The following is a 144179-nucleotide window of genomic DNA, read 5'->3' on the forward strand; positions in this document are numbered from 1 at the left end:
CATTGTAATAGCTTCTTGTAACCGATAATGACCTGGCCTTAGAGTGACAGTTTTTGCTTACTGAGCAGAAGATCGTGGGTTAGAACCCAAGCTCCTTTACGTTACTGAGTTGATAGGGTCGCGTCATTTGCTTAACAGCCTTTAAAAGATCGCATCACTTCCTAATATGAATTCAGATCTAACTTACCCTTCCCACTAACAAAAATGACCTTCCAGTGACAACCGTGGAGATGCAGAGGTAAACTCGGTCTCTAGTAACAACGGTAGTTGAAATAACATTCCTTTCCCTCCCCGATGACCGTAAGGACGTGGCGGGCGCCGTTATTGACCTAAAAAAAAAAGGATTCTACGGATTTTGTACACTGAGAATGGATTGCTAGTCCCAAGCCCCATTCATATGGTTCTTTGTGCTAATTTCGCTAAATCTGGTCAATCACGGAGTTGCAACTACTGAAATGTATGGTCGTCAATGCTCATGCTCATGCTCTCAAATGATAGTCCAGATAAATTTTGGAAAAAAAAACTAATTGCATAGTGGCTGATTTAGTCAAGGTTCACACATCCATAAAGTTTCATTGAAATCTGAGAGGGTGCCGCAAGCTCCGAATACGATATGGCGCGAAATGCGTCAATGTTACAAACCCTTTAAATTTTTCATGGCGAAATCTGGAATCTTGGAAATTTTGCAAGATCACACTATTATTTTCAGATCACGAAGATTTGTATTAGAAACAAATCTCGAAAAAAGGTCAATACTAAAACTCAAATCATCAGAATCAAGGCAATCTCCTTAGATTCCAATTATTCATATTATTATATTCAAATAATTTTTGAACAAGTCGTGAGAATTGAGGTTTAATTTGATTGAAAAGATGTTTAATTTGGAAATGGCAAAGGCGGGTGATTTTTAAAATGGTTAATTCTTTCTAATTATCTTTTAAAATACCCAGATACATAAGAATGCCTACGCCAAATGAACTGAATATTCATAGAAGAACTTCAAACACTATTTTTTGCTTTAATGCAACGCTCTCGCAATGGATCAATGAAAATGCTGAGGTTTAGGCAGAACTATTATTGGATTTGATATGAATGTCTTACCTGCCATCATTGATCATAGCAACATACGCTAAGATAGATGAAAAGGGGGGAGGGGGGGGGGGGGCGTTCAATACAAAATCCCTAATAGTGAGCCTGTGCAAAAAAAAATCCATACAGACTTCAAAACTTTAAACCATTTGCGCAACATCTAAAACTGCATCAATCTTTACTATTTGGTACACAGGATTATATTTTGAAGTTATGCATCAAACTGGAGGGTGGCCTTAATGATTGCATATTCTTTTTTTATTCTCAAATGTGCCGAGAAAACATTAACATTAAAACGATGAAACGCTCCATAGGTTGATGACAGATAGCCAAGAAGAAGAGGAAGCCAAAACTTCATCTAAAAATTATTTAATCTTAACTAGTCATCAGACAAAATATTTCGCCAGACAGCAAGTCGGTGTAATTACACATGAAGGCAGTCTCTAATCGGAATCACCATCAAAACCGAGCACACAGACAAAAAACTCAAATTTACAAGCTGGTAGGTAGGGTAACGACCCCATAAATCACCCACCTCCATGTTTCGCCCACTTGGTATTCCAAGCAAACTGATGAGTTTTATTTCTGGAATAATGGAATGTAGTTAAATCTATTTTACATTCATGACCCATTCGAACTGGGGATTTTTTTGATGACGGACAGGTTTGGGCCTAAGGTTCTCAAAGTGCTACGAAATTTCACCCACAGGTAGAGGTTATGATCATATCATGCGAACGAAACAAAAATTAAAAAGGTGGTCAATTTTCCGGGAAAACTTTAGTTGAAGTTTTCGGATTTTCCTGTGATGTCTTTGAAAACTACTATTAGTTAACTATTTTTTAAATCCATTAATTATAGTCGTACTTCGTACTTGAAGTTCGTTACCCCTAATAGAGCTAAGTTCATTGCCATAATCATTCAAAACAGAAAAAACGGAAAATTGGAAATATGTCTCAACTAAGAGGGAGGCAAAAATTGTCTGGGGTCATATAAACCGTTAACTACATTTTCAGTACCAATAATTTCCATGCATCTGGAAGACAACGAAAATGATACCTATCCGCAAACCCAGGAAGGACCCAACATTCACCCATATTCTCGTTTTCGTTCGAACCGTATAAGTTTTTTTGTATGGAAAATACGGTTCGAACGAAAACAAGAAGATGGGTGGATTAGCTTCAAGCTACATACCGATCAGCCTCTTTTTAGCGCTTAGCAAATTCTTCGAGAAACTTAGTCTCAATCGTTTGCTCACATTCTCCTACCGGAACAGTTCGGGTTCAGAAAGGGGCACTCTACAAATCATCAGCTAGTACGGGTGATGAATAACATCCGAAGTAACAAGGCTGTATCCAAGTCCACAGCCATGGCATTGTTAGACGTTGAGAAGGCGAACGACAATGTCTGGCACAATGGGCTTGTATACAAGCTTTGTAACTTCAACTTTCCTTTGCATCTTGTTAAAATCACCCATAACTACCTTCAGCAAAGGTCGTTCAGGGTATCGTTGAATGGCTGCCTTTCAAACACATTCTCCATCCTAGCAGGTGTTCCGCAAGGAAGTCTGTTGCACCCTTTGCTTTACAGCATCTACATTTCCGACATACCTCACCTCGGAGACGGTTGCGTGTTCTTCCTGTTCGCAGATGATACCGCAATAGCCGTCAAGGGTAGGATGCCTCGCGAAATAACGAACAAGCTCCAACGATGCCTTGACGCCTTTTCTGATTATGCCACTACGCCCAAACTAAAACCGGCTTCCTCTTGTATTGTAATCATGGATGGCACAAGGGTTGAGTGGTCCGCCGAAGTAACCTATCTCGGGATGTTCTTTGACAAAAAGCTCTTATTCCACTCGCATGTAGAGAAATCCGTAGTCAAGTGTTCTGCCTTGGTTAGGTGTCTGTATCCGCTGATTTGCCGCAGATCCCGCCTCTCAAAGGTGAACACACTGGCTGTCTACAAACAAATCATAGCACCTGCGATCATCTACGCAGCTCCGGTGTGGGAATCATGTGCACAGACTTATAGGTACAAAATTCAGGTCCTTGATCGTCCCTTCGACACAAGAATTTCAGACCTTTGATAAGCAATTTGTATATAGTAGGATAGATGTATATAGCAGTTGTAGGTTAATTGTAGTTGTAAATAGTAGTTATAAGTAGTCTCCTTTTTTTTCCAATTCCGGCAAAATAATATTCATAATTTCATTAAAACAAATAAAATTAATTAATTACATTAAGTACTATTGCTTGCATTTTAACAGCGTGCCCCTCGGTGCAGTAAAATAGTGATAATTTCGCATTATCTTTATAATTTCTTTATAATTTCTGCCATCAAAAATTCAATTTGGCAAGGCAAAATAACCATAATGGCCATTTGTGGTTTCTATCAACATTCATATTACCCAGTTTTATAATGCTATGGCCACTGGAATCGGTAGTTTATACCCTAAAATGCACATTTTAGAAGTTATTATGCTTCCATGAAACAAACTAAATTATTTTTGGACGATTTATGGGGCCGTCACCCTACAGTGTAAACCAGTAAGGACAACACGAACGAGGGTTAGAGCCATAATGTGCGCCAACTATTGTTGCTGCACATGTACAGGATCTCAATGAGATCGCTCTGCTAGTTCTGTAGCGGGCACGGCTCATTCATTTCCACACCATTTAGGATCGTCGGTACATACGGAGTCACAGAGGGTGCGCTCGGCAATCTCTTCGAACAAAAAAAAAAGACTCATACACTCATAGATTGCGGAGGTACACATGACGAGTCGCACGGGCAGGGAGTGCAATGACCTCGTCTCGTTTCACCCAACCCAGTGTCAATGCCTCCTCGATCGTCTACACCGCTCTTTGTGTCCTTCGCGGCCTTCCTTCCTTGCACCAATAATGCTATGCCACGATTCCACATGTTATTTGTTAGCTCTGCACGGCCTACTCCGACTGATGAAAGGACCTCATTTTCATTTTTCATCCCTCCTTTACTGTGATGGCCATCCAGCACTTTCATATCGTTTAAATAGCTCTAAGGGGCGAGAGAGCGCGTGTTTCAGAAAAATGTTCACCCCCTCACATTGCCTGTAGTACTGTGTAGTTCTTTCCATCATCATCGTCATATACAACCGCCGAAGGCGTCACATTTGCCGTTGTTTAGGAGATTTCTGCGCAACTTTACTATTGCGTTATAGTTTGTCAGAACCGTCCGAAGTTTCCAAAGTGGTCGTTCGCTATAGAAAATCTAAATTATATCTTCATACCATTTAGCGCGTAAGCCAAGCCAGTATAGAACTAAAGGCACCGAAAAACCAGCCTAGTCTGTACCTATGCTGTATGTTACGTTACTTTGCGTGATTTGTTGTCATGCTTTACGTGCCTTATCCTTGCGTTTCCTACTGAACCGTGCGTTGGCTGCAACAAACAACAACCCTCGTGATAGACAATGTTGAATGCGAAGAGCGAGCACAGTAAGAGGGTGGCTTTTCAGCCGGACCCGTGGCCCATTGTCGTCGTTATCTCTCTTCTCATGTTGAGCTGTAGCATGTCTTGTATGTATGTATGTACCTATATATTACATATTAGCATATCAAATTCATTTCGGGTTGTTTATGCATGGAAGTCTCATTATATTGGAACGATTTATCGCGAATTTTAATCTGCTTATAGCGGTTCCTCGGTGTTGTATCCTGTGCCATGGCACCGGATGTGTGGGTAGAAATTTAATAAGGATAAAAAACATCAACCTGACGTTCCTTTATCGGTTGGATAGTGAAATATGCAGGCGTTCTGTTTCCATTATATTGAGATCCTATAGTTGAGAACGGAAGTTTTATGTTTTGTGGGAAACTTTCAATATCTTGCCCTCTCATCAGTTTAGAAAATGTTAGATCTTAAAATAAAGCAATCTTAAAAACTTTTGTTTATACAAACACCCATGCCGTAGCAAAAATATTTTTTTATTTTTTCATTAGGGTGACCATTTCCATGTCAAAATGGTCCGAAAAATATTTTTTTAAATTACTTTTTTCAAAAATTTATAACTTTTGATGGGCCGATTTCAAAGAACAACATATCAAATACTTTATAGCTGTGTTAGCTATGCAACAATGGAGATGCATGGTAGTCTATTTGCATAGGAGTATTTGGGGAAAACCCAAAACTTGATAACTTCAAAAAATATAAGTCAAGAACTAAAAAAAAGTAAGAGTCGGTCATTTGTGTGGTCCTGAAAGGACCGATGGGTTGGAAGCTTGGAAGCCAGTTTAGAGCAATGCTGTGGTATTTTTTCCTCGATGTTCTTGGAGATGATAGCGGTGCAGAAATGAAATTTGTATTAGGGAAAACACAACAATCACAGAAACTGAGCATACCGGACGGTACCTTCGTTTAGACTTTTTTATGCAGATTTTAAGCCCCTTTTATTAAGAGAAATCGGTAAGATTTTTTTTTTTGCATAATTTTCTTAATAGGAGGGGCTTAAATTTCGCCGAGGGGCACGCAATAACCTTTAACTCCTACGCAAGCCTTTTTTAAGTACAATAATTACAGTTAACTACATGATTAATTACTTTAATTACGAGCGTCGGAAATGTTTTGATTTAATTACTTTTAAGTACAAATTTCAGTTTTAATTACAAGTCGCATAAATTAAGTACATTAACTCCATTAATGTACAACGAGAAATGTACTTAAATTTCCCCCAGCGTACCGTTAGACCCTTTCGTTATTGGCCCGTGAAACAAAAATTTCACATGCCCTTTTGCTACGTTAAGGATAATGTCAGCTCTGATAAATAATTGTATCGCTACCGTTGTTATGACTTCAGAATAGACCCTATAAACATACATCTCCTGGGACCTACGAGGAAATCTACGTTGGTGATTGGTGCCAATTCACATGCAACGATCGGTTCGTGATTGGAAATGTAGTCGGATTTCAATACTGCCGAGGTGTAGGCAGGGCAATTAACTATATCCTGGATCACGCCCCTGTCACAGCACCGCAGAATGCGACAATGAAAGGAATGTTTGTGTGTGCTGCCTGGTTCAACCTAAGAAAGAACGAATTTAATTTGGTGGATGCGAACGAATACAGAATTACAAAAAATTTGTTAACCTTTGCGTGCCTAACGTCTAAATTTGCATAGATTTCTGAATACATCTGAAAATATTTTGATCAATTCATGGTTCCTGAGTTATATCGGTTCCCGTTGGGGTCACTTTTGGTCGGCATTCGGCTTTATTGTTCTGTAATAAGTATACACACGATGAACATCATGTTTTTTTTCTCTCAAACGATGTAATTGGACCAGTGGCAGCTATTTCGATGGTTCACAATCACATTGGGCATCCCGGAAATGTTCCGGTGCCCCGGGGAAGTGGCCAATTCTCAACAAGAACCAAAACCCATCATTCGACATATCAAACTTCATGATTTTACAAATCTTGGCCAGTAATGGCCTTATTGAAAGTCCATGGTCACACTAGCCCTTCCGGGAATGTTCCGGTGCCCCCGGGGAAGTGGCCAATTCTCAACAAGAACGAAAGCCATCGTGCGACATATCAAACTTCATAATTTTACAAATCTTGGCCAGTAATGGCCTTATTGAAATTCCATGGTCACAATAGCCCTTCCAGGAATGTTCCGGTGCCCCCGGGGAAGTGGCCAATTCTCAACAACAACGAAAGCCATCGTGCGACATATCAAACTTCATGATTTTACAAATCTTGGCCAGTAATGGTCTTATTGAGAGTCCATGGTCACACTAGCCCTCCCAGACATGTTCCGGTGCCCCCGGAGAAGTGGCCAATTCTCATTAAGAACCAAAAACCCATCGTGCGACATATCAAAATTCATGATTTTCCAAACTTTGGCTGGTAATGGCCTTAATGAGACTCGACGGTCACACTAGCCCTCTCGGGCATGTTCCTGTGTCCCCGGACGAACTTTAAACTTCATGATTCTGCACGGCTAATAATGGTCTTAGACAGTCCACAGTCCCATTTAATTGTCCCCCCCCCCCCCCCCGGGTAGATTTCCAACTCCCAATAAGAACCAGAACCCCTCGTGTGACATATCAAACTTCATTATTTTACGTAAATCCGTCGGTAATGACCATATTAAGAGTTCAAATTTGCTATCCCAGACAGCTGAACGGACACTGGAGCTGGTGAATACTTTGGACATTCACACGCTGTGCTATTTCCGGGAAAAAATCGCAGCTGGTATGCAATTGTCTTCCCAGCACGGATAACTTGAGTGTGTCAAGTTGATCGGTAACGATCAATTCGTGTCCTGTGCACATGGGACTCATCGTTTCCTATCGGTTTGGAGTTCTGCCCATAGTATTGTTTAGTTGACCCATGGAAAGATGAACAATGGGGAGGCGAATTTCATAAGTGCTATCGCGTCAATTCTGAATACGGATGTGATCATATGTTGGCGATAATACAAATAAAAGCACACAATTGGTTTGAATCATCTTAGTGTCTGCAACCAAAACCTGATTATATTTTTTTTGTCATGAACTCTGCCTTAAATCTGTTAATTATTATTAGTATAATAATATTAAGTTTGAAAGAAATATTGAAATAATCGAAGAATTCACGCGTAACATCAGAAAATTAATGCAAATGCAAATACATCTTCCATTGAATCTGTTAATTCAGGCATCATCATAATATCATCATGTGTCGAACATTTTTTGATCGGGAGGAAATTGCTCGAGGAATTGCTTGAATTTAAGGAAATGCAAAATTTGAAGACTTGTCGTCACAACTAAGTGATTCCCATTTCATTTGTATGGCAATCACGGCCCTCATTATGAGTATCACTTCCTTTTCACTGTATATTGTCGCTAGAGTTGTAAACCGATATAACCCACTCGTGACAATCGATTTTATTCTAGTTCTGCATTAAAGCGCATTATTTAACGAATATAGTGCACTAGATACGACATTATGTTGAACGTACAAAACGAAAGTGAAATCGATTGTCGCGAGTGGATTATTTCAGTTTCCAACTCTAGCATGGTGCTCCAAGAAATTTAGTATAAGTATTCGCAGAATTGGTCATGTTTGTAGTCTAGTAAAACATTGATATGCGTATTTCAGGGTGTAAGAAGAGTTTTTGAATAAATTAATTCATTCGAGTATGTGTTAAGGGTTTTCTTCAATTTTTTTAAATAGTTCAAGAATAAGGATTTGGGTACGTTTTTAATTATATTTGTGTAGCTTTAATTACATTTATTACAGAAAATTAATTTTTAATTACATTAATTACGTAATCAAATTGAAGTACATGTTTTAATTACAGTAATTACACTGGCACTGCTTTGATTACGCGAAATTAATTTTAATTACATGACATACTTAATTTTCATTTTTAATTACTTAATTACATAGTTAAACACCTTGTACTTTAAATCCAACGCAGTCAAAAAGGCTATTGCGTGCCCCTCGAATTTCGCCTCAAAAGGTACTGTCTGGCATGCTCAGTGATTGGTATCAATATTCGGCGACTGTGGGAATCCACTTTTCCCAGCACGGAAACGCCTCGTTTTCGGATGACAAAATTACGCATTTTCGTGCACAAAACGCACGGAACTGTTCGTTTATTCAATAGATAGTAAAAAAAGCAAAAATTGATTGGAGGAATTTCTTGCTAAAAAGTTTCCAATGGCGAGAAATTCGCGATGAATCAAATAAATTCGAGATTTTTTGCTTTTTCTAGCATCGACGACGAGCAACTGAATCCGATCAGTGGTTGAGGGCAGTCTTGATAGCTAGCGGCTTGCGGGGAGCCTTTCGTTGTGTACTGGAGAATACCACCACTCACCACACGCGGTGATTGAAAGAACACCGTTCGGTGAGACCGGATGGAATTCAATTTTGAAATCTGTGTTAGAGAAAGCGCTTTTTGCAGGCAATCGGTGATAATTTTAATTATCATAGCAGCAGTTGCACATTCGTGCAATTTTCGATAGACATTTTGAAAAGTGATAAGGTCTTAATTTTAACAGATTCGTAGAAAATTTTGCTATCTATTGGCGTATTAAGAATTAAAATCCATCATCTCTGGATCAAAATCAGACCAGTTTCATGCCACGATCGACTTTGATTTTTGAAATTGCACCCCTAGTTTTGCCTTTAAAATCCATGGTATATTAGATTTATACTTATGGGAAATGGCTGCATTCATATTTCGGGTTAATTTTGCTACATAGTCTATTAACAGAATCTATTATTAAGCGTATTAGACGGAAATAACAGCTGAACATGTTTTTTCGCAGAGTTATTAACGAAAGAGAGAGTCGATGAAGAGAATCGATCATTGTAAATTGGTCTATTTGAAAGTTAACGCGAGAAGTGTCCAGTTGGTTGAGTAATGCTGAGCTATTAAGGTGTTTTACACAGATAAAGCTGGCGAGCGGAAGAGGATAATTCACTTTTTCGAATTGTTATCCAAAATTACTTGAGTTTTTTTTACCGTTTGTATTATTTCTGACATAGACTATTTTTTCCAAACACCTTTGTCTAAGACGTCATTTCGATTGGAAGTGACGTTTTCGAGTCATAATTTGTTGAAAAATTTCGAATACGCCCCTATGATGTTTTTCTACGAGATTCAAAATGGTCGGATTTCAGCAAAAATGTTAATGATTGACCATAACAAACAATTCTAGATAGAGCTTGAATTAGGGCGAAACAGCTTTTGTAAACAATGACTTCTATCGTTGATCTCAGAGAACTCAAGGCACGCCCACGCAGACCAACATAACCATCGGATAGTGGAAGTCTTTCCCTACCCGATGAGGATGTTGGTTTGCATGGGCGAGCCTTTAATTTCTAGAAATCATCGATAGAAGTCATTGTTTACAAAAGCTGTTAGGCCCTAATTCCTGCTCTATCTAGAATTATGCAAAGTTTCATGCAAATCGGAGAAGGTCGCATCAGATCGATTCGTCAATTTTACGTCGAACTGTTAGTAGGAAGGGAAAATAAAATCTGGATTAACCATGGTAAGTGATGAGAATGTTTGTTTGCATCGTGAAGGAGCCTAGGATTGAACCCATAATAGTCGAATTACATAATACATATCTATAATCGATACAAAATACTAAGTGGAATTAAATGAAAATTATTAATTTTTGATGATGCACTTATTAGCTCATGCCACTAACGGTAGGGTAACAAAGCTAAGCAGCTATGCATCCTCTGCTATATCAGCTATATTGGGCTGAGCTAGCAGGTATGATAACACCAGAATTAAATTAAAAGAACTGATTTTATTAACCACATGGTACACGTCGTTCAAAGTGACATCCATCCGAATACCTTTGCCGGTAACTGACACCACCTTCCCGCTTCCAGCACCGCTCGACTTAATTAAGTTTCTGTCGGCCAGCCAAATTTCCGGCTGATTCGCTGCGTTAACGTTCTTCAAGATCTCGAGCTCTCTGCAACGTCCAAGTCAGGTGCTTTCTACACTAACCAATGCATATTGTGTGGCAAGCACAATGATACTCTATGCCCAGAGAAGTCAAGAAAATTTTTACCCCGAAAGATTTCCTCCACCGGACCGGAAAACGAACCCGCCGCCTACGACTTGGTAATACCGTGCCTTTACTAACTAGGCCCGTAAGATGTTTTCTTCAACCTTTTATATGAAGTCATTGCCTTTGTCCTCTTGGTTTTAACCCTTATTAACATCTGCTATATGTTCTTTAAATCTAGTTGCTACAGTTCTCCTAGTTTGACGATGATTTAGATTGTAGAATATTTTAAAACCTCGATAAAACTTGCAATGTTACTTGGGATGTACAACTGAGCACAAATGTTGAAGTCCTGTAATCACTACTTCATGAGAAAAGTAAAACATTTCACACTGAAATTGAACCCATCTCGAACAGCGGATTTCTCACGGTTCGTGAACCGCTGGCATAAATCAGAGCAGGTGGCAGTCCTTTTTCGCATGTTTAAACGCATACAATCACACCGAAATACACGCTCGTGCGCGCTCCACTTCAACAACCTCACCGCAGTGAACCTGAACACCACGCGGGTCGAACGGAAAACCCCAGTGTGGGAGGGTGTGGTTCCGGCATCCTGCCGCTGGCTGTCGTTACCGTTTCCCATTCCTTATCCGGCCACGTTTCCACCAAATAATCAAGGATCGTCTCCTCACCCTGTGGTTTCTTTTTTGGCAGAAATGATGCTACTTTACTTACACATACAACTACTCGGCCAGCAGTGGATCAGGCAATGGAGGCGCAGTAGGAAGCGAAATTGCTTCCAAGAACGATTGGACGAACCACCAAAGCAAGCGCGCATGGGGTGGTGATTGGTGGGTGGTTGGTTATAGTGGTGAACAGCATGTACTCCTAGGAATAATTGTCGCCATGGCAACTGCCAAGAGTGGTCTATGCTCCTGTGTGTCTCTCTACAATAGGAATGTATGCAGCAAGAGCGAAGCACTCAAGAAATCGATAAATTTTGCACTAATTTAGCGAAGTAAATTTGCTGCCAGTTGCAACATTTTCGGGATTATATTTTCATTAGAGACTATGTACTGGCAATCAACCGCTTCAATTAAAAGCACCCAAACATAAAGACATAAACCGCATTTGACCACGGACTACAAGGGTTGGCACGCCATCAATAAACAATTGAAAAAGGAAACAGGTCTATAGATCGAACTTGTTACGATAATTATTTATGAGCCATTGGGTTTTCGCTTTCGTTCAATGTCTTGGCCTGACTGGGGAAAATTATGATACTCCCCCGGGGATCTAATGTGATTATTCCTCTGCATAGTGGCTACTCTGCTACCGAATCATACGTGTGGCGTCATCTTTTGGTCGGTTCCGTAAAACGCAGATGTTGCATGTGAATACAATTATCACCCAACTTTTTATCCCACACGGACGTAAAATGTAACTCACAGGCTGAGTCAAGTTTATTCACTCTCTATTTTTTTCCATACAAATTTTACTCACTTTCGTCAAAAGTGGATTTACTCACAGCTGTGAGTAAATGCACTGTTGACGAAAATAAAAAGTGAGTAAACTTGACTCAGCCTTCGAGTTACTTTTTACGTCCGTGCACGTGACAAACGGATGTACGTAATACATGCGTGAGGTGTTTGCTGTGTGTTACACGACATTAAAAAAATCCAATTAGATCGATTTACGCACGTCATACAACATTATATGTGTTGCAAGGTTCTAAAATAGGGTTTCAAAAACACGATCGAAGAAAAATGCAGAACTTTCCGTTTGGAGACTACAATTTCTTTTTCTTTTTAAACCCAACAAAACCTATTGGACTGCATAGTTGAAGATGCTAATTTCAAATAACAGACTGTAGTGGTAATTTTTATACGATAGATGGAGTAGATGAAAGCATAGAGTTGATAGTTCCGTTAGAGTACGGCAGTGTGAAGATTGTATATAGATATTAGAGAAGCGAGCTAGGACAACTTTTAAGGAAGGTACAAATCGGTTTTTTCATCTCTCTTCACCAAACTCCCCCTTTGGAGAGGGATGGTGAGGGGTGTCTCCCCCCCACCACCACCTATTGGACTGGCTGTCTCGTCTTGCTTACTTACCTTACCAATCAGACTAAGGCCTTGTTGTCCTCTGTTGTCCGAAGAAGTCGTCTCCACTCAACTCGATCCATGGCCACACTTCGCCAGCCTCGTAGTCTTCTTGTTCCTGTTGGGTCGCTTTCTAGAACCATTTTCACTGGGTCGTCGTGCGGCATTCTTACGACGTGCCCAGCCCACCGTAGTCGCCCATTTTTTGCAATGTGGACGATGGATGGTTCTCCCAGCAGCTGGTGCAATTCGTGGTTCATTCGCCTCCTCCACGTTCCGTCATTCATCTGCACTCCACCGTAGATGGTACGCAACACCTTCCGTTCGAAAACACCAAGGTCTTGGTCTCGTCTTGCATAAATGTTTATTAAACAAAATTGTTTTGAATTATGTTTTATGTTTTACAATTGTGTATAGAACAATCATACAAGTATAGGATTCACTTGCAGGGTGCTCACTTAATTTAAGAAATTAAATTCCCGGTTTTCCCCGAATTCATAGAATCAGCTGAAAATATAATAAAAATGATATTATTTCAGCAATTTGAAACACCAAAGCAGAGTTTGTTTTAAAGTCAATTGCAATGATTTTTTCGCTCCAAAATTTGCAATTTTCTTAAATGTCTCAGAATTTTTAAATTTATCTAAGTTACATGTACATTACTAGAAATTATTTAAGAAAACAAAGATATCTACGGAATAACATTTGAATTCTCGAACTAAGGCTTTTTTGAAGATTACATAGGAACATTTCCAGTATTTTGGGGCAAACTCAGTATTTTACATTCTTGAACTTTGCGACATCAAATATGGCCTATTTTAAAGATCTCAGATTTAAACAAGAGCCATGGCTCTTGGATTATGACAAAATTTTAGGATTCTGACACTGCTAAGCATTGGCTAGAGGATTAAGATGAGAATGCCAAGTGAGTTGAAGGGAATTGTAGAATTATCAATGGAATTTAGTAATTTCGAAAAGTTTTAAAGAAAATTTTAAAAAGAAATACAAGCGATTTCTAAGGTAGTTCTGAATAGATTATGATGGGTATTAATGAGTAGAATTATAGGGAACTGTATAGCAAATCGGAAGGGAATTCCGAGGAGGATGCAAAGCGAATTAATCGGAAGGCAACTGTTATAAAACCGACCTGCAAAATGGGTGTTAATTCTTTAACACAGCACGACTGTCTCATTGCCGAAAAGCAAGCTTGTTCACATTATAGCCAAGCATTCAGCAGGTTCGGAATTATGACTGTTAATGATGATATGACTGCAATAATAATTCCAAGGGAATCTAATTCTTAATATAGTTAAAAAAAAATCTTTGCAGTATTTTAAGAGAATTCATAAGAAATTTTGAGGAATTTCAAGAGTTTCCGGTAGGGTTTGGCAGGAAATTTTGAGCATATGTCTAAAGTAACTGTGAATAGTATTTCATGAGATTCTGAAGAATATTAAAATAAATTCTAATAAGAGCTTCAAATCCATTTTCGCTTGAAATTCTTCAGGTCAATTGCAGTAGGGGAAACGCTCCTATCGTTGCGGTACGTTAAAAGCGTTAGGTCCTATAGTTGTGTATTGAGTCTCCATGCACAACTATAGGAACCTAACGCTTCTAACGTACCGCAACTATAGGAGCGTTTCCACTACCACACTTTTTATTAAGTATGTTCTTCACAATTGACCAGTATTCCTCAATTGGCCGAATCTCCTTGAGAACCACTGTGTCGGCATTTTCGCGTACCACTGTTTGGTACAATTTGAGTAATGGCAGCTTTCCAAGTCCTGCCAGCCTGGCTGAAAATCTCTTTAAGGTGATTCCCTGTAGCGTCTTTTTTCGTGTTACACTTCGCAATTTCACTTGTAAAAATAATAAGATTTCTGTGAATGCACGTAGCTGAAACTACTACTGGATGTTTGCTGCGGAGAAGCAAGGAATGTATGAAATTTTCAGATGTAACACCTCGTGTCGTAGATGTGTGCTCTTGAAATTGCGAGGTGTGATGGAAAAACGAACTCTACGAGGAAACATCTTAATAAAGACAAACAACCACCAACCAGTCCGGTCAGAATAGGCAATCTACCTCATGCTGCTCCAGAAAAGGCAGTAGGAGTCTCTTCCGTAGGCACTCGTTCTGGTAAATTTGCCGGATCATCGTCACAGAAGTAACGAAAGTTTCGTTTTTCAGCCCACAACTGCAGATTGCTATCCAGACAAGGAAATGTTTGGGGAATTTAGAGATCTGTTTTGATTTTACATTCTTCAGGGGCACACTTCAGGTCAACCGAGATATACAATTCCTGCCCAAGAATTTGATCGTAAACTGCCAGGCAGTACCTTTCGTCGTCCATAACCACGCAATCATATTTTGATAACACATTTTCGTACAGTTTCCTCGAGTGCTTCTTTGCCTCCAAATTCTACTTTGCATTCCGGTCTGGAACAATCTGGGCCTTAAAACTTCTTAATCCAGTCCTCTTCTTCGCTTTTTAGACGTAGGATTACGAAACATTTGTCTTTTTCGCCGCTTCCCTCGATGGCAGCTTTGGGTTCCGCTTGAAAAGACCCACCACTTTCGCATGTGTTTTAGGATCCGCTGGGATTTGCCGATGTGCCACTTCCGGGTTTCTGAACGATGGCCAGACTTTCCCCGAACCGTTTCAGAACGTCACACACCGTGGATTTCGAGAAATTCAAATGTGCAGGATCGAATTGCGACGTGCTTGCTCTGGTGAAGCCATGATGTAAACAAATTAACTAATCCTGACTATAGTCGCTATATTCAGAGTCTGGCGGATAGAATCCCGGGAACCAATTGAGCTGTCAAATAGCGGAACCAATCGATCAAATCACGACCAACAACAGAGAAGAGCACATCAGCTATTGCGAACAAAATTTCGGAAACCATTTTCTCGTGACTAAAGGATCACCTACACAAACACAAACTAACGCCATCTTTAGGTTGTGGAAAATTTCCCCTATCCGAAGATGCTGGTAATTTACCTTCGATTGGCGAGGAAAGAATAATCAACGTTTTGTTTATAAAAGTTGATAATACCTTTTCAATTGTTGGTCTACAATATATTGAAATGGTTCCGCTTTTTGATAGATCGAAATTCAATCCACCATACTATGAATATAGCGACTATAATCCTGACCTACTGTGATTCTATACACTGTTAGCTTGATTCAATGAAATTTTGAGAAAATTTACTCAAAAAATGCCTTAATGGCAGCGTTTTAAACGTGTCCGGATTTTTTCGTGTTCAACCTTTAAAGGAACTCTGAGGTGAATTCCAATGGAATTCAACAAGAAATTTCAGGTAGTTTTGATAAGTATTTAATGAAAATTGTAAGGAGAAGTGAAGGTGAGTTGTAAGGTAGTTCTGAAGAGGCTATTATAGGGATTATGATTAGAATTCCAGGGAACTCTAAACCAAATCAAAAGGAATTTCATTGAGCATTCTAAGGGAATTCGAAGCCTCTTTCGTTCAAAGTGAATTTACCCTATGGAAATTTAATTCTTAAAACAGTTCATGCTAGTTTGCAGGAGTTTCCTGCAAGAATTTTCGAGAATATTAAAAAAAAAACTATGAATAGTGTTCCAAGAGAATCTGAAGAAAATTTCAAGCGAATACTAAAGAGAGTTTCAAAAGAATTCCTAGATTATTTAAAAAATCGTCTTAAGGGTATTTGAGAAGAATTCAGAGGTGAAATCCAAGGAAATTTCAGGAGAATACATTTCATAATTCTAAATACCAAGGGATTTTCGAGGAAAATTCCTTTTCGAATTCTAAAGATAATTGTTTGCAGATATTAATCAAACTCTCGCCAAAATCATTTTTCTGGAAGGAGTTCTGCACAGAATTCCAAGACTGTTCTGGAGAAAATTGCTAGGAGATACCTAGATAGAATCATTGAATTATTAAGGGAAATCCCGAAGGGAGTGACTCTATCTGAGATGCAGGAAAAATTTCTCTTTGCTGAGATTTTGAAGATTTCCTGCAAAAAGATGGAAAGCGATGTGAGTAGGTGGATTAAGATGTAAGAGGTGAAAAAAGATTTTTCGTATTTACATAATTGAAGATGCTAATTTCAAATAACAGATGGTAATTTTTTATACGATAGATGAGGAGATGGAAGTATAGAGTTGATAGTTCCGTTAGACTACGGCATTGTGAAAATTAAATATAGAGAATAGAAACGAAGACAACAAATCAAGAAGACTGGCAACTCTTCCATTTTCTCATACGAACGCTATGAGATAGGCACAATCGCGTCATCTGCCGCTCAAAGGTAAATGCTTCGAACGAATTTGATAGCAAAGATTACATCCTCAGAAGAAGGGTTTGAGTATTTGCTCATTTTTCTAAGCGTTGCTTCCACCTTCACTCAAGCGCAGCTCCATTGTATATGTCGCTTGGTTCCCCAAGGTAGCCATTTGGGGCCTTTAATTTTCATCCTGTTCGTGAACGATCTGTGTAGTCGACTGTGTTCTTCGAAACTTATGTTCGCCGATGACTTAAAGATCTTTCGTACAATTAAGTCAAGACTTGACTGTTGGGCACTCCAGAAGGATATTGATGCCCTTTTGCGCTGGTGTACATTGAACGGTATGCAGGTTAATGTCACAAAATGCTGCGCAATATCTTTTAGTCGTTCACGCGAGCCCTTACGACATGACTATAGGATAGGACTCAGTAGTTTGCTCTTCGTTTCTTCAGTTAAGGATTTGGGTGTTATCATCGACTCTAAAGTCAGATTCAATGAGCACATCTCCATGATAACTGCTAAAGCATTCGCCACATTAGGTTTCTTGAAACGAAACACAATCGCATTCCAGGACATCTACGCGCTGAAATCACTATACTGTGCTCTCGTCCGCAGTCTTCTAGAGTATGCTGTTGTTGTGTGGGCACCCTTTCACGCTATTCAAGCTAACAGAATCGAAGCCATTCAGCGAAACTTCGTAAGATACGCTTTACGTGTTCTGCCCTGGAACGATTCGGTAAATTTGCCGCCTTACGAAGAACGGTGCAGGCTGATTGACCTGGACATGTTGGCAGCAAGGAGGAAACTACTTCAGCGACTCTTCGTGTTTGGATTACTTAACGGTGACGTGGATTGCAACTCTCTTGTGAGCCAAATCTACATCAATGCTCCTCAAAGAGTTCTACGTAGTTACACGCTTCTGTGGCAACCTACCCATCGGACCAACTATGGATTCAACGAACCGTGGACTTTGTGCTGTCGTGTGTTTAATGAAACGTTTGATGTATATGATTTTAACATTAGTAAGTCTACTTACAGACATAGAATTCGACACCTAGCCTAGAAAATATCTGTACAACATGGTGTTGAAGATTTAATTAAATAAATAAAAATAGATTCTGGCAAAGTTGCCAGTCTTTTTGATTTGTTGTCTTCGGTGAAAGCAAGCAAGGACAACTTTTTTTAGGAAGGTACAAATCGGTTTGATCATCTCTCTTTACCAAACTCCCCCGTTGGAGAGGGATGATGAGGGGTTTCCCCGAAACCACTGGCAAAAAGAGATGATCACTGACTCGCTCATGTACCAACGATGTGTTTGAAACAGTTCTATCGATTGTACCGCACTCAAGTTGTTATCTGAAGGAAGGCATCCAGTCGTAGGTTTGGAAGTTGCAGCTATTGTTACCTCTACCACGGTATGTATTTTTCGTATGTTGATTCGCTAACGTGAGATTTTCCGACCATCTAAGATTTAGATTTAGATGTGTCGCACCCCCAAGGAAATCCTTAGAGTAAAAGTAATTCTGAACACTTTTTGGAATGATCCTAAGTCCTAGACGAATTTGCAAAGATATTCAGAGCTGAGTCCCTAAGAAATAATTTAGTAGATTCAAACATTGAAAAATTGTCAAGGTTCGTGATCCAGAATTAACAAAAATTCTTAAAATTCCGAGATTTCGTTTGAGATCCTAATCTTAGAACACTCATTTAGATTACAGAGCTAGAAATTTCAGAAAAGTGTAATAGTTAGGTGTGGGATACATTCCTATTACTGCGATACGTTAGAAGTGTCAGGAGCCTATTGTTATGTATGGAGACCTCCATACACAACAATAGGCTCCTAACGCTTCTAACGTACCGCAATAAAAGAACTGCTGACATATCCCAGACATGGAGAAATTTTCTAAAAATTTGTAACTGAAAGTATCCCAGGATTTCAAATTTTTTAAAATATTAAACAGACCAGACTTTGGAACATTGCTATTTTTTTAGACCTTAGTCTTATTTTTACTATGCTGTACCTACTGAGAAGATGTAAAAAACGTCGGGCTTGAAGAAATTTTCAGATTTTAAGAGAACTATTCAAGATATCGCACTTGAAATGTTTTTAACAGAATTCGATTAATATTGGTACAATACAATATCTTAAGGATCCAATCAAATTCCCGATTACTTCCCAGTTGTTTTCGATTTCCGGTTATTTTCCGCTTCTCATTACTTTCCAAAGTAGTTTCAAACTTTTCAGAAGTGATTCACTGCCATTTTCAGCATCCTAGTTGTCCCATTTGTTAAAACAGCAAGCTGAGAAAAACGCTGTTGCAGATTTGTTTCTACATGGGCTCTTATAGATGGGACAACATAGTTTTGGTATTTCTCGCGACATTTTCTAAACAATGTAGGAAATTTTTCGTGTACATTGTAAAGTGATGGTACTTGACAATCAATTCCGACGTATAATTCATTTTCGCCAAAAATGCTAATGGGATTGGTATGCCGCACAGCGCAGTTCAGTACTTACCGAAGTGAATTCAAACTGTATTATAATAGATCGAATCAGTGCTTTTTGAAGTTATTCCAAACTTTTCTGAAGAGATTCCATACTTTTGATGGGTAGTGTACGTTATTTAGGGTGGTCCAATGGATTTCACAATATATCATAATTCAATACCAGTTGTATACGATTCATGTTTGATTTTCCATTTACAGTACGATACAGAAATGATCATTTTTTGCATTTGAAATAAACGAAATAAAATAAAGAAAGGCAAAACTGAAACTGGTACGTTACCTGATCGGTCTTACTTAGGTCCCAGCATGTTTTCCGGGCGCACCCATTCGTTGAATTGTTGCTCGTTGAGGTAGCCCAACTTGAGGGCAGCCTGCTTGAGCGTGGTTCCCTCCTTGTGAGCCGTTTTGGCAATCTTGGCCGCCTTATCGTAACCAATGTGTGGGTTCAGGGCCGTCACCAACATCAGAGATTCGTTCATGATCTTGTCGATGTTCGCCCGGTTGGCTTCAATGCCGACCACGCAGTTCTTGCTGAAGGTGCGCGTACTATCGGCTGTTGGAAATAGAAAAGTTTACAGAACAAATTGAATGAAAGTAAAAAACTCAACAACTTACCCAACAGTCGGATCGATCTGAGTACATTTGACACCACCAACGGTTTAAAAACGTTCAGCTCAAAGTGTCCGTTGGATCCACCGACGGTGACGGCCACGTTGTTTCCCATAACCTGAGCGCAAACCATCGTCATGGCTTCGCACTGCGTTGGATTGACCTTTCCGGGCATAATTGAGCTACCGGGTTCGTTTTCTGGCAGGCTTAACTCACCCAAACCGCAACGTGGACCCGATCCCAGAAATCGAATATCGTTGGCGATCTTCATACAGCTGACGGCAATCGTGTTCAGACAGCCGGAAACCTCTACCATCGCATCACGAGCGGCCAGCGCTTCGAACTTGTTCGGGGCAGTGACGAATGGCAGTCCGGTCAGTTCGGCAATCTTGGCAGCGCATTTTTCGGCAAAACCAATGCGCGTGTTAAGGCCAGTTCCGACAGCAGTGCCACCGAGAGCCAACATATAGACACGGGGCAGGACAGAATCGATTCGCTGCAGAGCAAATTCCATCTGCTGGACGTATCCACTGAATTCCTGTCCCAGCGTTAGTGGAACGGCGTCCTGAGTGTGAGTACGACCAATCTTAATAATGTCTTTGAATTCATTCGACTTGGCCTTCAAAGCATCGTGCAACGTTTGGATGGCTGGCTTCAGATTTCCGGTAAGCTCACGAGCCACCGAAACGTGAATGGCAGTCGGGAAGGTATCGTTTGAGGATTGCGATTTGTTTACGTGATCGTTCGGATGGACTGGGGTCTTGGAACCGAGAGTTCCACCGAGGAGTTCGATGGCACGGTTACTGATCACTTCGTTGACGTTCATGTTACTCTGGGTGCCGGAACCGGTCTGCCAGATGACCAGGGGAAAGTGATCATCGTACAGCTTGCCCGAGATAACATCGTCGGCGGCCTGGGAGATGGCACTGGCGATCTTCGGGTCCAGACCGTACTCCTGGTTAACGAGGGCGGCCGCCTTTTTCAGAATGCCCATGGCTGTGATGACCGGTTGCTGATTAGAGAGGGTGGGAAATATTTTAGTTGAAATGAGCATGTTCTATCGCTTAGAGATTAGGTACTTACTGGCATTCGCTCGGTGGGTCCACCGATGGGAAAGTTCATCGTGGAACGAACGGTCTGTGCACCATAGTACTTGTCGTTCGGTACCTTCAGCTCGCCGAAGGTGTCCGACTCGGTACGGAAACCAACATCTTTGTTAGCCTGTCAGAGTAATGGAGAAAGCCAGAGGGAAAGACAATTTAGTGAAGCACTGACATGGAAACAAGCGCAACTGGTGGCTGAATGGTGATGCCACCTACACGTCACGTGTTATGCAACGGCAGCAATTCTTGGTTTGGTGTTAATTTCGACATGTTTGAACAATTTAAAAGCCGAGTAAATGCATCTATGCACACAATAATTACCGTATCCATTGGCTAGTATAATAAAGCGATAACGAACGGAATCAACTTTGCTTTGGGAAGAATATGAATAATCAAAGCAACAGACGATGATTAAGTGTAAATCAAGTCTACGGTGGCCTATCAACAAAAACGAAAGCAAAAGAAACGAATAATAAACCGGTTCGTCCGTCGATGATGCAGCGTATTGTGAGTGAACTTCTCGAGGCAACAACAGACAAGCAACTGAAATATTATGTACGGAGGCAACGAGAGAGCAAGACTTGTTGATGTTGTTGGAGATTACCTACTACCGAGTTTGTGCTATACACTGAAGTGTCCATACCGACACGACCGGAAAAAGCTACACAGGGGTACTGTCGATAAACTGCGAAGTGGCTTTACGTCCCCACTGGAACTGTCCGCCGGCTCTCAACTTAGAGTTTTTTGAGCACTTCCACAGTTGTTAATTAAGAGTTTTCTAAGCTTGTAACATTTTTACATTAGTACACATTGCGTGGCAATCTCCATAAGAGACCGTGATGTCGGATTATCGAGTCGTTGGATTAACGAGAGCCGGATTAGCGGGGGGATACTGTAAATCACGCAGCATTGCGCGCACAGCGTTAAAATGGGCAAAGAAGTTACTGCTCTCCGCAATTTGTGGATTGAAATTGATAAGCTAAATTATCTGTGTAGCTTATCAATTTAACGGTATATGAGCAGGACAAATGGAAAAAAAATGTGTAGATTGTAGAAAATATATACTTAGTATCGCATCTCATATTACATAACTTCATAATATTTTGTTACAATAAATAGCACTTCATTTGTTCAAGATTTAGAAAATTTACTTAGGCAGGGATTTGAAAAACCAATTAGCGTCCAGACTATCGTAAAACTTTAAATTTTCTTGCAAGCTTCAAAATCTCTTCTTGAAATTAAGGCAGAGTCCCTGAAATCGATTTTTTTTTTATTCTATACAATCGATGGGAACATATGAAATGCACTCAAACGCAGCATTATCAAACAATGCCTACGATACATAATTCGTCTCTGGTGGTCTCACAATTGGATCTCGAATGATGAACTCAATCGTCGATGTCCTCAGAAGTCAATATAAACAAAAATACGAGAAAATAAGTGGAGGTAAGTTATTGATTTGAGAGATTAGGCTCAGCAATTGCAAAATTTGTTAGCTTTCAAAATCCTGAGAACGATACTAAGACAAATCTCCATGTCCCAAAATACATTTTTTTTCTTTATTTAAGAGATTTTTAGCCCAAGGCTAGTTCATCTCTACCCAGAAAACATGACATTTTTTAAAAGAAATTTGTTTTAATCACGTAACAGAAGAAAACATTTTAGATGCTGGAAATTAGTTTTTTTTTATATATATTGAGAAATTGTGAATTGTGAAAAAATCAAGATTTGGAAAAAAAATCTAAATATTTCTGAAATCGTGGAACATATAACTTTTTGCTAGATTTCAAACTTCGAGAAATTTATGACCTTATTTCTTTCATTTAATTATCGTAAATAATAGTTATTCAATAATAGATGGTTCAGCCATATATTGACCTAAAGAGAACTTAATCGTACTTTGCCGCGAAGCGCAGTGGATTATAAGATGCTCGATGACCCTGGAGGGATCGTTTTTGCTTACTAAGCAAAAAAAATCATGGGTTTAATCCAAAGCTCTCCGTCATGACTCTTAAAATGCATAATCACTAAACAAAATGAATATTTTCTTTCGAGTCGGGTATCGAAACAATATATTTTTTCCTTTGATTTGTTTTTTCCGTCGATCTTGTTTTCCGTGCTGAGCACCAATGCTACCGACGTGCCAGGAAGGCAGCTCCCACACCTGGACCCTACCTATCGACCCATCAACTCATGAACCGGGGACCAACGGCTTTACTTCCCATCCGAAGGAAGGCGTGATCAGAGATGTTATGCCTCAGAACATCCCGGCGGCGCCGACTGGGATTGAACCCAGGCCTGCTGGGGTGAGAGGTAATCACGCTTACCACTACACCACCGGCGCCGTTGAAACAATATATAATTTTGGTTGCATCGCCAACTTGAGGCAAATCCTAACCGAATACCCTACCCGAACCTCCAACTCCGTAAAACATCAACATTTACTTCCCTACCCCTAGTTATGGTAAAGATGGGCGTGGCCCGAGATGGGAAATGACAGGTGGGCAGGAACTCACGGTCTCCCAGTGTTGGTGAGTTTTTTGCCGAAAAGTTCACTATTTCGCCATACAGAAATTCAAAACAAAGAAAATTATCTGCGGATTTGGACAGTTTTTGACCATACGACGCGAAGGTGTATACTGGTCACAAATGCCGTGCCAAACTGATTTCCTACGCAATTAATCAATCTTTGATGTGAATTTCGCTAATAAACACGAGGAGCATTTCTTATAGCAAACTTGCCATAACAAAATGGGCATGGTTCATTTTAGTAAACAAACTAACACTTCTCGATGAACATTTCAAATGGTCCTATCTGCTTTGATCGATTCTCTTCATCGACTTTCTCTTTCGTTAATAACTCAGCTGCAAAACCTTTCCCTGTTGTATTTGACGTTTTGGGCGCTAGATAAGAACCTCCTTTATCAAACTATGTGGTAGAATTAGCGCGAAATCTGTTTGCATAGCAGTGGTTATGAAAAGAGAAAGTCGATGAAGAGAATCGATCAAAGCAGATAGGACCATTTCTTCGGACTGTGTCACCTCTCTTACTCGCCTAGGCCTAGGGCGCAACTATCGGTAATTGAGAGATTCACAGCTGACAAGAGAGTGAGAGCGAGCTTTTGCGCTCTCTTTCTCCATTACTCTCTTCGTCTGCAATCAGATATCCAAGTGCACAGCGAGAAAGGCACCCATACATCACAAATGTTCTTCTAATTTAAACTCACACATTCGAACCGGCCTGCTAGTATGATAACGTCCAAAGCGTATCAGACTGCTGTTTCCGTGTTGCTCCCGTTTGACGCGTGATTGCTGAAAGTTTCAATTACAACTAGTGGTGCAAACGCATGTATCGTGGAAAATTTGTGGTATGTTTCAAGAGGTGATAGAAGGTCTGCTTGGCTTACATCAGGCATTTGACCATTCACAAACTTACCACCCGCCACCCAAAAAAAAGCTCGCTTTTAGGTGCACTATTTAACGAGTTTTGTCATGGTAGTGATATCGACATGCTTAGAAATCAATGCATTAGGGATTAGGCAGACCATCCGAACTGAATTTAATCCTTTTGAAAGCAAACCAAGGTCGAAGATTTAATTGAGTCACACAATAAAATAGTGTATTCATGGTCACTTGTGGTTTGGAGTAAAGAAGTACATCTATAATGTGACCATAACATCTATAATTTACACCTGTGTCGTGCACAGGTTACATGTGGACGCGGCGCGGCTTTTGCTTTCCAAGGAAGAAATTTCCGGGCAATGTTTGAACTAGCTTCTGAAGGAAGATAAAACTTCCAGAGAAAGAATAAACTAGCTCGTCAAGAGGAAGTTTGAAGAAAGTTCTAAGCGAAGTCGGAAAAACTTCCGGGAAACTTCCAAAACAAATATTGAGAGACTTCTGGTGACAATTTAAAGAAGCTTTCGGAACGAAAAAAATCGGATGACACATCCAGAGGAAGCCAGACAAGATTCGGAAATCTGAAACATATTCCAGTAGTAGTAATTTCCAGGGAAAGCCAGAAAAAGCTCAGAAAAACCTTCCAATAGAAGCCGAATACAAAACCTACGGATAATGGCTTATGGAGAAAGTTCCAGAGGAAGACGGACGGAATTTCTGGGAGATATATTTGGTAGAAGTTTAGTTGAATTTCCTGGAGAAAACGGAAGAAACTTCCTAAGGTAGATTGGAAGAAACTTCTGGAGAAAGTCTGAAGTCAGAGCATAATTTGTCCAGAATAGATGAGACACGAACCAATTAATAACTTTTGCTTGCGGGTTCATGACTTAGCTAAATGTTTCCCGCGAACACGGAGCCATATCTGGTCAGTAGTGTGCTTTGGTCAGAAATTTTATTGTTTTTGCTATGGACATTCATGTCGGTTTGTTGATGCTCAGAGGGCTTACGGATAAGTCGAAAGAAACTTAAAGGAAAAGTTGGGGAAATATTTCGGAAGAAACAGATTTCTTGGGGACGCATTCCCTGGTTTCCTTACATGTTCTAATGATCCTGAGTAATCTTCCTGATTTTTATAAATCATTCCTGAAGACCCAACAATGTCCGTGAAGTTTCATGAACATTCTTCAAAATATTCTTGAAATTAATGGAACATCAGTATTGATCTTCTAGATTTTTTTTTTTTAATTTTTAAAAGTTCTCGCAACTTCCCTTAATATGATCTCACATTTTACTAATCTTCATGTTACTTCTCTTACGTTTCCAAAATTTTCGGTGCTTTTCTCAAGTTTTCGGGAATTCCCCGAGTTTCTCAGAACACCTTTAAAATTTCAGCAATTTCCTTCAAATTAATAAATCTGATGGTAAGCGTGATTACCTTTCACCCCAGCAGGCCTGGGTTCAATCCCAGTCGGCACCGCCGTGATGTTCTGAGGTATAACCATTGGCGTAGCTAGACAATTTACCGTGAGGGGGCCTAGATAATTCTGGAGGGGGCCTGGCCGCCCTGGCACTCCCATTAGCTACGCCAATGGGCATAACATCTCTGATCACGCCTTCCTTCGGGAAGTTGGTCCCGTTTTCATGAGTTGATGGGTCGATAGGTAGGGTCCAGGTGTGGGAGATGCCTCCCTGGCGTCGGTAGCTCTGATGTTTTAAGAGCTTCCCTAAGTTCTCTGAATTCCCTCGAAAAAATGGAACAGCCCTGAACAGCATCAAATTTCCCTAAAGTGCTTTGCACTTGTGAAGTTTCCAAAACATTTCTGATGTTTCCTTAGATTCATTTGAGTTCTCTGGACTCCTGAAATTCTCGGGTTCTCGAATTTCAACATAATTCAATGAAACTTTAATTCATCGGAACTTACCCTGAGAGATCTTTAAACTTACCTAAAATTCTGAACTATTCTGAAGATTCAGAACTTCTTAAAAGTTCCTGCAGTTTTCCTGAAGCAAAAATGGAACCACAATAAAACACTTTAAGCAATCTCAAAGTTCCGGGGAAGTTAAAAAAAACTGGCGGAAGAAGATGGAAAAACCCTTTCCGTAGGAATCGGTAAATAACTTACGGGGTAAGATGGAACAAAATTCCAACGGTAGATCGAATAAACTTCTTGTCTAGAACTCGATTAACTACCGTCTCTTTAAATTTTAAATTATTTGTCATTGTAAAAAAAAAATACAACAGTTTAGAAGATAGAAGTATGCTATCCTCGCGGGTCGACGTGTCTATTTTCCCGGTCGCATTTCGCTCGTTACTGTCACTCTGCTTATTTTTAATAGTGGAGCTTGTTGAAATAGTTTTTGCTTAACTGCAGAAGGATATGCAAAAGCTTCTCAAGCAGTGTACCATTGATATGCAAGTAGCTTCGGTAGCCACAACTTGAATGCTTTGTCCGATTGAAAGTTGTTGGGTTTCATGCTTGAATCGAAAGTACCTGATGATGTCCAACTCCGACGACAAACGGTTTCTGGGCAAATGCTTCCTCGCAATACCGGTGATGAGATCCGACTTGAGGTTGGTTTTTGGTGACATGATTTTCTTTTTTGGTTCTGCTTGCTACGGCAATAAAATGGAAACTAATAAATTGTGTGATCCCTCTCCGCTCATATATCCTCCTATTAAATTCTAGAAACTTCGAAACAAATGTTATCAAGTGATTTGAAACAAATTAGGTGATTTGTATTTATCGATTTCAATGATAGTTTGATTTGCTGGTGGACATACTGCAAGTATTGTAATTTTTAACTTTTCTTTCCACAGTAAATCACGAATAACTTTTTAACGGTTAAAAATGAGGTTAAAGTGTCTTGGGCAAAGTTTTTGCTTATAAAATTTCCCATATTTCTGTTGCAATTGATTGATAATAGCGCTATGTTTGATACCCACTTTTGATGATTGAATGCAGTAATGTACAACAAAAAACATCATTTTAGAGAATTTGAAAAATTGTAACTAACAAATTGGACACAGAATATGCCGTAGCATTTTTTTCTCTTATAGTTTTGACCCTTGGGAATCTGTAAAAAATATAAAAGGGTGAGATTTCACTAAAATTTAAAGAACTAAAAATATTTATTGGATAATAGCAATGAAAAATGGACTTTTTTCAAAAATTTCGTCGGGGCGACCTCTAAACAACATTTCCCAGAGTTGCCGCGATACAAAAGTTTGTTTGTAACACCCTTAGCTATCATTTGGAGGGTGACCCCCCAGATTTTCAGACATAGTGCCCTTTTGGGACACCCTAATATACATCGTCGGGAGTGTATATTAATCTTCACGACTATCGACCGTCATTGGAGTAATCCTCAGAACTGGCCAAGTGGCCCCCCAAAGTGCATATCCTTTCAAGAGTGTTTATCACACATGGCTGCAGTAAATTGGATCATTCAGGTGAGATGCTTCCTTTTTGTGTCGACTCAATGAAGAACACAAAATTCCCTGATGGGTCCCTGATTTTCCAGTAATTTTCAATCAAATTCCAGTTGCAGTGTCTACATGGTTTTGTTAACACGATCTCATCAGCTACTACTTTCATCAGATATGTATTACCCAACATACAGTTCTAGCTGCAGACCAACCTATACAGGCACAAATTAGATGCATAATTTTTCGGTTGTATCAGCTAGTCTGCATCCAAAATTGTTACATGGGTAGTGCTTTCTGGACATTTGTTCATGAGATACCACATGAAGAGTGATCCAGTACAATTTCAAATTGAATAAAGCGTTCGATACATTTTATAGAGTGCAATAAAAAGACAGAAATCGCGGTTGTCAAAAACGGAACGGCACCACATTTTTCTAAATTCAAAAATTGTAATTGCGGTAAGCGCCATAATTAATAACGAAGGAAACTGCAACCATCTCGATATCAATCGACAAACAAGTCTTGCTTAATCGCTTAAAATTTTCAACAAGTTTGCTCGATTTATTCCATGATATGAGAAGAGATCCTTGGCATGACGATTTTCTCACCCTTAGAAGCAAAGATGAAAATATGCACCAAAATTCACTATGACTCGCAAACTTTTACCTTGTTGAACTTCGCGAAATATCGTGAACTTTTTCAACCCAGCTTAGATGTTCTTTTCTGACTGTTTCTGAACTCAATACTAGGGGCAAAAATTCACCAGTTCTCCTACATCTTACATATGAAACACTTGTCTTTAATCCCTTGAGCAAAATTTGAGACCCAGCTCCGCGAGAAAATTATTCCGGTTAATACGCTTAACCAAACACTAATTTGCGGCCAGATTCCTATGGTGGGAAATCGTAAAAACAGCGCTTTCACCATTCACCTAGCCATTCACTGAGAAGCTTATTTTTTAAGCTAATCAGATTTACAATGAAGACCTAGAATACTCAATCAATCCAACCTATGCTGTCGAGGCAATGCTTGTCTACGTTTCTTTGAATCATATTTTAATCATAAAAGTGCTACTTCAAGCATCAAAGACAAAAATCCACCCAAGCAAGACCATTATCCTAAATATTAATTTAATTTATTCTCTGAGCTAATCAAGCTGTTTAGAACACAATAAGGAACAGGAACTACAAGTGTTCAGAAAAAAATCATCCTCTTATCTTAACTCTTCACCATTCTTGAATTTACTCAAAAGCGCTCCAATGCGCCCAAAGGATCTAAGTCAGACGCAATTAGGTGTAACATCTACAAGAGACCAAGACATACAAATTTGGAGGTTAAATTTTGCAACAACTAACAATGTTTAGTGTCTACGGAAATGGATTTTTATCAACCCTCAGGATCTCCGTTCAACTCAGGAATGTGAAAAATCATCAAAATACCCTTTTATTTGAGTAATTCTGGCTCAACTTGCAAAACTGTAACATCAAGCATTGAGCAACCACAAATTCACAACTCTATTTAAAATTTGAAATGAACAACCATCTTCAAACTACACCGAGTAATCAAGTTGTTTGAAACTAGCAAAGTTTGTCAAACTTCTGAGATTAAGAAATATTTTCCTGAATTTGAATGAAATTCCCTGATTTTCCAGGTCCAAAAATGAATTCCCTGATTTTTCAGGTAGTCGAAACCCTGCGCTTTTGCTTATTGAGTAGAAGATCGTAAGTTTACAAACAAACTCCTCCAAAACAAAACAATTCAAGCTGAACGTTGCATTAGGTTCTAAGTAACATTGACGGATTCTCTTCTTCGACTTTCTCTTTGTATCCCCATTCCCAGCTATTTTCAGCAAACAGATCGATAAAAAACGCGTTTATCTAACATGTAATATGAAAAACATAACAAGAAACGGTTATCTGCTCAAGTTATTAACGAAAGAGAAAGTCGACGAAGAGAATCGATCCATGTTACTTAGGACAGCTAAAGCGAATCCTGACCCAACTATCCAACTCCGTAGCATCTATGGGGGCGTCGGTGAGTCGCTGGCCTCCCGTTAAGTAGATGTTACATCAACAATATCCTTCCTTTCCCCGCAACGGAGAAGATGGGCGTGGCCGACGATGGTAATTTTCATGCTTTTCCTGTTCTGAACTTTGATTGGAAATCCGTTCACTCCCAAATAGTTTCCTTAAGGAATCAGAAAGTTCAGGCAGTTGCCAGTATACAATCTAAAAATTACTCCGATACAAATGCAACGCAAATAAATTACAACAGTTTATGTGTGTGAAATTTGTTTCGTATTTCTAGGTAGAGCTGGAATTAGGGCATACAGCTTTTGTAAACAATGACTTCTTTCGATGATTTCTAGAAAGTTAAGGCTCGCCAACGCAAATCAACTACACCATCGGGTAGGGGACGACTTCCCCTACCCGACGGTTATGATGGTTTACGTGGGCATGCCTTGAGTTCCTAGAAATCATCTTTAAAAGTCATTGTTTACTAAGGCTGTTACGCTCTAATTCCAGCTCTATCTAGATTTATACTTTATTTCATTTTGGCACGAAATTTGTGCGTAAGTCTAGAGGGAGTTCGGAGGACTAAATGGACTTGTTCTGGGTGATAAGGTTGGTCTGGGGAATTTCAGGAACAAGTCTGAAGGCTTTGAGAATGATGAAGTGCTCTTTGTTTAGGCTGTTTTAGGATTATTTCGGTAGGACATATCTGGGTGTCTTAGGTGAGGGTTCGTATGACTTCAAGTGCGTTTGGACAGAAAGGCTGAATAACTGCTGCAGACATTATTATGTTCGTCCATTACTATTTTACCGGGGAAATGCTCTAATATTAGACTTAAAATATATGCTTGTTTCAGAAGCTTGGAAATTTCTCCAATTTTTTTCAATGAGATTCTGAGATTCAAATATGTCACAGACTCTTGAAGATCTTGTTTCAAAAATTTATTCCTAGATCTCAAATTACTTTCAAGTACAAGACTTCAAACCTTAATCCAATCTTGCACCGTCCAAATTTATTTTGTAGCTTATAACTCTTAAATCCATGACTATGAAGATCATACGAGGAGTCGAATATCACTGAATCAACAGAATTCTGTGACTCTTTGAACTTGGAGCTTACTTCCTTAATGAATCTTATTGGTAATTTGGGTCTCATAGCCATTGGCGTAGATAATTGTTGAGCCCCTCCCCCCCCCCCCCAGATTTTTTCGATGATTATAATACCAACGAGGCACCCAGATTAGCTCATATCTCGTATTAGTATATATAATTTGAAGGTGTACAGCGGACTTCGGTACTTTACGGACTTACTTTGGGTCCTTTAATTTAAAAAAAAACATTTATCTCGATTTTTCAACGAGCTTCAAAAGCTTGAATTAAGAGCGAGGGCTGTGCTCAGATGGTGATTTTCGCCTATAAGTATAATCGAAATTTTGTAAAATATCAAGCACCTGAGCATCAAAATTGATTATGCATTTCTAATGCAGATTACGAATCTGTATATAAACCCCAATGCCCCTAAAGAAACCAACAAGACGTCTTACCCCGATCTTATGGGAGGATGGATATAAACAGAGTGACATAATAAAGCCCAAGCGCGACGCTCACATAACCTAAATACAATGTTTCGCCGACAATGAATTCTATAAATTAATACATTTTAACTTGAACTTCAATAATTTCCATGCATTGAAAATCTTAGTACTAACCAACTTCATTTTCTTCTTCTCTGGAGATCCATTTCGCCGGGTTTCAAGGGCGACATGACTCTTATCAGTATCACACATTTTTGCACAACCTTATTCTACAGGGAAAAGGACACAATAAAAAGCGAAGTAAGGGCTATTGGGCAACTCCCTCAAGCGGTGCAAAGTCGAAACTCATAGTAAAACAATGAAAAAGGCAATTATTGCAAAGTTATAAACAATAGATGTTGGATTATCCAAAGATTCCGCGGGGGTTATGTAATTTTCTTCCGATTCTTTTATCTAAGCTAATGAAAAAAAAACAAAAAGAGGTAGCTTACCTTGGCAGTGGTGGCCAGGGCTCGCGATTCGAGCAGAGTAATCTGCTTCAGTTGCTGCTGTCCGCGCAGCACAACGCGCGATAGTTGGCAAATTCGGCTGGCCATATTTCCGCACAAGATCACAGCTTCACCGGGAATTTTCTTTCAGAATCACACAACAGAACACTTTCACCTGTCCGTCGTCCACTGAAGCAGCAGAGCACACAAGAAAATTTTAATCACACACCGACCAGACCAGCGAACGGGAGGAAAATCACAACACAAACCACCAAAACAAGCGATGACGATGATGGAAATTTGACGTTTCTCGCTGTCAGCTCGCGAGCATCATCGGCATCAAGCGCCGAGTCGAAGGATTGTTTACAGCTGACTGTAACGCAACTAACGCAGCAGCACCACCCACCGAAAACGAGAAATGGAATCAAGGAAAAGTTCAATGAAAAACAGTTTCAATCCCGTTTAATTTGTTTCAATAATTGACGAAATTGTTCAGTAGCTTTGAGACATAAAAAATACTCCACGGAGTTATAAGTAGACTGAACAATTTGAACAGTGAATCCGAGCATGATCACTTTGGTGGATTGTAATTCCGCTGCCTAAATTCAGGGGTAGATTCAACCTTATTGCGAAAGAGGTTAGTAAACAATCCGGTACCATCAAGAGCATGTCGTCGGATTCCAGTGTAACTAAGCGTCCTTCCGAAGACGAAAGCCGCGATGACACGGTGGCGCCAGCAGGTCCGGAAGTGACCAAGATGGACGAAGTGAGTACCGCTCAAAGCCAGGAATCGATGGTAATGATTGGAGAACAACAGCTGGATCAGGATGTGATCGAGGACAACTTGTTGAATGAAGACCCGGTCGATCTTGGTGTGCAGTCCCAATCTCCGGCAATGATGGATGAGGACGTGCTTTTGGAGGAAGAGAAAGAAGATGAATCGATGGCAGTAACCAAGATGGTTGATGAGCAAAGCACCGAAGCAATCGAAGATATGTTTATGGAAAATGTCGAGACTGCTCAAATCGATGATCAATCCGAAACACAATCCGCTGGATACGAGCAGGACTACTTCCAGTCGTTTGCTGCACACGAAGTGGGTCGCTGTTCGTGGGATAAAGCAGCGAAGCAAAACTACGTCCGCGGATGCCTCTGGTCGCCGGACGGTTCCTGCGTACTGACGGCGGTCAACAACGATGGAATGCACGTTTTTGAGCTTCCATCGGACTTGTACGGAGTGCAGGAGGTATCCCCACAGCGACCGGTAAATCTTCTGGATTCTGCAGTGCATGTACGCGAAACAACCCTGGTCTACGACTACAAGTGGTACCCAGGAATGCACAGTTCCATGCCGGAAACGAGCGTTTGGATTGCCTCCAGACAACACGAACCCATCCAGATGTGGGATGCCTACACGGGTAAACTGAGATGCTCCTACAAAGGCTACAATGCGGTGGACGAAGTGGAAGCCGCACTTAGCCTTACATGGTCCCTCGACGGAGGATTCATCTACGGTGGATACAAGAAAAGCATCAAGACGTTCGACGTGAAAGCTCCTGGCAGGGAAATTTCTTCGTTCCCTACAAAGGTGACTGCTTCGTGTATGACGATCTGCTCTCCGCTTCCGAATCTGCTGATATTTGGATCCTGGAGCCGGTCTATTACTGCTTTAGCCACCAACTCGAATCAGACCATTCCAGTGGGGAATAATTCGCTAGATTGCAGCCATAACGCCGGAGTCACTTGGCTGAGATTTATTCCCAGGACCAACCTATTCGCTTCCGGGGGCAGAAAGGACAGCAAGCTGATGCTGTGGGACATTAGGAATCTAGAGAAACCGTACCATGTGCTTGAGCGGACCTGTGATACTAATCAACGAGTTTACTTCGACGCTTCCCCATACGGTGAATGGCTCGGAACAGGAACCACCGACGGTATCGTCCGGGTTTGGAATCTGAGAGATATCGATGCCGTCAGCAAATCGTACCGGAAGTATGACGTAAGTAACTCTCTTCTGATTAACCCATCCATGATGATAAGCACTTGATTATTTCTCGAAAACAGTTCCCTTTGCATCGAGACTGCTGCAACGGAGTTTCGTTCCACCCGTCCAGACCGATTGTGGCCACAACGAGCGGCCAGTTCCATCCTAATGTGAGCGACGATTCGTTCGATGAACAACAACAACAGACAGACAAACCCCAACAAGAAGCGGAAAACTCCCTTACCCTCTGGTGGATCGGCAAGGCCATTTCGGAAGAATGAAACCTGGTTCCCCAGTACTGGAGGACCGGGCAAGACGCATGGGAGTTTTTTCTCTCTTTTTAACTATATGTTTTTGACCACGGTTTTCTTAATGTTTCGCCTTCCTAATAGATTAAAATCATCTCCAGTTAATATTAAGAAGGATTAAATATTTATATTATGTACAAAATAACAATAAAATTAATAAAGAATAGTGATCTTTAATTGTAACAATTTACTGATTTCCATTTTTTTTTTATGTTTTCACCCGAATCGCAATACCCGATCGGGATCAAAAATTGGTTACTTGCAGTTACTGTAGTAAATTGCTTAACTTCGTTCTCCTGTCCTCGGTCTCGCTTTCTATCGCATGCATCTTTTTTTTTTTTTGTTAATTGCATTATTAATATAATTATTATTCTTACTATCGCTTGAGTCGTTCTTATTATGTTATGTAACGAGGATACAGTAACTCTATTTTAATACGAATGTGTATTTTGTGTTTCTCTGGTTGTGTTTTTTTTTGCATTTTGCTTTCCTACCAAGAAAGAGTTCGGAGCCATCATAAGTAGTAAGTTTCACTTGAGAACGAACGAGTCCTACTGAAGTATATACATTTTTGCTGTTCCATTTTATAGTGCTTATATACTGCCATTTCGAATGTGTATGCGTGTGCCTGTGAACGGGAGTTTCTGTGTCTATTATGTGGTTCGTTTTATTTTTTTTTACCATAAACTTTGATATGACTTTGTAGCTTTCTGTTAATATTCTGTTTTACTTCTCACATCTCAATACAATAAGGTCCAACAACAACTGACTAATACCTTGTTTGCGTGTGTGTGCACATATTTCGACGCTGGATTGGTGTGTGTTTGTTCGCACAAGTTGTAGGGATTGTACTGAAAATTGAGAAATAAAATAACAGATAAATTATCATAGGCATTGTTGTTGGATTAAAACCATTCCAAAGAAACATGTTGTTTCTGAAATTCCATTAGATTTTAATGTTCCACCGTAAATCAAGCATCGCATTTCATATAAAGGGGCGGCTGAGAACATCCCATGTCACTAGTGTTGAATTTCAGAATGGGACTGATATGCGATTAGATTGCTTAAGATAATTAATAAATTCAGAATATACTGTGCTACCGAACAAATAACAAGCACGTTTACTGTGTGCATGAATTGGAATCCGAATATACCAAGGTACCACAGGGACAAACTGATTTGATGTTGTTTTCACATAGTTCATCATCAGAGTCCGTAGTTTTATCACATAATATGAAATAGATGTTAATTGATAGCGGAAAAGCGTTGTTATGGCAAAATTGGCGAAAATCCAAATGGGACTGAGATGCGGTGATAAGCAGTGCAGAACTCCTGGTACATTAACAACTGCTCAGGATCTCTCAAAATTGGACTTCACTCTGGTACTCGCCGCTACTCCTACGCTCTAACTCCGGGAGCTAAACTGCCGATCTTCGCATGTCGGTCCCCTAGCCGCTTTTGTCAACACTGAATTTTTCAATGCAAATGGTAGGTAATCACCCATGTTTTCATAATTCTGGATCAACTCAACAACTCCGGAGAACTTTGAGATTTGGACGTAATTGCTTTTGTAAACAAACACGTCTATCGCCGATTAATCGTAAATTGAAACTTATTATTGCGAACAAACCATACTAAATGATAAAGGAATCATTTATCTACCTGTTTGTGCCGTTAATTTTTTAGATTGAGCTTTAATTTGCGAGAAATTGGCGATTGACGTGTTTGTTTACAAAAGCAATTACGCCCTAATCTCAAAGTTCTCCGGAACTATGTTCTGAAAGATTTGCTAAGATAGCCAAATTAGTTGTCCCGTCACATAAGAACCAATGGTACTAATCAAACTTAATGCGATTTTCTCGGCTTGCTGTTTTCGCTATGGGACGGAGGTGCAAAGAGCGGCATTTGCTCATAAAACCATAACTGATATGGACAGTCCTTCTCATAGCGAAAATCAGAGCAAGCCGAGAAAATCGCATTTTAATAGCGAATTCGTTTATCATTCAGTTCCAACCTGGATCGGATATCAAGATTGGATCCGCTTGTTTTCTGACAAACGTCAGTTTGCTCGTTTGATTTTAAAACCTAGCTCAAGTTGAGGTTCACACTGACAAAAAGTTCGGTTTCGCACTGGGTTGGAACTGGTGTTAACCCCGATAATAAACGAATTCGCTATAAGTTTGCTTCGTACCATTGCTTCTTATGTGATGGGACAACCGATTTGACTGTCTTTCCAAACTTTTCAGAACAAAGTTGGTGAGTTCATCCCGTATTATGAAGATATGGGTATTTAGAATTAGTTACCATTTGCATTGAAATACTCAATTTTGACAAAAACGACTATGGGACCGACATCTGACTTATAAAGCTGCTAGTGCAACATGAATTCCGGGAAGTTTCATTAACTCCCAGAATTGAGAGGTAACTGAATGTCTTGCTGTTTGTAATTACCCAGTTTACACAGCACTTCCGTTGAAATTAACAACTTCTGCAACAAACATTCTCCAAGTGGGTCAAACATAATTAAAAATCACTCACCTTTGCACTGACCCCTTTCTTGCACACGGGATCCACTCCCGCAGGAATCACATTCCCGTCGTATCGCGCTGATTACTGATGTGGCTGTTGTTGTTGTTGTTGTTGCGGTCGCATCTTACTCGGAAAGGTTTTGGCCACACTGAGAAAGGGTATTGGTGCGGGAAATTCGGTCACCTTGTGGAAGTAGAACGAGTAGTTGGACTCGAGGTCAATCTCCTTCAGTGGGGGAGGCATCTTCCGTCGCTCCGAGGTCCCAGCTATGGTTTCCTTTCGTAGCAAATTTGAGCTGTGATGACTACTGTTGAGGGTACTGCTGGGGCTGTTGGCGCTGGCGGAGAGCAACTGTTGCTGCTGCTGTAGCTGCTGTTGTTGCTGTAACTGCTGTTGCTGCAGTCGAATGGAAGAAATTCGCTGTGGAGGCTGCGGTGGTGCTTCACCGGTGCTGATACTGCTGCTGGTGCTGGTGTTAAGTTGCTGTTGATTGCGAAAAATTAGCAAAACGTTCGTCATATGCATGGTTTAATTATAGTATCTTATCATGAATGTGTCGAGCAATGATAAGATAGCACAGGGAGAGCTTACTGATTTTAGTGCAATTATATGAACCTACCGGTGGTGGTGGAGCCGGACAAGTCCGATGGGGTGGAAGGGGAGGGGCCGCCGTCGCCTTAATACTGCCACTGCTGAGGGTTTTCGTACTGCCAATGCTAAGCTGGCTGTTCGATACGATGGAATTGGAAGATGTGGTGTTGGTGAGCGTTGCGACATTATTCGCCGAACCGCTGTTGACTAGCTTCGACTTGAGCTCGTCCGCGACGGCACTGGCCACGTTGTTGGCCGAACCGAAGTTCGGTTCCGGCGCCTCTGGTGCCAAACTCATGGGTAAATGCGACAGGTTGGTGTTGGAAACACTGCGAATAGGAGGCGGGGGTGGGGGTTTCATTGCCGGTGGTTTCGGAGGTGGCGCTGCGGGTCGTCCTGAATAAAACCGAGAAATTACGTCCTTTATTATTATAGATTAATAGCAAAATTGAATCTTCCATACCGATAGGATTGTTTTGCCTAGATAACGACTCCGACGATTGAAAGCTCGATGGGGGACCTCGCAACGTTCCGAAATGATTCGCTCCAAAGTTTGGACCACTCGGTGCCACTGGCGGTGACCTGTTCAATCAACCGAAAAACAATCTTAGCATTGATGTCCTTATGTAGCTTCCCTGAACGACATTGACCCAATAGTGCGCACAAACAACCAGCAATCTAATAACCACATACAACAAACCACCAACGAATAGAGTGCACCCAGGGGAAAGGAACCTACCTTGGACTTCTCATACTGTGGTGTCGGGAGACCCGATTGGGACCACCACCGCCGCCGCCATTGTTACTACCGCCGCTCGTGTTGAGCTGCATCCCCGGAGGCTTCGGGGCCAGATTTGGTTTACCATAGTTCGGCACCGGCTTGGGGCTCGGTTGCGTCTGAGGCACTGCTGGCGGTTGCGGACTACCAGAAGAACTGCTATTGCTGCCGCCGCCACCACCAAACAGGGTCGATTTGTTCGGTAGCACGCTGAGGCTTCCGACGGGACTAGTGACTACTGATGAGGTGGGCCCATTCGAGGGTGACGGACTTGGCGTCGAGGGTGCCTGGCTACTTACCCGCGCCCGATGTCAGTACAGTCAAACGGAAGCATTACACATTTCGTGATGATGGTGGGTGGTGATTGATGTATGAACAACCCGAAGAGGAAGTACATAAACAGAGAGAGAAGGGGGGAGAAGAAAATGGGTTTTGTATGATGAGAATTCTAGCTGATATTCAACAGGAAATGGGCGTCTGTGTGTGTGTGTGTAGTAATGAATGATATCGAAAATAGAGGCTAATATGCAACTACGATATTTTCAAAAGAATCACACGGAATATAAACAAATTAATATCTAAAAGACTTAACGAATAACTACTACGCTGAAGGAGAGGAGGTGATTTCAGTCCTGACCCTAGCTGACACAAAAAGAGGACAGGAAACTGCGTAGAACTGCATTCAAGAAACTCTCTAAAAGTGCAGCAAACTTCGAACAAACACTAAACTGTTTACGTAGTTAATGAACAGCCCCTTAGCCAGGCTCAATGCACACGAGAGCAAAGAAAATGAAAGTTCTAATTCAATGCTATGTAATAAGAGAACGCATAGGCGCACAATAGAAATTGTTTATCTTTACTATCTGCAGTACGCTCTCGTTTGCTCCATAGAATTTACCCAACGACCTTAATCAAAGCAATAAAACTCAGCATAGGGAAACTATACGCTTGCACCAGGCAACGGTGCAGCATCCCAAACAGCTCGGCGTGGTAAGTGAACCTCCGCGTGACAGCTTGTTTAAACTCCTTTGCCATTCACGCTGAACATTAGGTGAAGAGCAACTTTCGTAGCAATTCGAGGAAGATACAATTTAATAGACGTGCAGGGGATTTTGAAAAAGTTCTAGGGATATCCTAAAAGTTCAGCAAACTTCTAGGATCATCAGGGATCTTCGATGCAGGTTCTGAACTTTGGAGCAGGTTGTCAGAGATCTTACATAAAAAAATCAATGAACTTCGATTAATATCAGGGAACTTCCTTGATGTTCAGGAATATTCGTAGACATTTTGAGGGTTTTATGGAAAATCGGTCATGTTTGTGGATGCTCAGAGTTCTTCGTAGAGTTAGGAGATCTTGAAAAGAAAAATTTAAACTATGAAGAAGTTCAGGGATCGAATTATAGGATATTCAGGAAATATTCAAATGATCTCCTGATGAAATGATCTAAACGCTCAGGTAGGCCAGGAGGAGGAATTCAGACCGACGATTGGAAAGTTCAGCGCCCACCAGCTGACGAACGGGAACGGCCTACGACTCATCGATTTCGCCACCTCCAAGAACATGGCCATACGTAGCACCTTCTTCCAACACCACCTCCCCTATCGTTACACCTGGAGATCACCACAGCAGACGGAATCACAAATCGACCACGTTCTGATTGATGGACGGCACTTCTCCGACATTATCGACGTCAGGACCTATCGTGGCGCTAACATCGACTCTGACCACTACCTGGTGATGGTCAAACTGCGCCCAAAACTTTCCGTCATCAACAATGTACGGTACCGACGCCCGCCACGGTACAACCTAGAGCGACTGAAGCAACCGGATGTCGCCTTAGCATACGCGCAGAATCTCGAGGCAGCGTTGCCAGAGGAGGGCGAGCTCGATGGACTGCTGGAGTACAGTAAAAGCAGCCATCACCGACGCAGCCGAGAGCACCATCGGGTACGTAGAAAGAAGTCGACGGAATGAATGGTTCGACGAGGAGTGCAGAGCGATTTTGGAGGAGAAGAACGCAGCGCGGGCGGTAATGCTGCAGTATGAAACCCGACAGAACGTGGAACGGTATAAACAGAAGCGGAAACAGCAGACCTGCATCTTTCGGGAGAAAAAACGCCGCCTGGAAGAAGCGGAGTGCGAGGAAATGGAACTGCTGTGCCGTTCCCAAGAAACACGGAAGTTCTACCAGAAGCTCAACGCATCCCGCAACGGCTTCGTGCCGCGAGCCGAAATGTGCAAGGATAAGGACGGGAGCCTCTTGACGGACGGACATGAGGTGATTGAAAGGTGGAAACAGCACTTCGATGCGCACCTGAATGGCGAGGAGAACGTAGGCACGGGAGACCAGCGCAATGGAGGAAACGACTACGTCAGTGCAGCAGAGGACAGAACTGATCCAACTCCCACGCTGAGGGAAGTTAAGGACTCCATTCAGCAGCTCAAAAACAACAAAGCAGCTGGTAAGGATGGTGTCGCAGCCGAACTCATCAAGATGGGCCCAGAAAAGTTGGCCACCTGCCTGCACCGAATGATAGTCAGGATCTGGGAAACAGAACAGCTACCGGAGGAATGGAAGGAGGGGGTTATCTGCCCCATTCACAAGAAAGGCGACCATTTGGAATGTGAGAACTTCAGAGCGATCACCATTTTGAATGCCGCCTACAAAGTGCTATCCCAGATCATCTTCCGTCGTCTATCACCTAAAATGACCGAGTTCGTGGGAAGTTATCAAGCCGGCTTCATTGACGGCCGATCGACAACGGACCAAATCTTCACCGTACGGCAAATCCTCCAGAAATGCCGTGAATACCAGGTCCCAACGCATCATTTGTTCATCGACTTTAAGGCGGCATACGACAGTATCGACCGCACAGAGCTATGGAAAATCATGGATGAGAACGGCTTTCCTGGGAAGCTGATCAGACTGATCAAAGCAACGATGGACGGTGTGCAAAACTGCGTAAGGGTTTCGGGTGAACTATCCAGTTCATTCGAATCTTACCGGGGACTGCGACAAGGTAACGGACTCTCATGCCTACTCTTCAACATTGCTCTAGAAGGTGTAATGCGACGAGCCGGGCTCAACAGCCGGGGTACGATTTTCACGAAATCCGGTCAATTTGTATGCTTTGCGGACGACATGGACATTATCGCAAGAACATTTGGAACGGTGGCAGAACTATACACCCGCCTGAAACACGAAGCAGCAAAGGTCGGACTGGTGGTGAGTGCGTCAAAAACAAAGCACATGCTAGTAGGCGGAACCGAACATGACAGGATTCGTCTAGGAAGTAATGTCACGATAGACGGGGATACTTTCGAGGTAGTGGAGGAATTCGTTTACCTTGGATCCTTAATGACGGCTGACAACAATGTGAGTCGTGAAATACGAAGGCGCATCTTCAGTGGAAGTCGTGCCTACTACGGGCTCCAGAAGAAACTACGGTCAAAAAAGATTCACCCCCGCACCAAATGTACCATGTACAGAACGCTAATAAGACCGGTGGTCCTCTATGGACACGAGACATGGACTATGCTCGAGGAGGACCTGCAAGCACTCGGAGTTTTCGAGCGACGTGTGCTAAGGACGATCTTCGGCGGTGTGCAGGAGAACGGTGAGTGGCGGCGAAGAATGAACCACGAGCTCGCTGCACTCTACGGCGAACCCAGCATCCAGAAGGTGGCCAAAGCCGGAAGGATGCGGTGGGCAGGGCATGTTGCAAGAATGCCGGACAACAACCCTGCAAAGTTGGTGTTCGCTACTGATCCGGTTGGCACAAGAAGGCGTGGAGCGCAGAGAGCACGATGGGCGGACCAGGTAGAGCGTGATCTAGCGAGCATTGGGCATGACCGAGGATGGAGAGCGGCAGCCGCAAACCGAGTATTGTGGCGTACTATTGTTGATTATGTCTTATCTTAAATGTGATGTTGTACAAATAAATGTATGTATGTCAAATGATCTCCGAATAAACGAAGATATAAGTAAAGTCCTCGTGATATTTTTTTTTCAAGACTATAGGTTGATTATACTGTAAATCTCCAACTATTCAAAACTACTAATGACGTCTCTCAGATATTCTCCATGACATGAAGAATTTAAAAGATATTCAGATATCCCTGTACATATTTTTGAAAACATTGTTTGCATTATTCATAATCAACATCAAGAAGGAGCTCAAACTTTGAAGTCACAACCATCATATCTATAGCAAAAATCTTTAAGTATCTGCTTGAAATTAAAAAGCCTTCGGAAAGCTCCTTCGATTTCAACATGTCTTCAACAATCTTCACAAAACATTAAATGTCTTCAAAACGTGAAAAAATATCTTCGAAATTAAGCCATATCTTCAAATCTGGCATCCCTAATTTCTATAGGTACGCAAAATTATGCCGAAAAGCTGTTATCAGTTTTGCGTCACAAAACGAAAAGAGAAATAATCGCTGCTCATTTCAGAATTTCCTAATTGGTGTGAATTCAAATATTGTGATTTGAGTATTCTATGCGTGAACCCGTGAATGCGTGAATGCGTCGCCTTAACCTCAATCTACCTTTTTCAACAATTCTCAAAACGTAAACAAATAAAACAATATAGATATCAATTAATACAAATCAGTGAAACTAGACGACCCTGTGCTTTTTGAAAATAATTAGAATGTAAAAATTATTCTAAATAACGTTTTCAAAGTTGGTTAAAGCGAGATTACGCGACACCACTGGCGTGAACTATGATTCTGCTCTATCGATTGCTTAAAGTAAAACCAAGTTTCATCAACTGAGTGAGAAGTTAATAGCAAAAGAACAGTTTGCATAAAAAAAAATGAGCATGCCAACCCTGGAGTACGGTTAACTGCTTCAAGTGTACCATTTTACCTAATATTAAGCCAAATGACCATTATACCAAACAAATTTTATGCACGTCACACGTTGTTATGTCAATCGTGGGGAACATGTTTTATAGTGCTAGTCTAAGTCTTGTCTAAGTCTTGGGATTTTAGTCTACACCTCAACTTCGGAAGCATTACGAATTAAGGGTATTACATACAGAATCCAAAAATGGCCGACATTATGACTGATATGCCCTATAACTTCGAGATTTCTGAAGCATAAATCTCGAACACTTTTGTGATTTTGCTCCTGAGATTGGAACTCCCTGTTTGCTGCACTGAAAAAAGGAGTCCAAGTTTCCAAGTTTTGAGGGAGCTGATATCCGTGCTCATGAAATTTCGAGGTATTACTGGGATCAATCAGAAATAAGGTTTCCACAGCTATTCACCTTAAGTAGAGATGCCTTACACGTGAGTTGTAGAAGTCTTATGGGACTAAGCCTAGAGGCATTTAAGTTGATTTCAGAGACGATATGATCTAACTCCAAATAGCTTATGAATCGACACCTTTAGTCCTTATGACAATCTTATGAGTTAAGTTTAGATATTTATTGGATCAATTTCAGAGCCCTAGCGCATTTTCAGCAGTTTTATGGATTAATTTCAATGACCTTATGTACTAGCTACGGAGGCCACACACGTACTGTTCAAAGGCCTTACGCGTCTACTCTAGAGACCTTGCCGTCTAAGTCTAGAGATCTTATGGGTCAAATTCTGCTAATGTGCTAATATTACAAGTTATATAAAGAAACTGACGACTTCTGTTAGGAGCAATGGACTCTCAGGTAAATATGTTAAGGATGAAGAAACTCCAAGGGTCCTTACAGCGTCACACACCTTACGAACTAAAACTAGAATTTTTTTATGTCATGATATCTTACGGTTTAACGTAGGTACAATAGCTTATATGATAACCAAGGAGGCCTCTAGAATCGAGCTCGAGTTTAGATAACTAATACGTCAACTCTGGGGAAAGTTCAAAAGCCTTACGTCTAAGCTCTAGAGACACAGAAGATTGAGTATATAAGCCATATTGATCACGCCAGAGGCGTTGTGTAGTAATCAATGAATGATATATAATATGAACAAACTGCAAGTGCCCTTCGGGTTAAGCGATTAGGTCGTATTAATGAACTTAAGGGTAACTTCATTGATTTTATGGATTAACTCTAGATAATCTGCAGAATGTTTTCCGTTCTTCATTATCGATGACCAATAGCTGGTTTGAAGGTCTTACGGACAAAGCTAAAACGCCTAAAGAAAAAGTTATCAAGAGAATTCGAGATGAAGAAACCTGGACAAGGTACGGTGTTTTCTTGGACTAAACATCAACCGGGATAGAGCGGGTGGCGTTATGACAATCGACCAGAACTACTACGCGAAGAAGATTGTACAACGTTTTGATATGGCATATTGTCGGCCTTCTGCTATTCCCATGGACCCTCATCTGAAGCTGCTCAAGTGTGAAGATGCGACACGGTTCACGAAGAAGCCGTACAAGGAGCTGATTGGGTTCTTAATGTATCTAATGATTACATCTAGACCTGATATCTGCGCGGCGGTAAGTTATTTTGCGAGTTTCCAGTGCAGTGCCACTGACGAGCATTGGGCACACCTGATGCGGAGTTTGATGTACCTGCAAGCTACCGTTGACTACAGGTTTGTTTTCCGGCGGTCAATAGAATCGGAAATACTTTCTGTGTATGTGGGCGATCTCGTGGGCAACCAGGAAGCAGACATCGGTGACATTGTCAACAACTGGGGCGGAATTCATGGCTCTTTGTCAAGCTAGCTGCGAGGCGATGTGGGTGGTGAATCTATTGAAGATGCTTAATGTAGCAATTGCCTTACCGGTATATGCGGACAACCAACCGTGTATTGCTATCTGCGAAGAACCAAGGAAGCATATCGACATTCAGTACTTTTTCTTACGAGACCTCATTCAACAAAAGCAGATCAAGCTACAGTACCAACCAACCGAGAATCAATTAGCGGACATAATGACAAAAGGACTTCCGGCCCCTAGATTTGCAAAACTGCGGATAATGCTGGGATTAATCAATTGAGGCGGGATGTTAGAAGTACAATTGATCACTGCAATCTATGAATATACTATAGTATCAAGTCTAGAAAATAAAACTTTCATTCCTTTGTCAACCACCAAATAGTAAAGGTGTATTTAGTTTTCACTCTGTTAAAAGCTCTTGGGAGGAATGGAGCAAAGTAAAATAGCGTCAGGTCCGTTAGAGCGACGACGAAAGAACGAATTTTATTCAAATAGCTCATGGCTAACTAAGACCTATATTATTTCTACACTGCAGCTCTTCACGTTGCTAAATGCACCGCTTCAAAAGCCAGTCAACTTGAGAGACGTTACGGGTCTTTGTAATACACCGGGATGATCCATTATGTACGTCACACGTGGGGGTAGGGGATGACGTTTTGTTTATTTAAAAACGTGTGAAAAGCTAAGCATAAGACGAAGCACCCTCTCAGATTCCAATGAAACTTTGGGGCGTTTAAATACTTCGTCTAGCCATAAGGTGAGAAGGGGCATAGCGAACTTCCTGTGATCGCTATTCCTTATTTGATGATACGTGAGAATTATTACGCATTTCGCACCAAACTAGAGCAAACAAGCGCGTTTTCACAACTGGGGAAATACAGCAAAATTCAACTTTAAATATGACCATCGAACAAAGACACAGCTATTGAAAAAAATAGGCCTGAGCACCACTGCTCTAGAACACAACGAAATTGTTGACAATATATCCATATCTCGAAATTGGAAATACCATTGCACTGCGAGATATAGAACTGAGTAAAAGTTCTATATCACAATATAGAGAATTGACTGTACTACAATAAAGTGCAGAAACCTTCTGGGAAATATAGGGGAAAACTGGAATCAATTTCCATTATTCTTTAAGTAGATCCTTTCTCCAGGTCTTCAACATGTTTGGAATGATTTTCTGAAGGATTTCTTCACCTACATATTTGCCAAATCCCAATGATTTAGTTTTGCCGAATACCTACAACCATTTCTTTCAGCAGGTACCTATAAGAAATTGTTTTTTTTTTCTGTAATTACGTCAAATCTGGTAAAGCTAAATTAACATTGCTTCAATTCAATGCTATGCAACGATTACTTCCGGTGATGGGCGTTCGGGGTTATGATGTTTGGGACAGGTAGTGTTTGGAATGATGTCAAAAAGTCACATAACTGTGATCGCCTCCATTGTACGCATCTCTTCTGTAAAACAACACAACACAATCTAGGGTAGATTGCAAGCTACTTAAAAAAGGACTCCACTTATCACTCCAGATAAATACGATTCTACCTATTCTATCAAATGCCGAGCAAGCTAAAATCACGCAAATTACGTAACACAACACACGGTAGAGCAGGGAAACCCGCCTATTACTAATAGCTGAGATAGTGTAGGGTTATCATGCGTACAAAGAGCGGAAACCGTACCTTTTTTGACTGGAATAGCTCGACTTCCCCAGGGTGTTGCTCGATGAATCATTGGCGTTCTAAAAAAAATCAAATGAAACAGCATTTATCACCGATCTGACATATCAAATAAAGTAAATACACACCTTCAACTGCAGGGGGGGTTGCGGTGGGGGTCCTCGATTCGTCCGCAGATTGCTCTCCGTCACCGGCACCTGGTTGATACTGTTGTTGTTGTTATTGTTTACGATGGCATTGTTGGTACTATTGCTACTGTTCTTTTGCTTCTTGAGCGTCAATTTGGCCGCCAGCTCGCCCTGAAAGTCGATCACAGCACCCCCACCACCCCCTCCTCCTATCCGGTTGTTGCTTTTGATCGTATTCTCCGGTGAGGGAGACTTATTATTAGTTGTTGATTGTGCTGGTATTGTTCCTAGGGTAGAGCAAGAATGAAATGCAGAACGTTCTTATCAGTTTCGATTTGTTTGTTTATAGAAGTTGTAGCAAAACGGTTGGATCATAAGGAACGCACATGTGTTTGCACGAGTGAGCAGCTGGGCAGAGCACGGAAAACCACGAGACGGGATAGATTGCACGCCGTATGAATCATTCACCTTTAAAGGGTGGGCATTTAGTTGTACAGCCAATCACTGTTTTGAGAGACCGGATGATGTCAGTACCATGGCTCCTAGAGTGTCACAGGAGTTTGTAGATTTGTTAGTCGGGAGCGTAAAGTCATAGGAAACGTTCCTGGCAGTTTTATAATAGCAATGGGGCTTAGAGATAAACCAGCAAACGGCTAAAAATCTCTCTAATAAAGTAAAAAAATGCAATGGGGTATAAGTGACAAATTGGAAGGCCACCCTCATCTTGCATATTCAATCAACCAGCAGCCAAGATTTCAGAAACCACGAACTTTTCCGAAGTGCCCGTTTATAGGTCCTTAGGATTCGTATAGGTTTCCAGATCCACACGATCGTTCAGAAGATTAGACCTCAGAGAAAGTCGTGGAAATTCCAGAAAAATTAGGGAACCTCAGAAAAATTCAGAGTACTTAAGAGTTGTTCAGAGAACTTAAACAAAATAAAAGCTTTGAAAACATAAAAGTACACGGTCGTTCAGACCGACTCGAAATTGAGTCGAGTCGACTCAATTTCGGCAAAAGTGAGTTGAATATTCCGAGCTTTTCCAGGAAAAAATTTACGAATATCAAAAAATCGATAGAGGTTTCACACAGTACATTAGTATACTTTCAGACTGAGTAAAAGTTTTATGGATTTTCTTCATATTCGAGAAGTTTTGCCTGGTTTTCCATGGCTTTTAAAAGGAAAATTCAACTCACTTTGGAGTAAATCCACTTTTGCCGAAATTGCGTCGACTCGACTCAATTTCGAGTCGGTCTGAACGACCATGTACTTTTATGTTTTCAAAGCTTTTATTTTTTAAGTTCTCTGAACAACTCTTAAGTGCCCTAAATTTCCTGGAATTTCTACACGACTTTCTATGAGGTCTCCTAATATTTTTAAAGGTTTCGAGAGTAGTATCAAGGTTTCCTAAACTTATTGAAAGATCTCTAAACTTGTTTGAAGAAATCTTAACTACTTTGTGGTTCATTTGATCTTCTCTAAACTTACTCAAAGGGTCACTGAGGCTCCTTTAAACGCCTTCCGGAAATTTCTAAACATCAAGTAAGTCTTTTTGAGATCAAGAACGCGATTATCCATTTCAAAAGGAATCTGACCATCTATGCAAAAGAAGCCCTGCGAGAACTGCATCCCATCCTCCAAGGGCTGCTATTTTTCGCTGACATACGTTTTCGAAACCTTTATTGGAACCAAGATATTCCATTGTTCGTCGTATTCGCGTCAAGAAATTGCAAGTTGCTGGACCTGATACTTGGCTACCTACACTCGAATCCAGCCAGCAACTACAGCCGATTATCTTTTATCACAAGTCGGAGGATCACTACATTTGGACACTTCAAACAGGTTCTACATAGGACTAGTTTATGTTGATCCCCATCAAGCGAACCGTCTTTGATTGAAACTACAATGCAACAATAGCACGGATGCATGGATTCATTTGGACTAACTTGGTGAGATCGTATCTGATTTTATCTATTATGATTCTCTTAAATTTGAAAAATTCTTCCCATCCCATTTTTTGTGTCTTTGAAATCATCTTTGAACGCCAAATGGATTGTCTGCCCATTTTTGAGTATCTGGTGGAACTGTAAATCATATATTTTAAAACATTATATTATATACTGGATTGGGGGGGGTGCAGTCTAAGGGAATCAAAGGATTTGTTGACTGGACGAGTCCCTTGTTACGTGTTAACAACCATCTGGTCGTTTGTCTTCCAAAGGTCTTCAATGAAGCTGATTCACCCTGCTGCAATAAACCATCAAGCAGAACTTTACAACCGGTAAAGTATCTGCAGACATTGGTCATCCTTGCACTGATGGTGGGTTCATTCACATCACATCACATCAAGTAAGTCTTTTTGAGATTTCTTAAGCTACAGTCAGCTCTGCACAACTCGATGTCCACTAATTCGATAATGTGTTATAGAACAATAGTAAAAATGAATTTCATGGCTTCTGTGATGGTGATTTGTTGTGGAATTGTTATTCTATAACTCCATGGTCTCTTCAATATTGAGTTTTAGAGTGTAAACTATATATTTATTATCTCTGTGCTCTCTGAATTTCGTTGAGCATCTTTGAAATCCACTAGGGTAGTGAACCGATACATTTTTCAGTCTGTTATCGTTTATACCTGTTCTTCAGTAAGGGCCTCAGATAGCCTAGTCAGTGAAGGCCCGGTATTACCAAGCCGGAGGCGCGGGTTCAATTCTCATTTTGGTCGAGGAAATCTTTCAGGTTGGATAGTTTCTCAACTTCTCTGGGCATAGAGTATTAGACTGATGCAAAATTTGACTTTTTCGCTCCACGGTGCTTAAATGGTTTCAAATCGGGTCCTGATTAGCCTCCTAAAGTTACAACTCATTTGGTTAGAAACAGACTTCGCACAAGCCATTTGAAGTTTGCATGTAAATTAGTATGGGAAATCTCAACTTTTTGTTCATTGCCTTCTAGTCTTTTTCCATATTGAGCTGCGAAACAGTTCGATAGCCATTCTTATAGAAAATTTTCTCAGTTACAACTTTGCTGAAGATTGTTTCTATGTAAAACGAGACAGGAAAAAGTTATTAATTATTTAAGAGATTGGTAAACTTATGACATGATCAAGCAGCTGCTCTGTAGGCAACACTGTATTTTGCAGTGTGACATAGTAGCCATGATTTTTGTGTCCTATTAAACGCCCCAGAAACACCAATGTTGCCTGCTGAGCAGTTGATTGAGCATTATCATAAGACATCAGCGCATTGAACCATTGATAACTTTCGATCCTTGCATTTAATCAAAAAATGGTCTTCAGAAAAGTTGTAGCTGGGAAAATTTCCTACAAGTACAGTTGAAAGTTTTTGAAGTAGACCGATATGGTGAATTATTAGACAGGCATGAACAAAAATCTTGGTTTAACCATAGTAATTCCCATACAAACTTCAAATGGTTTGTGCCATCTCAGTTTCTCACCAAATGGGTTCTAATTTTGAGAGGTTAGTCAGGATCCTATTTGGAATCGTTTAAGTATTGTGGAGCGAAAATTTCAAATTTTGCATCACTCTAATAGAGTATCATGGTGCTTGCCACACAATATACAATTCTATACATTGGTTGGCATCAAAAGCTCTCAATTAAAAGCTGTGGAAGTGCATCTGGACCACTTAGTTGAGAGCCGGCAAATCGCTTGGAATAGAAGCGTAAATTAGCCTAGAAGAGAATGTTCTTAATCTTTTTAGGCCACCTTAAAGCCGGGTATATTGTTCAAGGAAACGGTCTAAAGTCTCCTGGTCTAGTCAAATTTCTTGACACGAAAAACAACTGTCTCGATCCTTCTGTGTTTGTCTCCTTACGTCACAATATAACTCGCACGAGTTGTCGCATAAAACAATGAATCACCGCCTTGAACTTGCGAGTAGCGCCTGCAACCATATAGCGCCAGTACCACGTAAGACACTCCCACACAATTCACTTCCTTATAAGCAAAGAACGTATCTTCAATAAATAATGACTCACCTCTACTGCCGACCGGTTTCAGCTTCGGCATTGATGAAAGACCACCAAAGATTCCGCCTAACTTTTGACCTCCGTTGCTATCACTTGCACCCGACACCACGGCGGACGCTGGTCCCCTATTATTATTAGTACTATTTCCGACAGCTGCTGATTCTCCTCCGCTGACCTTTCCCTGAATCACGGGGCCACTTTTGTCCACGGTTATCGTTTTCTTCAGTTTGGCACCTTTCTGGATCGACAACAGCAGCGCATTCCGTCCATCGCCCGAGCCTTGTCCGCCACCAAGTTTCATCGCCGGCGGCGGCGGTGGACCCGGTGGCGGGGGTGGCCCCGGCGGCGGTGGCGGTGGAGGCATTTTTCAGGAAGCTGAAATGAACAGAGAAACGACAATTTAATTAGATTCGCATTTTTATCCTACATTTCGAAACTCACTTATCAATCTAACTGAACCCATTATCAATCAACACTCATCGTTATCGTCGCCAATCAGCACACAGACACCGACTTTTAGTCGTCGCTTGATACTTAGGCTGTGAACCATTTGCCGAGTTAAATTTAACTCGTGGTTAAAAGTGACATTTCGAAAGTTATTTCTTATGTTCGAAAATCCCCGTTCTGTCGATCGACCGGTTTTTGAGCCACGGTCGTCAAAATTTAACTTCTTGTCTGTCAGAAGTAACCACGCTTGGATAACAGGGTTAATCGATAACTTTTCATCTGTCAAATTTTAACCAAAAGTTAAAATAATCCACCAAATGGTTCAGAGCCTTAATACTTTGATTCTTATCGTATGAAACGTAGAACTTGGTCTGAGTGATGTGCAAACCCTTTTCATATCACGACCTTCACTGTCATTATCATAACTATCATCGTCATCATTGCCACCGACAGCGGTAGTGTAGCGCATACAGTCAACTCTTCCTTAGTCGATCTCGACCTAACTCGATGAAAATCTAGGCTACTTCGACCACTTTTCTCTCGGTCCCCTTCAACATCGAGCTAGGGAGAGTTGACTGTAGTAAAAGGCATCATCACCTCAAAAAAGCACACAAACCCCCCGGACTCATCGCATGCTTTGTTTTCATTTTCACGCTTGCACTCTGCTCAACGTATATTTATCTGGCCATCTAGATCTACGCTGAGAAGAGACGCGGCACAGCCACAGCGAGAGAGAGCCGTTTTTCACAAAGTAAACATCGCGGTGAGGGTAATCTGATGCACCTTGCGCGCACACTCTCGCTAACGGGGCAGGGCTCATCGTCAGATTCGGAGACTCCTCTGCGCGATTGATGATCTCAGTCAGATCATCAGACACCCATCCCCGTCCGTTACCTAAACTGTTAGTGGACCATACCATACCAACGCGTAGTCGAGCGCCAAACACTCCGTTGGTTGGCCATTTTTGTCGTCAGTAGCATCAGTATAGATGACAAAATGTAGAACCATATTGCACACGTTGATGACGACCATGACGGTCGACGACGGCGGACCCCAGTCTGATCGTGCAGGTTGAGAACCACCCACGCGCGTGATTACTATCATAATCGTTTTCACAGCCCACAGATAGCGTTAAGCAGTTTTGCTTTTTTGACTGTGCAGTCGCTCGATGTGATTCTTTTCGCGCTCATATCTTCTGTGTTGTGGTTGAACTGCCCAAAATAAGCGGCACGAGGTTGGATGGAACCGCAGCTCGCTCCGTTTGTGGGGTGCGAATAATAAAATTTGGTGACTAAATTATATTTGGCTTTACCATCGTACTGAACAATCGGCGCAACGTTGGAATGTGGAAAATGGGAAGCCATTGTTTTGCTATGGCTTTTGAATTATATACAATCGCGTTGTAGATCGTTTTATAACACCTAGGTTGCTTATAAGATGTGATCACTATGACAACAACTTATTTTAACTAACACACTTCCTGTAATGCCTATTTAGAATTTATTAGTTCTGCTATAGAACCCTCCGAACCGTGAATCTTTCGGTATACTTAGGTTTCATAGAGAGTGAGATACTAACATTTATCTATTCTCTAGTGAGTTTTCGTGAGGATGTAAACAATGGCTTCTTTCACAAATTACTCGTAAATCAAAGTCTATACTCGTAAACCACCAATCCTATCGATCTGGAGAACTTTTTGAGACACTAAAATGAGTTTTGAGGAGAATTTTAGGGGGAAAATTTAAGATTTGATGCAATAGCACTGTTATTGTCCGTTAGGACTCCTATTTAGATTGATGAGAGGCCCCATATCTTCCCAGATTGAATGAATGCTTCTTGTGGGAAGAAGAAGTATGAATGATAACTGTATCGACAACGAAAATGTCATGAATTTTCCGTAGTAATGAGGTACTACGCCATGCACTCAACAAAGGGCATGAAAATGATCATTGTGTTGGTCGCGCTGTGATTTTGACCCGAATAAAAAGAATCAACCAATCAGAAGGAAAATATTGAATTAACAGTACAGACAAAATCCACTTTTAAGAAAGCATTGTAATCTTCACCGGTGACACAGAGCAAAATTCGATTTATAGATTCATAAAAATACTCTTCAAAGCAAAACACTGATAACGTAGAGGTATACTGCTGCTTCAGACGACACAAAGCACCAAATACAACAGAGTCTAAAAATCGCTTCCTATAATTGATATGATTTAATTGCAGAAGGCCAAAACTCGGTGCGCAGATCGATTAATCTTTCCCACGGCTTTATCTCCGATAGTATCAAACAAAACTCGCTACATGTGTACCAATGTCACAGCGAACAGGTCCGGCAATGATAATTTGTCGTCTCATTTATTCACTGTGCTTATGTAACGAAGAGTTCGACGTCACAATCGTCGTGTCATAAGAAATAGCTAGAGAATGAAAGAGACGACAAATTGTCACTTCCGGACCTGTTCTCTATGACATTGCATGTGTGCCACCCCGGAGCATACATAAAAGGTATCAATCAGTCATCAATGAGAACATTCCATAAAAAGTTGGCACCGTTTTGACAGTTGAGTGAACGTCGTCGTCGTCGTCGTAGTTTTTTTTGTTGTTGCTGTTTTCTCTGCTATTTGTATACAAACAATAACACAGTGAGTGACAAATCTGTGCCAGAATCTCTTTGTCGATGCTCGCTCAGCTGATGTGATGGGAAAAATGCGGCCTTCCGGAAGCGAGTGATTGAATGAGTGTGGTGGGTAGAGAGAAATAGTTTACCGATTGATTCAATCAATGAAAAAAATAAATAAATAAATCCATAACCTTTGTGATGAGTAGCCCCATCTGTACATGCGTGTGTGTATGCGGCACCGTTTATTTCGGGTTGTTATGTGCATTTAAAAAGCAACCTCAACAAAGACTTGTTATCTCACTTGGGTAAGGTAGATCGCGTATCGGTATTTCTCTCCAGCATAGATTACCATTTCCCGCACGATGGCGTAGTGGGTCATCGGTGGCCAAAATATGGCAGGCTGTCTACTCATTTTGGTAAATAAAATTAGCTGAGTTCTCCAGGTTTTTTTTCCGGAACTTACCAGAAGCTGTTTTAAATGCATTCACGGCCAATGAGAACGACCCAAATTTGAATTTAGTCAACTCATAAATCACATAAAGTGCAGGAACTCAGCGATGAGTAAATTTGCCTCATGTTTTCCCAGGTTGTTCCAGGAAAAAATTCCCGAATTTGAGAAAAGTAAAGATTGGATTCACCCAGTCTATTGGTACTACTCCGAGACTGAATAAAATTTTCGTCAATTTCCTCATTTTCCGGCAGATTTTTTAGGTTTTCCACAGGAAACCATGAGACAAATTTACTCATCGCTGAGTTCCTGCACTTTTGGCGATTATGAGTGAACTAAACTCAAATTTGGGTCGTTCTCATTCGCCGTGTTTAAAAATATGCTCTTTTAGAAAAAAAAGCCACAAACGTTTTTAAGACATGACAATCAGTTTTAAGGTGTAAAATTTTTCAATCAAAACCATTAGTTGAGGTTTATTATTTAATTTTACTATGTAGGGGAAATGGCTCTAATGTTGGCCTATGGATCTAAGATTGGGCCCATCACTAAAAATCTGTTATATACCAATTTTATCTAGATGAACGCGTCATTGGGACGGTACTAAAATGAATATTGTTGGTCGCAATTTAAAATTTAGTCGATTGCTGAATTTATGTATGGGCCCAAATTAGGGACATGTAGGCCGACATTACATCAATTTCCCCTATAAGATCTCAAAGAAATTCAAACTTTAGAATACCAATTATAAGTTCGAGATCTTCATTGTTTTAAGTGTCAGAATTTAAAAAAAAAAAAGTCTCAGACATTTAATTCATTTCATATTTGTAATCTTAAGAACCAGTGGCGTCGCGTAACCTCACTTTTCACCTGTAAACAAACTTTCAAAACTAGATTTAGTGCCATATTCATACTCGAATCGGTTGAAAAAAAAACACCTAATCTTCTAGTTTACTCGATATCTATCCATTGCAAGCAATATTTTGATAATTGTTTTTGTTTTGAGAGTTGGTGCACAGGTAGATTGAGGTAAAGGGGACGCCACTGTTAAAAACATATCGTAGTTCGGCATGTAGAATATTTCTATTAGTTTTGAATCTTGGAAATTTTCCCATGTACTAAATATTGAATGCAAAATAAAACTTCTTAAATCTAGTTAAAAATAAAATAAAACCTCAGAATTTTAATCTATTTTGAAATCCTTTATAAATTCATTTTTGTGTCTTGAAAAATGGTGTATGCTTAAATTATATTGTTACCCTTGAAACTCTACAGGATGTCTGTATTATTCTCTCTTTTTTAACCATCTCAATATATCCTCATAGTTCATCTTAGATCGCTGTCTTATGCTTCGAAGTGTTTGCCCTTGTTACATCACCACCCTATCTCACCAACATTGTCGTCCACCAACATTGTTGTCCACTGTTGAATGTATATCAATCCATCATCTCTCTGGGACACACGACAGATAGGGTTACCAGCATAGAAAGCTTTGTAATTGAATTAAATTGAATTGAATGCAACATAAAATATGCCTCTTGTCTTACCGGATTAAGAACCCTCCCCAAATAAACAACAAGCCTTTTATCGAAGACAACATCTCCAGAAGACTGGCAACTTTGTCTGAATCCGAGCGACAGACGAAGCGCTGTGCTTGCGTGAAGGTGGAAACAACGCATAGAAAAATTAGCAAATCCACCTCGTTCGGAGCATTTACCTTTGAGCAGCAGATGACGCGATTGTGCCTGTCTCATGCCGGCCGTTTGAGAAAATGGAAGAGTTGCCATTCTTCTTGATATGTTGTCTTCGCTTTTATGCAATACTAGCTGAACCACTATATTGTTTTGCTATGGAATGTCTATATATCTAGGTAAGTTAACCTTGATAATTCGCTTTTCCCCTTCTGTTAAACTTGCCTCTGAAATAAGCTTAGCAAAAATAATATTGCAATCTTGAAATTCTCCGCAGAACAATCCACAACATTTGAATTTTTAATGTTTTTTTCCAGGAATTTCCAGAAGGTTCATTACATACATTTTTTTAAATTTACTCAGCTACGGATACTGGAGTTTTTCAACAAGCTCTGGCTCACTAACTCGTATCAAGCCAATGAAACAACCCGTGAAGTTAGCACGTTCCGGCCATTTCCGGCCAATAGCCTTGACATGCTGTATGGCCAAGGTCCGAATGGTCAACAGGAGACTAAATCATTTCCTTGAAACCGAAAACCTGCTAGACTATCGACAGCACGCCTTCCGTCAAGGGTACGGAACGTCAACTTATTTCGCTACATTAGGGGAGATCCTTAAGAGTGCCAACGATAGCGGTCTCCACACCGAGATCGTCTCGCTGGATATTTCGAAGGCCGTCTTAAAGCAGCTTGTCAACTGGGGCCTGACTGGACCCATGGTCCACTTCATCAAAAATTTCTTGACCGATCGTTCATTCAGAGTCGCAGTTGGCAACACGAAATCTCAGCTTTTCAGAGAAGAGACAGGCGTCGCACAAGGTTCAGTTATCGCCGTTACCCTGTTCCTTGTGACCATGAACGGAGTTTTCGGAGGACTGCCGAAAAATGTGTAAAGGGCGAACACGAAATTATTGCGACACATTCAACAGGGCATAACTTTTTTACCATTGGGTAAAAATCAACCAAATTTTGCATACTTTCTCATTGATGTGTATTGTGTACATGCTGTCAAACTCGAAGTCGCGTTTTTCGATTCAACGAAAATGGAGGTGAACCAACGCGAGTTGAGAGAACAAATTCTTTCCAAACACCTGGAATTTCCTGACCTGTCGCACCGGCAGTTGGGAAAAATGTTGAACATTCACCATTCAACCGTCTCCAGAGTGTTGAAGCGGTTCCAGGAGCGGTTGACGTTGGACCACGGCAAAGGAGCTGGAAGAAAACCGAGACCGGAGAACAAAAAGACGGAGGGAAAGGTGAAACGGATGATTGAAGCAAATCCCAACGTCTCAAGCCGTGATTTGGCTAAAAAGATCGGCATGTCGCAGAGCTACGTCCAGAATGCAAAGAAGAGAGCTGGACTACATACATACAAGGTACAGAACTTCCCAAACCGCGATGAGCGGCAAAAATCGACGGCTAAAACTCGGTTTTTTTTTGGTTTGATTCTAAACATTATAAGAAAATTGGCATGACATTTTCGGTGTCGCAATAATTTCGTGTTCGCCCTTTATGCCGACGATGTACTTATCGTAACAACCGGTCCAACAGCAGTACGTAACAGGGTCAAGCTCAGGCAGCAGTCTCCGCTGGAGAAAGCTGGGCCAGCGCGGTAGGCTTCCAACTGTCGGCCACCAAAAGCGTCAGGTGCCACGTGTCAGCGGGCCACCTATCAAAGTGCAAAGCCAGCTTATACCACAGAAGAATACTGTCCGTATTCTGGGGGTACTTATTGACCGGTCCCTCAACTTCGAGCAGTACTTTAAGGCGGTCAAGAACGACTGCCGCAGCAGGATAGATTTGATCCGTACCATCTGCCGCCCCCACCGGTCTAACAATCGCGACACTCGTTTCCGGATTGCAAGTGCCGTCATCGATAGTCGCCTACTGTACGGTCTTGAGATGACGTGCATCGCCACCGACAAGCTCGTGCAGATACTAGCACCAACTTTAAACACCAACGTTCGGATTGTCTCCGGTCTTCTTCCATCAACGCCCGCCGATGCCGCATGCATCAAAGCGGGTATTCTGCCCTTTCGACATCGTATAACCGACGAGGGAAATAGACTCCTCCGCACGGCTGCCAATTCAGATCTCGCCTCAGTGGCCAAGGTTCACTGGTACAGAGATAAAAGTTGGTGCATACCTCGACCAAAAATCGAGAGTCGGATAAAGAGCACGTTCAAGGCTGGAGATAACTCTGCAGCGCTGAGGAAAACAGCACCCGAACTGCTAGGATCGGACTACCCAACCCATGCCCACATATTCACAGACGGATCGCTTTCCCCTAGCCTGGGCCGGAATAGGAGTAGCGGGAATTTCAGCACCTATGAGTAGCAGCCATACTAGTGCTATCCGATTCGTACAGCGTGATAAAAGCCCTTACATCTGAGACCCCAACTCACCCCTGGATACAGGGTATCGTTGAGGCCACACCCCCGAACACGGTGTTCACCTGGATCCCTGGGCACTGCGGTATCCCAGGAAATAGCGAAGCCGACAGCCTAGCAGGGTCTGGACCAGCTGGCCCTCGTTACACCGACATCAAAGGAACGACGAGCAAGTGGACGGATATGCCGAAACTACGGGACCAGAAAGTGGTTTCTCGTCTTAGGAAAGGCCATACAAGGATCTCACATAGTTTTCGTGGGACACAGTTCTACAGAATGTGCGATGTTTGCGGAACCACTGCATCGGTGGAACATATCCTATGCATGTGTCCGCAATACCAACATCTTCGGGAGCAGTACGCACTTCCCAAGAGCAGCAGGGACATCCTGGACGACGAACCTTCCACTTTAGTAACAGTTTTTTATTTCCTCAAGGACGCTGGACTATACAACAACATTTAGATCCCTTTAACTTTTTCTTTTCGGGACATCTCTGCCGGACGGAGTCTTACTCCTCCTACGGTGGAGCTCTGATCTCGTTCAGAACCCTACATAACCTTGGAGTACCAGATTGCATTATTTTCGTTGTCTGTATTGGTAGTCATTTACTGGAATCTTTTTTATTTGTTTCTCTTTGAGTACATGTGAAATGTAAGCCAACTCCGTAACAAAATTTGTTGGCGGAACCCCCCTCTGAGACCCACTTTTTTATAGAGATGAACTAGCCAACGGCTAAAAATCTCTCATATGAAGAGAAAAAATTACTTGGATTCTCCTTAGAACTCTCATGTAATTAACATCAGAAATGCCTTACATTTCTTCTCTGAATGCTCTTGGACCCTGAATTTCTTTTTCTCTGTAGAGTTCCCATGGTATTTCCTCAGAATTCTCAAAACAAAAATCCATCTCAGAAATCGCCTCAAAATTCCTTTCCAACTATCCGCTGAGTTTGGAGACCTTTAGAGTTCACGGAATTTCCTTGGAATTCTCATCAGAGCTCTCTTAAAAACTTATCAAAACTTATTTTAAATACTTATTAGAATTTGGACCAAGAATCCTCATCCAATCGTCATAGAATTCTTCTCAGAACTCTCTTTAAAATGCACCTGGAGCTCGTCTTTCAATTATCTTGGAATTAATCCAAAAATTGGTTTTAACTATATGGTTAAACATGGTTTAATATTTGAGCGGAGGTGAACAAATCGGCCCTCAGAACACCTAAATTTACATGAGACTTTCGTAGTGTGTAATTTGGTATTCTTCTTCAATAAATTTTGGTGTCCCTGGAATTCCTTTGAATTTTTCTTCAAATTTCCTTTGGAATTTTCATTAAAATTTCTAGATAATTCTATAAAAAGCCTTCTGAAAATCAGTATCCTTGAAAAGTTTCCAAGGTTCAGAATTTATTTTAGGAAAAAGGAAGTTTATTTTCCCCGATTTGTTCTCAAAATTCAAGGGTTTTCGCAGTTTTTTTCACGGAATTTAAAATTCCTTGAATTTTTCGGTCACCCTTGCTATAATTGTTTATTTTTAGATAGATATGTATATTCTACTGTAGACCTCCTTAGTGACAAGTACTCAATTTAATTTGATGATATTTTTCACATGGAAAATAGTGACTTTAGTGACTATTTTTAGGAGAATAGTGACTTTTTTATGTAAAAAGTGACTGACTTCAAAATAGTGACCTAGTGACTTGCTACCAGCCCTGAATAGATTCTTGCCGTTTTCAGCAAACTAGTTCAGGAGGACAAATTGAGCTTAACGCCTCGCGTTATATTGAAATCTTCAGAAATTTAAATTTGGTTGTTAAATTCTGAGAAGCATGTCAACTTTTATATCACATTTAAAATAGTTAATGTTTTGTATAACCTCCTAGACCTCAATAACTATTTTGAAATCGTTACGATCAAAAATTCAGAAATTAACCTGATACGGAACTTAATATACATTGCTGTTCTGACAAAGCAATACCGACCGACAGATTGTGACAGAATTTTGTTCCAGATGAAACCACTGTGCGAAACCGTGCATCCGATCTGTTGCAACAAAGAGCGAGTAGAGGAGCTGCAATGCAATGTTTTTTTTTTTTTCTACTTTTCCAGAGCACACACCGCGTAGGCCGTTTGTGGAATTCCTCCAAATTTGGAACTTGGCTTGGTTGGCTCCACTCCGTTCAATGTTACCGCTGGCTGCTGGTTGCTTCCCACTCTCCCCGATCGCTGCTGAGAGCAGCGCGCTGGCTGCTTTGTGTTTGATTTATTTCCTACTTTGGGTTTAAAATTAGAGATTTTCGCTGCTGGAGTCTGCCGACACCAGTTCGCAGAGATCGGGAAATTATGGTGATGGTGACGAATGAAGCGCGATATGAATTTTCGCTTTGCCTTTAGGTATTGAACATTGTTACAAATGACTGTAACATGCCGTGAATCGATCTCATGCCAAGTGGAATGGAAGTGCACTCATGAAATAAATCCATTCGAATTTCGCATGGCTTTCATGAGTTCTCATAATTGGAAATCGCACCACAACATTACGCGAACCTTATGTGTCCAATGAAATTTATGTGATTTAGCACATAGAATTCATGTTAATCATTAATTTTGTTATTGGAAAAATATTATGTGCGTTCCTCATAGAAACTATGTGGAAACTTTTGTCAGTGTGGAAATTTGTTAAGCTCAAATTACAGTCAATTCAGGACTGTCATTTCTTGCAATTTGATATGCCGCGTGAAAGGTTCTGGCTAATGATTGAATTTGGCTATTTGCCTCAAGGACGCAGAAACAGACACGCCTCTAGTACGGTTTTGATCACTTCTCTGGGGACATCCGGAGCCTTTCTGGATGTGTCACAATCACCCTGAGCACTCTATAAAACTGGGTTGATTTGTCTCATGATAGATTTGGATGTGATTTACAGGTGCGTAGCATTTTCCCGAGGACACCAGGAACATGATCGGATGTGGCCGATTGCATCTGGATACTCAATATGACCGTTATCTATGATGTGCGATTCGGCAGGTTCTGCAGAAATGCCGCGAATACAACGTGCCCACACATCATTTTTTCATCGATTTCAAATCCGCATACGACACAATCGATCGAGATCAGCTATGGCAGATTATGCACGGCGACGGATTTCCGGATAAACTGACGCGATTGGTCAAGGCGACGCTGGATCGAGTGATGTGCGTTGTACGAGTATAAGGGGACACTCTCGAGTCCCTTTGAATCTCGAAGGTAAGGTGATGGACTTTCGTGCCTGCTATTTAACACCGCGTGTGATCAGAAGAGCTGGGATAGACACGAGTGTCACGATTTTCAGGAAGTCCATCCAGCTTTTTGGTTTCGCTGATGACATCGACATCATGGCACGGAATTTTGAGATGATGGCGGAAATGTACATCAGACTGAAGGCTGAAGCTACGCGGATTGGACTTGCCATCAACGCATCGAAGACGAACTACATGAGAGGAAGAGGGTCTAGGGAAGACAATGTTAGCCTCCCACCCCGAGTTCAGATTGATATTGATATTGATATTGATATCGAGGTGGTCGACGAGTTCGTGTAGTTGGGCTGGTGACCACCGAAAATGATACCAGCAGAGAAATTCAAAGCCGCATTATGGCAGGGAATCCTGCCTTCTTTAGACTCCGGAGGACGCTCTGGTCGAATATAATTGGCCGCCGAACGATGTTGACTATCTACAAGACGCTTTTTGGACCGGTGGTCCACTACGACCACGAGACCTGGACTATGCTCAGGTGTTGCGTACCATCTACGGTGGAGTGCAGATGGATGACAGAACGTGTAGGAGGCGAATGAACCACGATTTGCACCAGCTGCTGTGAGAACCATCCATCGTCCACATTGCAAAAATTGGGTGACTACGGTGGGTTGGGCACGTCATAAGAATGCTGGATGACGACCAAGTGAAAATGGTTCTCAAAAGCGACCCAACAGCAACAAGAAGAAGATCCGCGCAACGCGCAAGGTGGATCGACTAAGTAGAAGGCGACCTGCGGACCCTTCGCAGACTACGAGGCTGACGAAGTTTGGCCATGGATCCAGTAGAGTGGAGACGACTTCTTCGGACTATCCACATCACGCTTGGTTGGCATCATCCGCCGGATATTTGAGTCCTGCGCTAGTTCTAATTCAAATTTTCACTTTGTATTACGAGAGTTGGTGAGCCGTAATACTAAAGATTATGACCGGACTCGGAAGTAGAATTAATCTAGTGGGTTCTCACTGAGTCAACCACCGTTAATAGTTATACAATCAGGCTAAAACTGATATAATTAAATATATTTGAGCATGCTCATGATTAACCGCCCGTGGTTGTTGTTTCGTTCTTGCAAAGATTAGCTATAATTGCACAATGAACCAATAGATGGTATAAAGCAAGAAAGAGCGAAGGATTAGTAATTTATTTCCACTACCTTATTTGCTTATTCTTGACAGATTACAGTTTCCTTGGTACAAGACTCTGAAGAAGTCTTCATATTATAGACGAAATACGCGTATCTGTCAAGGATAAGCAAATAAGGTATTGAAATTAAATGGAAATTACTAATCCTTCTCTCTTTCTTTACACAGGTATTCCACTAAGACGCCCTCTAATTCAACAGGATTCACAATAGATGGTGTTTGGTGTTTAGAAAAAACATAGAAATGTAAACAGACCTGGGATAGAGCCCTCGATCATCTGCCTAGTAAGCCAAAACTGTTGCCACTAGGCCACTGCCACAACAAACCACTGTGATCGACGTTCGTTCAACATCGGCATAGGTAAAGCCTTTCAAATGAAATGACTATTAACAATTTATGAAATTTGTAAGGGGAAACTTGATAAACGTGATCAAATCAGCCTAAACTTCCAGTGAGTAAACCGCATTTTTTTAAATTTTATTATCTTTTTACGATTTACCCAACTCTCTAAAAAGCTGTTCATAAGCTACGTAAACAGTTTTTGAGAGGTCTTAGATCCCCTCCCCATTTTAGAAATGTGAATGGACCGTAGAAGCTCTGGGATATTTAAACAGTGGTCATTTTTTGTCGAGTTTTGTACTTTGATTCTTCAGTGATCGAAATAACCAGAAGTACATACAAACCAATTGTGTCTAAATGACGATTAACTGAAGCCTTCCGTGTCAAATGAAAATGATTAAATTCAATTCGGCAATGAAAATGATCAACAAACAGAAGTCATCTTACTTAGGTGTTAATCTTTTGAATAGATATAATTAACCATTGCAAGAATAAACAAATTATACCAACAATATAAATCGCGAAGTGAGAAGGATAAAGAGTTAATACATTGCTGAAATTTGATTTATCTCAGAATTATGAAGGAAATTGATTTGTTAGAGGGCAGATGTTAAAAACAAGTTGGGAGTCATGGACACATCCAGCGAACCTTAAAAACTAGAGCAAATTGAGAATTTCCTTCACCAGTAAATCCAGAATCCTCGAAGACGCTAGACGAATTCACATCAAACTCCAAAACAATAATCATTCTAGAGAAAAAAATATGCATGAAACTTCATAGGCCAAATTTAGATCCTCCAGGCTCAATCTCTAGATACTACGCGACTCTGAGACGTGCGAAAAGTTAAAAATTTCATGATGTGCTAAAAGTTTGTTTATCTTTTCTAGGTGCGCGGTGCTGCGTGCAAACACAACTGGCCAATAAAAATATGCATATGTGATAGTCCCGAAAATTTTATTTCCCACCACACACCACAAGAACGAACAATCCCGTAAGCTTTCAGCTTACCAGCCAGCAGAGTTCTCACTGCACCCAGCGACGAGTCAGTTCAGTAGACTAAGATTCCGTAATGCGACTTCGTACGTATAGATAGACGATTACTCACCACCTGGTTTCGTCTTGCGGCCTTCCCTCCTATTGCCACTACTGGCACTTCCACCTCCACCCGCTGCTGCCCCTCCGATAACTCCACAGTTCTCCACTGTTGGCTGCTGGAGCTCCTGTTGTTGCTGCTGATGATGATGCAAAATTTTATCTTCGTTCAACTCCAGCTCCGGGCCCGAAATTGTGACCTTCCTGTAGGGGGGGATTTTTGCGATCCCACCTCAATCGGAAAACTGGGTGACTCAGGCCACCCCAATCTGCTCTCTTATCTAATCTCTAGCCCTGTCAGCACGCACTCGGAACACACGAAGCACTGGAAATGGTCACTTTTTATGCCTCTCCGTTTCCGACCAGGAATTTCACAAATATTATTGGTTTTGATTAATCAAAAACGTATGTGCACACACCACACACACACACACAATTACAAATATACAACACAAATCAGCAGCCCCAAAGAAACTCTTTTTTCCTCCTATTTTTCGCTTCCTTCCTTTCTTCCACACACTCGCGGTGTATTTTTCTTCCTCCTCTGGCAGCCAGCACACACAAAAAAAATGATGTTAAGGCCCTACTGCGCTTTCTAGCACACTTCCAGCGACATGTTCTGCGGCTGGAAGCAACTCTCCGCGACCGATTCCGATCGGAACACCGTGAAAAACACACACCCGACGATTTCCGTCTGTCCGATTTCACCGAAAAACACGGTACACTTTGCACGGAGAAGTGAAAAAACGGGGTTCAAGAAGTTCCACTTCTCTGTTCGCTGCTGGCCGATTCGTGTCGTCGAGTCGACGAATATTTTTTGACGTCTTCACTCACCGAGAGCACCGTTCGATTTGATAGCTGGTGCGATGTTTCGCGTGCTTGTCGTTCCCCGTTCAGGGGTGTATTCATAGCTGCAATGAAATTTAATACACGGTAGCCTCATGGATGGATTTTTCGGAAAAAAAAACTTTTTCACATTTTATTTTATTTATTACATATTCTTTTCTAATAAATATAGAGAATTAAGTATTAAAAATAAATATTGAACACATACAACGCAACAACAACAAAAAATCACTTTTCTTGACTCGTTTTGTAGGCAATCTCCAGTGCCGTCGTTATGACGTTCATATCGTTTTCGATCGTTTTAGCCCAGTTTTCCACATCTCCGATTTCCTGAAATTGATAACATCGGTACTCGTTCAATTGTATGTCCGCATTAAATACTATGTTCCTAAATACCTTCAGTGAACCGTTGAAATTCTCGATCAGCGTCAGCCACTGCTGTGTCTGTTTGGCAAAGTTCGTCGCACCTACATGCAACTGTTTGGCTTCCGCATCCAGTCGTTTTTGGTTCAAATAGGCCTGGGCAACGCTGAAGATAGAATATAAAATCTTTGTAAAATGCAAAAGTCACTATCGTATGAAAATATACACCCTTAGTCGAGGTGTAACCACACATACTATTCAATATGTTTTTATTTGTTTACGTTTTGAGACATGTTAAACTGGTAGAGTGGGGTAGGGCTAAGCCACTCTTTGCTGTCTAATGGAATGTTTACACTTGTGCTGATATACGTACTGGTGAGCCTGTCATTCATAAACCGATAGTTATTAGCCAAATTTCAAAATCATCAAATTAATATTTATTTATTTGTCTGCATAAACAGGCAGAGTATAGCCCCAATGATGATTAAAGTAACCGATATAGGTAGGTCAAAGAATAAAAATTAAGAATAAAATACATAAACAAAACACACGATCATTCACGGTTAACTGTGCCAGAAAATAACGATGAGAAGTATCTTCTATGAGGCAGATGGAATTCGAAGATGCTCGAGACTCGATTGAACCATAGAGGTAACTCTAAGACTAGTAAGTCCCGAAGAAACGTGCTCAACTTTTTGGCTCAGCTAATATCTCAGGTAATATCTTCGGTCCCATGCAAATCTATGCACCCCTCAAAACATAGGAAAATCCACGAACCCCTCATTTTATCTGTCAAACTTTCATAGAGAATCAAAACAAACATAGTTTAGTACTAGAATTTCAACTAGAATGGGGTACGTTAATCGATTTGCTTGGGACCAATAGGCTGGTCAAGTAGTGTGCCAATTTAAAATCGATAGTTTCCACACTCGTTGCAGCCCACCTATTGCACCGTTCATGCTATAGTTTGTGCGTTGATGTAGCAATCTCAGCATCACGTTGTTACGTAGCGCACGGGGTTGGACGTTAATGTTGACTAGTCCCTAGTCCCTCCAAGACAGCTTCCGCAGAGCGAACCGAAGAAAATGGCGTTGAACGGACTCAACTCTCTCAGCACCATTGTTGTAGTTTGAACTCCAGACCACAGAACAGAATATGTCGGAGAAATTCTTTGCTATCCTGAAGATAAAGCCCAATGTCCTAGACGCCTTGTCGACAACGTACGAGATGTGCTGCTTGTACGTAAGTTGAGAATCCAGAATAACACTCAGATCCTTCCCATGGATCACACGTTTGAATGCAGTGCCCTTAAGTTCGTAGTCAAATGTGATTGGTTCTTTCTTCCGAGTAAAAGTGATCACTGAACACTTAGTGGGGTTAACCATCATTCTGATCAAATTACACCAGCTGGCAAGGGCTTCGAACTGACGTTGAAGGAAGTGGCAGTCATCAATCGAGCGGATTCGTACATGCTTTAAGATCATCTGCATACAATAGACGTGTGCCTTCGATGACACAGTTCACGTCACTGAAGTAGAGTAAGAAAATCAAAGGTCCCAGGGGACTTCTTTGCGGTATTCCTAACGTTTCGAACCGGTTGTCACACCATCAGTTGTAGATCAGTGAGATATGAACGAAACAATCGCAATGGGTGCCACTGACCCCAAGTCTATGCAGCTTGGCAATCGGTATGGCTTGGTTTAGCTTATCGAAGGCAGCTGACAAGTCGGTATATATGACGTCTGTTTGATTTCTCTCTGCCATCCTTTCCGTAAGATACGATTTCAAACACAGCAGATTTGTGAAAGTAGAACGACCGGAAGTGAAGCCGTGTTGATCATCTCCATGATACTGCTTACAATAAGAGTGCAGAGGCTCCATGATGACTAACTTGAATAACTTCGAAACTGCACTGAACGGACGTAATTTCACGATGATTGTCCACATCCTGTTTGCTGCCCTTTCGTGGACAGGAAACATATGTGCGAATTTCAAACAAGATGCAAATGAACCACTCGTGCTGGACAATTGGAATAGTTGATGCAACGACATCAGCAAGCTGGTGATATACTTTTTCAGGAATACGGACGGAACGCCATCGGGTCCTGGATCGAAGGACGACTTGAGTTGTGATGCGGCAGTGGAAATCATCTCGACGTTGACATCCATTGCACCCAGTGTTTGTTTGATCGTAGAGTGGAACATTAGTAGCTGCTAGGGTAATCGTCGGTTAATCTTTCATTCGAGAAAACACTGGCGAACTTCTCAGCAAACAAGCAATAGATCTACTGAGGAGTGGAAGCAACTGATCCTTTCAAGACAATTGAAGAAGGTTGGCCAGATTCCTTGCGCTGCTCATTTACGTAGTTCCAGAATGACTTCAGGTGCGACTTGAGTTTCCTCTGAATCTCTCGTTGATATCGCGGATAGCATCGACGGTTAACTCGCTTGAACTCATAATTGAGCCTAAGGTAGTGACGTTTCAGCGAAAGCGTACGATGCTTAGTGAATTTACTTAATACGGCTCTCTTGGTTGACTTCAACCTACGCAGTTCACTCGTCTGCCAGGAAGGATGAGAAAATTTACGGTGAACTCTTTTCGGAACGTGTCTGTCAATGGCATAAGCCAAAACATGTGAAAATGTTTGCGCAGCGGTTTCAACGTTATCAGGATCTAGGATGCTCTCACAATCTATACTAGATAGGCTTTCCGGAAATTGTATGCCACGGTCGTGGAAATGTCGTCATGACATCCCAACAGTGGCAACCAGTGGTGATGATGTACTTGCTTTACTAGTGGTGCCGTGGAGATGAATGAAGCGGTGTTCTGACCGCTCACGAAACAGAGGCCCATCGTTTTGATCACTGTAATGCTATACCAGTTATTGATGTTCAATACATCACTGTGTACACATTAAAGTGATGATCGGTGGTAGAAATGGCTTTCATTAGGGATGCATTACCACGTTTAAAAACTTGTTTTTCACCAAAAGAAGAATCACACTAAACAAACCGACATCACTGACTTGCATCTGTTTTATTTTTATTCAACATAGCTGGTGTGTTGATAGATCGAGGGAAAAGCAAATAGCGAAAAAAAATAACGAGTTTTGAGTCCATTTTTTATATATTAGAATCAGTTTAATACTCTTGGGTCATTCTTGACTTGTCGGGGATGAGATTTGAACTCGTGCCCTCCTTAGTTCATAAGAAACAAGTGCCTCTAAAACACCACAAGTTTGGCGCGCAACTTATTAATAAAAAAAAAACTTGTGATTCGCAATACTCTGGATCACAACACAAAATCCAAACACCATAAATTATCAACTCCTTCAAAAATGTTCGGTAGGCAATATTTGGTAAGAGTACGGTGATTTTGACAACCTTGATCAGTGTAACAGTTGCTGAACATGAGAAAAAAAAATAACACAATTTCCCAAAACGAGCCAGTTTTAATTAATACAATTTAATACGTACCTGGTTCCCAATTTCGATTGTTAGGCACTAAACAAATAAGGTTTCAACTTACCCAACATTTAAATGATCCACCAAGTTCTGCGTTAGCTCGTTCGCAGACAGTATCGCTTCTTTTCTTCTCCGATCTGCAAAATGTAATTTCAATTATTTTCGAAATTTGTGTCTAATCAATCCATCCGGCGCATTGCCTTGCTCTTCCTTCCTGGCCGCTTGTCTGGACTGGTGGTCCTTTATCATTGCAGATAACATATCGACGAGAATTTACGGAAAACACCCGTTTTTCAATTGCAAAAAAATCGATCAGAAAATACGAAGCGAACGTAAACAACAAAATGTTAATGATGGTTGGTTGGACAGATTGTGAGCTACCTGCATCATCATCATCATCGCTCTCAATCAATGAGCTCCGTGAGAGAGAATAAAATTCGTGAGACTGAGCGGTTTGAGCGAGACGAACTGGTGAGACGCGAGATCACCGGACGATGCAACCGAGGGGTGCTCCCATTCCAAAGTGAAGTGATATGCATTTGTTTTAATAAACTTTAATAAAACATCTGTTACATAATTGCTTTTACTGCTCGTTCTTTCTTTGTAACTTTGTATAAATTAATGCTTCTTACATGGTTGGTAGGTTGTTTTCAGTTTCGGGTTCTTGCTTTGCACATCATTTGACATCGTTACTTCCCTATCATTTTTCTTATAAATTAATAAATTTAAACGTTTGTTCTGGGTTTTCTGCTGATTTTGTTCGGTAGATTTTGTCTAATTTTTTTTATTATTTTTGTTTGACGCATGTCACATTTAAATTATTCATTATTTTACACCATCTATCACATAGAAAAAATCAATTCTCGCTTCCGTTTTGTTCTTCCGGCACAAGGACTTACTTCACGTTGGGATACGTCGGTAGGTCCACCACTTCGATTTTATCGTTAACTTTGAATGATGGGAAAAGTCCCACCTGATTGATGCGGACGTTCTTGCCCTTGGAAAAACCGTTCCAGTGGTTTCCGGCCACACCGATGAGGTCACCTTTGCGCATGTGGATTTCGTCGTGATTTTTCGGATTGTGAGGCAGGATCACCTCTCGATTGTGAGCATTTTGGCCGCCATAGTAGTAGATGTCGTCCAACGACTTGAATCGGTTGGACGCGTCCGGGTACAGGGTTTGCATGATTTCGTATGCCACTCGGCACACCTGCGAGCTGAACGTACACACGAGGTAGTCACTCAGCGAGAGCAGATGGATGTCCAGTATGATGCCGTTGAGCGATGAATCGGTGTAGCGGGTGGACACGGCAGCCACCTTGGCCACGTCCGGATCACCGATCACTTCGTAGTGCGGGTACTTGGATCTTGCCTCGTCGATTACCTGAAAGAGTGATAATGGGTTGTAGGTGAGGGATTATTGTACTAACATTCAATTATGGTTATGCTATGGTTATGCCACGGATACACTTGCATGACCTACTATGAGCATGAGCATTATTTGTATAATAATTATGAGCACTATACAACAACTATAATACACAAACCACAGACAAACAGACATAACACTCGCAAGTTGTTCATCGAACAAGCATTAAATTTTAAATGGTCGATTTAAAAGTATCGTAGTTGGTAGTACCGCCACCGGTGGCGCGCATAGTCAATTCCCTTGCGTTTGACGTTTACGCACTACCGCCATCTGTTCAGCGTACTACCCACCACAGTGTACTTAACAGAGCTTAACAGATGGCGGTAATGTTTTAGCAACGATGTTTTGCAGTGAGAAATATTCAATGAGTTATGTATGTTTGTCTGTGCACAAACTATACAAGGGTGACCATGGATGTGCTTATAATTTATTATATAAATAATGCTGATGCTCATGGTTTGTCATCCAAGTGTGTCCGCGGCATTACTTTTTGTTTTAATAACATACAGATTAAATATAATACTCACAGTATACTATTATATTGCTTATCTTCTAACATTGGTCCAAGCTTTGGGAAGCGAGTTGGCTTCGTAAACTTGAGTAGGAATTAAAAAATACTGACCAAACGTTAAAACTTCAAAAGCTTTCTCCTTTATTTTAAGGATAAAAGAACCAGATAGTTGATAAAACAAAACCTCATGTTTCATAATTCGATGTGTTACCTATTATAGGGTAATGGATATAGATAAACATTTCAAAAGGTCCTATCTGCATTTATCGATTCTCTTCATCGATTTTCTCTTTCGTTAATATCCCAGCTGCAAAACCTTTCCCTATAGTATTTGACGTTTTGGACGCTAGATAAGAACCTCCTTTATCAAACTATGTGGTAGAATTAGCGCGAAATCTGTTTGCATAGCAGTGGTTATGAAAAGAGAAAGTCGATGAAGAGAATCGATCAAAGCAGATAGGACCATTTGAAATGTTCATCGAGATTTTGGTCCACCTGGCTATATTTTGCACATTTTATCATATAAAATTAATAAAATTTTAGAATATTGTGAAAGTTACATGACAATTATTACCATACTTAGCGTCTTCCATTTTAATTTTCATTCAAATTCTGCGGTAAAATTTTTCATTTATGGCGGTAAGCTCCAACTCGGATAAACTTTTGATACCGTCTCTGTTTGGATGATCTGCAACATATTTGCTTAAAATCGCGTTGATTAATCCTGATGTCGACATAAAAGCAGCCGGACATTCTTGATCGGGATTTAATCCCAGGATAATACCGGTTGGAGCTTACCACCATTAGCAGAAGTTAATTGAAAAAAATACCCACGCATTTTAACACTCGTGCTGAGGCTGTGTTCCATTTCAGTGCCAACATTTCAAAGGGGCGTAATTGCAATTGAAAACAATGGCTTTAGCCGTTGATTTCTCGCGAATAAAAGCTCGCTCATGAAAAATAATGACACCAACAGGTAGAGGAATGTTTTCTCTATCAGCTAGCATTGTTATTTTGGAGGTTTGAGCTATTAGTTGCGACAAATTGACGGCTTTTAAATGTTGGTACTGATTTGGTGAATTTTCACTTAAATTTGACACTTCGAAAATAAATTAAAAACATCTTAAAGCAATTTTTTCTTTCAAAATATGAGTAAATTTCGTATAGAAAGAAAATGCTCTGAGTCAATTGAATTCAGTCGCTGAGTAATTGAAGTTGGCCGTGTATATATTTTGAACATGCGAATGTGCTTAAAATAGTGATCGGCTAACGAATGATTGATTTGTTCTACCAAGCGACCGTTCACCTGATTCAAATCGAAGGAATCAGCATGCAAAATGAATCATACACACTTCTGCGCTCGGAATTAATCATATTGTCGAGCAATTTTGAGACGACCTTCTTCCAGCCATTTTACGGAAATGAAACAGTAAATTCAAGATTTTTCAAGCATATTACAAAAAAGGCCCTATTTTCTCGAGGTTGCAGAAGAAAAAATATCAAAATATTGTTCCACGTTAAAGTTCGAGTGGTAGGAAACGTCATTTTAAACTGCTCGAATGATATGATCCATTGGACATGGCACGCTCAGCTATCAATTTTCGCTAGGTTCTGCGACTGCAATCAATGAAGCACGTCGGTATGGAAAAGTGCACGATATAATAACCTCACTTTTTCTCGCTAAGAATTTGGTTTGGTTACATTTATTTTGGTAAGCAAACCCCTCCTGTCAAATTCCTATGGAGAAAATTTCATGGTAAAAATATCGTGCACATCCCTTAACTGCCAAACAAAACGAACGAAATGATCAATAGTATGTAAAATTTGAAAAATTTTGAATTTTTTTCCTGGAGAATTATTCAAATTCCTAACGTTCCCAGGAAATAATAAAATCACAGCATTTTCCTGATTTTCATTAGAGGCATTTAAGTGAATGGTATTGAAAATTGCCATAACATCACCGACAAACCGACATGAATGACCATAGCAAAAACTATAAAATTTCTGACCAAAGCACACTACTGACATCTGGCTCCGTGTTCGCGGGAATTATTTAGTTAAGCCATGAACCCGCATGCAAAAGTTATGAATTGGTTCGTGTCTAATCTATTCTGGACAAATTATTTTTATCTAGATCAAAAATCCTATGGTTTTGACAGTTTGGATCAGAATTAAGTGTCATGTCGGTTTGTCGGTGATAACATTACTCCGAATTAATTTCAAAAGTTTGGAAAGTGAATTTTATTATATTAGGGGTGTACCAACCAACCAACGTGTTATGGCAGGGATAAAATCTTCATTGAGATGGACGGAATTTTCAACGCTAATTTTAAAATTGTCGAAAAAGGAACGGAGAGGGGGGCGGTTAGATTTCAAGAGCAAATTTTCATTACCTCGAAAGTAACAAAGGTAAACAAAGTCGAGCTATCAGTGTCAATCGATGCTCCTGCGATACTATCCGAATATAGGATCACATCCCATTTTTAAATTTATTGACCAGTCAAATTGCTTTTTGACGTAATCACCTTTCGATCAAAATATTTACCGATGTTACTTAAGTCACCCAATTTCTATGGAGATTCCGTTTGTCTTAAGTAACAGCGCAGAAAAATCCGTGAAAAGTGTACGTTCGTCGTTTCGCTTTCTCATTATTAAAGTGAATAAATCGAACTGTTTGTTGCTAAGATGATGTCGCTGGTCCTAAAATGATGGATAGGCTGCATGTAAGGAGACGTGATTGATAATTCTCCCGAATATTTTGGTAAATACACTTTGACTTAAGCAACATTCGGGGTCACCAAACGACGTTTAATAACTCGTAACTCAAAAACCAGTATTTTTTAGCATGAAAGCCAGCGATCTGTTTTGTATAATAAAAACCCTGCTTAATATGTTAAACATTGCTATCACTATTAGATTATATGTGTTCAATTGGAAATAGGAATAACTTTTCGGTCAAAACTTTATTTTTCTCGGATCAATGCGAATGTTACTTTCGACATAATGAAAAAATGCTCTTGATTTGTAAAAAATGAGTCCTTACAGAAGCTCAGGGAAGTTACGGGAACATCATTTGTCGTTTGAGAACGTCGTAATATTCGGGGAACTTCATAAGTTCAGGGCCTCATAGCCTAGTCAGTAAAGGCACGGTATTACCAAACGGTCGAGGGAATCTATCGGGTTGGAAATTTTCTCGACTTCCCTGGGCATAGAGTATCATTGTGCTTGCCACACAATATACAAATTCATACATTGATATTGGCATCAAAAGCTCTCAATTAATAACTGTGGAAGTGCATTTATAGAACACTTAGTTGAGAGCACGCAATAAGCTAATATGCGATAAGAAGGTTCGAAGCTCTTCAGCAAACCAACTTCGTAGAAGCTCAGGAAACTTTCTAAAAGTGCAAAGAATTCTGTAGAAGTTCATCGAAATTTGTAGAAGCTTAGTGAACTTTGTACAGTATCTCCCTAGGTATCTCTCCACTAATTCGGCTCTCGTTAATCAAGCGACTCGAAAATCCGACATCACGGTCTTAAACGCTGTCCAGACTGGAGAGTTACTTACCTTACCTTACCAATCAGGCTAAGGCCTTGTTGTCCTCTGCTGTCCGAAGAAGTCGTCTCCACTCTAATCGATCCATGGCCACAGTTCGCCAGCCTCGTAGTCTGCGAAGGGTCCGCAGGTCACCTTCTACTTGGTCGATCCACCTTGCCCGCTGCGCGCCTCTTCTTCTTGTTCCTGTTGGGTCGCTTTCTAGAACCATTTTCACTGGGTCGTCGTGCGGCATTCTTACGACGTGCCCAGCCCACCGTAGTCGCCCAATTTTTGCAATGTGGACGATGCATGGTTCTCCCAGCAGCTGGTGCAATTCGTGGTTCATTCGCCTCCTCCACGTTCCGTCATCCATCTGCACTCCACCGTAGATGGTACGCAACACCTTCCGTTCGAAAACACCAAGGGCGCGTTGGTCCTCCACGAGCATAGTCCAGGTCTCGTGGCCGTAAAGGACCACCGGTCTAATCAGCGTCTTGTAGACAGTCAACTTCGTGCGGCGGCGAATTTTATTCGACCGGAGCGTCCTCCGGAGTCCAAAGTAGGCACGATTCCCTGCCATAATGCGTCTTTGAATTTCTCTGCTGGTATCATTTTCGGCGGTCACCAGTGAGCCCAAATACACGAACTCATCGACCACCTCGATTTCGTCACCGTCAATCTGAACTCGGGGTGGGAGGCTAACATTGTCTTCCCTAGAACCTCTTGCTTTCATATATTTTGTCTTTGATGCGTTGATGGCAAGTCCAATCCGTCTAGCTTCAGCCTTCAGTCTGATGTACGTTTCCGCCATCATCTCAAAGTTCCGTGCCATAATGTCAATGTCATCGGCGAAACCAAGGAGCTGGATGGACTTCCTGAATATCGTGCCACTCGTGTCTATCCCAGCTCTTCTGATCACACCTTCTAACGCGATGTTGAACAGCAGACACGAAAGTCCATCACCCTGCCGTAACCCCCTTCGAGATTCAAAGGGACTCGAGAGTGTCCCCGATACTCGAACAACGCACGTCACTCGATCCATCGTCGCCTTGACCAATCGCGTCAGTTTATCCGGAAATCCGTACTCGTGCATAATCTGCCATAGCTGATCTCGATCGATTGTGTCGTATGCGGATTTGAAATCGATGAACAAATGATGTGTGGGCACGTTGTATTCGCGGCATTTCTGCAGAACCTGCCGAATCGCGAAAATTTGGTCCGTGGTAGCGCGGGCACCCATGAATCCCGCCTGGTATTGCCCCACGAACTCTCTTGCATATGGTGACAGACGGCGGCATAGAATTTGGGAGAGTACCTTGTAGGCGGCGCTCAGCAGTGTGATCGCGCGGTAGTTGCAGCAATCCAACTTGTCGCCCTTTTTGTAGATTGGGCATACGACACCTTCCATCCACTCCTCCGGTAATATCTCCTCCTCCCAAATCTTGGCAATTACCCAGTGCAGCGCTCTAGCCAGTGCTTCACCACCGTATTTCAATAGCTCACTTGGTAGTTGATCTACACCAGTTGCTTTGTTGTTCTTCAGCCGACCGATCTCCTCCTCAACGTCTTGAAGATCAGGGGCCGGTAGCCTGTCGTCTTCTGCGCGTGCTCCAAGGTCTGTTGCCGTGCCACCTTCGTTTTCTGCTGCTTCACCGTTGAGGTGCTCGTCATAGTACTGCTTCCACCTCTCAATCACCTCACACTCGTTCGTGAGAAGGTTACCGTCCAAGTCCTTGCACATATCGGCTTGCGGCACGTAGCCTTTGCGCGAACTATTTAGCTTCTCGTAGAACTTCCGTGTGTCGTTTACGCGGTACAGATTTTCCATCGCCTCGCGATCTCGATCTTCCTGCTGACGCTTCTTCCTTCGGAAAACCGAGTTTTGTCTGTTTCGCGCTTGTCTGTATCGCTCCACATTCAATCTCGTGCGGTGTTGCAGCATTCTCGCCCGTGCTGCATTCTTCTCCTCTACTAACAGTTTGCATTCGCCGTCAAACCAGTCATTTCTTCGGTCCGGGATTGCAGTACCTAGTGCCACTACAGCAGTACTACCTATGGCTGAACGGATGTCCCTCCAGCCATCTTCAAGAGAAGCTGCGCCAAGCTGCTCTTCCGTGGGTAGTGCAACTTCCAGCTGCTGCGCGTAGTCCTGGGCAACTCCGGTGTCCCGTAGTTGCTCAATGTTGGGTCGTGGCGTTCGACTTCGACGTGTGTTATGCACCGTCGAGAGTTTTGAGCGCATGCATACTGCAACTAGGTAGTGGTCCGAATCTATGTTCGCACTGCGGTACGTGCGGACGTTGATAATGTCGGAGAAGAATTTCCCGTCGATTAGAACGTGATCGATTTGGTTTTCTGTGTGTTGGTCAGGTGATCTCCAGGTGGCTTTGTGGATATCCTTGCGGGGGAAAAAGGTACTTCGAACTACCATACCCCGGGAGGCTGCAAAGTTCACGCATCGTTGGCCGTTGTCGTTCGATACGGCATGCAGGCTGTTTGGCCCGATTGCCGGTCTATACATTGCCTCCCGTCCTACCTGAGCGTTCATGTCGCCGATGACGATTTTGACGTCCCGTTGTGAACAGCCGTCGTACACCTGCTCCAGCTGCGCATAGAACGCTTCTTTCTCGTCGTCGGGTCTCCCTTCGTGTGGGCAGTGCACGTTGATGATGCTGTAGTTGAAGAAACGGCCCTTAATCCTCAACTTGCACATCCTCGCGTTGATCGGCTGCCAACCAATCACGCGTTGGCGCATCTTACCCAGCACTACAAAGCCGGTTCCCAGCTCGTTGGTGGTGCCACAGCTCTGGTAGAAAGTAGCCGCTCGATGCCCGCTTTTCCATACCTTTTGTCCCGTCCAGCAAAGTTCCTGCAGTGCTACGACTTCGAAGTTGCGTGGTTGAAGTTCGTCATAGATTAACCTATCGCAACCCGGGAAGCCGAGCGATTTGCAGTTCCATGTTCCGAGTTTCCAATCGTAGTCCTTATTTCGTCGCGTAGGTCTGTGCCGATTGTTCCGATCCGTATTTCTTTCTTCGGTATTTGCAACTTTGTTTTTTTCCAGGGCGGCTTGTTGGGCCTGCCCCAACCCCCTGTCTCGCCGGGGGACCATCGTGCACAGCTCTGTTTAGAGTCCCACGCTGGCACTAGGACGGTGATCAGCCGCTCCTAACATGGAGAACAGACGCCGTTTTGAGCCGCACCTCCATGGTGAGCAGACGCTCAGGTTTGGTGAAGCATTTTCTCTATCACCGTACTATGGTTACCGCGCCAGTATTCGCGTCGCACCTCTTCACTTTGCTATTGCCGGACTGGCAACATTGCCCAGGCTACGCCAACCAGCTGTGTCCATGTTTCAGCTGGTAGTCTTTTGTTATCATATGACTCGAGGAGGCGTGAAGTAGGAACTTGTGAGGACCAGGGCTAGGTATTCCGCTCCTTCCAGGTTGTCAACTCACCATTGTGTAGCCCAAAGACTGGAGAGTTATAACATGTTATAACGGTTGTCAAATAATTGAAACACAGAAATCACCATCAAGATAGCGCTATAACCTGTTATAACTTTGTAGTCTGAACGTACTATTATGAACCTTTTTTGCATTGTTAGGTTGGTAAGATTGATTTGTATGGATTTGGCAGTCGGCTTATCGGATCAACCCCACTAATCCAGCCACAAATTTGTCGGATTAGCGGGGGGATACTTCAGAGCTTTATTGAACATTGAAGACAGTTAGCGAATTTTAGAGAAATTTAGTAAAATTATCTGTAGTTCTGGGATATTTCGTCTAAACGCTGTCCAGACTGGAGAGTTATAATATATTATAAGCCTATCTTGATGACATTTTTCTTGTCGATAATTATTATAACATGTTATAACTCTGAAAATTCAAGAAACTTCGTCAAAATTCTAGGAGTTTCGTAGAATTTCGCACAACTTCCAATAGCTTTAGAGAACTTCGTGTAGAAGTTCAGAGAACTCGTAAAAATCCTTGGAAGTTCAGGAAAACTTCAGGAAACTCCATATACATGTCCATACATTATGGACGTCGCAGTATTTGGTGTGACATGCTCACCTGCAATGGCACAGTACGTTAAAAACGTGAATGCGAGAAGGTTTATCCAGGACTTCCCGCGAGCCGTAGAAGTAATCATCCAGTGCCATTATGTGGACGACTATCTAGATAGCTTCCTAACTGTCCAAGAAGCGAAAAAGGTGGCGTCACAGGTGGAAGCCATCCACAAAAGTGGTGGATTCGAAATTTAAGGATGGGGATCGAACGTTGCAGAAATTCCACTTCACCTTGGAGAACGCAAGGAGAACGTGGTGAAGAATCTAGGGTTGAAGGGCGAAGAAACAGAGCCAGTTCTTGGCATGCGATGGCTTACGGAGAAAGACGAGATGAGAGCGGATATCACTGGGCTGATCGCAAGCGGCGTGGTACCAACCAAACGACAGGTGTTCAGATGCTTGATCCACTTGGTTTGGCAGCACCGTATGTAGTACACGGTAAAATCCTCCTTCAAGACATATGGCGTTCAGGATCAGGTTAGGACGAGCAAATCGATGAATCGTCGTTCGAGCACTGGCAAGACTGGACCGTAATGCTCAAGATTATTGATGAGGTGCGCATCCCACGCAGCTACTTCAGGAATATTTCTGGGGAATGCTTGCATGACATCCAGATCCAAACTTTCGTCGATGCAAGTCCTGCTGCCTACGCGTGCGTTTCATATTTACGCATCGTCAATTCCTATGGGGAAACAGAAGTCGCTTTGGTTGCAGCGAAAACGAAGGTTGCACCTTTAAAGCCAATGACCATACCTAGACTCGAGCTGCAAGCTTGCGTGCAAGGGGCCCGCCTTATGAAATTCGTCGTAGAGGGTCATACAGTCAAGATTTCCAAACGGTTCCTGTGGACTGATTCAACAGTGGCGTTGAGCTGGATCAACGCGGATGCCTGGAAATTTCGCCCGTTCGTTGCACATCGTGTGAGTGAAATCCAAGAATGCACGCAAAAAATCCCGCTGACGAAGCATCGCAATGGGGGGTTGGTCCCTTCTTCAACTCCGATAGCAGTTTAGTGGACCAAATTTCCTTCGTAAGCCCGAGGATGAATGGATCGACTGGGAGATACCGCATCATCTGGGGCAATCAGAGAAAGAGGAGCTTTGATCGTGCTACATGCGAGGTATTCATCCCAGAACTGATCATCGATGTCAGCCGGTTTTCATATTGGAATCGCTCCATGGCGTACGTTCATCGATTCATCGCCAATTCAAAACGGAACGTCAATCGCCAACCTGGTGATATCACACAGAGCGAGCATAAGAAGGCTGAAGGAACATTGATGCGGTTGGTACAGTGGGAGTGTTTCCCGGAAGAGATGACAACGTTAGCAAGGAATCAACATGTAGCTGATACCGAACGTCATGCGCTTGCCAAGACCAGCAAAATCTACCAACTAGCACCGGCCTTGGACGAAGTCGGCGTTCTACGGATGGATGGTAGAATCGGCGCGGCTACGTGCGTTTCAAGGGACCTCAAGTTCCCCATAATATTGCCAAAATCACATCGTCTAACCCACCTGATCATCGATCAACAGCACCGCACTCTGTTGCATGCGAATAATGAGAAAGGTAGCTAGAGAGTGTCAATATTGCAGGATAAAGAGAGCAACCCCTCAAATTCCACAAATGGCAGCCTTACCATCAGCCAGGTTATCTCCGTACATACGCCCTTTCAGTTATGTAGGGCTGGATTATTTTGGACCTCTCCTCGTCAAAATCGGTAGGAGCAATGTTAAACGTTGGGTAGCACTATTCACGTGCTTGACGATTCGTGCTGTCCACGTGGAGGTGGTTTACAGCTTAACCACTGAGGCGTGTATCAGAAGTGTTCGCCGTTTTGTTTGCCGACGTGGTGCACCTCTAGAAATTCATAGCGATAATGCCACCAATTTTCAGGGTACTGAAAGAGTTTTGCGGGAACAAATCAACGCTGGACTGACCAAAACCTTCATGAGTACCACAACTACGTGGCACTTCATCCCTCCTGGTGCTCCGCACATGGGAGGAGCATGGGAGCGGATGGTACGGTCGATCAAAACTGCCATCACTTCAGCGTATAATGATGAACGGGTGGATGACGAATCTCTGCATACGTTGCTGGTAGAAGCGGAAGCATTAGTGAATAGCAGACCCTTAACATACCTACCGCTGGATTCCGAGGAACAAGAAGCCCTTACTCCTTCTGAGTTCTGAGATCTTCTTAGAGCTTCAGATAACTTCGTAAGCATTTTGGCAACTTCATATAGTTTCATAGAACTTAGTGACAAATCAGGACAATTTCGTATAGTTTCAGAGAACTTCGTAAAAATTCTGAAAATATTGCATAGCTTCAGAAAACTTCGTAAAAATCTGAGAACTTCGTATAGCTTCAAAGAACCTAGAAAAAATTGGGTAACATTGTTTAATTTAGGGGGAACTTTTTACAGGTGTGCAGTGAGTAGTATATGCAAAATGAAACGATTTTTTCCATGCTTGGTTCTCTGTAAGCTAAATTAGATTCTGAAAATTTGCAACCAGAAATTCCAGCAGGAACGAAATATCCTCATCCATTCTCACCATACATAAATTTTATCCTCAAATACTTCAGGGATGCTTCCAAAATTTCATTTCAGTTCCATTAGCTTCAGGAAAAGCACAGGAACTTTCAAGAAGTTCTGAAACTTCAGAAAGGTCAGATTTTTGGGTAAGTTTAAATATCTGTAAGGGTATGTTCTGATAAATTGAAGACAGTTTCACTAACTTCTGCAAAAATTCGAAAACCCCAGAGAACTCCAGTGAACTTAAGGAAACATCAGAAATATTTTGGAAACTTCACAAGTCTAAAGAACTTTAGGTAAATTTAATGGTTTTTAGGACAGTTTTATTTGTTTCAGGAGAAATGAAGGAACTTTAGGAAAGCTCAGAGAACATCAAGATAGATCAATTAAATTCAAATGAATTTCAGAAACTTTAAAGGAGTTACGAGATCATCAGGGAATTTCCAAAAACTTCAGGAATGTTCCGAGAGGTTCATGAAAATGTTGGAAACGTAAGGTAAGCTACATGAATATTAGAAATTTGTGAGAACAATTTAAGGAAAGTTCCATGCTTTAAATATTTTAAAAATCGGGAGGATTTTAGAACTTTAATGCAGATGTTCCATTCATTCCAAGAAAATTTGTGAGAGCACTTAAGATGCTTCGTAATCTTCAAGAAAGTTCAGTGACTTTATAAGAAGATTAGATATTTTATGGTAGCTTCATTATAATCAGGGAAGCTCCGAATACTTTGAGGATGATTGGAGAACTTAAAAACAGCACCATTAACTTCAGGAAAATTGCAAGAACTTCTCCTTGAAGTTTCTTTCGACTGGTCCGTAAGCCTTCTGACCTCCGACTTTCTCAAGAAGTTTCTTCCAATCTACCAAGTTATGGAACTTTATGTATTTTGATTTTTTTTTGGAAGTGGACCTTACAAAAACAGTCAAATTTCGCTCGTTGGGCTATGTTTAAGTGGGCTACGTTTTAGTTGGGCTCCCGTTAGTCGGGCTGTAGCCAACCTAAATCGAAGTCAAGCGTCATTTCTGACAGTGCTGATTCATTTTCGAGGGGCCCATGTATGAACAATTTTGATAGTTGCTAAAGGATTGTGATGATAATAAACAATCGGTGTATCCCTCAACCAATTTACAGCTTGACAGCTCACCCCAAGTAACGATAGCCTTTCACTAAGTGGGTTACGGGTCCAATCTTCCAGCGTCTCCAGAAGTTGCTTTCGTCTTCCTCTTTCTCTCTTTCATCACATATCCGGAACTTTTCTGGCTTCCTCTGGATGTATCATCCGATTTAAAAGGTACCACTTTAGTCTGTTATTTGAAATTAGCATCTTCAACTAACTCCATTAAGATTTTGATACATTAAAAAAAATCTCAAACTACACTGGGAATCTAATATTGTTGAAAGATCTTTTATAAATTTTAAGGTAGTAAACATATGGAAATATTCCCTAAATGTTATAGAAATAGACATTTTCCTGGTTTTTTTTTAGATAATCAAAATCCGGTTTTATCTAAGTCCGAGATCCTGAGGTATTTTTTGTACAATTTCCTAGAGGTAGGATTGCACATTTACTTTCTATGCTTGATATCTTTCCGAGTAAAATATCTTGAATATTTGAAATCTTACGTTTAAAGTTCGTTTTCTTAGTAATCTTGAGATCTGTAACTTATTTCATCCACCCTGAAGGAATGTGTCCGATTTTAGCACTACTATTGAAGTGCAGATTATCAATTACCTTGGGATCGTCACTGGCGATAAAAACTCTCCGCTTGTCGATGGCTTCCACCATTTCCACCTGGTCATAATAGTCGTCGACGGCCTGCATATACTCCTCAATTCCATGGAATGCTGCCTCCGTGCCGACCTTATCGGTACGTCTGACGTGAACCCTAAAAACAAGCACATGAAAATATCCCATTAGAAATCTACACCCAATCCGGCCGGAATCCAACGCCATACCCAACGATCGGCTTCTTGAAGCCCAACTTCTCAATCCCGTTCTCCAGCATTTGTCGCGTCTCGCCGGTCGGCTTCAACAGGTACTTCAAAAATTGTCCAATCCACCACACGATAGGATCCCCGTGTAGTTTCATCAATCGTGGTGCCAAATCGGCTGGAATGGCCAGTGGCAAGTACGGCGGTCTCGGATTCAGCGAGTCTATAATTGGCACAGTGAGGACTTGCGTTTCCGGTGTTCCCGGCCAACTGGCATGAGTGGCCCCGTCCGAACTAAGACAGGTATCGGAAATGGGTTGGAATACCTCTTCCCACCCGGCTTTGTGGTAGCGCCATCCTTTCGATTTCAGGATCAGGGTCCGTTCAGTGGCGTACGCCATGATGAAGCAATAGACCACGTGATGCAACTGACACCCATAACCACAGCCTTTGTTGAGTCGACAGATCAGCTTCTTTGCCGAGCTGCAATCTTCGGGGTTCTGCAAATGCGTCAGTCGCTTCTGAACCAGATCACTGAGATCCTTGGATTCTTTGTACCGCCAGAACTCATACCCATCGCTTGCTCGCATCAGGTTGATGTCGTTCAGCAGGGAACGTTTATGCTCCGCCGCTAGGGCAAGAAAGTTCTCGGCAGGTCCGTAGATTTCCGGAGTGTTTCGTCGTGCCGTTTTGGCAAGTTTTGCAGTTTCAGAATGTAGGAAATTCCACAGCTCCTGGGTGTTACTGTACACCCGCCGACGCAGTTGTTCGTACTCCAGCGAGGGAACGCCCTTGAATCGGCCCGCTCCCCCACCTTGGATCTGAAGCTTGTTTCCCAGTTCGTCAATGAACTTTTGCTTTCGATTGTACGATTGATCGCTGAGGTATTCATCTATCAGGCCGCGCAGCTCCTGATCTACCTGTTTGGATTTTTCCAAATATGTCAGGGCTTGGTTTAGTCGCCGGATGGCATCCTCACTTTCACTAGCGCTGCCGGTATTCAGTTTGGAATAGAAAACCAAAACCAGTATCACCCACACCGAGATAAATGCTATCAGGACTCGGACCCAGGTGTTCAGTCCCATCAGTTGCCGTAGAATCATGACTGCGTCTGTTTAGACTTAAAAACTATCACTTAACTCTAATTCTACACAAAACAGATTTTTTTTTTCACAATATCTGATGTTGACACTTCCTTTCCAATTGCTTTCTCTAATCTGTTCGCTGTCGGGCTAGGAACTAGTTTAAATTAATTTTGAATACGGTTTACCATTGTCGCCTATTCTACGGTACGTTCGCTGTGACGTGTTCCTTCTCCCTTCTTCCTATTCCAGCCCTGATTATAGAAACAGGGGTAGATTAGCGTTTGGCTGCAATGTTGCAATACACTAGCTGATAACAATATGGCTAGGTAGAGCAGCTATTGGAGCTGCCTGCTATGGCGAGGGTAAAGTAGGCTTTCCTTCCGTAAAAACAGCTTGCTTGGTTCACTGTACTGAATAACATAATCATCGCAGTGCTCCTCCTCTGGCTCATTCCCACCGACGGTCGCATACAACAAACAGAACAGCGCAGTTGGCCACTGATTCTACAGATTGGCGATTAGTTCCACGGCATCACTATGGAGATGGAGAAAAACAGCCCACACAGCAGCAGGCCGTGAAAGAATCTTTCCAGTTGAGCAAATCGCCAGCGAGTTTGTTCTCACCGAACCACACAGAGTGCTATTGTCATTCAAATGTTGCGAATACTGCCACCTTCAACCAACTCTATAGCTTTGTAGCACTTTTTTCCGCTTATTCTCCATTCAATCAGGGTGACAGCTTCAATGAATGGCCATCGTAATTGCGGTGGTTAGAAAATCACTGGCCCGAACGAGATTACAAGCGATACTGGACTTCACTAAATTGACACACACTCTCTCGAAGTCTTGTATCTCACTCACAGATGCTGAGTTTGTTCATCCGATTGATAATGTTCTTTCGCGTGTTGAAATTTGAATTACGGCAATTTTTTCTCCGGGAATTCCCTCCAGCCACCTTTGTCCGTATGTGAGCTGTGCGCACAACTATATTTATGCTGTACAGAAACGGGACTGACTGACCCCCTGGTGCGGCATACGAGAAACATGAACATAAACATGAAATTATGCTCACCCATCGTCACAAAAGGAGCCAGGCATGCCAGCATTTTTGTGGGTGGCACTCATACACATTCAAATCAGATTGTAAACAACATGATTGAGTGCCACTGGATGTGAGAGCTCAAGCTGTCAAAACCCTTTCACGACCGATTATACTAACTCAGAGAGAGAATCACTTTTACGCAGAAAAAATGAACACGCTATTTAAAATAACCCAAATCAACAATTTGACAAGTAACAAGTTGACAATGGACAAAATCCACATCTATGACACGTATGTCATTCTCATATACATTGTGCGAAGCCGCAAAATCCTGGTTCTCTGGTTCGATTTTACGTCAACATTTGACAGCTGCTGCAAATATTCGCAAGTAAGCTCTGTTCATGCGTGATAAGTTTGTAGGAAAGTTTGTCGCGAGTGGCGGGAAGGATTTTTTAAATCTTTGTTGTGCCATAGGCGCTGTTTACTGTGTTGAACACGAATTATCGTTGCCTAAAAATTAAGTGCATTTTAATTGGATGTGATAGCAGCATTTCTACACAGGTAAAAACTTTTAACGTGAAATGACCATGCGGCACACATGAATGTAGCCTTAAAACGTGTTGTCAACACTAACACCACCAACATCGGTGGCGGCTTCAGTGAGCACTAGTCTTGCCAGGGATGTAACAAAATCGACATGAATCCGACCGACGTTGCTCTTTTGTCAACTTGTCACTTCCAAAATATAGTTTACCAATTTTCGGGAGGTTCAGTTTTGACCGATATTGGTGGGGTGGGAGTTTCGAAATCGCGTGGAGGTCACTCAGTGCTGAGTGAGTTGAGTGTTTTGAGATTTCTCATACAACTGAGTAAAAGTGATTTTCTCTTTGAGTTAGTCTCATCGGCCGTGTACTAGCTCTCCCATCAGGTGAGATTTTTATGAGTGCCTTAAATAATAGGGTTGGATAGAAAAGATGGTTGGATAAATTCAAGAGCTTTTGTACACAAAGATTCAAACGTCAATTTGTCGAACCCATGCAAACTAAAGGCCGGCGCACAATGGATAAGTTTTCAGGTTTTTTGATAGCCATAACATCATCATCATGTAGAGTAAAGTTTCGCCAATATTATAATATAGTTGTATTATAAGTACATTCAGAGTTCTTTCACACGATGGCTGATATCACGTAATGAATAAGTGAAAGTAAAACGCTGTCCAGACTGGAGAGTTATAATATGTTATAACGGTTGTCAAATAATTGCAACACAGAAACCACCATCAAGATAGCGCTATAACATGTTATAATTCTGTAGTCTGAACAAGGCAATAAGGTGAATTAATGGAAGTAAGTGTATTAGTGAAAGTAATACAATAGTAGCAGAATTAAAAAGAAAAACAACGTAATAAGGTATATTAAAAATGCGTTTTTTATGCGCTAATGTTCCCCTTTCCATATATAACCAAACATTAGGGTTTTTCTTGAGAATTTTCAAAGATACCACTTGTTTTTTTTTTTTATCTATTTGCATACAAACGTTTGATTGCTTCGTCGTAATTTAAACTGTTCCTTATAGGAAAAAGTCTCAGTTTTCTAATAGTGTGTTTTTTTTTAATCAGCGGGAGGTAAGCTCATGAAAAAATAGTATTTAAATAAAAATCCAATATGGCGACCAAAATGCTTGAACATGCCAAATGAAAGGCCTAACTATTTTTTTTTTTTTTAACTCTTTATTTGTTCCAAATTCAAAATAAATTACATTTCATTTTTAACCTAGGTGCTCCAGTTACTACAGTAACTTACCAGCCTTAATTGTTATGATATATATCTAAGTGTTTTTACATTGTTCATGTCTTGGCAATTCAGTATTTTAAACAGGTTTTTTAACCTGCATGTCAGTATAACAATTGATATCTTAAAACTAAACACTAAAACTAAATCTTATCTAAGTATAAAGGGAATTAATCGTTGCAATTGAGGATTGCAACGATTTTTGCCTGAAATTATTAATTATTTTGTTGGACATTTGTGCTAAAGTCTCAACATTCGAAATTCTATGTACTTCGGTTGTACTGTACCAGGGAGGCAACTTCAAAATCATTTTCAGAATTTTGTTCTGAATCCTTTGAAGTGCTTTTTTCCTGGTAGTGCAGCAACTAGACCATATTGGCACAGCGTAAAGCATGGCCGGTCTAAAAACTTGTTTAAATATTAGAAGTTTATACGTCAGGCAAAGTTTGGATTTCCTGTTTATAAGAGGATACAAACATTTAATATATTTGTTACATTTGGCTTGAATGCCCTCAATGTGATCTTTAAAAGTTAATTTTTGGTCAAGTATTAATCCAAGATATTTCACTTGGTTTGACCAGGAAATTGGAACTCCGTTCATAGTGACTATGTGACTACTACTAGGTTTCAAAAACGAAGCTCTAGGCTTATGTGGAAATATTATAAGTTGAGTTTTGGAAGCGTTGGGAGAAATCTTCCATTTTTGTAAATAAGAAGAGAAAATATCTAAACTTTTCTGCAGTCTGCTGCAAATAACACGAAGACTTCTTCCTCTAGCGGAAATGCCTGTGTCATCAGCGAACAAAGATTTGTGGCAACCCTGACGCAAATCAGGGAGGTCCGAAGTGAAAATGTTATACAATATAGGCCCAAGAATGCTACCCTGAGGAACTCCTGCCCTAACAGGTAGTCGATTAGATTTGGAATTTTGATAATTTACTTGAAGAGTTCTGTCAGTTAAATAATTTTGAACTAATTTCATAATATAAAGTGGAAAATTAAACTTTTTCAATTTAGCAATCAAACCTTCATGCCAAACACTGTCGAATGCTTTTTCTATGTCTAGAAGAGCAACTCCAGTTGAGTGGCCTTCAGATTTGTTTGAACGAATTAAATTGTTAACTCTTAAGAGTTGATGAGTAGTTGAATGCCCATGGCGAAATCCAAACTGCTCATCTGCAAAAATTGAGTTCGTATTGATGTGAAGCATCATTCTATTCAAAATTATCTTTTCAAAAAGTTTACTTATTGAAGAAAGCAAACTTATTGGACGGTAGCTAGAAGCTTCAGCTGGATTTTTATCCGGCTTCAAAATTGGAACAACTTTTGCATTTTTCCATTTATCAGGAAAGTATGCCAAATGGAAACATCTGTTAAATAATTGTACCAAGAAAGACAAGGTACTCTCTGGGAGTTTTTTGATGAGGATATAGAAAATTCCATCATCACCTGGAGCTTTCATATTTTGAAAATTTTTAGTTATAGACCTTACTTCGTCCAAATCAGTCCCCAGGAATCATCAAAAATATTTTCCCGAGAGAAAATATTCAGAAAATCCCGAGCAACCTGATTCTCAATAGGACTAGTAAGACCCAAACTGAAATTATGGGAACTCTCGAATTGCTTAGCAAGTTTCTGAGCTTTTTCCAAATTTGTGATCAAAATTTTACCACCTTCTTTAAGCGCTGGAATTGGCTTTTGAGGTTTTTTCAAAATTTTTGTGAGTTTCCAAAAGGGTTTGGAACTCGGGTCTAATTTAGAAATATTATTTTCAAAAGTTTTGTTCCTCAGGGCAGAGAATCGCTTTTTAATTTGTTTTTGCAAATACCGCCAGATAACTTTCATGGCAGGATCGCGTGTTCTTTGATATTGTCTCCTACGGACATTTTTAAGACGGATCAAGAGCTGAAGATCATCGTCTATTATAATTGAATCGAATTTAACCTCGCATTTTGGTACTGAGGCAGCTCTTGCTTCAACTATAGAAGTAGTCAGAGATTCAAGAGCATAATTAATTTCATCTTTGGTTTGCAAAGGAATGTTTGGATCGAAGTTATATCATAGAGGTAACTCTAAGACCACTGGGTCCCGAAGAAAATCATTATTATTTTTGGCTCACTCAGTACCAGAACAACGGTCCCAAGCAGTCCCAAGCTATTTCACTCACCCCTGCATGTTCTGCATGAATCCACACACCCCTGATGTTATCTGTCAAACTTTCATAGCGAATTAAAACAAACATAGTGTAGTAATAGAATTTCAACTAGAATAGGGTACGTTAATCGTTTGCTTGGGACCAATAGGCTACTAAAGTGGTGAGCCAATTTAAAATCGTTAGTTTCGTATTGATTGTTGGTTATATTCCATAAATGTTCAATACTGCTCCCAATCAGCTCTATGGTAATTGAAAGTAGAGCTGTTGGGATTACAAATTATTTCTTGGGATATTTCAAAAGTTACTGGAAGGTGATCAGAACCGAAGTCAGCATGGGTAACCAATTGGCTACAAAGTTGACATGAATCAGTTAAGACCAAATCAATAGTGGAGGGATTTCTTGCAGAAGAAAAGCATGTTGGGCTGTTTGGATATTGAATAGTGTAATAACCTGCAGAACAATCATCAAACAGAATATTACCATTGGAATTGCTTTGAGCATTATTCCATGAGCGGTGTTTTGCATTAAAATCACCAATAATGAAGAATTTAGACCTATGACGGGTAAGTTTCTGGAGGTCACCCTTGAGAAAATTCTTTTGCTGGCCTACGCATTGGAATGGCAAATAGGCAGCTATAAACGTAAGTTGTCCAAATTTTGTTTCAACAGAAACTCCTAAAGTTTCAAAAACTTTGGTTTCAAATGAAGAAAGAATTTTATGCTTGATTCGTCTATGAATAATGATGGCAACGCCACCACAGGGTCCATCAAGACGATCATTTCTATAAATCAAGTAGTTTGCGTCCTTCTTAACCTTATGGGCAGGTTTAAGGAACGTTTCAGTTATAACGGCAATATGCACGTTATGAACTCTTAAAAAGTTAAATAGCTCGTCTTCATTATCTTTAAGAGATCTAGCATTCCAATTTACAATATTTAATGCTTTAAAATCCATTACTGAATTTTAAAGTCATGACAATATTATTTGCAAATTTTACTCCAGTTTGAATAGCATCAAACATGGAGTTAGATTTAAGCATATCAGAAATCATGTCAATTAATGAATTCTGTAAAAATTCCATTTTGGGGGCAGTAATGCTTCCTAAGTCAAAATTGTCAAAATTTCCATTAGAACGTTGGTTAGTATTTTGATTTCTACCCGCTGCAATAGCAGCATAGGTAGCTCCATTAACTCGCTGAACATTGTTAGCAGCGAGGGGAGTAGGTACAGATGAAACATTTGAAGCAGGGGAGATATTTGTACCTACGGGTACGAATGTAGAATTTGTTCCTCGCTGACCGTTGTTAACAGCAGAGGAATTTGTACCTGGTCGGAAACGTGGAGCGTTTTCTACCTGACGGTTAGAACGAGATTGTAGGATCGCTTTGCGAGTCTTACATTCCCAAAAATTGGATTTGTGGTTTTCACCACAATTTGAACATTTAAATTTCTTAGGATCTTCCTTCACAGGACAGTCGTCCTTTGCGTGAGAGGAATCACCACAATTCATGCATTTAGCTGGCATGTAGCAATTTTTAGTTGCGTGACCCCATCCCTGGCACTTACGGCACTGGGTGAGGTTTTGGAAATTTCCTCCAGTCTTCCTGAAGTGTTCCCACTTCACTCGGACATGGAGCATAAGGCTAGCTTTTTCTAAGGCCTTAAGGTTGTTTAGTTCGCTAGACTTGAAGTGAACTAAATAAAAATCATTAGAAATCCCGTTGCGCGAATCGCCAGGACGGGATTTCATTTTCATTTTGATTACTTGGAGTGGCACAACTCCAAGTAATTTTGCCAGTTCATCTTTGATCTGATCCAGGGATTCACCACTGGGCAGTCCTTTCATGACAACCTTGAACACACGTTCAGTTTTGGTGTCGTAAGTAAAAAATTTGTGCTTCTTCTCAGTAAGATACTTGAGAAGACATTTAAATCCGTCCAAGGTTTCAGCCAATACACGGCATTCACCCCGACGTCCAATTTGTAGTGAAAACTTAACTTTCACGAAATTCAAAAGTTCCATGCGAAGAGGATGGAAATCGGTAGTGGTTATCACAATAGGGGGAATCTTTTCCTTCTTGGCATTAAGCCGGGAAAGTTTACTAGAATTTTTCTTGGATGATGGATCATTCTCATCATCCGTGAGCAAATCAAATTGATTACTCAAATTAATTTCATCAGAAGGGGGGTCAAGAGTTTGCCCCTTTCTTTTGCGTTTAGGCGCCATGGCGGCAGTAAATTTTTATCCAAATCGACTTCCAAGCAGATTACTATAAGAATCTGAAGGATCGAAGAGGAATTTTCCAAATCGATATCCAAGAAGGATTACCTCGGGTAGGGTCCAAACAAGGATCGAAGAGGAATAAGAGTTGAACAAGGTAGAAAATTTTTACAGGTTGAGCACTGAAAAGTGCTGTTAAAATTTGTTGTAGCTTTAGGTAGTAGTAACACTTCCTTCAGCAAAAAGCAAATAGATCCGCACGGCAAGAGAGCACGATGCGGACTGAATGAATGTAGCCTTAAAACGTGTTGTCAACACTAACACCACCAACATCGGTGGCGGCTTCAGTGAGTACTAGTCTTGCCAGGGATGTAACAAAATCGACATGAATCCGACCGACGTTGCTCTTTTGTCAACTTGTCACTTCCAAAATATAGTTTACCAATTTTCGGGAGGTTCAGTTTTGACCGATATTGGTGGGGTGGGAGTTTCGAAATCGCGTGGAGGTCACTCAGTGCTGAGTGAGTTGAGTGTTTTGAGATTTCTCATACAACTGAGTAAAAGTGATTTTCTCTTTGAGTTAGTCTCATCGGCCGTGTACTAGCTCTCCCATCAGGTGAGATTTTTATGAGTGCCTTAAATAATAGGGTTGGATAGAAAAGATGGTTGGATAAATTCAAGAGCTTTTGTACACAAAGATTCAAACGTCAATTTGTCGAACCCATGCAAACTAAAGGCCGGCGCACAATGGATAAGTTTTCAGGTTTTTTGATAGCCATAACACCATCATCATGTAGAGTAAAGTTTCGCCAATATTATAATATAGTTGTATTATAAGTACATTCAGAGTTCTTTCACACGATGGCTGATATCACGTAATGAATAAGTGAAAGTAAAACGCTGTCCAGACTGGAGAATTATAACATGTTATAATGGTTGCCAAATAATTGCAACACAGAAACCACCATCAAGATAGCGCTATAATATGTTATAACTCTGTAGTCTGAACAAGGCAATAAGGTGAATTAATGGAAGTAAGTGTATTAGTGAAAGTAATACAATAGTAGCAGAATTAAAAAGAAAAACAACGTAATAAGGTATATTAAAAATGCGTTTTTTATGCGCTAATGTTCCCCTTTCCATATATAACCAAACATTAGGGTTTTTCTTGAGAATTTTCAAAGATACCACTTGTTTTTTTTTTTTATCTATTTGCATACAAACGTTTGATTGCTTCGTCGTAATTTAAACTGTTCCTTATAGGAAAAAGTCTCAGTTTTCTAATAGTGTGTTTTTTTTTAATCAGCGGGAGGTAAGCTCATGAAAAAATAGTATTTAAATAAAAATCCAATATGGCGACCAAAATGCTTGAACCTGCCAAATGAAAGGCCTAACTAACTTTCTCCTTTACAACGGTAAGCAAACTTTAGGGATTTTCTTGACATTTTTAAAGATATAGTATAATAATTTGAATGAATCAAGAATACGCAAAAATTGTGCAGTTTTGAAAATTGCTTGAGCTCCTAGTTACCAAGGGGTCCATCAATTTGACCTTTCTTCTAGCGTTTGTTCTAGTTTCATAACTAGAACTACTGAACGAGCGCAAACAAGTGGTTTTGAGAATCTAGTAGTCTGGTTTTGAGTTTTGAGAACCTTGTTGTCTGATTTCAGCGAGAATTGATCAGAAATCATAATTGATAGGTTTTATGTGTCAAATACATAGGTAGTTTGGAACCTTTTCTAAAAAGTTAAAAAAAATACAAGACACTTGTAAGAAGAATGCAATGGATATTCTGAGAATGATTCGAAATGTTCCGTTGAAAACTTGGAAAATCCTGGAAAATTCAGGGAATTTTATTTAGAAAAATGAGTAATCAACCTGAGTAAGAAACCAATCACCGCGAAGCATCTTCTAACAAAGTGTATCGTTTTTTCTTTTTCCTCACTTCACGGGTTCGAAACATTCCGCCCGTATTTGTATTCGGTTCCACTGTTTAACTGTTTTCATCCCACAATATATGGGCCAAGATGCCGGCCCAGGAAAGTGAGCCACCAGAAAGCTGCAACCTGTTATCTTGAAAAACGAATTCTCGATTGTCTGAACTAGAGTACCGTAGTGCTTGTCACACAATATACAAATTCATACATTGGCTCTCAATTAATAACTATGGAAGTGATTCAAAAGACAGAGCGGTAAAACCAGAAAGAAGAAGAATTATGTTTCAAGTGTTCAATTCAAAAAGTTTGCAATACCGTTTCACAAATTCTTTTCACCCTCAAATATAAATACATTAATGTTGCGTCATCAAAACTGTTACCATATTATCCAATTTGAGAACATCAATCTTGAAGTTTCTTTCAAAGCCAGATACAAAAATCACAACTTCACGCCTTGTGGTTCCTAGTAATCTATTATGACCGATTGTTAATTATTCTTACATAAATTTATTTTTAACCTAAATTAGCCCATTCACTTCTTGCAGCTTCCCGATTCACAGCAATCCTTGCCGGTTTCCTTCTTGCTGGCACAGTTGCAGTTGCATCCGGCATCGCACGGTTTGCCCTGTCCGCAACCGGAAGTGCACTTGCAATCTATCCGGAGAGAATGTAAATTCAAACAATTTAGCAATTTTCATCACTCTGAAATTGTTACACTATCACTCACCATTACCACAGCACTTGCACGGCATTTCGATTATTGTGACTTGGTTTTATTTTGGCACGAAATTACGAATGTTATTACACACCACCGGCGTTCGATTGGTTTGTTATCTGAGAGCTCACACAAATACTGCAACTAGTCGAATGATGCCGTCTCAATCGAGTGGTGACACTTTTATAGGTATTCTGCTGTTGTTCACACGACCATGTTGACCACCGAAGGGGAAGCATTGAAAACCATCGCAGTAGGCTGACGCTGGTCTGATGCTGTAGTTTGACGACCGTGTGCAGAGTAGTGTCGTGTGCAGTGCAGGCGCTGCAGCGGTAGGGTAGCAGCAGTCGCAGTAGGCGCTGTCGTGTGGCACTATCATCGCGCGGCATTCAACCAATTTACGCTTTGGCCGGCCGAGTCTTTCTCTCCGAGTTCCGCAGTAAACTACCAGAATCAATGCCTGTAGTGGCATCGTTAGTAATGATTTTTTTTTTACTCAAGTGTTTTCCATTGCAACGCCGCACTTTTCTAATCATTCGCTTCTGTCGGTGCTCGTGGTTCGTGATGCCGCGATGTTGTTTGGATAGCGTCTAATGATTTCGTGCTTTTTGTAGGAGTAATCTATAAGATTGATAATAGTTTTACCAAACTTATACCGTATCATTCGTAAATTTTAGGCATGCAATCGAGTTTTCCAAATTGTTATCATGGTTGGAAATGCTCATTCCGCATAAAAACATGTTTTTTTTTAATACAGAAACCAAAAAAATGTTATGATTACACGATTTACTTGTATGTTACAATAACAGATTGCAAAATATGTGTTTGAATAATAAAACCTGTCAATTTTGCTTTCTAAAGCTGATATCACACTGTTTGTTTACAAAATCAATTACGCCCAAATCTCAAAGTACTCCGGATTTGTCATATTTGTTTGCCTAAGCCATTACGCTTGTCTGATATTTGACAAATGTTTGACCATACAAAAGCTATTTTTCAAGAAATTTGTTGACGTATTACATTGTTTGCAGTTGACCGAGTTTATTTATTTGGCCATTCCTTTGATATTTAATTGCTGATTGTGCTCAATTTGTGTCAAGAAAGCCGAATTTTGCTAATCTCAGGCCTCATCCCAGGTTTTAGATCATATGATCCATATCAGACTTGCAGATCATAGAACGATCATGAGTTCATTCCGGGTCCACCGAAATCGGTTTTAGAAATAATTTTCTGTAGAAAAAATTGTCATGTGACAAGCAAATAATGTTCATCTAACGTTTCTTCGAAAGTGATAATACCGTTTGCGGATCTTGGCAATGAATTTATATGAGGTGACGCATCAAACATATACATTTTTGACAAGAATCAGTTCACAACTCGGAAAAGGCCATACGTTTAAGATTAAATTAGAATAGTGAATATGGAATTTACTAAGTATAGGAACTGGCATTAAGAATGCATACACGAATTTTATGAGATTTGAGCTAATTGGGACCAAGCACTGATTTTGGATTAACATCGTCGTGTCCTTGGGATTGAGCAGCTAGTTGCCCACTGATGAAATCTCTGTGATTTAAGCTTGACGAGATTTTCAAATAGCGTGGTTATCATAATTTATATGGAGTTCAAAGCTTCTCTAGCACAGAACCTTGCAGCATGTATGACTACTCGACGGCGATCAATAATATTTCATCTCAAATATAATTAAAGTTGGCCCATCGGCATTTCCGAAAATTCGAAAAATTATTTCCGGATCTCAGAAATAGCAAGGTTCTGTACCGACTCCAACTTTAATGAAACATAATTTTAAACTAGATCTTTCCAAACATACCTTTTTTGGCTCATGAAAGTTATTATTGAGGAAATCTCCCCGTTAATCATGGGAAGCTTCCGGACCAATGGCCTCCATTGAGAAGCCCAACGGATATCCCAGTAAGGTCAATGAAACTATCCGAGAAGTCCTATGAACTCTTCCGAGCTCGCATTGTTAGCTACCAAGCCTTTGAGGATTTTCCTTATTTGTATAGATTTTTCGCCTTTATTTTACTTAAATCGTTGGTTATTATTAGTTAGGTAACAATGACGAGAGAGAGTCGAAATCAGCGATTATGATCGCTGAGTGAGCGAAAATTGGAAAATCGCTGATTATTTATAGGTTTTATGTGTCAAACACATACTTTGTATCCTCTTCTTGCATCTTAAAAATAAAAATCTAATCTAATGATTTCATAATTCCGAAAAACATTAGGGGTATTCACTATGCGCATTGTTTTATCTAAAATGATAATTTGCAACCTTGATTGTAATTGATTGGGGCGTCTTGATAGTCTTTTTTTTTTTTTTTTATACAGGGGGGAATCTGCTCCCAGACACCTGAGAAGATAACTCAGGGTGTGGGGATGGGAGAAGTAGCTCTCCCGACCCACTAAACCTTACCCTGTGCTCTAGGCCCTTGCCCTCCCCGGAACCGCCCGAAAGCATTACGTCATGGGAGGGGGCCGGTTGCGCTATGGCGCATCACTAGGTGTTGTGTCCGACGTGACACTCGCTACTGCACAGTGAGCAGCTGTGCAGGGCCTTCCTCTTGTTGCTCGCTGTTCGTTGTTCGCCTGAGTTCTAGAGCAGACGTGATAGCCAGCCAACTGTCCAGGGCCCGTACAGGACAGATGTGACCGCTTACCAGCTGCGTGTGCTAAGCACTCTAAGAACCCGGTGTCACTCCTGCCTTTGCACAACGAGGGTTTGTGCAGGGCTTCTCAACCTCCTCTTGTTGTTCGCTGATCGTTGTTCGCCTCGGTTCTAAGCAGACGTGATAGCCAGCCAACTGTCCAACAGGGTAGCTTAGGACAGATGTGACCGCTTACCAGCTGCTTGTGCTAAGTACTAAGAACCCGGCGTCACTCCTGCCTTTGCACAACGAGGGTTTGTGCAGGGCTTCTCTGCGGTAGTTCGTTTAGCCGCAATATCTCTCCCTTGGGTTCGATAATTAACGTTTCCAGGGCACGCCATCTGTTCAGCGTACTACCCACCACAGTGTACTCACGGTAATGGCGGTAATGTTTTAGCGACGATGTTTTACAGTGAGAAATAGTCAATGTGTTATGTCTGTTTGTCTGTGCTAATACCTACAACCCTACAATATTCTATCTACGAATATGTTGGTTTTTACGGCAATTCCAAGAAAATGTAAATATATTGATTAATTCAGGCAAGCTATCCCGCCCTCAGCTACAAGCTTAGAGAGCTCTCCAATAATAACTGCGGAGATGCTATTTCAATTTTTTTTTTTTCAATTCAAATGATCTTTATTTCTTGTATTTGTTTGGTTTACATGTATGGATTATCAAGTGACACAGATGCGTCTTTTCAACTTTAGTACATTTGAAATTTTTAATTATTATTTACAGTTCCTAGTCCTATCAGGCCTGTTATTAGAATATGACCACCTTGGTGGGATTGGTTTGTTTTGAATTTGAAAAAGGAGACTACTTATAACTACTATTTACAACTACAATTAACCTGTAACTACTATATACACCTAACCTACTATATACAAATTGCTTATCAAAGCATGTTCTGATGTAATGCATTTCTGCATAAACCTAGTCTTAATGTCATCAATTTTGAAATCTAATTTTGGAATGTTCGCCTCTTGGTGGAGGTCTGAAATTCTTGTGTCAAAGGGACGATCAAGGATCATCCTAAGCACTCTGTTCTGAGCAACCTGGATTTTGTTCCTGTGAGTCTGAGCACATGATTCCCACACCGGAGCTGCGTAGAGGATCGCAGGTGCTATGATTTGTTTGTAGACAGCCAGTTTGTTCACCCTTGAGAGGCGGGATCTACGACAAATCAGCGGATACAGAGACCTAACCAAGGTGGAACACTTGATTACGGTTTTCTCCACATGCGAGCGGAATAGGAGCTTTTCGTCAAACAACATCCCGAGATAGGTTACTTCGGCGGACCACTCAACCCTTGTGCCATCCATGATTACAGTACAAGAGGGAGCTGGTTTTAGTTTGGGAGATTGCCGATGGAGGAACATTATTGTTTGGGTTTTGGAAGCATTGATTTTGATTTTCCACGTGGTGGCATAATCAGCAAAGGCGTCAAGGCATCGTTGAAGCTTGTTTGTTATTTCACGAGGCATCCTTCCCTTGACGGTTATAGCAGTATCATCTGCGAACAGAAATAACACGCAACCGTTACCCAAGGGAGGAATGTCGGAAGTGTAGATGCTGTATAGCAAAGGGCCCAACAGACTTCCTTGCGGAACACCTGCTGGGATGGAAAATGTGCTTGAATTGCAACCATTCAACGATACCCTGAACGACCTTTGCTGAAGGTAGTTACGGGTGATTTTAACAAGATGCAAAGGAAAGTTGAAGTTACAAAGCTTGTATACAAGCCCATTGTGCCAGACATTATCAAACGCTTTCTCAACGTCTAACAATGCCATGGCTGTAGACTTGGATACAGCCTTGTTACTTCGGATGTTATTCATCACCCGTACTAGCTGATGATTTGTGGAGTGCCCCTTCCTGAACCCGAACTGTTCCGGTAGGAGAATGTTGTGTTCCTCGACAAACTTGAGCAAACGATTGAGAATGAGTTTCTCGAACAATTTGCTCAGCGCTGAAAGTAGGCTGATTGGTCTGTAGCTTGAAGCTAGCGTTGGGTCCTTCCCGGGTTTGCGGATAGGTATGATTTTCGCTGTCTTCCAGATACTTGGAAAGTAGTGCAGTTCCAAGCATCTGTTGAAGACAGCAGCCAGCAGAGAGTGAACCTTCATGCTGAGATTTTTCAATACTAGGTTGAATATTCCGTCAAACCCGGGGGCCTTCATGTTTTTGGTGCATTTCAGCGTTGAGCAAATCTGTTCCACTGAGATTCTATCCTCCGGGGGGATGGCACAAGGGGAGGAATCAAGGTTGAGTACGCATTGCTCAACCTGAACTTCGAGCGGACTTTGGATGTCGAAGCCAAGCAAGTGCGATTTGGCAATATGCTCACCAATCGCATTTGCTTTCTCCTGAGGGGTGATTATGAGCCGATCGTCATCATTTTCATCTTTGAGTGGAGGAATGGGTTTGGGGTGCGTCTTTAGGACCTTAGCTACCTTCCAGAATGGTCTGGAGCGGTCGTCCAGATTCTGGACAAGCCGCCCGAAACTTTCGTTCTGGAGTGAGACCATTCTGGAAGCAATCTCCTTGTTCAGATCGGCCATTTCACGTCTCCTCACTAGATCTCCGGTTCTCTGGAACTGGCGTCTACGCACATTTCTCAAGCGAATCAGTAATTGGGTGTGGGAATCAATGGCAATAAACTTACCCCTCACAGGAACTCGTCGGACGCACGCCTCGTCAGCCACGGTTATGGCTTGGTGGAGTCCCTCCAACGCTCGGTCGATGTCCTCCACGGTGTCAAGCGACGGGTTGTCGATGATGTGCCTGTCTACCACGCGTCCAAACTGGGCCCAGTTTACGCGATGGTAGTCCTTGCGCAGGCTTGAAGCAGGAGCCACGTTGCAGCCCAGTTCAGCCACCACCGGTTGGTGGTCGGAGCTGAGTTCGTTCAATGCCACCAGCTTGGACAAGCCGATATTTGTCAGGAACAGGTCTAGCGTCGATGGGTTGCCAGCCGGTGAGATAAATGTTGGTTCATCCGAAAACCAAACGGAGTACAGCCCATGCTGTGAGTGGTCGAACAGCAGACGACCGTTCTGGTTCTGCTGGTAGTTCCGCCAGGCCTCATGGCGAGCATTCAGATCTCCTCCAACTATGAAGCGGGAACCGGTACGGGTGATGGTGGACAGATCTTTTTTGAATTTAGCCGCTAGTCCACTGTTGGCGGCACACTGTCGAGGGCGCGGAGATGCTAATAGAACACTACTGTTTTATAGGTTGAGAACCAGGTCTAGATGAAATGTAGTAGCCAAGAAGAAGATATAAAATAAATTTTCCAACAGATTACAATAATTGCTCACCAGACAACATTACTATCGTCTTGAAGCTAAACGTCGGTAGTGTGTCTAGTTCTTCAGTCGTACACATCTGTATAGCTCGTTGATCGATCATAGTAGCCAGCAGGTCGCCGCCGTACGAAGTGAGTGCTCTCACACATAGCTTTGTACCATCAAGCACGCTTGATTTTATGTTTTCTAAACGGATTGTTCTCATTCGCACCATCACGATTGGGAAGCTTTCTCGTCGTTTTGTTGTTGGAAAAAATCGTTCCTTCAAGAAAGCAACACAAAACGAAATCAAAAGAGAATTTGCGGTAACAGTTGTATCTCATGCGGGTTATGACACATGAAGGAACGGATGGATTACTGTTATTTTCTCAAATTGACATCAATTTGCTATCTACCCTCCTATAGTGAAAGCAACTGACCAGGGAAATGGAGGCAAATGCAATTGAATTTAATAGCGACTAGACGATATTATTGAATGCAATTGATTTCTTAAACTGACTGATAACAATTTTCGTAGGAGCGGTAGGAGAGTTGCACCCCATCTCCGGGTTGCGTGTTTGGAAATATCGCGCAAATACACACTTATACTTCAAATGTCAAGATCGTAATGCTGGCAGGTGAAAATAACTGGACGACACAAAAATGGCGTGACCATTGGTATCGTGATTATATTAGTTTAGTTAATTGCAGCTCGCGAGCACCGGCGGGCAGTGCCAATTTATGTAAGGTGCATTGCACACACATGTGTATGCAAATCAAGTGCCTGCGAACAGACTTTGCGCCTGCATGCTATGCAACTGGCAAAGCATTCGAGTGGCACAATTGTTCCGTTCAAGTCGCGATTGTTGTCGAAATCAAGCTCAAGGTCAAGTGACATTGATTCGCTGGGGTAAGTTAGACCGAATACACCCTTTTCATCAAATTTTGCATGAATCATCTTTGATTGCAGTCATCTAAGAAATGGAACGGAAAGTGGAAATTTCACGCAAAAGTTCTCCGCACGCGGGTCCTATAACGGTTTCGGCATTCATTCCGTCCACAAGCTTCATCCTTGGTCACCATATCCCTGTCACCGTCAGCGTAGCCAAAGGAGATTCACAAAAAGTTCGCTCGATCGGCATCAAACTGATTCGACTGGAACAGAACCCTTCCAGACAGACGAAATTGAGTCGCGTCAAATCGAAAGATTTCATCAGCCCTGGCGATGTGACGTACGAAATGGACCTTTTGATACCGAAGAAGATTAAGTCAATAAAGACGAAGGAAGACGGCGAAAGACGCTACGAGGTGCGGATATCAGTGAAGATAGCCAGTTTGAAGAGCTGTAGATTGTGCTTGCCTGTCCGAATAGAAGCGGTAGGGAAGGCGAGAATTCTGGAAGCTGATAACGATGTACTGATTCCGATGTTTGCTTTCAAATAAAATGGAAATAGGGGAAGTGGCTCTAATGTTGGCCTATGGATCTAAGATTGGGCCCATCGCTAAAAATCTGCTATTTATCAATTCTATCCAGATGAACGCGTCATTGGGATGGTACTAATGGATATTTTTGGTCGCTATGCAAAATTTAGTCGATTAGTGAATTTATGTATAGGCCCAAATTAGGGGCATTTAGGCCGACATTACATACATTTCCCCTACGTATGAATCAATATGCGTTATTATATTATGATTATGACAACTTGGTTTTCAAATTTTATGATCGAAGTTTTTTTAGGATCCTAATTATTTTTATTTAGGCACGTATTGAATAATCACTCTAGATTTGGGCTAGTACAGAGGTTTTTAAACATTTGTTTATGGTGACCCACCTGAAGGCAGATATTGTCCACAAACATAATCCCAAGCCGTTGAAATAGCGCTAGCATAGCCAATATGCTGAAATGGTCAATCCGAACGTTTGAATGGCCTTAAACGATAAAATCCAAAACGGCCTAAAAAGGTTGTGGGACAAATGCTCAAAAGACAAACAGTCGAATCAGTCTGGCAAGTGAATTTCAATTTTAAAATTCTAGTTTTTTACTTATTAAAAATTTAAGAAAAAATCCTAGTTTTACAAATTATATCCTTAGAAAATAAATGATTTTTTTTAATAATTAATTTTAAGGTGATTCCTTGTGGCATCCTTTTTTGCATTACACTTTGCAATTTTACAAACCAAAATATTACAGTTTTGACGTAAGACTACGTCTGTGATTTCTATGTAACAAAATTATGAAAGATTCGGAACGTTAATAACTCAGCTGCCCCTGGACTAATTTCAATAATTTTATCACCAATCGATCAGAAATATTCTTACGCATTTGCTAAATTTAAGACTTTATCATTTTTCAAAATGTCACTGTTGAAAATTGCACGAATATGTAACTGTTGCTATGATAATTAAAATTATCACCGATTGCCTGCGAAAAGCGATTTATCTAACACAGATTTCAAAGTTTAATTTTATCCGGTCTCACCACACGGTGTTTATTCAATCACCGCGTGGTGAGTGGTGGTGTTCCAGTACACAACGAAAGGCTCCCAGCAAGCAGCTAGCTATCAAGGCTGCCCTCAACCGCTGATCGCATTCAGTTCCAATCACCGTGTGTGGTGGTGTCCGGTCATCGGCATCAGCAGCAGCAGCAGCAGTGCTTTCGGGCGTGGCGTTGAATATTGTTCTCCAGTACACAACGAAAGGCTGCCTGCAAGCAACGAGCTGCGCCCACATGAGCTAGAAGGTGCAAGTAGCCGCACCGCTATTGATCGGAATCAGTAGCTCTTCGTGAGTCGCTGTGGGGCATCTATGTCAAGCGCGCCATACTATAAAGTATAAACAGAGAGAACCACGCTCAAATTCCTATTCCTATACAAAACACAAGCTACTGCTGCAGTTAACAAATAATATTTATTAAGACCACGTACTAGTCCTACGTCACCAATGTGTACAACCCCATAGGGCTGTCTCTTGTAGTTTTTTGAATGCTAAAACCATTTCTTGCTGTGATTTAATGTCTGCAATGTACAGAACTAACACCAAATATGAATACTAAGATGAAACTGTCGGAAGAAAAACTTTCTATTTTAGTGTCTTCTTTCATGGTCCCTTTCATGCAATGAATACCCCCCGTATTCAAGGTAATTTTGTGGTTTTGCTGCCCCCTCGGTAGAGATGAAATTTTGCGCTCATTTTGATCAAAACAAACACACCAAAATCAGAGGTGTCCCATTTTTTAATTACTCGATTAACAACTAATCGATTTTTTTTTGTTCGCTGTGCTACCATTTTTCCTCCAATGAGAGTGCAGCACATGTTTGAAACGATCGGTGATGATCCTCTAGAGAATTTAATGCTTATATCGGCATGATATAACCGATTACAAATATTTTACTTTTCGGTTCGTTAATCGATTAATCGATAATTCGAATGAAAATCGGCCATCACTAGAAGAATGTAAAACGTCATTTCAAATATATGGACCGTACATAAATAATGACACAAATCATCACAAATTACGTCCACACGGTAACTGAAATAAACACGAGTGTTCACCGGTTGCTAACACCCTCTTAAACCTTGAGATTTGTGTTCTTGAAATTGCGAAGTATGATATGCAAAAGAACTCTTCAAGAAAACACATTAATGCTTCTATCAATTTAATTGGATATTCGTTTAAATTTTCCGCGAATTTAAAAAAATAAAAAATTCTGTCTGAAAAAACGTCACGATTGTTCCGTGCTGTTTTGGTCGGATTTGGCATCCTGCTATTACAAACAAAGGCCATGGAGTGGTATGCTGCTAAAAACGTACAGGTGGTGCCCAAGGACAAGAACCCTCCCAACACGCCAGAGCTTCGACCAATCGAAAAATATGCCATCGTCAAGCGGATCCTGAAGAAGATCCGAAAAACTGTTGGAGGCGAAAAGCAGTTTGAGGCTGATAAGTATTCACTCGGGTTTACACTGATCAATCTTTCATTAAATTGAAACACAACTGGTTGTCGCAAAGTCCGAATCGAAAGTGTTTTACTCGATCGGTTCGTATATTAATAAAAGCTCTCGATCTCGCCCGCAGGCGTTACATGCGTTTTCATGCATTGACAGTTGATGGAGAAGGTTGGTATCCAACAGTTCTTCCCCTTTGAAAAGCTCAAACTGTAAACAAGCAAATCAAATCAAAGAAAAACCTAAATCTATTTTCATCAATTCGTACCATACTCGAAAGTATTATGGTAAATCTAATTTAATATTTATAACTTTTAATTCGAAGGTGATATTTACCACCACGCAAAAAACATACTTTCACTTCTTCCGATCAATATATTCGATCATTCTGGATACCAAAATTCATCATCCCTCGTTGACTTCTGAATATGTTTGGACCGCCTCACGCCAACAGCGGTCATATCGCTCCATTCTTGCTTCCGCTTCCTGTTCCGATTTTGTGGTACCGGATCCCCAACTGGCTCCTCAGCTACGAATCCATCACGAATTCCCGATCCATTCGGATCATCTTCAATCCTCGGCCTTTGCCGATTCATCGTCAACGGTTGTTGATGCTGTTGTATGGATATCGTAATGTTGGGCCTTGAGAACGCCCCACTATCTTTAGTGATCCGTAGCTGATTCCGGTGCGCCATAGTGACCACGCTTCCAAGCTGTACCTGAATTGTCATTGTCGTCGTCCTCCGTCCTCAAATACTGTAGTCGTTCACACAGGTCCGTGCTGGATTGTCTCACCTCCTCTTCGTCCGTCTCCTCAACGAAGTGCACTGATTTACGCCTCATGTTCCTCAGTTTAAAGCATTTACGTTTGATGTGACCTCGTACGCCACAGAAGTCACACATCAAATCAGCATGGGGTCGAGTTTGGTTCCTTCCCCACTCCACAGGTTTAAAATTAGCACTGTTCCTATTATTTCCCTGCCCAAGCCTTCCAAAGGTACCTCTTCCAGGTTGTGCTCCATTAAAAGGTCTATTAAAGCCCAATCTACTTTTTACAGGTCCCCTACTGGAGCCTGCTTGAGCTTGAGCTTGAGCTTGATTGACCGCCCACGGTTGCTACTCTGTTACTGCCAGATCAGCTGTAATTACACATAGAACCAATAGACGATGCTTGGGACTAGCAATCATCCTCAATGTGTAAAAACTGGTGATCTTAAATTAGGCAATACCAGCGCCGGCCGTGCCCGAACACAGGTCAAGAAAGGAATGGGAAGGATTGTGTTGACATGACACTCGCTTTGATGGAAGCCGAGAACACCTTTGCACTTCCACGAGGAATCACTGGGATGTTGGATAACAGGGTTGGGTTTGCAACAGGGTTCGTTTTGGTAAACGATAAGCTGAATTGATGTCCTAACGATCATATAACGCGAAGGAGCTTGGGACTAAACCCACGGTCTTCTGCTCAGTAAGCAAAAACGTTTGCCACTAGGCAGACGAGCACCTTTTTAATCATTGACGAATCTTGAATGTGGAGGGGCTTGAGATTAGACTCATGATGTTCTGCTCAATAAGCAAAAACGGTTGCTCTAAGGCCACCGAGCCTCTCATATCACATTATAGCGTAACTCTCAAATTTGTGTATCCATTCAAACCCGGAACCAACGACAACGAGTTTCGCAAAATACACGATACACAAGCGATTTTACCATAAATCTCTTTGATATGTAAGGACCTGGGACCGCGTTTTTCTGCTCAGTAAGCAGGCCACTGTAACCGTTAAGTTCCACTTTAACGCGACGTTCAATGACAGGGTCCTATCCAGGATTACATCTGAAAAATCCAAATCTGGCCAACGCCCACCCTAAACCTAAACCTGTTCTAATCCACCTGAAATGACTAACGAATGGAATACTGTGACTACCCAGCCATGCAATAGTCTCATTCCGTGCCTTATGGCAACTTGATTCTATTGCGCTCATCTTTTGGCACCACCCAGGGGAGACTTGGTCCTGTACCCAATGCTTAACTTATCTCCATTCCACTCAGCTACTCGCAATTTCTTGTGATATAGTGGGCGGAATATTATTATATGAGACAATTCAATGCAGACGTCTTTCCAAATTTGGCAGATCGACAGGTAATCGGTGAGTTACCACGATAGTTGCTATTCAACAACTCGACAACGTCCCATCGTCACCGCTTGCTATGAGAATTTCCCATTGCAGACGCCAACGAAATGACGTCATCCAGCTATCAATCAACTACCCTGGTTATCGCCTGGTACCTTATAGCACGATGCTAGGAGGCGAACCGGAAGAATCGATGAGCTACCTCTCCCCCCCGGTCCCCTACTGGAGCCTGCTTGATCAGAAAAACGATACACTGCCGCTAATTTTGCTAACGCTAAGCCATTAGGAGACTGAGTTGAAGCTATTTGCGCTGCATTTCTCACATCTTGCAACCTCCGAGCATTGGCCCCAGCCATCTCCCAAGTTGTGTAAATCTTTTCAACCGAAGCTAGAGTCAATTTTTCTTCGTTGAATAAACGTTGTGAAAATGAAAATGAAAATGCACGAACCCCTCATTTTATCTGTCAAACTTTCATGGCAAATCAAAACAAACATTGTGTAGTACTAGAATTCCGACTAGAATGGGATACGTTAATCGATTTGCTTGGGACCAATAGGCTAGTCAATAGACTGATGCAAATTTTGACATTTTCGCTCCACAGTCCTCAAACGGTTCCAAATTGGGTCCTGATTAGTCTCCCAAAATTTGAACTCATTTGAAAAGAAACTGACTTGGCACAAACCGTTTGAAGTTTATATGGAAATTACTATGGGAAATCCAAACTTTTTGTTCATTGTCTTCTTACTTTTTTCCATATGGCACTGTTCAAAAATTCAAAAGCTATACTTATGGAAAATTTTCTCAGCTTCAACTTAGCAGAAAATAGTTGTTGAGCCAAACGTCAAATAAAATAGTTTTTCTTTCCTTTATTTAACGTCGGTCTCTGTTCCGCAATCTAGTGCCAATCACCGACGGACATCGATTGCCATCCATTGACAACAATCGAATGTGCAGGAAGGCAGCTTCCACACCTGCGTAGGATATCGCACCCATTCACAACACACATGGGCCGGGACCAACGGCTTTACTTCCCATCCGAAGGAAGACGTGACCAGAGATTTTTATGCCTCAGAAAAATCCCACCGACCTCGGCTGGGATTGAACCCAGACCCATTGGGGTGTTAGAAAGCAGTCACGCTTACCACTACACCACCGTCGCCGGCAAATAAAATAGTTATTAATTGTTTAAGAGATTGATAATCTTATGGCATGATCAAGCAGCTGTTTTGTGAGCAACACTGTATCTTACAGTGTGACATAGTAGCCATGATTTTTGTGCTCTATTCCAAGTGCCAGAAACACCAATGTTGCCTGCTGAACAGTTGATTGAGCATAATCGTAAGACATTAGTGGCTTGAATTATTGATAACTTTTGATGCTTACATTATATTGAAAAAAGGTTCAGGACAAAGTTGTAGCTGAGAAAATTTTCTACGAGCTCAGTTATCATTTTTTAAAGGAGAGCTATATGGTAAATTCTTAGATGGATATGAACAAAACATTTGGTTTTCCAATAGTAATTTCCATATAAACTTCAAATGGTTTGTGCCAAGTCAGTTTCTTTTCAAATGTGTTCAAATTTTGGGAGACTAATCAGGACCCAATTTGGAACCGTTTGAGCACTGTGGAGCGAAAATGTCAAAATTTGCATCAGTCTACTAGTCAAGTAGTGAGCCAATTTAAAATCGTTAGTTTCGTATTGATTGTTGATAAAACTGCACCAGATGTACGGATACCAACGTCATTTATCGTTGCTGTTTTAATTGGTCCGAACTAAAGTCCAGCACATTGTCGGTTTTCTGGCTAGAGATGACTATTGCGCCGCCTATTTAATAAAAACTGTTTTCCTCGTCGACACTGATAAGTATTCACTCGGGTTTACACTGGTCAATCTTTCATTAAATTGAATCACAACTGGTTGTCGCAAAGTCCGAATCGAAAGTGTTTTACTCGATTGGTTCGTATATTAATAAAAGCTCTTGATCTTGCCCGCAGGCGTTACATGCGTTTTCATGCATTGACAGTTGATGGAGAAGGTTGGTATCCAACAGAGGCAAACTGGCATTCTATGGCGAACAAAGTGGACGAGGTGTCTTGTACAGAATCTGATGGCAGGAGTTAAACGAAAGGTCCGGCAATTTTGATTCGGTCAACCTGAAGCTTAGCTGATTATTTTGTTTTGTTTTTGACTACTCGTTTGAATACTTTCTTTACTCAAAAGTGAAGCTAGTGAGAGTATTTCTTATCATACAACCGACAAACTGGTTTCGAGGCTCGCCCAACTAACATTTTCAGCTTTATAAGCCAACTTTTCCAGCATTGTGCTGTAAAGTAGCTGAAATAAAGCTGCAGATACAGCTACAAGCAGAAGCTAGCAAAGTAGTTTTGGATAGCGTTTTCTCAACTTTCTCACAATCATTATTCAATTTGTCAGTCGCACTGAATAACATCAGCCAATAAACGCTAATGTCACTTCTATACACACACTAATCACCTTTCAACTTGTAGCTGCAAAACAAAGCTAACAAAGTGATGGCTTCTACACAACCAACCACTCTTACTGAATAACATAAACATCAAAAGTGCTTTTTCAACTACTAAACAACCTGTACTCAGCTAATTAACTGTGTTAGTGATAATTTGGAAGCATTTTTACAGTCAACTAGGTTTATTTTTAGACTTTGCAGCTTTTACTCTGCTCCTTTACAAAGCTGAAGTAACTAGTTGAGAAAAGTGATTCATGTGCACTACTATAATGCCTCTACTCAACGGTATTATTGTAGAAAGTCATGTATATTTGTTTACATCAGTTCAACGTATTGGCGTAGCGAAGATGGTAGTGTCAAGGTTTGCCAATACGGTCGGCTCGAGTTCGATTTCAGGTTTCAGTACAGGGTAAATAATTTGATGGTGTGCTTATAACTAATTTCGAATAATTTGATTCTCGCAGCAAAATAAACTCAATCAATTCCTCCAACAAAAAAAGCGTAGATAATATTTAACTCGACTTCAAGAGAATGCTGTGTTGAATAAGCGCCTTTCAAGTTCAGTCACACATATAAACAGCAGGATAACAGCTGTATAGAAGCGTAAATAGATATGCAATAAAAGCTTGTTCCAACCGTCACAACAGCTAGAAGTAGCTGACTAAGTTCGCCAGATTTGCTTGTATAGAGGTTGAGTAAAGGTTTCCTCATATCGTATAACATTTGAATACAGCTTGAGGCTGTATAAATGAAATGAGTAAAGCGTTTACATTGCGAAAATTGTTAGTTGGGCGCTCCGAAAAAATCTGTAAGTATTCTCTGAACTGTGAATTTCTTTAAATCTAGCAAAACTCAGTCCGTCTTATCCGATTCACAGCAAAAATCCCTGCGGCTCGTGATTTCATCCAGAATAGCTTCTATTCGGGATTGACTTCAATCTAGTTCATCCACACCAGGGTCGGTGTGGTCGAGAAGGTCTTGTCGATATGGCTGAAACTGGTTACCTCCAGCGACCGCCGGTTGGTCAAAAGCTACCTATGGTGCAAACTAGTTGGATCCCGTGATCATTAAAATCAAAACCAAACCTGGAGATAATGAACGGCAGTTTATACACGTTCGCAGTCATTGGTCTCAATAGATATTGGCTACTATGGGATATCCACAGGACTTTAAAGGGATGTCCATATAATTTTGAATGAGTCCCAGTACTGCTGGGGGAAGTCAATAGGTATCCCATCAGACCTGGATCGAGTCCGACAACAAGCATATTCCTTTCAACAGATCCGGTAGTTTTGCTGATGCATCTCTGTCATAATCTTTCTGTTGAACTAGCTCGTATCAAGGGACCCCAGAACGATGGGTGGTCTACCGATTGGATTTGAGGCTTTATTAAAAACTGGCCTAAGGATGTGGAATTGAATTCTCGCCCGTTCAAATTCTGAGTTACTAAAGTATCGGGAATAATTTGACAGAGAGCAGGTGGCAATTTCATCCTTCATCGATCGGGTTATGCCTTCGTTTCTGTACATCTGCAAGGAATCAGCAGCAGGGACATCGAGCCGGAATCTGGTGGACGGGTTGAACACCGTACACGTTTGATGGCTTCTACTTCCTCTTCCACCTCCCGATCCGCAAACGCACTTCTGAGAATGAAGGGAAGCTGAATGCTGGCCTTGGTCTATCTGATAAATTGAGAATGTAAACACAATAAAAAAAAGTCGTAACTCTCGGGGTTGCCAAACTCATGGAATATTGATTCATTGATAGGCACACTTTGATTGAAACCACGTTTGGCATAGCGTGGCACAGCTTTCGGTACTGCTCAATCACTCGGCACGGATTAAGGTGTGCAGAGTTGAATACCTCTTGCAGATTGTATTGTTTTTGTTTGCTATCCCCATCCGTAGTTCCACTGACACTGAAAGCTTGGATTGTGTTATCAATATTTTTCCGAGTAATTTTGCTGCTGTTTTAATCACTGCTCATTCTTTCAAATATCCAAAACATGTATCGATTTTAATGATTCTACGTGTAACGGTGTTAAGTGTGCCAAGTGTTTTTTTTTCCACTGGCCAAGTGAGCTTTGCAACAAAATGTACCACCATTCGACCATTTGTCCCCCTTCTCATCATTAGAATTTTTGTTCCCCTTTCATCATTTGACGTTTCGTTCCTCTTTTGTTCATTTTCCTTTATCAAGTGAACTAGCCTCTCTTCACGCTTGAGTTTTATGTCATCCTAGTTACAACTAAATTTTAAATTTTGAGGCAAAAAATTGCAGAAAGATTAAAAAATTGGCTGCTTCTGTTGGTTTTTTTTTTTGGTAAGATCAGATTCATATAGAATCTGTAGAAGGTATAGGATCATACTCAACATTCTAAAAAACAGTAATGGGGATATTATTAAAAAAAAACCCGAATTTATCCACCTATGGTGTGATCAGACCCTTCTTACTTATTCAAGTTTATTTATTTTATTGTCATTATCAGTGACCAAGCCCCCCACCCCCGTGTCATCCAGTGACGCTACGACACTGCCTGGGGGTACCCGGAATATATCCGGGTGTAGTCTATTTGGTGTGGCTACCAATGACCTTATCATCGTATTTTAATGTGATTTAATGGGTTTTAATTCAATTTATATTCAAGCAACTTCCCCGGGGTACCCGGAACATGTCCAAGTGTGTCCAATGTGGTCTGGAACACTTAACACGACTTGCATTGATCTTATTTTTGAATTCTGTAGTAATTTGATGTGTCGCATGATGGTTTTGATACGTTTTCCGTTAAATCCAGCGTGAAGGCCCATATTCACCGGATCTTATTCCGGTCATATCTCCGGAACCGGTTCACCGATTCCAAAACCGTTCAATAGCGTTCAATGGGACCCCAAGACCTACCATTTGGCGCCGAGTTTGTCCAAATCGGTTGAGCGGTTGCTGAGAAACGTGAGCGCATTCATTTCGTTACATACACACACACATACGCACATACACACGTACACACACACACACACACACATACATGTTCCGATCTCGTCGAGCTGAGTCGAATGGTATATGACACTCGGCCCTCCGGGCCTCGGATCGATAGTCGGTTTTTCAAGTGATATCTATACCCTTCTTTGTAAGAAGGGTAAAAACAAAAATATATCTGGTTATTAAGGTAGAATCCACAAACGGCCGTTGTCATGGCTGATTTGCATTGTAAAATCAGAAAGATAGCGGCCATTGGGGGCTTCCCTTAGCTCATTCGGTAAAGGCGCAGCTACAAAGCATGCTGGAGTTGGCTGGGCTCGATTCCCGGTTCGGTATAGGATGTTTTTTTCGGGTTGGAAAATTTCTCGACTTTCCTGGGCATAGAGTATGATTGTTATACTAATGCAAAAATGGTACAAGCATCGAAAGCTCTAACGCGTAAACGACACACGGAAGTTCTACGAGAAGCTAAATAGTTCGCGCAAAGGCTACGTGCCGCAAGCCGATATGTGCAAGGACTTGGACGGTAACCTTCTCACGAACGAGTGTGAGGTGATTGAGAGGTGGAAGCAGTACTATGACGAGCACCTCAACGGTGAAGCAGCAGAAAACGAAGGTGGCACGGCAACAGACCTTGGAGCACGCGCAGAAGACGACAGGCTACCGGCCCCTGATCTTCAAGAAGTTGAGGAGGAGATCGGTCGGCTGAAGAACAACAAAGCAACTGGTGTAGATCAACTACCAAGTGAGCTATTGAAATACGGTGGTGAAGCACTGGCTAGAGCGCTGCACTGGGTAATTGCCAAGATTTGGGAGGAGGAGATATTACCGGAGGAGTGGATGGAAGGTGTCGTATGCCCAATCTACAAAAAGGGCGACAAGTTGGATTGCTGCAACTACCGCGCGATCACACTGCTGAGCGCCGCCTACAAGGTACTCTCCCAAATTCTATGCCGCCGTCTGTCACCATATGCAAGAGAGTTCGTGGGGCAATACCAGGCGGGATTCATGGGTGCCCGCGCTACCACGGACCAAATTTTCGCGATTCGGCAGGTTCTGCAGAAATGCCGCGAATACAACGTGCCCACACATCATTTGTTCATCGATTTCAAATCCGCATACGACACAATCGATCGAGATCAGCTATGGCAGATTATGCACGAGTACGGATTTCCGGATAAACTGACGCGATTGGTCAAGGCGACGATGGATCGAGTGACGTGCGTTGTTCGAGTATCGGGGACACTCTCGAGTCCCTTTGAATCTCGAAGGGGGTTACGGCAGGGTGATGGACTTTCGTGTCTGCTGTTCAACATCGCGTTAGAAGGTGTGATCAGAAGAGCTGGGATAGACACGAGTGGCACGATATTCAGGAAGTCCATCCAGCTCCTTGGTTTCGCCGATGACATTGACATTATGGCACGGAACTTTGAGATGATGGCGGAAACGTACATCAGACTGAAGGCTGAAGCTAGACGGATTGGACTTGCCATCAACGCATCAAAGACAAAATATATGAAAGCAAGAGGTTCTAGGGAAGACAATGTTAGCCTCCCACCCCGAGTTCAGATTGACGGTGACGAAATCGAGGTGGTCGATGAGTTCGTGTATTTGGGCTCACTGGTGACCGCCGAAAATGATACCAGCCTACTTTGGACTCCGGAGGACGCTCCGGTCGAATAAAATTCGCCGCCGCACGAAGTTGACTGTCTACAAGACGCTGATTAGACCGGTGGTCCTTTACGGCCACGAGACCTGGACTATGCTCGTGGAGGACCAACGCGCCCTTGGTGTTTTCGAACGGAAGGTGTTGCGTACCATCTACGGTGGAGTGCAGATGGATGACGGAACGTGGAGGAGGCGAATGAACCACGAATTGCACCAGCTGCTGGGAGAACCATCCATCGTCCACATTGCAAAAATTGGGCGACTACGGTGGGCTGGGCACGTCGTAAGAATGCCGCACGACGACCCAGTGAAAATGGTTCTAGAAAGCGACCCAACAGGAACAAGAAGAAGAGGCGCGCAGCGGGCAAGGTGGATCGACCAAGTAGAAGGTGACCTGCGGACCCTTCGCAGACTACGAGGCTGGCGAACTGTGGCCATGGATCGAGTAGAGGGGAGACGACTTCTTCGGACAGCAGAGGACAACAAGGCCTTAGCCTGATTGGTAAGGTAAGTATCGAAAGCTCTCAAATAATAACTGTGGAAGTGCATCTAGAACACTAAGTTGAGAGCACGCAATAAGCTAATATGCGTTAATCAATAAGCTTGAAATGCGAAGAAGAAGAAGAAGACGAAGACGAAGAAGAAGAAGAAGAAGCGACTTTTTGTCGATTCAATCAATCTTGTCCTCATGCAGACTTGGAAATGTTTTCTGAATTGAAGGGGTTAGAAGGAAAGGGGTATAAGCAACAATTAATACGAAAGTAACGATTTTAAATTGGCTCACTGCTTGACTAGCCTATTGGTCCCAAGCAAATCGATTAACGTACCCTATTCTAGTTGAAATTCCGGTACTACACTATGTTTGTTTTGATTCGCTATGGAAGTTTGACAGATAAAATGAGATGTTCGTTTCGAAGGGTGCATCGATTAGCTTGGGACCGAAGATAGTACCAGAGCTGAGCCAAAAAGTTGAGCTCGTTTCTTCGGGACCTTCTGGTCTTAGAATTACCTCTATGGTATAAGTGTCTTTGATCGATTCTCTTCATCGACTTTCTCGTTCGTTAATAATTCAGCTGCAAACACGTTCCTTGACTCGTGTGCCATTCTGGATGCTAGATGAGAACCTCCTTTATCAAACTATGTGGCAGAAATAGCACAACAAGCTGTGACTGTCAAAAGAGAAAGTCGATGAAGATCGATCATTCTAACCTCCTCAATTGATGAGAGTGATATATGCTTGCATTAAATCTATAATTTGTGATCATTGATCGGCATTATAAAAGAACATATTTGAAAAAAGAAGGTTTAATTCGGATGAAGTATGTCTAAATATTTAACTCTATGTATGTTTCTTTGATTCAACATGTTCTTCTGGTTCAAATAAAACTAGTACCGACATACCTGTGAAATGTATTTATTCGTAGAATCAGAATGAAAAGTCCATTTTTGTGTTGTCACAGAATCATAAAAAGGAATCACGAAGAAAATGGAACACGATATAGTTAGGTATCAACAATGCAATAAACGACTCTTAAACTTCATTTCAATATCTAACAGTCCATATAGTAGTCCATAAGTCTTTGGCGGTGAAAACAGAACCTAACCCAACGTTCACGATTTCCGTGTCCACACCCGTATGGCTTTGCTTTCGATGAGGTTGGAGTCCCGCGCCGGTAGCACCCCAATCGTCACCGGAACCCGAACCGTCTGGTTGGCATTGAAGAAGCAGGTATCGAACTGAAATTCCACCGCCACTTCGTATCCTATTTGGACCACATGTGAATAGCTGCTCGACGGTAACACCCAAGGCACCTGCAGATTCTCCGCAGCAAGAACTCCACCCTCTGGCAGTCTAATTCCGGGCGTTACATTTTTACAAACAACCGTGCGCTCCACCGTCTGATACACGGCCGGTCGCCTTGCTCTGTAAACTACCTTCTGCACCAGCATGGTCACTATCCTTGTCATTTTGTTGTTCCCCTTGTTATTGACTTGAATCACCGCCGGAATGAACTGCCCGGGTACGAAGCCTGATGTGGAGAGTTCTACGGACGCGTACAGCACTCCACTTGGGACGCATGGCCAGTAGCCAAGCGATTTGGTGATTTCGGATCGCACGGGTAGAAGGACTTCATCGTTCAGATCCAGCTGCCGAACGATCTGGAAGTGGAACGTATAGCTCTTTGACTGTCTCCAGGGTCGCTCCAAGGTTGCTTTCAACCAATAGCGTATGTGGCCATATTTGCCTTCGAAAGAAGCCGGAAGAGCCTCCGGCAGCTTGCATGCGAAACCGTGGCTGTAAGTTCCAGCGGGGACTTCAGTTAATTTGTCTAAAATGTAGAGTTTTGGTTAGTAGTTTTGTTCATTAGGCACAATTGTTCAACCGTGTACCGTGCGGCTGATAAAGAACCAATTCAGAGTTCAAATATCGCTCTTTGCCACGAAAGTTTCCCTTCTTTGGTCTGTTCAGATCAGAGAATTTAGATTTCCCGACTCCACAAATGGTGAGAAGCAATTCTAAAAAAAACAATCAAAATGTTCCTTTGACCCTACTGATTGGTAATCAATAAATCCTCACTCACTAGACACGGTGCAACTTTTTGCCATTGTCACGATTACGTCGCCAATAACTTCCTGTCCGGGATAGTAAATCCCATCGGCACTGTTGATGAGCAGAATTTCAAGCTTGGTTGGCATCCTGCTTCCGTGATGCGGTGCGGATTCAATGGAACGGAAGAAAAGTATCGGCCAAAATCGAGAGCATTCAAAAGGAGCAATCGGAAAGCGATAGCATCATCATCGTTGCTCGCAGCATGCGGCGCCAGTCTGTCGCGGGGTTGCTTAGATATATCACCACTGGAGCTTCTGCTGTTCAACGCCCATCTCATCTACATGCACTTTCACACGTTTGCGTCATTAAATGTTGTTCACTTGTTTAACGATTATAATTAGAAAAATCTTTTATCACAAGCTAAATAGATCATAATTCCGGCGAATAAACGCATACAGAAAACGATGTGCAATGTTCACCGCACTGGAGGCACACTGGAGAAGAAAGTTTCTATGGGTATGTTCATCGTTCGGAACGCAAGTGACACACATAGGGTTTGTATCTAATTTCCGTCATACTGAGCGTAATACGCACTTTGCCTTTCTTGTTTGAACGGGTTTTAACAAAAGATGACTTCTAAATTTATTTACTTTTCCATACGTGCAGTTGAGATTGTTGAGATATTGTTAAAAATCTAACACTGCTTCTTGATTCCAAATTCGGACGAACACATTGAAATGCGCTAGATGCGCTTCTTTTGTTTTTGAGAATAATGGTTGTGAATATTCATATTATGCGTTTTATAGATTTGGCCTTGTAGCTTTTGAGCTAAACTATCGAACCAAACGTAGGATTGATTTGTTCACGTTGAAATCATTGATATATTTGATATTGATGCGTTATATCGGAAATCCGCACTTATGCCGAAGTGGTTCTCTACCCTAGACACACAACAAAAAATCGTTAAACTTGAAAGGGGAGGGGGGGGGGGGGTCGTTTGATAACAATGTTACATATGACTGAGACGTACAAAGGCAATCCTTGTATAATATTTAAATCGACTTTTACAGGGTGGCAACTCAAAAGTTCAAACAAAATTCCTCGAGTTTTCCAGGTTTTTTTTCAGGTGCCACCATTAAATTGCCAGTTTGCCAGGTTTTATGCTCGCTGTCAATAAAAAATCATATCGAAAGCCAGTTTCATCTACTGTGACGAATTAATCGCTAATTAATGAATATTTGAAATGAAGTGAAAATCACTGCATTCACTTCTCATTCACTGGCTATTCTCATCAAGATAACGAAGGCAAACGGTGCGAGTCGCCTCTCCGTGAGTAACAGAATGTGTTTGTTTGGTCTGACTAAGCTCCCTCATTCACCGTGTTGTGCAAGATATGTCGATAGAGAAACGAATTGTATGGTGCGGCGCTATCGGAATCAGCCTGAACTGTCAAGAATTTTACGTTCTGATTATAGCTTGTATATGAAATGTTTGGTCGATTCCAATACCAAACCTAGACATTATTACTATTACTATTCAATTAACTATTAAAAATTAAAACTCTCTATGGAGAGGCCCGGGAAACAGTTACAGTATTTCTCTTATGTAATGACGATTTGTCAAAATTCTAAATTAACCTAATTTTTGACTAACTTTTATTAGTATAATGCGTTTATCAAATTTGATCACACTGAGAATTGTTAACACATAATGCCCTATTATGAACATTTTTAAGCATTTTTATGAATAAAACTAGATTTGTTAGGATCTCATAAAATTCCAAACAAATAGTTTCAAACAAGGTTTTAACATATTTTTTTTCCATTTGCACATTTATAGAACCTTTTATTTTCCCAATCTTTCAAATGCCTAAGGATACTGGAGTTTAAATTTAGATAGTCAACGCATTACTGGTAGTGAAAATGGATCATAAATTGATTGATTCATCCGAGACCAAATTGAAGAAACAAACTTGCTGAGAATATGTTTCATAATACTGGGACTCAAATTTTGAGCACCGACAAACCGACAAATTACAAAGAAATTTCTGATCAAAGCACAAAACTGACATCTACCGCCGTGTTCGCGGAAAATATTTATCCTAGTCACAAACACGCGTACAAAATGTACGAGTTGGTTCGCGTCTAATCTATTTCAGACAAATTATTTTTATCTAGATAAAATATTTCTATGGTTTTGACAGATGGGATCGCTGCACATTTGAATCGGCCGTTATGGATTCTCGATCAAGAGTTAAGTTTCAGTTTCATGTCGGTTTGTCGGTGCTTTGAGATCCCGGATTTTTTTTTAATTTTAGGACTTTTTGAACAATTTTATTTAAAGGAAAAATGGATTCAACAACTCAATACCCAACAAACATTACATGCATAATAAGAGCTTATTAAGGTAAAAATGAGCTTCTTCAGGTAATAAATGGCTTATTCAGCTTTTAATCAGCTCAAATTGTTTGTTGGGTAGAACTAAAATTTTGCGAATTCCCTGATTGATGACCAACTTCCCTATTTCCAGGTTTTTCCAGGAATTTTTAAATTTCCTGATAATTCCAGTTAAAATTAGCGGTAGGACTACCGAGAACAATTATTAACTTTCCAAGACTAAGGTTATCAACACCTCCCTTAAAGTTCTAGATAATGTTTTCGAAGATGAATAGGAAGGCTGTTTTATTGCTAAGTAATCAAAAAAAAAATCAATGTAAAATCAGAATTATCCATTACACTCATTCTGTTTTAAAGGGTGTCCCACATCAAATTGGACCACGGAAAAAAACGCTGTAGAAAATTACCTAGATGACCGATCCTTTTCAAACTTTCACGACAATAAAATATAACCCATAAGTATCTGGCTGCAGCTTCTTCTGTACGGAAACCCACTTTTTCTTCAAGTCTTCCTCAGATTTGACCTCCTTGGGATGCTTCCGTAGCGCCTGCTTCATAATAGCACAGTATTTTTTGATGAGCCTTAGTTCCAGTATGTTGGGGGGGTTCATGTCCTTGGGTATGAAAGTGACCCCATTGGCTTCGTACCACTCCAGGACAACATTTGATTAGTGGCACGAAGCTAGATCCAGCCAGAAGATCGTAGGGCCCTCGTGTTGCTTCAACAGAGAGAGCAGACGCTTCTGTAGACACTCCTTGAGGTAGATCTTCCCGTTTACAGTGCCGGTAGTCACGAACGGCGCACTCTGTTTGTCACATGAGCAGATCGCTTGCCAAATCATGTATTTCTTGGCAAACTTTGAAAATTTCTGCTTCCTCACTTCCTCCGGAACATCAAACTTGTGCTGGGCGCTGAAGAACAGTAGCCCCGGAAGCTGCCGGAAGTCCGCCTTGACGTAAGTCTCATCATCCATGATGAGACAATGAGGCTTCGTCAGCATCCCGGTCCTTGGCTCTCTGAACGAACAGAACGACAAATTCAACTTTTTGGCCACATCCCTGACTGATGGCATTGGGATTCCTCTTAAACGCTTTCACGACACTCTTGTGATCCTAATCACTAATAGGGTTGAGTAAAATGGGTGCGATGGATGTCAATGTCGAGATGATTTCCACTGCCGCATCACAACTCAAGTCGTCCTTCAATCCAGGACCCGATGGCGTTCCATCCGTATTCCTGAAAAAGCATTTCGATTGTCCATCTCGAGTGGTACATTTCCATCTTGTTGGAAATTCGCACATATGTTTCCTATCCACAAAAAGGGCAGCAAACGGGATGTGGACAATTATCGTGGAATTACGTCGTTGAGTGCAGTTTCGAAGCTATTCGATTTAGTCATCATGGAGCCTCTACTCTCTCATTGTAAGCAGTATATAAGTGGTGATCAACACGGCTTCACTTCCGGTCGTTCTACTTCCACAAAGCTGCTGTGTTTGACATCGTATCTTACGGAAAGCATGGCAGAGAGGACTCAAACAGACGTCATATACACCGACTTGTCAGCTGCCTTCGATAAGCTAAACCATGCCATTGCGATTGCCAAGTTGCATAGACTTGGGGTCAGCGGCAACCTCTTGCGATGGTTTCGTTCATATCTCACTAATCGGCAACTGATGGTTGCCATTGGTGACAACCGGTCCAATATCTATCTAGCTACGTCAGGAATACCTCAAGGAAGTCACCTGGGACCTCTGATTTTCTTACTCTACTTCAATTACGTGAACTTGGTCATCGAAGGCCCACGACTATCGTATGCAGACGATCTTAAAATCTACCTACGAATCCGCTCGATTGATGACTGTCACTTCCTTCAACGTCAGTTCGAAGCCTTTGCCAGCTGGTGAAATTTGAACCGAATGGTGGTTAACCCCACTAAGTGTTCAGTGATCACTTTTACTCGGAAGAATGAACCAATCACATTTGAATACAAACTTATCGGCACTGTAATCGACCGTGTGAACCATGTGAAATATCTGGGTGTTATTCTGGATTCTCAACTTACGTACAAGCAGCACATCTCGTACGTTGTCGACAAGGCGTCTAGGACATTGGGATTTATCTTCAGGATAGCAAAGAATTTCTCCGATATCTACTGTTTGAAGTCACTGTACTGTTCCTTGGTGCGATCCATTCTGGAATATTGTTCTGTGGTCTGGAGTCCAAACTACAACAATGGTGCTGAGAGAGTTGAGTCCGTTCAACGCCGTTTTCTTCGATTCGCTCTGCGGAAGCTGCCTTGGAGAGACCCATTTCATCTGCCCAGCTATGAAAGTCGTTGCCAGCTGATTGATCTGGAGCCTCTCCGAACTAGAAGAGACACCTCTAGGGCCCTGTTCATTGCGGACACTTTACAAGGTAGAATTGATTGCAGTGCAATCTTGGGGCAAGTCAACATTAACGTCCAACCCCGTGCGCTACGTAACAACGTTATGCTGAAATTACCACTTCAGCGCACAAACTATGGCATGAACGGTGCAATAGGAGGGCTGCAACGAGTGTTCAATCGAGTCTCGGGCATCTTCGATTTCCATATGCCTCGACAGCTGCTACGAAGATACTTCTCATCGTTCTTTTCTGGCACAGTTAACCGTGAATGATTGTATGTTTTATTTATGTATTTTATTCTTAGTTTTTATTTTTTGATTGACAGCCTGTTGTTGCAGACAAATAAATAAATAAATAAAAAAATACATTCTGACCGCATTCATCTTTCCATTCGATGCTCAGAGTTTTGTAGCAACGTTTAATCAAACGACTCACCGTTGACTGCACGATTCCGAGTTATTTTCCGATGTCCCGATTTGAGGATTTTCTAGGTGCTTGCGCAAAATCAATTCGCGACGTTGCTTTTCGGGTTACGCCATTTTTTCCAACTTTCGAAAACCTGACAGCGATAAAAACACAGTGTAGACAATACACTCTAAAATACTTCTACTCAAATTTTCTAGAGAAAATACCCAATGGGTAATTTTCTACAGCGTTTCTTTCGTGATGCAATTTGATGTGGGACACCCTTTAACATGATTTTTCCTCCCTTTATTTTCAATTGGAATTGCAACCAAATTTAATTAAACTCCTTTAAAAAAACACAAATAGTAAAAAAAATATGGTGAGGTACCAAAAATGCATGAGAGTAAAATCGAAACAAAAATTAACGTACCGAATTGAGTATATTCCAGTATTTCAATCCAGCTCTCCATTATTTTACCGAGTATTGATTCATCTTTGAAATTAGACGCTTACCATTTTTATGACACAGTTGTAGCAATCTATGATATCAAGGGAAACATGTCAGAAGGGTCTAACTCGAAACGTAAACAATGACTTGGATCGTCGGTTACTTGCGAATGACAACACACCCACTCAAGCTAACTATATCATCTGACAGAACAATGTTTGTTCTATGAGCTGGTGTAGTCAGATTCCATGAGTCTGTGGGCATTCAAGAGAAATCTGTTCAAAATCATTGTTTACGTTTCGAGTTGTACCCTTCTGACATGTTTCCCCTGATTTATTGAATTGTTTTCAAAAATGACTGACGAAAAACAAAATTCCTACCACTTCGCTACATGTCCCGGACAGTCCAAGTAGGAAGTACCACAGGATAAGGACCTGGTCAAGCTGAGCCAGGAAAATCAGGACTACTGCAAAAAGAATATTACCAAAAGGGAAATCTAGAGTTGTCGAAGGACGATTTGGAGAATTGGTTCGAAGATTACATCGCTTGGGAGTTTAGTTTGAGGACGCTCAACGCAAACCTGGAGGAAGTTCAAAATGCTCTCGGTTTAGGGTGGAGGAGGTGCGCCATCTCCATATGTTACACAACAGCATCCATCACAGATCTCTTCCGGAAGTACCTTTCAGCGTCACGGAGTTGATGCATTGCTGCGAAATCAGAACGTGCTGGTTCAAACGCTTACCGAAATCCGTTCGATTATAGACGGAGTGAATGCCCGAGTGGATTCGATTCTGAACAACCAGACCATATTACACAAATGGAAATGTCTATTCCTTTAATGCCTACGGCTTCATTCCACTGTTCTCTTCAAATACTTTACTTTAGGACTTTAGGAAAATGATGAAAGCTCGTTTTTTGTTGGCCATATTTTTCTGTATCTCAGAAATAAGTACACTTCTGAACAAGGGGCAAGACAGCTGTACTCAGAGTAAATATATTTGCTGCGAGTAAATTTGAGTTGCTCATATTTACTTGAAAATGAACAAAGTAGTCTCGTATTTTTCATCATTAGAAGTTCTACACAGCAAAAAATTAATTTTAATATCACATCAAAGTGGATGCACTTCAATCGTGACAAAAATATGGTGTAATATTACTTGCCACAAAGAAAAAAATTATCATGAATACGGTGCATAAACTGACATTACGTTGCTTTTACTGCTTTTGTTTATTTGTGTGGCCATAAAAATTACATGAGCTTTTCGACATGATTGAAGTGCATCCTCTTGGATGTAATATTCAAATTTATTTTTGCTGTGTAGATATAACCACCGTCTGACAGAATGTTTTATTTTAATATTGTCAAATAATAGAAAATTTAGCATTTGGCGTTAGATTATCAACTTTAATATAGAATGATGTCCATGAAACGGCAATATTAAGTTTTCATTATTAAAAGATCGAAGTTACATTGATTTTGTCCAACTGTCACTAGAAACTTCCGTTGTTTCCCCTGATACTCTTAGAAGAAGACAGTTGAAAATTGTGATCAGAAACGGGTTAAATTTTCATTGCCTGGTGTTGTTGTGATGATCCACATTTAGCACCAATAGAACATTGACGAATGCGGTCTTTTATGTAGCTGTTCATCCCAAGTCACAATAGATTAGTTTTGGCCAACTTCATAGTTGATTCTATTCCGACACTTACATGAGCGATCGTCGAAGGGATGCAGGAATTCCTTCATCTCTTTTTTGTCATGCTACTTAGAATTGTTCCGAATCCTCCATTTGGGATGACTGTAGTCCTCCTTGAGATTGTCTAGATCTCCCTGGAATTGTACGGAATTCTTTCTGGGATTGTTGAGGATCCCAACTCTCTGGACTGTCATGAATGCCCCTCAATTTTTACTGAAATCGTCCTTTTGACTGTCCAGAATCCCTGTTTTGTTTGCCCGAAGTCCCCTCTGATATTGTCCGGAAGCCGTACTGAGAGTGTATGAAATCTGTTCTGATCATTCAAGATAGAGCTGGAATTAGGGTGTAACAGCTTTTGTAAAAAAGGACTTCTTTCTATGATTTCTTGAAAGTCAAGGCTCGCCCACGCACATCAACATCACCATCAGGTAGGGACGGTAGGTTAAGACTTTCCCTACCCGACGATAATGTTGGTTTGCGTGGGCGTGCCTTGAATTCCTAGAAATCATCGAGAGAAGTAATTGTTTACAAAAGCTGGTACGCCCTTATTCCAGCTATGTCTAGAATTGTATTGAATCACCCCTAGGCTAGTTCAGAGTCCCTCCTTCATAAATCCCTTTTTCGATTCACTGGAGTCCTTCCAGAGATTGTCCGAAGTCTTCTAGGGATTGTTCAGAATCCCTATGGGACTGTCCTGAATCCTTTTTGTGATTGTCCATCAGAATCCGTATTATGTGGTAGCTTATGTTTCGCAGCGTGCTATACGAAAGTGCCGAAATATCTTCTCGGTTAAGCTTTAGTTTGCAATTACGCCCCTTTGAAATGTTGCCACTGAATTATCTTTGCTTGACAGCATCGGTTTCAACACAACAACCAGGTTGCTATGTGTAAATGATGTTGAGTAATGCGAGTTACTTAGAGTTACTCAAAATTAACTCCGATTATACTCATGATCGAAAGCTGTCTTGCCCCAAGCTTCTGAATAATGATTAAAATTAAATTATACGCGAAACCGACACAACCGAAATGGAAATCGGATTTGTTTTACGCAAGTCAAAGTGTAGAAAATTTTCTTCAATCATGGCCACCTTGGTCTTTGCCATAATGGTAATCGTCGTATGTCAGAAATAGGTGATTAAAACTTTATTGCGCTCGAACATAAAAAGCTGGGTATTCCAATTTTCCAAAACTATTATATTTTTCACTCACTCAAAATAGATTTCAATAATCCGCACAAAGATTCTCAATTGTTTGATAATGTTAAGCAAGGTTGAAACATGTTAATCGATCGAAGATACAACAATTTAAAAAATCAAATAAAGGTTGGGCAGGCCTGCACTAAATTTTGATGCATTAGATATTGTTGTTCAGCTAGGGCAAACGCTCCTATAGTTGCGGTACGTTAGAAGTGTTAGATTCTTATAGTTGTGTATTGACTGTCCATAGGAGTCTATATAGGAACCTAACGCTTCTAACGCAACACAACTATAAGAGTGTTTCCCCTATTACTATGACTATTACTTTCAAGCGTATGAAGGATATAACACAATACAATTTTCACAAACACCAATAGCAAAAAAAAATCTTCCACTAATTGCACATGTAGAAACAGACAAGCAAACTTTATTCCAAACTCAACTCAATTCAACAAAACTCTTATTCATCCCGCATCCATACGTGCACCGACTCCCCATCAGACAGTTCGGAGTCACGCTCGGCAATCGTGCCGATCACAATTGGCACCGAAAGGACGGCATACCGGTCCTGCAGGAAGCACGAATCGATTTCCAAGGCCACCTTCAGTTCGTAGCTAATTTTGATTATCTTTGAGCAGCAACTGGTTGGCTGTACCCAAGGCACTTGTAGATTGTCCTCCGCTAGGACTCCCCCATCCGGCAGGGTGATTCCCGGTGACTCATTCCTACTGACGACCAGGCTTTCCAGCCGTTGGCGAGGTTTAGGCGAACGGGCATTGAAAGTCGTCTTCTGGATGAGAACGGTTGTAACTTTGCGAATCTTCACACGGCGTCGACTGCTGACCTGTATCAGAACGGGAATTACCTGACCGGAAACGAAACCATTGGTCGGAATTTGTACCGCGAGGGATAGCGATCCCGACGGGAGACACGGCCAGCAACCAAGGTTTTTAGTGTGTTCGGCTTTGATTGGCAGGAGTAGTTCATTGTTTAGATCGAGTTTACGAATGATTCCAATGTCGATTGTATGTACTTTCGATGGTTTCCAAGGTCGTTCCAAGGTTGCTGTGACGGTGTAACGAATATGTCCGTTGTTGCTGTTGAAGGATGCTGGGATCGATTCCGGAAGGGGGCAGGCGAAACCATAGGTATAACCACCGGCTGGCATGAAATCTAGAAAATTATTGAGTTGGTTAGAACATCAACGTGATGAATTCAGCACAGACCATTCACTTGACAGAGAATTAGCTCCGAGTGCAGGTAACAGTGCAGGTAACGTTCCTTTTCACTGTAGATTACACCGGAAGCTTCATCATTTACTTGAAATAAAAATTGTTCCAAGTTCAGAAAACGTCTCCCAGCACCGTTCGGTTCACTCCACTCTGTTTTTCCGATTCCATTCAGGGCGAGTTTCAGGCCTAAAAATTATGTTTTTTTTTTCGATAATTGGAAGACTAAACCTTCCTACGTCACTTCTTACGTGAAACTTTAATGGTTTTGGTAAGGACCACAATCACTTCTCCACTCACTTCCTGTCCTGGATAGAAGCATCCGTCGGTTCCGCTGGTCAGAACGATTTCCACTTTGATGGTCATTTTCGTGTGAGGAGCGATAGTTTTACATGTTCGTAGCAGCAGCAATTTGCACGTGGTCCAGCAGGCCGATGATGATGATGCTGTTGTTGTTGTTGGTGCTACTGCTTTCGGTTGGCGCCAGCCCGTCTCGTTGGGAATGCTGTATGCGGTACATTCCTTCTACGTCATTTTCCCGTAGGACGGCGCGGTTATGATGAAACAATCTTCGCTCCTGTTTTAGTGGAACGTTCATCCGAATACATCGGGAAATGAGCGAAAGTAACCCGTTTCATTTTCACCTCTTTGAAGCAACTCGAGGCCGTTGCGCGAAGGGAAACGGATGTTAGTGGTTGAGCGGAAACGTTAGCATCAAAGGTTAGTCCTGTGTTCCTATATTTATAACTTTTGTACAGATATATCGAGTATCAACATTGTTCTGCTTTAATCTAGTACCGCAACGGCCGTACTAGATTAAAGGAGTAGAACGGTATTACTCGGTATGTGGGTCATAAGTATTACTGCTCTATTTGGCATCTTCTGTTGATATTACCATATTATTCATCTTTATCACTCGCAAAATAGGGTTAAGATCTTCTTTCTGTCCTACTAAGAACATCCTCTCTTTTTTAACTGATTTATACGAAAAAAATAAATAGGGATTGGCCTTCTAAACCCAGCGTTGCCAGATATACCAATTTATCGGTATTTGTACCGTTTTCTGAAATTGATACCGATGTACAGATAAGGTTACGCATAATACCAATTTTTGAGATTTTACACCGATTTACATGGATTTTTTAATAATCAAAACATTATTGCCTGCCCGCACTGAAGTGTAAGAGATAACTATTGTGAGAGACTTTTATCTTTTTCATTTTTATTTTGCAGAGCAGGGCGCAAGTCAATCCAAGGCTGATAGTAAAGGAGGGGTAATGGCTCGCCACATGCAGGCTACATGATCGCCATGGGAAGAGTATAAGGATAGGTGATGGTAGGTGGTTTTTAGGATTCTTTGGATTAAGGCCGCCAAATGATATGAAATGTGTAAATTTGAAACAATCCGAAATCATACTTGAAAGATCTACTCTGCTCTGAACCAAAATCGAAATTTATATAGTGATGCTTTCATCTAATCTAATCTAATCTAATCTAATCGAATCTAATCTAATCTAATCTATTCTAATCTAATCTAATCTAATACTAACGCAGCCAGTACGAGAAACCATCCTGAAAAATGATAAGGTTCGATAACGTCTAAATTTTTTTCTTGTCAACATTGGTGTTTGCAGCATATCTGAGATATGACACAAACATTAAAACGGCCAGGTCTACTGCGTTCCATTTGCCACAGACACAGACAGACAGACAGACAGACAGACAGACAGACAGACAGACAGACAGACAGACAGACAGACAGACAGACAGACAGACAGACAGACAGACAGACAGACAGACAGACAGACAGACAGACAGACAGACAGACAGACAGACAGACAGACAGACAGACAGACAGACAGACAGACAGACAGACAGACAGACAGACAGACAGACAGACAGACAGACAGACAGACAGACAGACAGACAGACAGACAGACAGACAGACAGACAGACAGACAGACAGACAGACAGACAGACAGACAGACAGACAGACAGACAGACAGACAGACAGACAGACAGACAGACAGACAGACAGACAGACAGACAGACAGACAGACAGACAGACAGACAGACAGACAGACAGACAGACAGACAGACAGACAGACAGACAGACAGACAGACAGACAGACAGACAGACAGACAGACAGACAGACAGACAGACAGACAGACAGACAGACAGACAGACAGACAGACAGACAGACAGACAGACAGACAGACAGACAGACAGACAGACAGACAGACAGACAGACAGACAGACAGACAGACAGACAGACAGACAGACAGACAGACAGACAGACAGACAGACAGACAGACAGACAGACAGACAGACAGACAGACAGACAGACAGACAGACAGACAGACAGACAGACAGACAGACAGACAGACAGACAGACAGACAGACAGACAGACAGACAGACAGACAGACAGACAGACAGACAGACAGACAGACAGACAGACAGACAGACAGACAGACAGACAGACAGACAGACAGACAGACAGACAGACAGACAGACAGACAGACAGACAGACAGACAGACAGACAGACAGACAGACAGACAGACAGACAGACAGACAGACAGACAGACAGACAGACAGACAGACAGACAGACAGACAGACAGACAGACAGACAGACAGACAGACAGACAGACAGACAGACAGACAGACAGACAGACAGACAGACAGACAGACAGACAGACAGACAGACAGACAGACAGACAGACAGACAGACAGACAGACAGACAGACAGACAGACAGACAGACAGACAGACAGACAGACAGACAGACAGACAGACAGACAGACAGACAGACAGACAGACAGACAGACAGACAGACAGACAGACAGACAGACAGACAGACAGACAGACAGACAGACAGACAGACAGACAGACAGACAGACAGACAGACAGACAGACAGACAGACAGACAGACAGACAGACAGACAGACAGACAGACAGACAGACAGACAGACAGACAGACAGACAGACAGACAGACAGACAGACAGACAGACAGACAGACAGACAGACAGACAGACAGACAGACAGACAGACAGACAGACAGACAGACAGACAGACAGACAGACAGACAGACAGACAGACAGACAGACAGACAGACAGACAGACAGACAGACAGACAGACAGACAGACAGACAGACAGACAGACAGACAGACAGACAGACAGACAGACAGACAGACAGACAGACAGACAGACAGACAGACAGACAGACAGACAGACAGACAGACAGACAGACAGACAGACAGACAGACAGACAGACAGACAGACAGACAGACAGACAGACAGACAGACAGACAGACAGACAGACAGACAGACAGACAGACAGACAGACAGACAGACAGACAGACAGACAGACAGACAGACAGACAGACAGACAGACAGACAGACAGACAGACAGACAGACAGACAGACAGACAGACAGACAGACAGACAGACAGACAGACAGACAGACAGACAGACAGACAGACAGACAGACAGACAGACAGACAGACAGACAGACAGACAGACAGACAGACAGACAGACAGACAGACAGACAGACAGACAGACAGACAGACAGACAGACAGACAGACAGACAGACAGACAGACAGACAGACAGACAGACAGACAGACAGACAGACAGACAGACAGACAGACAGACAGACAGACAGACAGACAGACAGACAGACAGACAGACAGACAGACAGACAGACAGACAGACAGACAGACAGAGGGACATGAAGGATCTCACCAAATGCCTCCAATGTCGATCAAATTCCTAATTTATGCATAAAATTGAATGATCTCACCAAAACTGGTTGGAGGTTTATTTTTTCGGAGTGAAAGCACACACACGTCCATTGACTGGCTGCCAGGATTCGTGGCTATAATTAGTAGTTCGGTTGTCCAACAATATCAGAGCTTCCATCCCTTTTCCAAAAAAATAATGGGCTTGGTGCCTCGCTTGGTGCACAGCACAGGCGGCGATATATATGTAGAACTCACGGACAGAGTACGATCCGACAATGATACGTTTTGGCGTAGGACTACGTCTGTGATTACTATATGGGGGTACACTTTGTGAAAACCGAAAATGGAACATGTAACAAAATTAGGAAAGACTTTGAACATAAATAACTCAGCTGCCCCTGGACCAATTTTAATAATTTTATCACCAATCGATCAGAAATATTTCTACGCATCAATAGCAGTCTGACTGATGATTTTCAACAAGAAACTATTGAAAAAGTGGTAATGTCTAGCATTGTCCAATGTACAAATAAAAAGTGATAATTTTATCACTATTTTCATGAAATAAACCGCTGATAATACTCAGTCGAGTATTAGTACAAGACACTGAAGAAGTCTGCACATTGTAGACGAAATACGCGTATCTGTCAAGGATAAGCAAATAAAGTAGTGGAATTAAATGGAAAATACTAATCCTTCTCTCTCTCATTATATGAAATAAACGTTCTTCCCAAACCCAGTCGTCATAGTCGAGTACCTTTTTAGTTGCGCATCATTCTGCTTTAACCTGAAAAGATATAAAAGAGCACTGTTGTCTAGCCTCAACTGATTTTCACTTCGGACGGCGTGGTGAGTAGACAGCAGAAGCAGCAGTAGAAAGGTGGTAACAGGTTAAGTAGTCCACTCTTCTACCTAACAAGCAACAATGACTGGTCGTGACAAAGGAGGAGAAGGTCTTGGTAAAGAAGGCGCAAAGTGTCATCGCAAGGTTCTTCGTGATAACCGCCATCCGTCGTCTGGTTCGCCGTGGTGGTGTCAAACGTATCTCCGGTCTGATATACGAGGTGTGCTGAAGGTGTTCTTGGAAAATGTGATCCGTGATACTGTCACCTACGCTGAACACGCCAAGAGCGGCCATGGATGTCGTCTACGCTTTGAAGCGACAGACACACTCTGTACGGTTTCGGGGGTTGAATCATGACCAACTTTGGCAACAGAACGTGTCCCTATAGGCACAGACTCTTATACTTTTTTTTCACGGCGCACGGTCACTTTCGCTTCACTCTAGAGGAGTCGCATTTGAATATTTGTCTATTGCCAATTAAAACTATTTATTTGCACAGAAGTTTAAGCCGAAACGAGCGAAAAAATATGACAGTGAAAACACAAACACGTGACCAGTGCCTACTTCGATGTTATTTATATAGTGATGTTTTCATGTATACTTGCCCTGCTAATCCAACACCAAATAACCTTAAGAGACGTGACGGTACATTTAACAACTATGCACAAATTAAAAATCTAATATGTTTTGTAACAAACGGCTACAGTAGCATTTCATATTCCATTGATCGTAAATCATCTCTGTTTCGCTTTAGTATGGTTTAATAAATATCCGTGACCTCCGGTGTGATCAACTATAGCGTTTTACACCGTCCCATTTTAGCTTATATTTTTATAGGAAGGAGAACAAGGCATAAAAAGATTTCTTGGTCTTCTTAATTCGTTTTGCCGTTATTTCCTTACGCGTTAAACTACTTGTTATATACGCGCCTAGGTAGCGAAGCTGCGTTGTTATTACAAGTTCGTAGCTTCCAAACATTCGTACTCTATCTGGGTCAATACTGAGGATGTCGTAGGGATCGCGAATGAGAACTTTTGGCTGTAGATTTGAAAACATACTTTAAATCTCCGCGTACATCGTACGGGTTAGGCAAAGAAGTGTGCGTTTGACTGCTTGTACTGTCACATTAATGGCCCTTCGCTCCTCATTTTCAACTTCTATTCAATTTTCATACTACCGTACTCTAACGGAACTATCTACCTACCCTCTTCTAAAACCATTCTCTAGCTAATAAATTATCACACTAAAGCTTCATGTTAGATAGCATTTCCAACTAACTCTGAACTGTTGTCTTTTTTGTATTGATTTGTAATCTGACAGATGCTCTAGTGGTTCTAGAATTCCCAATAGCCTTGCGATATAAGCCAAAATGCATGGCATCTTCAGATGGCGATTGAACTCGAAATTCATCTCTGGTACGAATTCTTATAGGGTCATTAAAAAGTAATGAAAAATCAAAATGAACAAACGAGGGCTGAGAGGGTAACCCTGCTTAATTTCACGTCCTTTCGTCATAGTCGGAGTCCGTTGACCGTACCGTATTTTCGTTAAATCCTTTTTTCATCAGTTTCAATAGCACGTCGGTTAAATGTTCGGTCCCATATTTGAATAGCTCGGCCGGTAGTCCATCCAGACCAGGAGCTGCGTGGTTTTTCATTCGATGCAGAAGATTTTGAATTCCTATCCGGGTGGGTTCAGTACCTGGAGAGCTTCCTTCTTCATTCAACCTAGCAAATCCATCCTTATTTGCTACGGACTTTCTGAGCTTCTCTTCCCACTTTTGAATGCTAATGTATGTACGGTTCTTTGTGCGAACAGTAGTTTTCTTATTTTTTTTTATAAATTGGAATGCTCCCGTCATTTGCTCCAGAGGGTTAACAAACTCATCAAGAAAAGATTTTACTTTCTCCTAGAACTGATGATTCTCAGCTTCTTATTTAAGTTTTCTGGCCCTGGCTCGCTCCTTCTTCAACAGTCCGTTGTTCCGATCTTCTAATAACTTCCGATGAGCAAGAAAATATCTTTTCGAATCCACTGCTCCACGAGGGGTCATCATCATTAATGGATAATCCAAAATTCGTTGGTATCTTTCTCGACAATCCTCAGCAGTTTTTAGTTTTTCCAGCTCGATGTTCACCTTTTTAGTAAAATGTCGAGCGCTTCTGACTTTCTTCTCATTTGGATCATCATTTCTTCTATTCTTCAATCTGTTGTTGTTAGATGTTAGATTGCGACTGGCCCACGTCACTTTTACTGATTCGAAATTACTTAATGAAACATAATCTCTTATGTTTAAGCAATGCAACATGTTGTTAAGTTCAAATCCATTCGCATTACAGTAATCGTGCATAAGATTTCGTCCTACGTACTGATGATCATCTTCTGCTAGGTCAATCCTTCTAATTCTTGCATTCATATACCCTGCAATTATGACACGATCTCGGCAGCTCTTAGGTAGGCTTGACACATAATAATGTTAATGTGTCGAATTCACTATTAATACGAATCTCTGCACTCGTAATGCAGGTTGAAATAAAAAACGATAGGGCTCTTGAACAGCTGGCACAACATGAGTTTGTGGCTGATTTTTTTTTAAACAGCCTTCGAAATAGATCCGTTTGTTGATTAATATAGCTGTGCCACCCCGACTCTGTCCCTTAGCGTGGAAACGTCATTGACATTGAACGCTCAGTAGTTCTGCGTATTTATAGTACAACCCGCCATTCTAGTTTCTTGTAGAGCTATGATTAAGAGTCCTTTTCGGAATGAGCACGCATCCAATAGTTCCTGTTTGGATCTATCAGAACATCCTCTTACATTCCATGATCCGAATCTAAGATCCTCTCTTTCCAGTACAATTTGTTGAGACATTGCAAAGGTGGAAGAAACTGTAGTTTTCACGCTAATCTGCGATTCATTTGGCATATTATTCCTGTGCCAAGCTTCAATATTTGGTACCGGTGGGAGATATTGACTGCCAATATTGTACTTTATGACTGGTCCATCTTCGTTGAACACATTTCTGAACAGATTTCGGAAGCCACTGCAATTATTTCTTCGCCACCCCACTCTATTTCGTGTTCTAACCGGAATAACAAATACTATCCTTAACAAACCTTCCAAATGTTTGTTAAGGGTAGTATTTACTAACATCGACGTCGACAATAAAACAGCCTGTCAAACAGCCTGTCAGCTGAATAATGAAGCTCCAACCGGTGTTATCCTCGGATTGAATTAATATCCAGCTGCTTTGACTTTGCTTGAAGTATTTTTAATTACCTTGCATTTGATGTTTTGATCTTTGAAATCGGCTCAGTGGTTCAAAAGTTATAAATTAAAAAGAAAAAGTAATAAAAACGATTTTTTGGACAACCCTAATGTGGAAATGGTCACCCTAATTACAAAATAAAAAAATACGGGTCTAACATTTTGCGATAAGGAACAAAACTACTAATTTGTACGAAATTCTGAGAACCACTATATTCAATGGCTGCATTTCAAGTCATTTAACACTCCTTGGCGATTTGAAAGCAACAAATTGCAAAATATTTCAAAGAGAAAATAGACTCCTACAGCATTTAGGTTCAAGGATATCTGATCGCGCGCCTTGGAGCAAGCAGCTAATTTACGTTTTACGACTAATTATTCTACCACCTTACTGCCTATGTTTAACTTCTACGCCTTTATTTATGTTAAAGTTCACCGAACGCTTTCCCATTCTTCAATTTGGGCAGTTTCCTCCCTACATCGCAATTCACCTGTCCAAAATGACCATTCATCAACATGGCTTGGCATGATTGCTCAGACCTGACGTCAGCATCATCGACGCCCACGTTCTTCGGCGCCCACATGTATGTATGTATATGTAGGTCACTGGTAGTATGCCGGAGGAAAAATCTCCCGTCGCGCACTACTACGGCCCCGAAAATAGAATGAGTAAACATTGAGCCAGCAATATAATGAATGACACACTACGACGATACCCATTGTTCGCCAACCGCCTGGAGGGTATGCAATATCGTGCCCACTGCTCATGCGTGCCCAAGTCCCCCTCAATTATCCGTCGTTCACGTCTTGGAGTAACCCTGAGCATAATTTGACAAGTTCAGTACTTAAGGTGCAATTTACATTGATGTATTTTCGAAAAATTCAAACCCCATTTTTTTCGACGAATCATTTCAGATTACAAGAAAAAAGAGAATGTAATGACGAAAGCTTTTTGCAATCTCAAATACTGCGACGAAAAAAACTGGTTTTGAATTGTTCGATCATCGCACCTTAATACACACTACTATCGAAACATGGCACCAACACACGCACCCAAAACACGAGTGCACGAAGGCACGTAGGCACGCACGGGAACTGCTCGGCTACGTTGTTGCGCCTGGAAGGCATGCATACACCGTAGCTTGTTCCTGGATTCCTTTTTCAGTGTTTACTAAGAGCTCGCGAAACGAAAACGGTTGCACCACACCTTCCGCTGTTGAGACGCAATTTTTCATCTCTAGATGATCTCAATGGTTGTTGAGATTTTGAATTAAAGTGCTGAAGCTTAGGCTGATTTTGGGATTCTTTTGGACAATAATTGGAAAGTTATAACACCATGCCGACCAGTTGTAAGATATGGTTGCGAAACGAGAACAACAAGGTGTACTACTGTGGCGAGAAGTTGGAAGGCAATGTCGAGCTGACGGTGACCGAGGCGAAGAGGATGAATGGTAAACATGGACGTTTTTCCGAATTTCCTAATTCCAGATAACGATTGCTTTTGGACGAAAATCGTAGGGTAAAAATCGAAATTTCCATTAAAATTTATTGAGTAAGTTGCTCCAAGTTGAGAGCAGATTTTCCTGAATAAATTCAATGACGTTTTCAAATTCGCTGAAGAAGAATCAATTGGTGATGCTGTGCATGTGAAGGAAAATGGGCGCGACTGCTTGATGTTGATTGTAGGGGGGTGGGGTGATTGTATATCCTGCAGGGGTGAAGCAGGCGTAGTGAAAGCTTTAGTGAAACGTAGTTTTCTTCTGCATATTTTTTTTTCTCGCGCAGGTATTAGATTGATAATCGCCGGTGTGGCTACGGTGGATTGGTTCCACTACCGTGGGCCAAAACGGGCAACACCATTCAAGGGAAGCGAAGCTTGCTTCGATTCGGAGATCGATTTGCTGGGAGCGAATGGTTAGATTTTAGTGAATATAACAGCAGTCGCTTACTACGATTGATTGGAACTAACTCTATTCTCAGGTGACGAGACGGACGTTCCATCGGGGACAACCTCGTACAGTTTTGATTGTTTCCTGCCGGACTCACTGCCTGCTACGTTCGAAGGCAAGCACGGTCGGATTCAGTATATCATAACGGTAATTTTGCAACGAGCCGGCAAGGTCGATAAAACATTTACGATCGATTTCATTGTGTTGAGAAATTTGGATCTGAACGCAGAACCTTCGGCCATTCGACGTCCAGCGAGAACTGAAACCAGTCAAACGTTCCGCTGTTGGCCATGTCGATCCGGACCGCTATTGGTTGAAATGCAAACTCCGGCTACCGGGTATGTTGCAGGTCAGAGGATTCCAGTTGTATTGGAGGTCAGCAATCGAAGTGGCTGCAAGATTCATCTCATCCAACTGAAATTGGTGATGGTCGTTTCGTACACCAGCGACACCCCGCGGGTTAAAGTTAAAACCGTCCGTGAAGATATAGCTGGAGCAGAGCTAGATCAAGTTGAGGATCCAGACGTGATCAGATACGAAGAGAGCCTACTGGTACCTCCAACGCCGGTGACCAGTGCCAGCGATAGCTGTAAGATAATTCAAATCGTGTACGAACTGGAAGCGGAGCTGGAAGTTGGAGCCTTGCATCAGGTGATGAAGCTGAACATTCCCATCGTTATTGGAACGATTGCGCTGGATGCCGATCGACGGGAGTCTACCATAATGGAACTGGAATCGTAAGCACGACAACACCACCAACAATTCATGTTAACGTTATACATCCTCGATCTAAATTTATCAAAGTAATCTTATATTAATGTTTTACAATATATCGATGCTCGCTAGTATAAATATACTCCACACAATAATTTTCGCTCAAACGAACGATGACATGTTTTATTTTATTTTGACGTAGGACTACGTCTTTGATTTCTATATGGGGGTACACTTTGTGAAAACCGAAAATGGAACATGTAACAAATTAAGAAAGATTTTGAACGTTAATAACTCAGCTGCCCCTGGTCCAATTTCAATAATTTTATCACCAATCGATCAGAAATATGGCTACGCATCGATAACAATGCTTCCGAATGTTGATTTTCAACAAGAAACTATTGAAAAACTGGTAAATGTCCAGCATTGTCCAAAAGCGTCGAATTAACTAACAAATCCACCAATTACCTACATGCATATGCTGCTTCCCCAGCACAGTCGTCAGAGAGTGGTAAGTAGACGAAACAAGTCGAAGTGGCATTCGCCTCCGATCCTCGGGCGCGTGCGAACAGGGAGGATGGAATTGCGTAATATTTTGCACACTCATCGCCATACTCAGAACCACACGCTCCCAACGACCACACCACTGTGTGTTGGTGTTCGGTCGTCGAAATAAGTAGTAGCAGTAGCAGTGCTTTCGGCGTGTGGCGTTGAAAATTGTTCTCCAGTAACAACCAAAGGCTGCCTGCAAGCAGCGAGCTGCAGAGCCCACATAAGCAACCATCAAAGGAGGAAGAAGCTGCACAGCTATGCTATGGATCGGAATCAGTAGCTCTTCGTGAGTCGCTGCGGGTCGGTCATCTATGCCAAGCGTGTCACCTTCGCTCCAAACGACATACAGCTCGACAGCCTCATCCGTGTTGAACACCCAGCTCAGGGCCACCAAAAATTTGTTAAAGAGTATTATTTGGACATTTGTCAAGGTCATCAGTTCCCGCAAGCAGCTAGCTATCAAGGCTCAACCTGTCTATAGAAGGTGTGGAATTGTAGGCCTGAATATATTGGTGCAATTAGTTTTTCCTCGGCTTTCATTCCGCACGATTTGTTTATTTCGTTTAATCAATCACCCTTGTAGTGACGTCGAAAAGATTGTTTCAATCGGCGCTTACATATGAAATTTTATTTGGATTATAGAATTTTTTGTATGTTACCAAAATGTATGAATGGTTTGCCACTAAATGTTGAGATAATTTATTGATTATTGAATTATCACACTGTATACCATGAAAAAGCAGCCTGTTTGTGGGTTTTTGCCTGTTTTCAAGTAAGGAGTTATCATAAAAAAACAAATCGCCAGCTGGTATTTCCCGGCGACTTTACAAATAAATAAAGTCAAACAAAATCATCATGCAGAACTAGCTAGGATTTGTTTTACTTCATATTTCACAAAATTGCTTTCGAGTGTTAAGACATCGTCTCCCGCAAAGTTTACATTTTTCCCTCTACCAACACATACATCAGATTTTCATCAGAGTGTCGCCCAGTTCGAGATCAAGAGCACATTGCTCTCCAAACCTTGTGTTCACAATCCCTACCCTGCCATCCATTTGTTTCAATTTGTTACCCCTAACCTCGAGATAGCCGCGAGTAATCGGCCCCCGCTTTACTAACGTTAGTTTTAAGTAATTTTGTTATCTAAACAATGAATATCGGCTCCGCAAAGCTACAGCAAATGAGCCTGGAAAAATAAACGAATTATTGAAAAAAAAAAAAAAAAAAAACACATACATCAGGGCTAGATAGATCTCCACAGGATCTATAGAATCTACGCAATGTAAAAAACCAAAATGCACAGCATTACGAAAAGAGGTCAGGTATCGACCAATAGCAGATAGATTTTAATTCTAAACAAGCCAAACGATTGTAAATTTATCTACCAATCTGCTAAAATGAACACTTAATTAATTTTCAATAGGTCACTATTGAAAAATACCAAATGTCCAACTGTTGCAATGGTGATCAAAATTATCACCGGCTGTCTGAAAACAGCGCATTCCCTAACACAGACTTAAAAATCGAATTCGATGCGGTCCCACTGAACGGTGCTCATTCAATCACCGTAAGTGGTGGTGTCCAGTCCAGCAGCAGCAGCAGGAGTGCTTTCAACAACAACAACAACAACAACGAAAGGCTGCCTGCAAGCAGTGAGCTGCAGAGCTCATATGAGCAACCATAGAGAAGGATCCTCGAGGAAGAAGTCCCACCGCTAGGCTAGGATCGGAATCAGTAGCTCGTCGTGCTCAGCTCAGCATTACTCAACCATCACTACAAAACGGTCCTTTTCAGGACCACCATAAATTCGTTAAGAGTTTTATTTGGACATTTGTCAAGGTCATCAGTTCCCGCAAGCAGCTAGCTATCAAGGCTCGACCTGGTCTCTATAGAAGGTGTGGAATTGAAGGCCCGAATGTATTGGTGAGATTAATCATCATCCGACCATTTTTCACAACACGCTGGTAGGAAGTGTTAAAAATCCATATAGAAGTTGAGAGAAGTGGGAATAATTCGCTTTGGGTGTATATGCAGTCCCCAGAAAGCCAATAAAATCAAATTTGTGAGAAAATTTGCTCTCACGAGTTCAATCTCTCGAGGTCCCTCCTTTTTTACATATTCTGCACAAACGATACTTTCCGCCCCGCCCCATTCATATAATTCGGAAGGAAATCCTGTGAGGGGTGAATTGAATACACTTTAATACCAAAATGCACAAAACTTAAAAATTCATAAATAAGAAAAAAAAATTCAAAATACACCTTTTAAAGTCGGGTAGACGAATCGAAAATACTCAAGTTGACAGTCCCTTGGATTCTCTTCATCAACTTTCTCTTTGAAATAAATACTACAAATTTGATACGCTTACAAATAAAAAACGGAAAGAGTTAAGATAATTGATGATTGATCAATTAAAAGAACTAAATGTTCACATTTGTTCCGTCCACTAGCGGTCCTACGTCAAGCTTCCGTTCGTGCCCCTAGGCACAGACCCTTCTACTTTTTTTTAAGAGCTTTATTCCACCTTTGATAGTTAAAACCAAAAGATTCTGTTTTGTCAAGATATGGAATGGTTATCCGAGGAAATGACGATAACTTGATTACGTCTTTCGGCAACATATTTTTGGTGCAATTTCAAAAACCAAAATCGACCGTGTTACGAAAGGTGGTCAGGTTTTGACTACTTATAACTCTGTCAACAGCGGAAGGATTTTCATTCTAAACAAGCGAATCGATTGGAAACATTTCTACAAATCTGCTTAAAAGAACACTATCAATTTTCAATAGGCCACTATTGAAAATTTCACAAAAGTCCAACTGTTGCAATCACAAACGAAGTGACAGACGGAGCGGCTCGAAAACTTTGGTGACTAACCTGCTATTGCAATTTTTCAGTGTACCACATGGCAACACCACTACCACTGGATTGTACCACATGGCAACACTACTACTGGATTGAACTAGCATTTTCACCAAATGTACTAGAATGTTTTGGTTCTATCTCTTTCACTCTACTCAAAACTGGAATGCATAAAAAATGACAAAATGATATACACTCTTTGCACACTGTCAAAGAATCATTGTACACAAAATCAACTTCGTGCAAAACCAAAACAAAAATACTATCCCATCTGGTGGATGATGGCACAAGCTTCTAAGAAAATTCTATTAAGTGAACCACATTATTTTAATTGATTTCTTCGCCAGTAAGTCGTCTGTCACTTCGTTTGTGGTTGCAATGGTGATCAAAATTATCACCGATTGTCTGCAAAAAGTGGTTTCCCTAACACAGTCGTCATATGTTGATACCGAGCACGTAATCCTACGTCAAATCTACGGTCGTGTCTTGGATACAACCTCTTATTTTTTTAAAACCTATATATATCTCCTAGCATAAAAAAATTTGACCATCCGTAGACCTATCTTTCATGAATGCTGCTTGATGGTAGTCTGGATCTCTTGCTTATTCCCTAAGCCTCTGCATATGCCACTTAGCGTAAATGTTATACCCTGGATTACATAGACTAAACCTTCTAAAATCATGTGTTTCTTTTTCTTATATTTTGAAATAGGTATTTGAATCGATCTGGAATAACATTTGCTACCCACACTTTTTAAATTATGCTAAACAATTCATCCAGGTGCTTTTCCATTTGCCAAACTTCTGATAATATTCCTTATTTCATCTCTACGTGGTCCTTCCGCTAAGCTTTCATTATCAATTCCTATACTAATTGGTTGTCCTTCTGTTAATTCTTGGTTTCTTAGGCTTATTACATCTCATAAATTGCTTCAATAACATATACGATCTCTTAATCCTCTCACCTATCTCGTAGTCTTGTAGTTCATCATAAAAGCTAAAAAAACTACAAAGGACAGCCCTATGGAGTTACACGCAATGGTGACGTACGACTACTTGCACGTGGTCTTATATAATAAATCTTATTTGTTAACTGCAGCAGGAGCTTGTGTTTTGTGTAGGAATCGAGGGGGGCGACACATCTAAATCTCCAGTTTAGATGCTCAACAAATCTCACACTAGCGAATCAATCTTCGAAAAATCTGCTTTCATTTGTCGCATCTACTTGCATCGCTCATCATCTTTTTGCAGGAAATCTTCAGAATCGTCATCAATCTTCTTTCTATCTACTCAGCGTGCGCGCAGCTAGCCACAGCAAAACACAATCTTTTTTGCATCGTAGATAGAGTCGTCCCCCTCGGTAGGAATAGGAATTTGAGCGGGGTTGTCTCTGTTTATACTCTTTAGTATGACGCGCTTGGCATAGATGGCCCACAGCGACTCACGAAGAGCTACTTTTTTTTTTTTTTTTCCTTTATTTTAGAGATTTTTAGCCTGAGGCTAGTTCATCTCTTTAGTCATGGGTGAGGCCTCAGAAGGAGAACCTTCTACGGAGTTGTTTGACAGAGTTTTAACAATTTGATCGTTTTCCTTAATGACTATCTAGGGTGACCACCATCATGAGGGTCAAAGATTTATCCCATGTGGTGTCCCTCCTGCTACTGAGAACTGTAAAATACAGCTTTCCTGGCTCTTCGCGAAAAAACAAGTTAAAACACATGGAACGATGACCTGAACGAGACGACACCGTGACGAGGTCCAAAGGCTCATCCCGTCCGGTGCCGTCCCGACAGCTAGCAGAAAACAAACAAAAAAAAAAAAAAAAAAAAACTGATACTAGCAACTGACTACAAAAACGGACTAAATTTGATGATACAAATTCGCCTCCCTCAGGAATACCAGGAGGGCGTCGGCAGCAGGCGAGTCCTCTCCGAGCAGGTTCCGGATGCTGGAGGTAATCCCGTAAGTCTCCCGGAGGTCCTGGAATTCCGGGCAGACACACAGTAGGTGTTCGACGGTTGCCGGAACGTGGCAGATAGTGCAGCTCCTGCGGAAGGGTCCTCCGCCGAAGTTGAGATATAGACGGCAGTGTCCAGTCCTCAGCCTCGAGAGTATCCTCTGGTCCGGTAGGTTTCGGAGGTCCGTCCATGCCTCCGTGGTTCCCTTGATTTTCCGGATGAAAGGCCCTCGAGTGCTGGCCCATTGGTCGGTCCATGCCTTCCGAACGGTGGCCTTAATCCACCGTCTGACGTCCTGGAGGGGAACTTTGTCGGTGAATCTGGGACCCGACGGTCCAGTTCCAGCGAGTTGGTCGGCTGCCTCGTTTCCGGGAATTCCGCAGTGGCCGGGTATCCACGCAAAAACGGTATTACTGGGTGCGTACTTGACAGTAGCCTGAATCCACGGGTGGGTGGGAGTTGCCGAGCAGAGCTCTTGGATAGCGCTGTACGAATCTGTCAAAATAAGAATCGGTTGATTAGCTGGTGATGTGGCCGCGTGGAAGATCGCGGCCGCTTCTGCCGAGTAAACGGAGCACTGCGGTGGTAGGCTGTTGCTGACGAGTATTCCACTTCCGGATACTCCGATGCCAACGCCCGTGTTGGATCGGGAACCATCGGTGTACCGGTGGGTGAAATCGGTAAACTTGGACCTGAGAAGCTCAGCTACTGTGCAACGTAGGGCTACAGAGTTGTCTCCTGCTTTGAACCGATTCTTGATCGCGTTTTCGATTATGAGTTTGGAAGAGAGCCAACTCTTCTCTCCGTGCCAGTGGATCCTAGCCACCGGGGGGAGGTCGATGCTGGCGATCGATTGCATGATTCTATCCCCCTCGTCGAGGAGGAAGACTCTGCCATTCCCTGCTGTTTTGGCGGCGAAGGATGCAGCTTTGTACAGCGTGGCGTTTATGATGCGGTACCGAAAGGGTAGAACCCCTGCTTCAACACACGCAGAATCTGCGGGGGTGGAAGGTAGGAGACCGGAAATACGAAGAGCTACTGATTCTGATCAGCAAGCAGCCTTTCGTTGTGTACTGGTGGAGAACACCACCACTAACATCGCAGTGATTAGACAAACACCGTATGGTGAGACCGTATAGAATTCAACTTTGAAATCTGTGTTAGGGAAATCGCTTTTCACAGGCAATCGGTGATAATTTTAATTATCATAGCGTCAGTTGCACATTCGTGCAATTTTCAATAGCGACATTTTGAAAAATGATCAAGTCCGTATTTTAACAGATGCGTAGAAATATTTCTGATCGATTGGTGACACAATTATTGAAATTGGTCCAGGGGCAGCTGAGTTATTAACGTTCAAAATCTTTCATAATTTTGTGTACAAAGTGTACCCCCATATAGAAATACAGACGTAGTCCTACGGCAAAACTTTCTTTTTAATTTGGCTATTTCACTTTAATTTGGCCCTTCGTTTTTGGCGCTTCCATGCAGCGATATTGTGAATACAAATCCGTAGCTCAAATTGCTATTAAATGGAGCTGCATACAAGACAAGATCTTCGAATGGATGGTGGCTACATATCTTACCAGGTTCCGCCACCGCTCCCGCATTCAAGCTGGCCAGTCGCCATTGATCGTTTCTTCTGGGATTCCGTAATCCAGTCAATTTTCTAATTTTTCCTTTTTCTCGAACTTCAAACAAAAATTTCACACGCGTTGGTCAATATTCCGTAACAAACTAAAATCTGAATTTACTCACGAGAAAATATTATAAAATTTTACTAGCGTTTTGAAGTTATAATTAATGCAATTAACGTTTATGAAACAGAAAATGTCAAAAATTGAAAATCAACCGCTCTAGAGCAAAGCCTACTCGTACTTTTGGGTGCGGTGCTCGATGTCAAAAAGCAAATCAAGAACAATAGTTTAACAATTCTTCGGTACACGGGGTAATACTAGTTACATTATTTGACAAATCTCAAAGCAGTTTTTGGACGTTCTTCTACCAGTAATTTTAAGAAAATGAGGCTATAAACTTCGGATGTTTTACGCCTATAGTAAATAAAACCCTATTTTCTCAATGTTCTAGAAGAAAAATATCGAAAATAGTGCTTCATGGTAAAGTTCGAGTGGTAGGAAACGTCTTTTTAAACTACTCGAATTATGATCCGTTGTCGATATTTGAACGGGAAAACACAAAAATTCTCATATTTTTTTTAAAAAAACTGAATGATGAATGGCACGTCAAGCGATTGATTATAAAACAGAAAAGCTGAACAGTGGACGTATTTAATGGATCACCCCTCCATTGATTTGCAAAGCTACTGCGAGAATATTTTCGAATCTTTTTACAATTCCACACATTCGATGTCGATAGTTAATGCATTCATCCCCATTTGATGTGATCGAACAGCAGATTTCGCACCCGAAGAGACTGCTGCGCTAAAAATAAGTACAGATTTATAAGCTTCCTTCAAAAGATCTCATGACATGGTTGTGCATTAGACTGATGATTACCCGGCTCGGAACCGCTTGAGCACAGTGGAGTGAAAATTTCAAATTTTGCATCAGCCTATTGTGCATGCATAATGCAAAGTATTGAGTGGAAGTGTCATCGTCATTGTGAGAGTGCAACAGCCACAGTCACAGACGTATTGGCCTGTTGCACAGTTTCTTCCACCAATTCAGTGATGTGATGAACTTGGTGGTAGACGGTTTGCTATATAGTTAGGTGTTCCGGTACTGATACAACCCATCCATTTTGGTTGGACGTCAAAGTATATCAAATCTAAATAGCCTACATTCAGGATGATATGCTGCGAAATAAAGCTGGATAATGATCCCCCGGGAATATTCTACAGTGGCCAAGTGCTGAAAGGTCACGTTGAACTACGGCTCCACCGAGCCCATGAAATCGATTGTACGTATTTATATGGCAGTAATGAAATATATGTGTTCAATACGCAGAATATATGTCATTGTAGCATTCATGCTCATTGTTGCG

The 144179-nt window shown here is 41.4% G+C and overlaps 9 protein-coding genes across 12 annotated transcripts in view; 3 read left to right on the forward strand and 6 right to left on the reverse strand.

Moving 5' to 3' along the window:
* Positions 1 to 19640: 19640 nt before the first annotated feature.
* LOC135717405 (fumarate hydratase, mitochondrial-like) lies at positions 19641 to 32255 on the reverse strand. 2 transcript variants are annotated; one of them, XM_065239482.1, is made up of 4 exons: positions 32049 to 32255; positions 21165 to 21302; positions 20088 to 21093; positions 19641 to 20025 (listed from the first exon to the last, which is right to left on the reverse strand). In XM_065239482.1, exons 1-4 carry the CDS (start codon positions 32151 to 32153, stop codon positions 19763 to 19765), a joined length of 1512 nt encoding a protein of 503 aa, XP_065095554.1. In that variant the 5' UTR covers positions 32154 to 32255; the 3' UTR covers positions 19641 to 19762. The 2 variants fall into 2 exon arrangements, with proteins under 2 accessions (XP_065095554.1, XP_065095555.1); XM_065239483.1 differs by lacking the exon at positions 32049 to 32255 and adding an exon at positions 21506 to 21607.
* A 376-nt stretch (positions 32256 to 32631) lies between these two features.
* WDR79 (WD repeat domain 79) lies at positions 32632 to 34818 on the forward strand. Its single transcript, XM_065239481.1, has 2 exons — positions 32632 to 34044; positions 34110 to 34818. Exons 1-2 carry the CDS (start codon positions 32713 to 32715, stop codon positions 34308 to 34310), a joined length of 1533 nt encoding a protein of 510 aa, XP_065095553.1. The 5' UTR covers positions 32632 to 32712; the 3' UTR covers positions 34311 to 34818.
* Positions 34639 to 64991, reverse strand: Vrp1 (Verprolin 1). 3 transcript variants are annotated; one of them, XM_065239466.1, is made up of 9 exons: positions 64190 to 64991; positions 50725 to 51090; positions 46727 to 47013; positions 46602 to 46660; positions 38197 to 38526; positions 37921 to 38039; positions 37486 to 37853; positions 36876 to 37349; positions 34639 to 35188 (listed from the first exon to the last, which is right to left on the reverse strand). In XM_065239466.1, exons 2-8 carry the CDS (start codon positions 51077 to 51079, stop codon positions 36948 to 36950), a joined length of 1920 nt encoding a protein of 639 aa, XP_065095538.1. In that variant the 5' UTR covers positions 51080 to 51090; positions 64190 to 64991; the 3' UTR covers positions 34639 to 35188; positions 36876 to 36947. The 3 variants fall into 3 exon arrangements, with proteins under 3 accessions (XP_065095538.1, XP_065095539.1, XP_065095540.1); XM_065239467.1 differs by lacking the exon at positions 64190 to 64991 and adding an exon at positions 51157 to 51262; XM_065239468.1 differs by lacking the exon at positions 38197 to 38526.
* Positions 64992 to 65209: 218 nt separating this feature from the next.
* Blos1 (biogenesis of lysosome-related organelles complex 1 subunit 1) lies at positions 65210 to 69184 on the reverse strand. Its single transcript, XM_065239523.1, has 4 exons — positions 69051 to 69184; positions 68915 to 68987; positions 65419 to 65551; positions 65210 to 65352 (listed from the first exon to the last, which is right to left on the reverse strand). Exons 1-4 carry the CDS (start codon positions 69109 to 69111, stop codon positions 65251 to 65253), a joined length of 369 nt encoding a protein of 122 aa, XP_065095595.1. The 5' UTR covers positions 69112 to 69184; the 3' UTR covers positions 65210 to 65250.
* Positions 69185 to 69415: 231 nt separating this feature from the next.
* On the reverse strand, positions 69416 to 84832 carry FucT6 (alpha-(1,6)-fucosyltransferase). Its single transcript, XM_065239479.1, has 3 exons — positions 82893 to 84832; positions 82669 to 82822; positions 69416 to 70234 (listed from the first exon to the last, which is right to left on the reverse strand). The coding sequence occupies exons 1-3, from the start codon at positions 83969 to 83971 to the stop codon at positions 69746 to 69748; spliced, it is 1722 nt and encodes a 573-aa protein (XP_065095551.1). The 5' UTR covers positions 83972 to 84832; the 3' UTR covers positions 69416 to 69745.
* A 29610-nt stretch (positions 84833 to 114442) lies between these two features.
* LOC135717287 (arrestin domain-containing protein 17-like) lies at positions 114443 to 116003 on the reverse strand. The gene is made up of 3 exons (XM_065239287.1): positions 115562 to 116003; positions 115371 to 115496; positions 114443 to 115309 (listed from the first exon to the last, which is right to left on the reverse strand). Exons 1-3 carry the CDS (start codon positions 115674 to 115676, stop codon positions 114591 to 114593), a joined length of 960 nt encoding a protein of 319 aa, XP_065095359.1. The 5' UTR covers positions 115677 to 116003; the 3' UTR covers positions 114443 to 114590.
* An 8515-nt stretch (positions 116004 to 124518) lies between these two features.
* On the reverse strand, positions 124519 to 125683 carry LOC135717288 (arrestin domain-containing protein 2-like). The gene is made up of 3 exons (XM_065239288.1): positions 125539 to 125683; positions 125285 to 125476; positions 124519 to 125231 (listed from the first exon to the last, which is right to left on the reverse strand). The coding sequence occupies exons 1-3, from the start codon at positions 125651 to 125653 to the stop codon at positions 124519 to 124521; spliced, it is 1020 nt and encodes a 339-aa protein (XP_065095360.1). The 5' UTR covers positions 125654 to 125683.
* An 8644-nt stretch (positions 125684 to 134327) lies between these two features.
* LOC135717289 (arrestin domain-containing protein 3-like) lies at positions 134328 to 135973 on the forward strand. The gene is made up of 3 exons (XM_065239289.1): positions 134328 to 134594; positions 134929 to 135057; positions 135124 to 135973. Exons 1-3 carry the CDS (start codon positions 134480 to 134482, stop codon positions 135831 to 135833), a joined length of 954 nt encoding a protein of 317 aa, XP_065095361.1. The 5' UTR covers positions 134328 to 134479; the 3' UTR covers positions 135834 to 135973.
* An 8006-nt stretch (positions 135974 to 143979) lies between these two features.
* The window catches only part of LOC135717290 (arrestin domain-containing protein 3-like), a 1973-nt gene continuing 1773 nt past the window's right edge, over positions 143980 to 144179 (forward strand). The window contains exons 1-2 of the mRNA XM_065239290.1: positions 143980 to 144095; positions 144160 to 144179. The exon at positions 144160 to 144179 is cut by the window's right edge and continues 100 nt beyond it. Of these exons, the coding sequence (XP_065095362.1) occupies positions 143984 to 144095; positions 144160 to 144179 (132 nt within the window). The 5' untranslated portion in view covers positions 143980 to 143983. The remainder of the gene's footprint in view (positions 144096 to 144159) is intronic.

This window comes from Ochlerotatus camptorhynchus, unplaced genomic scaffold (assembly GCF_037179485.1).
Source record: "Ochlerotatus camptorhynchus isolate MF236.1 unplaced genomic scaffold, CSIRO-AGI_Acam_v1.1 ptg000055l, whole genome shotgun sequence".
NCBI classification, from domain to species: Eukaryota; Metazoa; Arthropoda; class Insecta; order Diptera; family Culicidae; genus Ochlerotatus; species Ochlerotatus camptorhynchus.

Excerpts from the sequence above, each read along its gene's own strand:
- LOC135717405 (XM_065239482.1), bottom strand. The coding sequence starts at position 32,153 with ATGGCCAGCCGAATTTGCCAACTATCGCGCGTTGTGCTGCGCGGACAG. Across the intron at positions 21,094-21,164 it reads GACCCACCGAGCGAATGCCA|CAACCGGTCATCACAGCCAT; the intron begins GTAAGTACCTAA and ends CTCTCTAATCAG. Across the intron at positions 20,026-20,087 it reads CAGATCGATCCGACTGTTGG|CCGATAGTACGCGCACCTTC; the intron begins GTAAGTTGTTGA and ends TATTTCCAACAG.
- WDR79 (XM_065239481.1), top strand. The coding sequence starts at position 32,713 with ATGTCGTCGGATTCCAGTGTAACTAAGCGTCCTTCCGAAGACGAAAGC. Across the intron at positions 34,045-34,109 it reads AATCGTACCGGAAGTATGAC|TTCCCTTTGCATCGAGACTG; the intron begins GTAAGTAACTCT and ends TCTCGAAAACAG.
- Vrp1 (XM_065239466.1), bottom strand. The coding sequence starts at position 51,079 with ATGCCTCCACCGCCACCGCCGCCGGGGCCACCCCCGCCACCGGGTCCA. Across the intron at positions 38,040-38,196 it reads CACAGTATGAGAAGTCCAAG|GTCACCGCCAGTGGCACCGA; the intron begins GTAGGTTCCTTT and ends TTGATTGAACAG. Across the intron at positions 37,350-37,485 it reads GTCCGGCTCCACCACCACCG|CAACTTAACACCAGCACCAG; the intron begins GTAGGTTCATAT and ends CGCAATCAACAG.
- Blos1 (XM_065239523.1), bottom strand. The coding sequence starts at position 69,111 with ATGTTATCTGCAATGATAAAGGACCACCAGTCCAGACAAGCGGCCAGG. Across the intron at positions 68,988-69,050 it reads GGCCAGGAAGGAAGAGCAAG|ATCGGAGAAGAAAAGAAGCG; the intron begins GCAATGCGCCGG and ends TACATTTTGCAG. Across the intron at positions 65,353-65,418 it reads ATTTCAACGGTTCACTGAAG|GAAATCGGAGATGTGGAAAA; the intron begins GTATTTAGGAAC and ends TATCAATTTCAG.
- FucT6 (XM_065239479.1), bottom strand. The coding sequence starts at position 83,971 with ATGATTCTACGGCAACTGATGGGACTGAACACCTGGGTCCGAGTCCTG. Across the intron at positions 82,823-82,892 it reads TTCAAGAAGCCGATCGTTGG|GGTTCACGTCAGACGTACCG; the intron begins GTATGGCGTTGG and ends GCTTGTTTTTAG. Across the intron at positions 70,235-82,668 it reads TCGCCAGTGACGATCCCAAG|GTAATCGACGAGGCAAGATC; the intron begins GTAATTGATAAT and ends TCACTCTTTCAG.
- LOC135717287 (XM_065239287.1), bottom strand. The coding sequence starts at position 115,676 with ATGCCAACCAAGCTTGAAATTCTGCTCATCAACAGTGCCGATGGGATT. Across the intron at positions 115,497-115,561 it reads AAAAAGTTGCACCGTGTCTA|AATTGCTTCTCACCATTTGT; the intron begins GTGAGTGAGGAT and ends TGTTTTTTTTAG. Across the intron at positions 115,310-115,370 it reads GGTTCTTTATCAGCCGCACG|ACAAATTAACTGAAGTCCCC; the intron begins GTACACGGTTGA and ends TCTACATTTTAG.
- LOC135717288 (XM_065239288.1), bottom strand. The coding sequence starts at position 125,653 with ATGACCATCAAAGTGGAAATCGTTCTGACCAGCGGAACCGACGGATGC. Across the intron at positions 125,477-125,538 it reads CAAAACCATTAAAGTTTCAC|GCCTGAAACTCGCCCTGAAT; the intron begins GTAAGAAGTGAC and ends CATAATTTTTAG. Across the intron at positions 125,232-125,284 it reads AATTCTCTGTCAAGTGAATG|ATTTCATGCCAGCCGGTGGT; the intron begins GTCTGTGCTGAA and ends ATAATTTTCTAG.
- LOC135717289 (XM_065239289.1), top strand. The coding sequence starts at position 134,480 with ATGCCGACCAGTTGTAAGATATGGTTGCGAAACGAGAACAACAAGGTG. Across the intron at positions 134,595-134,928 it reads CGAGGCGAAGAGGATGAATG|GTATTAGATTGATAATCGCC; the intron begins GTAAACATGGAC and ends TTTCTCGCGCAG. Across the intron at positions 135,058-135,123 it reads CGATTTGCTGGGAGCGAATG|GTGACGAGACGGACGTTCCA; the intron begins GTTAGATTTTAG and ends CTCTATTCTCAG.